Source organism: Thalassophryne amazonica, chromosome 8 (assembly GCF_902500255.1).
Source record: "Thalassophryne amazonica chromosome 8, fThaAma1.1, whole genome shotgun sequence".
Lineage (NCBI taxonomy): Eukaryota > Metazoa > Chordata > Actinopteri > Batrachoidiformes > Batrachoididae > Thalassophryne > Thalassophryne amazonica.
In genome coordinates this window covers 88,600,821-88,744,999 of record NC_047110.1, presented here as the reverse complement: position 1 = coordinate 88,744,999, position 144,179 = coordinate 88,600,821, and the positions used below count along the sequence as shown (strand labels likewise).

General features: G+C 43.0%; 3 protein-coding genes and 1 long non-coding RNA gene across 6 annotated transcripts; all 4 read left to right on the top strand.

Annotated features, from left to right (window-relative positions):
- The first annotated feature begins 6,554 nt into the window (after nucleotides 1-6,554).
- LOC117516058 (matrix metalloproteinase-15-like) lies at nucleotides 6,555-37,570 on the top strand. The gene is made up of 10 exons (XM_034176935.1): nucleotides 6,555-7,012; nucleotides 14,388-14,536; nucleotides 19,178-19,300; nucleotides 19,385-19,698; nucleotides 20,039-20,200; nucleotides 26,503-26,900; nucleotides 27,100-27,238; nucleotides 31,781-31,931; nucleotides 32,895-33,010; nucleotides 36,490-37,570. Exons 1-10 carry the CDS (start codon nucleotides 6,899-6,901, stop codon nucleotides 36,951-36,953), a joined length of 2,130 nt encoding a protein of 709 aa, XP_034032826.1. The 5' UTR covers nucleotides 6,555-6,898; the 3' UTR covers nucleotides 36,954-37,570.
- A 17,006-nt stretch (nucleotides 37,571-54,576) lies between these two features.
- LOC117516055 lies at nucleotides 54,577-120,528 on the top strand. 3 transcript variants are annotated; one of them, XM_034176932.1, is made up of 20 exons: nucleotides 54,577-54,648; nucleotides 58,600-58,691; nucleotides 67,158-67,179; nucleotides 67,324-67,375; nucleotides 69,339-69,441; nucleotides 70,388-70,407; nucleotides 70,493-70,598; nucleotides 73,290-73,314; nucleotides 73,415-73,513; nucleotides 96,230-96,320; nucleotides 96,429-96,535; nucleotides 96,632-96,695; nucleotides 97,449-97,524; nucleotides 98,740-98,770; nucleotides 105,119-105,428; nucleotides 108,221-108,370; nucleotides 117,398-117,462; nucleotides 119,195-119,394; nucleotides 119,632-119,662; nucleotides 119,965-120,528. In XM_034176932.1, exons 2-20 carry the CDS (start codon nucleotides 58,605-58,607, stop codon nucleotides 120,381-120,383), a joined length of 2,058 nt encoding a protein of 685 aa, XP_034032823.1. In that variant the 5' UTR covers nucleotides 54,577-54,648; nucleotides 58,600-58,604; the 3' UTR covers nucleotides 120,384-120,528. The 3 variants fall into 3 exon arrangements, with proteins under 3 accessions (XP_034032823.1, XP_034032824.1, XP_034032825.1); XM_034176933.1 differs by lacking the exon at nucleotides 73,415-73,513; XM_034176934.1 differs by lacking the exons at nucleotides 67,158-67,179; nucleotides 67,324-67,375.
- A 1,706-nt stretch (nucleotides 120,529-122,234) lies between these two features.
- On the top strand, nucleotides 122,235-123,057 carry LOC117516057. The gene is made up of 2 exons (XR_004562293.1): nucleotides 122,235-122,339; nucleotides 122,522-123,057. It is a non-coding gene; the product is annotated as an uncharacterized LOC117516057 (long non-coding RNA).
- Nucleotides 123,058-123,407: 350 nt separating this feature from the next.
- Nucleotides 123,408-138,767, top strand: LOC117514949 (cyclic nucleotide-gated cation channel beta-1-like). Its single transcript, XM_034175518.1, has 17 exons — nucleotides 123,408-123,421; nucleotides 125,506-125,601; nucleotides 126,907-127,061; nucleotides 129,098-129,301; nucleotides 131,196-131,404; nucleotides 131,531-131,581; nucleotides 131,698-131,784; nucleotides 132,073-132,137; nucleotides 132,264-132,386; nucleotides 133,590-133,731; nucleotides 136,574-136,733; nucleotides 136,818-136,915; nucleotides 137,016-137,099; nucleotides 137,182-137,300; nucleotides 137,420-137,566; nucleotides 137,712-137,910; nucleotides 138,530-138,767. Exons 1-17 carry the CDS (start codon nucleotides 123,408-123,410, stop codon nucleotides 138,692-138,694), a joined length of 2,118 nt encoding a protein of 705 aa, XP_034031409.1. The 3' UTR covers nucleotides 138,695-138,767.
- Nucleotides 138,768-144,179: the final 5,412 nt, after the last annotated feature.

Here is a 144,179-nt window from a genome sequence, read left to right as displayed (position 1 = left end):
AGGCACCTGAAGGACTCTCACACCATGAGAAACAAAATTCTCTGGTCTGAGACAAAGATTGAACACTTTGGTGTGAATGTCAGGCATCATGTTTGGAGGAAACCAGGCAACCATCACTACAGTGAAGCATGGTGGTAGCAGCATCAGGCTGTGGGGATGGTTTTCAGCAGCAGGAACTGGGAGACTAGTGTTATCTTTCTAAGGTGCAGCGCCATCCAGAGATGGGAGTTGTATTTGTGTTGGCAATCCTCCTGTCCTGTGCGCCAATAGCATTTCTTGTATATTCGTCCGTGAATTGTTCTGTAATTTATGTTTGTAGCATGGCCCAAGCAGAGGGTCACCCCTTTAAGTCTGGTCTGCTTGAGGTTTCTTCCTCAGAGGGAGTTTTTCCTTACCACTGTTGCTCTGGGGGTTGGTAAGGTTAGACCTTACCTGTGTGAAGCGCTTTGAGGCAACTCTGTTGTGATTTGGCGCTATATAAATGAAAATAAATTGAAATTATTTGAGTACTTTCATATAATTTACTGCCCCTTACCAAGAAACAAACTATTGTATTTCTCATTTTTAGTTTATTAAAGATCACAACAAAAATCCAGGCCTGTATCCATCTTGTGAAGGCACATGAAGTAACTTGTACAAACTTTTATATAATGTGGGTGTTAACAATGGGTGTGGTTTAGTTCTGTTACTGGCTCTCACCAACAGGGGGTGGTCTCCCTGTGTCTGAAACTTGGACATATGATGGAAGTGAAACTTAACTTCCATTTCTCAGAACTTCCAAACAAATAACACAGACAAATACTTGATAGCTAACATAAAAAAGAATTGGCACAGATATTATCTAACACTAGTCAGGATTGATGAAAACATGCAGCAATGTACAGAGATATTCTGGACGAAAACCTGCTCCAGAGCTCTCTTGACCTCAGACTGGGGTGACGGTTCATCTTTCAGCAGATAGATAAATACTTTATTAATCCCGAGGGACATTGTGTGGCGTCTGTCGCTCTCATTCATACATATAAAAGTTACACAAGTTAAAAAAATAAGTTAATGATAAAACAGCACCGAGACAAGTTAATAAATAAATAGTACAAAAACAGTATATAAAGTGCAACAAGTGACAGGAGTCAAGGCCCCTGACACTGTTTAGGCATTTATAGCCCCCGTCTGCTGCCCCTGGCTGATGTGGCTACATTATACAGCCTGACGGCCCGAGGGACAAAAGAGTTCTTCAGTCTGTCAGTAGAGCATTTGAGGGAGAGGAATCTGGAACTGAAGGTGCTCCCCTGCTTGGATATCACAGAGTTCAGGGGGTGGCTCTGATTGGACAGGACTGCCCTGATCTTGGAGAGTGTTCTCCGCTCCAGCACCCTCTCCACAGGGTCCAGACACAGTCCCACCACAGAGCCTGCTTTTATAATGAGCCGATTCAGCCTCAGAATGTCCTTCTTCCTCACACCACCCCCAACACACAACGGCGTAGAAAAGAACACTAGACACGATGGACTGATAGAACATGTACAATAACTTGGAGCAGACCCTGAATGAAGCCAGCCTCCTAAGAAAGTACATTCTACTCTGTCCCTTCTTATAGACAGCATCCATATTAGCTGCCCAACTCAGCCTGTTATCCAGCTGCAGGCCAAGGTACCTATAGGTGGAAACCATCTCCACCTCGGATCCATCAATTACGATGGGCTGCAGAGAGGCTGGTGCCTGCCTGAAGTCGAGCACCACTTCCTTTGTTTTGGTGGTGTTGAGCAGGAGCTTGTTTTGCTGGCACCATCTCACAAAGTCCCTCACCACATTCCTATACTCCCCCTCTTCACCCCCCAATACATGCCACAATTGCGGTGTCATCTGAGAACTTCTGCATGTGACATGTATTGGAGTTGTAGTGAAAGTCCGTAGTGTAGAGGGTCAAGAGGAGGGGTGAAAGCACCATGCCCTGAGGTACTCCAGTGCTGCAGGTCAATTTAGAGGACCTACAAGCCCCCACACGTACAAACTGTGGCCGGTTGGTCAAATAATCCCAAATCCAGAGCACGAGGTGGGGGTCCACAGCCATGATAAGTTTCTCCTGGAGAAGACTGTGATGTATTGTATTAAAAGCACTGGAGAAGTAAAAAGTAAAAAAAAAAGCATCCTTACAATGCATCCCCACACATCCAGGTATGTCAGGGCACGGTGCAGGAGGTAGAGGACAGCATCTTCAATACCCACCCTCTCCTGGTAGGCGAACTGGAGAGGGTCCCTCACTGCCTGCACTTGGGGTCGCACAAGCTGCAGAACCAGTCGCTCCAGTGTTTTCATCATGTGGAACGTGAGCACGACCGGCCTGTAGTCACTCAGCTCCCGAGGGCGAGACTTCTTCGGAACTGGAATAATGCACAATGAGGGGACACTCCCCAGCCGCAGAATCAGGTTGAAGACCTGCTGTAGAGGGTCACCCAGCTCTGCTGCACACGTCTTTAGGAGCCTTGGACAGACCTGGTCTGGACCCGCGGCCTTCCTTGAATGCAGACAGCACACCTCCCTGGTCACCTGTTCTGCCGTGATTGAGGGAGGAGTTGAGGGGGGAGTAGAGAGCAGTTGTCAGAGATAAAGAGGCGCACGAAGGTACTGCAGGAGAATGTTGGTTAGAGGAGCCTGGAGAGGACAGGACAGTGACTCTAAGCACACAGCCAAGATATCAAAGGAGTGGCTTCAGGACAACTCTGAATGTCCTTGAACGGCCCAGCCAGAGCACAGACCTGAATCTGATTGAACATCTCTGGAGAGATCTGAAAATTGCTGTGCACTGACACTCCCCATCCAACCTGATGGAACTTGAGAGATGCTGCAAAGAGGAATGGACAAAACTGTCCAAAGCTAGGTGTGCCATATTCAAGAAGACTTCAGGCTGTAATTGCTGCCAAAGGTGTATCGACAAAGTATAGAGCAGAGGGTGTGAATACTTGTGTACATATGATTTTGTTTTTTAGATTTTTTTTTAATTGCAAAAATTTCAAAAATGTTATGTTATTATAGATAGATAGATATATACTTTTAATGTCCCCATGGGGAAATTTGTCTTGGACTTCTCAAAAATCATGACCCATACAAAGATATAGAACAAGACATAAACAGTTCATAACAATAAATAAAAATAAATAAATAAAAAACATACAAATACTAAAACCTCCTAATGTGCCTGATTGTTAGCGGTGTTTATTACGAGGTCTGTCCATAAAGTATCGTACCTTTATATTTTTTTTAAACTATATGGATTTGATTCATGTTTTCACGTCAGACATGCTTGAACCCTCATGCACATGCGTGAGTTTTTCCACACCTGTCGGTGACGTCATTCGCCTGTGAGCATGCCTTGTGGAAGGAGTGGTCCCACCCCGTCATCAGATTTTCATTGTCTGGAAATGGCGGAATGATTTGGGGTTTTTTTTCCATCAGAATTTTTTTCAGAAGCTGTTAGAGACTGGCACCTGGAAACTATTTGAAAAATTTATCTGGCTTTCGGTGAAAATTTTACGGGCTTCACAGAGAATGTCTGTTAGTACAGCTTTATGGACCCCTTTAAGGACGCTCAGCGTGCCGCGCTCCGAGCTGCGATGACATGGCACAAGCCACCAGACCACTTCTGAGCTGATGGCTCTGTGGATACGAGACCGTCGTGTGCTCTTTCTCTGGTTATCACAAGAGCTGGACATCAGCCATTTTCCGGCAGATTTCACTTTTAACAAGAGATTTTGTCATGGAAAGCCGCGCGGAGGCTTCACGCGTCACGACCGATTTCCTTTGGAAGCAAGACAAAGGAACACCTCCGTTTCAGCGTGTCAGAGGACAAGTTTGGACATGTCCAGCTCTCCACAATTTCACTGATACTTACTGGACTGGTAAGCACTGAAAGCCGAGATAGACATGTCCAAACTTGTCCTCTGATAAAACAGTAACATAATTTTTTGGTCGACTCCTTGAAAACGCAAACGCTGTAGAAAATTGAGTCGTTGATTCAAGCGGGAACATAACCAGTCAACATGAGTATTCCATGTAAGGGAGCTATCTATACAGACACCAAGATATTTATACGATTGCACCTGTGTGATTGGTTGCTGGTGTATAATTACAGGGTTGTGATTGCCAACTAACTTTGGATCAAAAATGACTTCCTCTGTTTTTTTAACAATTAAAGTAAGGCAACTGGAATCACACCACTCAACAAACTGCCTTACTTCTGAATGACAGATATTCAAATGGGTGTTGTGAGATTTTTGAGGAGAAAAAATAATTTGCTCCATTGTGGAATAAGGGTGTAACATATAATTGAAGTGCTGTGAATACTTTCTGGATGTACTGTATAAGCTACAGGTTGGTTGTCATCATGTCCTACAGCAGCCTGTACTTGAGGTTCTTGAAATGGAATACCTGCTCCACCCAGTGGACACTTACCATTAATGCAGGTACAATAGAATTTATCCAAGAGCTTGAAGGATTAGTTTTCAAATCCTCGGCACTATTGTACCTTTTCCTTTCCCTGCCCTCTTTCTCACCCAGCCCATGAGGGTGTGTCTCTGAGCACACACACACACACACACACACACACACACACACACATATAAATAAATAAATCTACATAAGTCATAGAACTGTCATTTTGTGGCTGTTCAAATTGTAACTCCAAGCATTTATGACTGTAAATGGTAGATTAACTCTTATATGATATGACCCCTTTAAAGTAATATAATAGGAAATCAGTGTTGGTAAAAACACCTGTCTTGTTGAATTGTGTATATTATTTTATAGCAGAGGTGCTTTTGTTGACTGACTGAAAGCTCTGTTTTTTTTTTTGTTGTTTTTTTGGTCTTTTAAATTGTATGTGTTTCAGACATCCTGATGATGGTGGTGCCTGTAGCAGGTGTCTGGATTGTCAGTTTCTTCCTTCTCATCCTCGTTATTGTGGCAAAAGAAGGCAGCAGGCGGCTCACACAAATCAACAAGCACTGATGTGATGCTGTTGCAGTGTGAATTAAAAATAATAATTACTAAGCACCTGGGTCTGCTTTATTTCTGTTCTGAAACATAATTTCACAACAAATAAGTTCTGCTTCATAACAAATACTCTACAGTATTGGAAGCTCCAAATGTTGGCACATAGATTTGTCTTGGGTGTTTTGGGACTTGTTTAACACTAATTTGAACTGAAAACAGCAGAACTTCCTGTGATGGCTCTGTAACAATTCAAAGTAGTGTTATTCATGTGCACAGTAAATGATCTAATGCTCTGGGGTCGTGCTGAACTGCAGGTATCTGTTCAATCTAAAGTTGTAGTTTTTGTGCAGGTGTGAAATGATTAAAGTCAAGCAGGTGGATCTGTGTGCTCGAGGACCAGTGGAACAGTTTTCAGTAAGAGTAGGAGTCTGAGCTACACAGGTGACCCCAGAGCAGAGTGACAGTGATGCATTCAAACAAAGTTTTGATGTTTTATAATTGTCCCCAAACTACTTGAAGCCAAAAATTCTCAGTAAGATGGGGATTCCCAAAGTGTGGATTGTTATTTTGGTGGGCCATAAAGGTCTTGGATCATGAGGTCACTAAAAAGGGTCAAACAGCTTTGACAATCAGTTTTGTGAAAAAAAAAAAAAAAAGACTGAAGTAATAAATAATGGAATTTAAATTACATGCTATTTATCATAATTTTGCACATAAGCTGCGTGGAAATGCATCTTTGTATTAACCAAATTGTGACTAGATTTGTTTTTGTGGGGGGCTGTAGAAGAATTTCAGTTTAAAATGGGGTGCAGTGTGCCTCACTTCGGGAACAGCTCCAATGAGGCCTTTTATATTTTTAACCACAAAGGGTGTGTTCATGTTCCTCAACTTTTTTGTAAAGTCTGCTGCTCCTTAATACATCCTGTAGAGGTGTGATCAGAGGTGGTTTAATGTAGCTCAGAGGATATAATTGTGTACATCTGAAGCCCTTTTATAAGGATGGGGATTGGGTAAAGATGAGATTAAAACATTCTAAACAGTACTGTTTTCAGACATAATCTTTTTCAGACTTTTGAAGGACTCAAAGTACTGTAAGTTTTTGCTGTAATAAAAATGTTGCGCTTTTTTTTTGGAGATAATTGTCAATTAAAAACACATTTGAAGACACTTTGTACATATTAAACTCATACCAAAAATAAAATAACCCCCATAAACCTTTACAACCGTCACAGCCATCCTCCCCAAAACACAGATCTGTGCTGCACTTTACTGCAGTCTTTTAATGCACCTAAAGATTTGAAAGAATAGACAGTTTAAATCCTGCACATAGTTCGAGACCTCTGGACCAGTTAGAACTGTTTGGATTCTCCAACAAATGAATCCTGCAGCGTTTTTGTTCGTTTCTCAATCACATATTTCACTTTAGTGTAGTTTCTCCTAAAATCAGCAGGTGGCAACATGACCGTTGGTTCTGGTCACTGTGATGTGGTTCTGGGTTATTAAGAGGAAGGAGGTTGTTCCCATTTTAATCCCAGTCTCCTGCTGCTGGTTTGTGTCTGCGTCCATCCTGATCTGGATTAAACCCGCGCAGATGAGCTTTTAAACGCTCGGTTCGGTTCTGTATTCGGAGACTTGTTGCTTATTAAACCGTTGTGGATTTTGGACTGAGTGAACCATGGATCAGGTTGCACAACTCGGACTGGATTCGAATCTCTGACGTCACGTGTTTTTTGTGGGGTTTTTTTTTTTTCTTTTCTACGTGTAGAAAACGTTTGAAAGTTTCGGGATTAAAGTGTTTCTACTCCAGAATAAGAATGAGCAGATAGGAGGCTCGGAAAGAGAATACCTTTGTCCCAGATCCCACACGGAGGAAGTTCAGAGTAAAGTGGATTCTGATCCGGTTTCGGAGATGACTCCTCGGCACCAGATCTGGACTCGGATCTTCACTGTGGGATGTTTATTGTCTCTGATTGTGTGCAGTCCGATGGAAACGGTTCCAGAAGAGGACGGGTTCAATGCTGAGGTCAGTCTGCGGGTCCACAAAGGTTCCGTTTGGACTTTGAATCCACTTTCATCTCTTTGTCTAGAATGTTTCTGAATTATTAAGCAGTTTAGTCCTTCAAATCTTCATGTTTCATGCTGATGCATGAATTTCATTTGACCCTTTCACCTTTTTCCAATTTAAAGCTACAGTGTGCAGGATTTCCTGTTGGCCTCCATTATGGTGATCATCATTTGACCCTCATGTTTTCACTTTCATGTTGCCTTTTATTTTTCCAGTGATAAGTCATATGTGTAAGTTGCACTTTGTTTTTTTCACTAGTGTGGGAGGTCATGTGACTTATTGGTCCAACTATAAATAGCTTTGCCTGGAATTAACATGCTGAAAAGAAACTAGTATTAAAAGTACACTTCAGAAATATACAAAATCCCAAATTAAAGATCTGATAAAATAATTATAAAAAAATCAGACGTGTTATTGTCGTGTTTCCAATTCTATGGGTCAACAATCTGTATTTATCTGCATCAGATAACATCCAATGACAGCATCACACATTTATTGTCCCATCTTGTTTATATTATTTATTTATTTGGATTTTAAAAGTCCTTTTAGGACACACCACAAACTGAGGGCTTCCTGAAAACAATCCAGTTAATTTCTCCATCGGTGTCCATTTGGTGGTTTCTGTTGTCCAAACTGCATCAAATCAGAATCAGAATATCTTACTGTTCAATTTATTTATACAGTGCCAAATCACAACAAAGCTCCCTTAACTTTCTGGGGCCGACGGCGTCATATATGACAGCTGAGACCAAGCTTTACTAAATTATAAATAACTAATGATATGCGATAGAAACTTCCTTTTTTTGCTGAAAAGTTAACTGCGGACTTTCGATCCACCATCGGCCATCCTTGTACTCCTCATAGACGCTGTGTGATGGTCTGCGCAGTGTGAGTGTCCAATCGGAATTGGTTCACCGTCACATGGTTTTCCAAAATCCAATTGTAGGGCAGATTTACCTCACGTGATAAACCAAAGATCATTTTCAGGAGTGATATCTTACTCGTTGGCCCTTCGAATAGGCCCCTAACTCCTCCAATGTGCCTTGCGCCATTACGCACAGCGAAAGTGAAAGCAGACGGAGCCTCGCATGACAATCTCATGTGCTCAAACAAAGAGTGTGTAACTATCAGGATTGCTCCACTAGTTTGCATTTGAATGTTACTGGATAACTCTGTGGCTCTCTCCCTCTGGCACTGTTTACCATATCAATGGGGTGAGGGAGAGGTGCCGCTCCTCAAACTGTAGGACCCAAAGTGTGAAATGAAAGCAACTTGCAGAGTCAGACAGAAGACTCCAAAACACAGTAGAAATAGAAATTTGTGACGTGACCTTTGTGTAATAGCAGACAGAAATTGCTTTGAGATGAAGAAAAACAAAAATGCATAGACCATTTTGTATATATGGTTCAAGCTGTGCATTTGTTTATTGTTTGAACTTTTTTGTTGCACAGTCTTTCATGCTAGACCTAAAATTACCTTTATAAAGTGTCTAAACAGTTGTTTATTATAGTTTGCTGTGTGTTTTGAATAAATGTGTATGGAAAATAATTTTCTGCTTTACTTTTTCCTTTATTTCTGATTGTAAACCTTTATTACACTTATAAAACACAACAAAGCATATATATTATGAAAGAACAGGTTGTTCTGAAAAAAGAGACATAAAGCTTGATTGTGGGATGCAGGGAGAGCTGTTAACAGCAATAATAAAACATTTATGCCAGGCGAGTGAACTGTCCAGAAAATGCCCTCGGACCCCAGAGGGTTAAAGTGCTTCACACAAGTAAATCTGACTTTACCAACCCCTAAACCAAGCACACAGGTGACTGTTTTAATCTGCATTATTGCAGAAAAGTACAACAAAATTAAGCTAGAGCCTCTCATTTCAGTGTTGTTTAAGAGACACAACAACAATCCTTGTTCTGTGATGTGATATGTAGCCCAAAAAAAATTGGTTGGGTCTGTAATGGCTCAGAACCTTCCTAAAAGGCTCTCTGAAACAGCTATGTTACTATGCTGGGTTTAGAATGCCTCGTTTGCTTTTAATGGCGTCGTTTCGGAGCTTATTTGGCAACCTCATTATGAAATGCAGGTAGGTGTTGGCGCTGATCGGTTGCCGTTGTTTGATTGGCTGCTCTTGCTCTCACTGAAAATGCCACTAAGAGGATTAGGAAGGTCTCCGGTTCAACTCAGAACAGAATGAAAATGATCGCTGATTTGCTCATTTTGCTGTCAATCAAAAATGGATTCAGCCTCAGACAGATCATCCAATCATCATGCAGAAGCTGGGCGTCCGGGCCAGCCGAGGCCAGCCCACTGCCCCATAGACCCCCAGACAAAGCATGCTGGGACAAAGCCCAGCATTTAGCCAATGACTCGTCTCGTTTTGCACTTGTGTCGCTATTGAAGTTTGCGGACGACGGTTTAAAGCACTGTGAAGCTGCGGGTTTGAGTGAGAGGAAATCCGTGTCGTTACCAGTGATAAGAAGCTGATTCTGAACAAAAGTTGAGCGCGTTGTAGTGAAAACGAGACGACAGTAATCTTCACGAACTTATTTAACAGATCACGTTTCAACATTGCTGTTGAGTGATAAATCTTGTTCCTCGCCCACCAACATGAAGTCAGCCAGAGGCTGACTGACATAAAGTCCAGTCACAAAATAATAATGATAAAAAAAAAAAAAACGATCTGAAATAAATTTAAAAACAAATGTGATACTTACAGGCTGTACTGATTGCTGGGGTTGATTTTGTCGCAGAGTCGGAACTGACCCTCTACTGAGTATTAAATGCCGACTGAAGCCAGCTCGAAATTGAGCAAGGTTTGTGAAACAGTCCTCCGTGAAATGCGCAGAGCAAAGAAATAGTCGGCGGTTGTATGTCCTGGGGATGTGGTTAAAAATGAATAAAAGCCAGTGATCGCGTACACTGTTTTCCGTGGGAAAAATATGGAAAGATCGTAGTCCACTATGACAGCCTGGGAAGGCACACCTGTAGCTCGACATTGCTCCTCTTCCAGTGGTAGGAATGGGTGGGCACAACCTTATGAATAATTAATTTCGAAGGGGCGTGTGTGAAAGGGGGTGGGTGTGTGTGGGTGTGTGTATGGGGGCTATTGGTGAAAAAGTGACGTAACTTTTCTCTCAAAAACGGATTGGCCTGTTTTCTGGCGGCAATTCCAAAAAGGAGAAATACTTGAAACAGAGGTTCTGAAACTTGCTGGCACTTCGTGTGTTTTCCCCACAGCGGGGAGACTCTGAACTAACACCAAAAACATGAAAAAGATGATTTTGATTCTCTATCCCCTTTAAAGACTTTTGATTTCGGTGTACCCATGATTATGTGGACCTGGTCAGGATGGGCCCATCCTGACCAGGTCCACATAATCACGGGAACACCGAAATCAAATGTCTATAACTGCTTTATTATATGGTAAACAAGAAAATTGGGAGTTTGTCAAACATACTAAAACTGAAAAATCTATCTCACGTTTCACCTCTTTATTTTATTACTGTCATACTGCACCAACTGACATCCCATCGATCGACTGGAGATGCCTGTTAAGTCCGAGATGAAGAGTCATCAGGCTTCTTTTCTTACAAAGTTCACCATTCGCCTGTCTAGCTTCCACGTAAAATGGACCGAGTACTCTGTCAAGCATCCGTCTGTCATAAGTTTCAAAGTTAGGCGCGTGTCCCTTTTCAGTGATGTACTTGCAAAACAGGTTGGCTGCTGACTGTATTTCTGTGGGTCTTCTTCCCATCACTAACAGATGCAAACCTGTCTTCTGCCATCTTGTCAACAAACTGGCAGCCAAAGCAGCCGTTGTATCGCATTATCTGATTGGTCGTTATCGATAGAAGGCCTTGCTCAATTAGCTAGCACTACGCTGCACGCGCAGTCTACTCGGATCCACCAGCGGTCAACTCGGCATGTGGTACAGCTCAGAACGTGGCGAATGGGCCAATCAGAAGTTGGCAAAATCCCATACCATATAATAATAGAGATAAAAACAGATAACAGTAAGGCACAATATAAATAAAAAAGTATATACAGTGAGGAAAATAAGTATTTGAACACCCTGCAATTTTGCAAGTTCTCCCACTTAGAAATCATGGAGGGGTCTGAAATTTTCTTCTTAGGTGCATGTCCACTGTGAGAGACATAATCTAAAAATAAAAATAAAAATCCGGAAATCACAATGTATGATTTTTTTAATAATTTATTTGTATGTTACTGCTGCAAATAAGTATTTCAACACCTGTGAAAATCAATGTTAATATTTGGTACAGTAGCCTTTGTTTGCAATTACAGAGGTCAAACGTTTCCTGTAGTTTTTCACCAGGTTTGCACACACTGCAGCAGGGATTTTGGTCCACTCCTCCATACAGATCTCCAAATCTTTCAGGTTTGGAGTTTCAGCTCCCTCCAAAGATTTTCTATTGAGTTCAGGTCTGGAGACTGTCCAGGCCACTCCAGGACCTTGAAATGCTTCTTACAGAGTCCCTCCTTAGTTGCCCTGGCTGTGTGTTTGGGGTCATTGTCATGCTGGAAGACCCAGCCATGCCCCCTCTTCAATGCTTTTACTGAGGTGGTTTGCCAAAATCTCTTAATACATGACCCCATCCATCCTCCCTTCAATACAGTGCAGTCATCCCCTTTGCAGAAGAGCACCCCCAGAGTATGACGTTTCCACCCCCATGCTTCACAGTTGGGATGGTTTTCTTGGGGTTGTTCTCATCCTCTAAACATGGTAAGTGGAGTTGATTCCAAAAAGCTCTATTCTGGTCTCATCTGACCACATGACCTTCTCCCATGCCTCCTTTGGATCATCTAGATGGTCACTGCTGAACTTCAAACGGGCCTGGACATGTGCTGGCTTGAGCAGGGGGACCTTGCTGCCCTGCAGGATTTTAAACCATGACAGTATCATGAGTTACTAATGTAATCTTTGTGACTGTGGTCCCAGCTCTGTTCAGGTCATTGACCAGGTCCTCCTGTGTAGTTCTGAGCTTTCTCAGAATCATCCTTACCCCACAAAGTGAGATCTTGCATGGAATCCCAGACTGAGGGAGATTGACAGTCATCTTGTGTTTCTTCAACTTTCTAATAAATAATCATAACAGTTGTCTTCTACCAAGCTGCTTGCCTGATGTCCTGTAGTCCATCCCAGCCTTGTGCAGGTCTACAGTTTTGTCCCTGGTGTCCTTAGACAGCTCTTTGGTCTTGGCTATGGTGGACAGGTTGGAGTGATTGATTGTGTGAACAGGTGTCTTTTATACAGGTAACAAGTTCAAACAGGTGCAATTAATACAGGTAAAGAGTGCAGAATAAGAGGGCTTCTTAAAGAAAAATTAACAGGTCTGTGTGAGCCAGAATTCTTGCTGGTTGGTAGGTGTTCAAATACTTATTTGCAGCAGTAACATACAAATAAATTATTAAAAAAATTTGATTTTTTGTGATTTCCGGATTTTTTTTTATTTTTTTGTATTTATTATGTCTCTCACAGTGAACATGCACCTAAGATGAAAATTTTAGACCCCTCCATGATTTCTAAGTGGGAGAACTTGCAAAATCGCAGGGTGTTCATATACTTATTTTCCTCACTGTAATATAATTAACACTAAAGATAATTGAACATCTGTATTGTGTTCAAGTATTATTGGACGTGTTCATCATTCAGTGCAGTGACAACTCTGTGCGACCTATACTCTAATAACTGTTTCGCATTTATGCAGGTTCTCAAACTAGTTAGCCTCCACTCGTAATAGACAGTGTATAATGGAGCAACGACCGAGTCCTCCTCTTTTTCTTCAGTCTTTCAGCCACGATGGAAATGAGTAAGTATGCTACTGTATCAACTTGGCGGTGCAACATGGCGTCCTCTGTGAGCAGGCTCACTCCCATGTAGAAATGAAGGGCTCATTCTAAGCATATGGAAACATATTGAGTTATTGTTACAGGTAATTGTACACAAACGATCAGATAGTTAAGAATGCTATATTCCATTTCTGCTAATAGACGCACATAAAACATGCATACTGTAGCTTTAAATATGACCAGGTCTTGCACTATACAAACATTAACATGTCCAGACCAATGAAAGTTGCCGTTCACTGTCCATCTGTACCATTTCCCTTTTTCATGCAGAGTCCATCTGCAGGTAGCAGTTTACCTGCATGTCTCAGTTCTTTTAGGGGTGACCTGATGGTGTCAGCAGCTGATGCGAGTTCACTGTTAACTCCATCAGTCAATGTCGGAACAATAACCCATTACTTTGTCCAGCAACCATGGCAGTAGACTGGGTGTTCAGAACTCACAGTTGAATAAATTGCAGATCCGCTTGACTGCTGTGATTTCTGTTTCCTGAAGTATCATTTAAACCACAACAGGATCGACTGGTTATCTGTCTGGGTGGTTACCGTCCAGGAGTCAAGGCAGTTCCATGGTGTGGTAGATGGTACACCAGCACATATGCTTCCCGATCCAGCCTTACCTGACCTGACGCATGTCAGATGGATCTGGGTAGGGATCCACATGTGGTGTAGGAGGGACCAGTTAGCCTTGGCGGAGGCGTCGGCGCCACTTTACCATCTTGAAGTGAAATAAATTAGTTTGGTGATCTGTACAAAAATAAATCTTCCTGTCTTCTACAGGATCTGATTTAGGATCAGCTGACATTTTCAGTGTTATGCAGAAAGAATCTTTTTGTGTGTTTTTTTTTTTTTTTTTTTTTTTAAACCCTCAGACATCTTTCGCTCTGCAGATGCATGAAAAGTCTGAATTCCTCGTTCCAGCTGTGTGAGAATGTGGTGGTGCTGGCTTTTTTTTGGTTTTGTTTTGTTTTGTTTTGTTGTTCTTTTCTTGCTGAGCTTTCTTAAAAGGCAGATTTTAACACTTGAAAGCATTTTACCTCCAGAGACGTCATCTTGTTTGGCTACGTGGCTCAGCATGCTCATTTTCATTCTCAGCCAGTGTGAAACAAAGTGCAAATATTCCAGCTGTCATTTAAATCATCAGTTGGAATGCTCATTTATGGAATGTTCACAGTTAGTACTTCTCTTTATCTCCAATTACCTTCTTGACATTTTTCTCCCTCTTGAGATGCTGAGAGCCGGATTATCACCTTGTTGATGAAAAAGCCATCTGGTTCGGATCTCTGCTATTCACAAGTTATGAGCCGGAGGCTCATTCTTTCCTCAACTGAGTCTCTCAACCAACAGCTGTTGCTGATGTGCACGTACAAACACAGAGTGTCCACGTGGGCTTCTATAGATCTGTTTAGCGATTCCAGCCGTCATGCAAACACATATGACTGATGTGTGTCTTCTCACAGGCATGGCTTCGTAGGTTTGGCTACCTGTCTCAGGCCAGCAGACAGATGTCCACCATGCAGTCAGCTCAGATTTTGTCCAAAGCCATCAGTGACATGCAGCGCTTCTACGGCCTGGAGGTGACGGGTCAGATGGACGCTGCAACTGTCGCGTAAGCTTTAAATTCTTCTGGAGCTACAGTTTTATTGTGCTTGAAATTTTGGCAGTATTGTCAAATGTGCAGTGGCTGATCTAGAGGGGGGTCAAGCCACTGACCAAAGGTGTGATAGAACAGCAGAAAGGTTTTTCCTAAAAAAAAAAAAAAAAAATTCAATGCTGATTGGTGAACACTGCTGCATGCATTAGTTACTGCGGTGCACAACTTGGCTTATTTGACTGAAGTTACTGTCCTTAGTGCAGCGGATAAGAGAATATTTAGAGGGGAATCCTGCAAATGGTGATAAAAGCATCAAATTCAGCAGAAATACTCCTTAGACACTCCTCTTTTGAAAAAACGATTGGCCACTTGAATTTTCAATCGGTGGTCAGGTAGAGTTTAATTGAAGAAGGTCAAAATTAAAAGATGCTCCAATCATATTGAAAAATATTCCACATTATTTGCCTGATCATAAAGATTCCAAAAAGGTATAGTTTGGACTATCTGTGACTGAATTCTATGGAGTTACGGGATAAAAACAGCAACAATGGTGACAAAGGTGTTGGCGTAAATGAATGGACAATAGATGGGCCAAAATACAACACTTTACTGTTGTGAAATGTGCACAACGAAATACAGACAAATGCAGAATTTGGATTACAATCAAATGTTCAGAATGATGGTTCAGGGTCACCTGATCCAGCCCTAACTATAAGCTTTAGCAAAAAGGAAAGTTTTAAGCCTAATCTTAAAAGTAGAGAGGGTGTCTGTCTCCCTGATCTGAATTGGGAGCTGGTTCCACAGGAGAGGAGCCTGAAAGCTGAAGGCTCTGCCTCCCATTCTACTCTTACAAACCCTAGGAACTACAAGTAAGCCTGCAGTCTGAGAGCGAAGCGCTCTATTGGGGTGATATGGTACTATGAGGTCCCTAAGATAAGATGGGACCTGATTATTCAAAACCTTATAAGTAAGAAGAAGAATTTTAAATTCTATTCTAGAATTAACAGGAAGCCAATGAAGAGAGGCCAATATGGGTGAGATATGCTCTCTCCTTCTAGTCCCTGTCAGTACTCTAGCTGCAGCATTTTGAATTAACTGAAGGCTTTTCAGGGAACTTTTAGGACAACCTGATAATAATGAATTACAATAGTCCAGCCTAGAGGAAATAAATGCATGAATTAGTTTTTCAGCATCACTCTGAGACAAGACCTTTCTAATTTTAGAGATATTGCGCAAATGCAAAAAAGCAGTCCTACATATTTGTTTAATATGCGCATTGAATGACATATCCTGATCAAAAATGACTCCAAGATTTCTCACAGTATTATTAGAGGTCAGGGTAATACCATCCAGAGTAAGGATCTGGTTAGACACCATGTTTCTAAGATTTGTGGGGCCAAGTACAATAACTTCAGTTTTATCTGACTTTAAAAGCAGGAAATTAGAGGTCATCCATGTCTTTATGTCTGTAAGACAATCCTGCAGTTTAGCTAATTGGTGTGTGTCCTCTGGCTTCATGGATAGATAAAGCTGGGTATCATCTGCGTAACAATGAAAATTTAAGCAATGCCGTCTAATAATACTGCCTAAGGGAACCATGTATAAAGTGAATAAAATTGGTCCTAGCACAGAACCTTGTGGAACTCCATAATTAACCTTAGTCTGTGAAGAAGATTCCCCATTTACATGAACAAATTGTAATCTATTAGATAAATATGATTCAAACCACCGCAGTGCCTTTAATACCTATGGCATGCTCTAATCTCTGTAATAAAAGTTTATGGTCAACAGTATCAAAAGCAGCACTGAGGTCTAACAGAACAAGCACAGAGATGAGTCCACTGTCTGAGGCCATAAGAAGATCATTTGTAACCTTCACTAATGCTGTTTCTGTACTATGATGAATTCTAAAACCTGACTGAAACTCTTCAAATAGACCATTCCTCTGCAGATGATCAGTTAGCTGTTTTACAACTACCCTATCAAGAATCACAACCCAACCCTCCGCCTTAGCTAGATTCACCCCAATGTGTGTCAGGACTACAAACTCAGTACAACTAAAAACATGCAAGTATGAATTTTCCTTTATTTGTATGCTCCAGAGTCCATCGATTCATTTTCTATACTCACTTATTCCAGTTAAGGGTCACAGGGGGCTGGCAGTCATAGGGCATGAGGCAGGGTACACCTAGGACATGACGCCAGTCTGTCGCAGGGCCACATATAGACAAACATGTTCACACACACACACTTTAAAGTTCCAATTCACCTAACCATGCCTTTGGATGTGGGAGGAAGCCAGAGCACCCAGACTGGACCCACACAAACATGGCATGGGGAGCACATTCAAATTCCACCCAGAAAGGCCCCAGGTGGGACGTGATCCCATGACCTTCTTGCTGTGAGACCACAGTAAGACACTGTGCTGCCCTTGCTCCAAAGTTAAAAAACAAATAAATAAATAAATCAATGTTTGATCGTATATGTCAGGGGTAGAGCCTATCCCAGCAGTCAGTGGGCCAGATTCTGTTGATTTCAGAAAAATAAAGACATATTACACCTATTATTATTATTATTATTATTATTATTATTATTATTATTATTATTATTATTATTATTATTCTATTCATCCTGCACCAGAAAAATAATGATTCACAGAAATAATAGTGCAATATTCCCAGGACATTTATGACTATAATGACAGTAGGTGCATACACACACGCACACACCTTTCTGCAGGTAAAGTTTCTGTATTTAGCAACATTACAAAACTTAATTCAAGGAGCTGGCTTCTTGTGCTCCAGAAACAAGTATTTTGAAAAATGTATAACTTGATTTGTTCATGTAAATGGGGAATCTTCTTCACAGACTAAGGTTAATTATGGAGTTCCACAAGGTTCTGTGCTAGGACCAATTTTATTCACTTTATACATGCTTCCCTTAGGCAGTATTATTAGATGGCATTGCTTAAATTTTCATTGTTACGCAGATGATACCCAGCTTTATTTATCCATGAAGCCAGAGGACACACACCAATTAGCTAAACTGCAGGATTGTCTTACAGACATAAAGACATGGATGACCTCTAATTTCCTGCTTTTAAAGTCAGATAAAACTGACGTTATTGTACTTGGTCCCACAAATCTTAGAAACATAGTGTCTAACCAGATCCTTACTCTGGATGGTATTACCCTGGCCTCTAGTAATACTGTGAGAAATCTTGGAGTCATTTTTGATCAGGATATGTCATTCAAAGCGCATATTAAACAAATATGTAGGACTGCTTTTTTGCATTTATGCAATATCTCTAAAATTAGAAAGGTCTTGTCTCAGAGTGATGCTGAAAAACTAATTCATGCATTTATTTCCTCTAGGCTGGACTATTGTAATTCATTATTATCAGGTTGTCCTAAAAGTTCCCTGAAAAGCCTTCAGTTAATTCAAAATGCTGCAGCTAGAGTACTAACGGGGACTAGAAGGAGAGAGCATATCTCACCCATATTGGCCTCTCTTCATTGGCTTCCTGTTAATTCTAGAATAGAACTTAAAATTCTTCTTCTTACTTATAAGGTTTTGAATAATCAGGTCCCATCTTATCTTAGGGACCTCATAGTACCATATCACCCCAATAGAGCGCTTCGCTCTCAGACTGCAGGCTTACTTGTAGTTCCTAGGGTTTGTAAGAGTAGAATGGGAGGCAGAGCCTTCAGCTTTCAGGCTCCTCTCCTGTGGAACCAGCTCCCAATTCGGATCAGGGAGACAGACACCCTCTCTACTTTTAAGATTAGGCTTAAAACTTTCCTTTTTGATAAAGCTTATAGTTAGGGCTGGATCAGGTGACCCTGAACCATCCCTTAGTTATGCTGCTATAGACTTAGACTGCTGGGGGGTTCCCATGATGCACTGAGTATTTCTTTCTCTTTTTGCTCTGTATGCACCACTCTGCATTTAATCATTAATGATTGATCTCTGCTCCCCTCCACAGCATGTCTTTTTCCTGGTTCTCTCCCTCAGCCCCAACCAGTCCCAGCAGAAGACTGCCCCTCCCTGAGCCTGGTTCTGCTGGAGGTTTCTTCCTGTTAAAAGGGAGTTTTTCCTTCCCACTGTCGCCAAGTGCTTGCTCACAGGGGGTCGTTTTGACCGTTGGGGTTTTTACGTAATTATTGTATGGCCTTGCCTTACAATATAAAGCGCCTTGGGGCAACTGTTTGTTGTGATTTGGCGCTATATAAATAAAATTGATTGATGAAAATTTGTGTGAATATTTTGGTATTTGTATTGTCATTGTTGAACCTCAGAATGTATAAATTGAAGGCAACACAGTTTCATGATATAAAAAAATTATTTTAGTTGATACAAAGTGAATAATTCCTTTATCATAGCTTCAAGAATAATAATCCCTCACTTTTGGGTGTCATTTGGACAGGAATTGTACAGAAACATTATCATCCATCCATCAGTTTTCTGAATCCACTTGTTCCACTTATGATTCACTGGGAGCTAGGCCTATATGTCATAATGGATTAAAATATCCCATCATGCATCACTCAAAAGCAGATTAAAGAGTGATGCGCAACTCTGCCTTTATCCTCTGAAGAAAAGCTGTTAATATTTTCTTAGCTAAGCGTTTAATACACATTGTGTTTGACTGTGTAGGGCCATGCGTCGACCTCGCTGTGGTCTCCCAGACAAAATAGCTGAAGAGGGGGACAGCGGAGTGAGGAAGAAACGCTACACACTCACGGGTCAGCAGTGGGACAAGGACCACATCACCTACAGGTTCTCAGCGCTGAAGCAGCATTATTAGGAGACATTTTCTCTGGTCAGATATTAACTTTGATGTGCTTTGCCTCCCGGATTTAGCATAATAAACCAGCACATCCCCACCACCCTGGGAGAAGAGCGGACCTATGATGCGCTCCGCAAGGCCTTTGATGTCTGGAGACAGGCCACGCCCCTCACTTTTGAAGAGAAACCTGCTGAGAACACAAACAGTAGCCATACTGAGCCAGTTGACATTCTCTTGTTATTTGCCTCTGGTTTCCATGGTGATATGTCCTTATTTGATGGCGAAGGGGGTTCGTTGGCACACGCCTTTTATCCCGGACCAGGAATTGGTGGGGATACACACTTTGACTCAGATGAACCATGGACACTGGACAACCAAAATCCAGCAGGTTAGTTGGTTGTTTTTGCTTCTTGTGGAGATTTAAACCTGTGATTTTATAGTGACAGTGATGTGTCATAACTAGATGATCACTAGTATTTATTTAATATGTAATCTGTGTGCAGTGAAGGAATAAAACCAACTAAACAGTCAAAGGTTTGGACACATTTAAAGTGTGTCCAAACTTTCCTTCAAATTGTTATGGTTGATCCTATTGGTAGTTTGTAGTTCCATGATTTAAATATATATCTCATAGTATTCCTTTGTTCAAAACTTATTTTACACAAAGATATGATGCATTATTTTTTCCAAATATTAATCAAATCTGTCCCCTGGTCTCTGATGTGCAGGTATCGACCTCTTCCTGGTTGCAGTCCATGAGCTTGGTCATGCTTTGGGATTGGAGCACTCGGATAATCCAAATGCAATAATGGCTCCTTTCTATCAGTGGATTCACACTCACAACTTCACCCTGCATAAGGATGACGTAAGAGGAATACAGTATATATATGGTGGGTAGCACATCCATCCATTCTGAACCCTCTTATTCCAGTTCAGTGTAATGGTCTCTACCCCAGTGGACAGGCAGCCTGGACAGGCAGCCAGTCTCTCGCTGGGCTGCATATATAGAAAGACAGATTTGCACTCCTGCAGTAACTTTAGAGTGACCGGGAAGTAGGAGGAAGCCGGGGAACCCAGAGGGAACCAACGCAAACATGGGGAGAACATGCAAACTCCACACAGAAAGGACCCGGTTGGAAGTGAAACTGTAACCTCGCTGTAAGGTGACCATGCTAACCACTAAGCCACTGTGCTGCCCTGAGTAGCACATCCTGAAGTGAATCTTTTTTTTTTCTCTTTCTTTCACGGGGTGTACTGCAAATGTCATAAACCAATTTTAGTGCAGTTTATTGAAAGTATGGGTAGTTATAAGAGCAAGAAACTATTTTGTTTTGGTGATGATCTGGATACAGAGGCAGGAGTTAATTATCTGTTTTGTTTCAAATTTAAATGTTAAGAATTTTTTGGGGCAAGAAGTCAAAACTAGAATACATATCCTGACAAAAGTCAGAAGACAAGTGTTTCACCACTTTGAAGTAAGTCCTATGTAGACCCTAAGACCCATTGGTGCCAGTGTTGCAGACCGAACGGACCCCCCTAAAAATCTCTCCGCCCTGCCTTCACTGCGCATGCATCATTAGCCACAGTTCACAGATTATCATCTCGTTTCTGCTTAAAACCACTCCAGTCATCATCTAGCTCAGCGACAGATATCTGAAGCTTTTATACAACAATCATTTCCACATAAATTCAGCATTATTTCATCATAAAGGGCGAAGGAAGAAGCGATCAGAGCGCCACGGTTACATGAGCTGCTTAGCTGATGCATTCACTGCGTGTCGGTCATTTCAAAGCATCACCAAGTTTCACCTTGTTTCTGCTCAAAATCAATCAATCAATCAATTTTTTTATATAGTGCCAAATCACAACAAACAGTTGCCCCAAGGCGCTTTATATTGTAAGGCAAGGCCATACAATAATTATGTAAGACCCCAACGGTCAAAACGACCCCCTGTGAGCAAGCACTTGGCTACAGTGGGAAGGAAAAACTCCCTTTTAACAGGAAGAAACCTCCAGCAGAACCAGGCTCAGGGAGGGGCAGTCTTCTGCTGGGACTGGTTGGGGCTGAGGGAGAGAACCAGGAAAAAGACATGCTGTGGAGGGGAGCAGAGATCGATCACTAATGATTAAATGCAGAGTGGTGCATACAGAGCAAAAAGAGAAAGAAACAGTGCATCATGGGAACCCCCCAGCAGTCTACGTCTATAGCAGCATAACTAAGGGATGGTTCAGGGTCACCTGATCCAGCCCTAACTATAAGCTTTAGCAAAAAGGAAAGTTTTAAGCCTAATCTTAAAAGTAGAGAGGGTGTCTGTCTCCCTGATCTGAATTGGGAGCTGGTTCCACAGGAGAGGAGCCTGAAAGCTGAAGGCTCTGCCTCCCATTCTACTCTTACAAACCCTAGGAACTACAAGTAAGCCTGCAGTCTGAGAGCGAAGCGCTCTATTGGGGTGATATGGTACTACGAGGTCCCTAAGATAAGATGGAACCTGATTATTCAAAACCTTATAAGTAAGAAGAAGAATTTTAAATTCTATTCTAGAATTAACAGGAAGCCAATGAAGAGAGGCCAATATAGGTGAGATATGCTCTCTCCTTCTAGTCCCCGTCAGTACTCTAGCTGCAGCATTTTGAATTAACTGAAGGCTTTTTAGGGAACTTTTAGGACAACCTGATAATAATGAATTACAATAGTCCAGCCTAGAGGAAATAAATGCATGAATTAGTTTTTCAGCATCACTCTGAGACAAGACCTTTCTGATTTTAGAGATATTGCGTAAATGCAAAAAAGCAGTCCTAATGGCCTCATTTCTGCTTAACACTGACTTTAGAATGATTTACGAGGTTTTAGCTTGTCATTTAATGGTTAATAATCACATTATTCCATTTGATTGCTTTGGGTGAAGAGGCTCTGTCTCAGAGCTTTGAAAAGATGCATGCTCAGTTGAGGCAGGGCGGACCAATTTTTAGAGGTAGACCATTCGGTCTGCAACACCAGTGCTTATCCCTGACTCCCCCTGGACAGGACACAGGTTGCTTCCTCAGAAAGGCTGGTACCGATTTACAACTAGGTGAACTAACATGCAGATTAAGTGTGTTGTCTAAGGAAAAGACGGATAATGTGACCATCAAACCCAAGTCTGCATATTGGTAGTCCAACTCCTGTTCCACTGATTGTCAACTGTAATCTGGACTGGATCCAATATGTAGAGCCAGATCTGACTGCAGATCTGAATGTAGGTGTTTTTGTTGTTGTTGTTGTTTTTGGTCAGTAGTAACAAAAGTTTCTTGCCTTATTGTTTGCACCTTAAAGCTACAGTGTGTAAGATTTAGTGTCATCTAGTGGTGAGGCTGCAGATTGCATTATGCCGCTGTGTTCCCAATGTTGTTTCCCTTGAGGGGGGTCCATTCCCATATACATATGAAGTGCTCATTCTAAGCTCACAAACACATATTAATTGTTGCATGTAATTATACACTAATGAACAGATGGATATGAATCATTTATTCCATTTCTGCTGAGAAACATCTCTAAATCCTACACACTGTAGCTTTATCTTTCTGAGTAGTTTTATGGACAAAATGTAGAATATTTTAATCAATGTAATCATGTTTTTATCTCCCTCTGGCCGAAGGCCCGAAGGGGGATTATGTCATGGCGATTTCTGTCTGTCTGTCCGTCCGTCCGAAAAAGGGTATGAGTGTTCGGAAATCAACTCTTCTTACATTTTTAGTTGGAATTTCATGAAACCTGGTACAAGTCCTTGTTATAAGTTGGTAATATGCATATTTTCATATCGTTCCAGTCGGGGTCAATTTACCAGAGTTTTGGCCCTTGATTAACAAAGTTAGATTGCGTCACTTTTGTGTTTGAGTGCCTGCTTTCTGAAATCAACTCCTCTCACATTTTTACTTGGAATTCCATGTAACATGGTACAAATCCTTGTTACTGGTTGATAATACTCATATTGTAATATTGTACAATATTGACACATTTTGGCAGAGTTATGGCCTTTGATTAACAAACCTAGACACTGGCAGTTTCATGAGTTGGTGCCTGCATTCTGACATCAACTTCTCTCACAGGTTTAGGAGGAATTTCGAGAAAATTGGTACAGCTCCTTGAAATGTTATAAGAATGTAGCACTTGTACCAAAGCAGCATTTGACAGCGAGGGACATCGCGCTCTCAGAGCACTCTTGTTTCCTATAGTGAGAGCTCTTAAATATTTCAGAGTCATTTTGAGGCCTAGTCAGATTCTGAAACACACTCAAATGTCTGTTTTTCCTCTTTCATGTAAATGAATTCAGTGACCGTGTGCGCTGATTGCTGGCGCCACCACACTGCTGTGCTGCATAATTACTATGACTATGAATATAATCATGTAGTGTGTGTTATGATACACATCGTATGATGGAATGAGCGTATCATTACACCCCTAGTAAAGAAGCATGTACACACATGCACACGCATTTGTCACTCAAAGCAGCAAATGGTGCTGTTGTGTTGTTGTCGGCTCTGAATGAATGGACAGCTTTGTTATTGACAGATACATTTTAGTGTGTGCATGCATGTTGCTTAGCATCGGTGTTCATTATTTCTCTTGTAATTCCTGTTTAGTTGAATTTGGTTCTTTATTTTGTGGGAAGCCCTGCAAACAACTCCATTAAAGCCTCCCTCTGGTTTGTGCGCTAACTGGGCAGGTTTTCTTTTTTATGCATTCATTTTCTGCCCTTTCTTTTGTCCTGATCACATCTCTGGTGTCACATAAAATCAAAAAAACATCTGCTTCTAACAAACCCTAAATTGTATCACAGCACACACCACAATCTGCAACCCACTGATGTTTCTGCTCTGCAGTAAAGTGTTTTGGCGGAAGATCTACTTATTTTCCAAACTAGATGTGAGAAAGTTGTAGTTTTTCTGCTCTAAATACTGCAATATAAATGTTTTGGCAGAAATTGCATGGTTGAGCCTTTTATCCTTTTTGATGGAAGCTCGAGGAGCATAAACATTTTGATCGCTTTGTAGAATTTTTTAGATAGTGTTTATAGATTTGGAATTCTCTATTGTCTGATCGTCACTCGGTATTTTCCCAGTAAACACACCTCAGTCATAATCAGCCTGCAGAAATGGGATTCAAACCCACGCCTCCAGGAGAGACTGCAACCTGAACGCAGCACCTTTGATCGCTCATCCATCCTGACGTGTGTACTATACAGTGTTGTAGATTGTGTATGAGGCAATTCCACTGTAACTGGCGCATCATTCAGAGAATTTTAGCTATATGATTTATTGTATCCTTCAGAATTTATTTGATGGATTTTTAAAATTTCTGTATGATTATAGCGTACAGGTGATACCACAAGTACGACTTCAGAGAATTTGTGCAAATGTAAACTGAGAATCATATATCATATATATATTCAATCATATATATTCCAAATACGTCCCAGCTTTTACGTCTCTTGTTAAGTCTATCCAGTCATTCAAATTCCTTCTGCATAAATTATGAAGTATAAGTAGTGGAACAAATGCACTGTTAACAGACTAGCATTCACATTTATAGAACTAGAAGCACTCAGAGAGTGCAAACCTCCGCCAAGGCCATGGGGTCAATGACGCCATAACATCTACACGCCGTGGAATCATTGAACCTAAAAAAGTCTAACAATGATGTTTGCTCAGTAGTAAAAAAAGTTTCATCTGCTGTGACTGGATAGCATGTATCCTTAGCGCTTGGCATCACAGTTTATTGCACCTTTCCCAGAAGCTACTGTCATCTGAACACTGATATTGATATTGCATGTGCTTATAGACAAAAACAAATAAGAGACAAAATTCAATTTATTATTCAACTAAACTGCAAATATATGAATTTTTAACATTTATGAAACACTTCTCTAAACAAGGCCACAGGGTCACTGACCCTAAAGAGATTCCCTCCTTGGCACAGTGATCTATTTCTTTTAGTCTCTTTCTCTAAAATTGTATATAATAATCATTAGATTATTAATATATAAACAAAAATAAATTTAAGAAATATTACAATTTGAAAACAAATGCACCTGAATGTGATGACAGCTGCAACTGCTTAATGCTAACTTTTAACATTGAAAATGCCATAGACATGCTAACGCGTTAGCATCGTGATCCGGATCGTGATCCGGATCACCACTAAAATTTAATCACTTGTTCCTGTTGTCATTTCCAACCTCCTTGGCGGAGGTAAAAATAAATTTAAGAAATATTACAATTTGAAAACAAATGCACCAGAACGTGATGACAGCTGCAACTGCTTAATGCTAACTTTTAACATTGAAAATGCCATAGACATGCTAACATGTAAGCATCGGGATCCGGATCGTGATCCGGATCACCACTAAAATTTAATCACTTGTTCCTCTTGTCATTTCCAAACACTCCACAAAATTTCATCAAAATCTGCTCAAAACCTTTTGAGTTATCCTGCTGACAGACAGACAAACAAACAAACAAACAAACGCGACTGAAAAAATAACCTCCTTGGTGGAGGTAATTAATAGTAATCTTCCCAACCATCAGATAAACATCCTCTTGAACTATACATAATCATTGAAGCATGATCTCTAGACCTAGAGACAGTTCTTCTAGGTAAGCAATAATTGTTCATTCTTAAACAGGAAAATCACCCCTGAGGTAACATTTTCCATATAATATTCCCATATGGGAATATTTTTAGCTGTGCATTCATGTTCTTACAGCTGCTTTTACTCTGAAGACCCTGTAAGGGGAAAAAAGTGAAGGAAAAGGAAGGAAATCTTGCTGTCTCAAAGAGAATGCAACTTAAATTATGGGAGATATTAAAAACTCTCCACATGTTGGCTCCTAAATGTGTGGGACACGTGGGCTTTTCCTATTCTTAGCTCTAGCTTTGGGTCATCGTAACTTAATATGCCTTCAAGGCTGTGAGCTGTCGCTGGGTGTTGCACAACTGTCACTATCTGCACATATCTGTGTTTCTATCGCTAAGCAACCAACAGGGCTGATTTTTCCAAATGCAGCATGCTTGCAGTCCATGAAGTGAGCTTATAGCTGCTGCACAGAATGGAAAATTACATTTTTGTGTGTGTGTGTGTGTTTAGTTCAGGTTAAAACAAAGACAAAGAGGTTTGTTGTTCTAATACCCACACGTCTGTCTGTTCCTCTCCAGGTCCTCCTCTCCTTACTCATGCTCCTCCCACATCTGCTCCCTCACATGATGAAGAACCCACCAGTGAATCTCCCAGATCTTCTTCTCCTAAATATGAACCCACACCCTCTTCCTCTACGGACCCACCACCGACTTTCCCGCACCCAACCCCTGGCAAGACGGATCCTCCACCTCAGCCAGACCCGAGTCCAAGCCCCTCTGTTCCCTCCCCGACAGTCCTTCCGAGTACAACCCCCGTTGACATGGAGCCTGAGCCTGAACCTGTCACGCCATTTGTGAAAAAAGATGTTCCGCCTCCTCCACGGCCCCCCAAACAGCCAGACAACCACCCCCCGAACATCTGTGATGGGGACTTTGACAGTGTGACCGTGCTGAGAGGGGAGATGTTTGTTTTCAAGGTAAAAACACAAATGCATAAATCACACCTGACCTTTTAAATCTACAGTTCATTCCTAGTCTGCAAACTAACAGGATCCTCCTTCAGGTTAAAGCAGAACCTTGCAAAAGAAAGTGAGATAAATAATGCACAATGGGAACAGGGATTAAAGAAAACAAGACGAAGGACATCATCATTATCTTGGGTTCTTGCTTGTGCAGGGTCGCTGGTTTTGGCGTGTGCGGAGGAATCGGGTTCTGGATAACTATCCCATGCCGATATCTGTCTTCTGGATCGGTCTGCCCAGTGACATTGATGCAGCCTACGAACGCCATGATGGAAAATTTGTCTTCTTTAAAGGTACGTAACAGAGTATCACTAAGAAAGGGCTCTAACTTAATACAGGCACTTTGATGGCTGCAGAATCATTGGAGGTCCTTGTTGGAGTTTCTAATAAGCTGAATGTGGCGCTGGAAATTGGTGCATTAAATCCAAGCAGCTACCTCTGGTCCTGACTCCTCCCAAGCATGCACACCTTTGGGCAGAAGTTGGGAAAAGTAATTTTTTCCTGAAAGCACTTTGAACTCCCAGACACGGGAGCAGGCCTTAACTGTGCTTGGTTCTGGATGACCTGAGACAAACTCGGCACAATTCGGTGTAATTCCATACTCAAGTCTTTACATCTGGGGCTAATGCTTTCCATGCTCTTCATGAAAAGCGGATGCCGAGTTGCACCAAGACTGCACTGAGCTGACCGGAGCTTGAGTGCAAAGTGGCCGATGCAGCCAGGAGGCCCGAAGAGCTTCAGAAAAATGTAAACAACTAAAACCAGCATGAGTTTAATGGCTCTTTCTCACGTTTTGCTGATGCCAACTTCTCAGGAAAACATGGCGGTGAACTTGGGTAGGTGTAAGATCTGTTGTGAATTAACAACATGCTGAAATTTAATTTAAAAATTCACATTCACACTTTTCCTGCAAACCCTGTCGGCCCACTGCTAAATAATCATTTCCACCACCAAGGAAGAAAAAAACTGGAGCCGCCAATGCAGGTGTTCTTGATTTGAAAAAGAAAATAAGTCCTTTAAGCCAACATTTCTGCTTCTTAAACATTCGGAAAATGCAACTGCATGTGCAGAGAGTGTTTAGAGTGTGCGTCTTTGTGTGTTTCGATAAGTGCACCGCTGAGGTGATGTATATGTGATCGCTTTAGGCGTCTGGAACGAACGCTGTGGAGCGCAGCAGCTGCTGCTGGCCCAGTACACGTCCACGCCAGCTGAGTCCCGTGAGAGAGACAGACAGACACAGAGTGAGAGAGACAGACAGACAGAGATACAAAGAGCGACACAGACAGACACAGAGTGAGAGAGGCAGACACAGAAGTGAGACAGAAAACCAGCAGAGCGTGAGATAGACAGAAAGACGGACAGAGAGAAACACAGAAGACAGAGCACGACAGAGTCAGACAGACACAGATAGTGAGACAGACAGACAGGGAGAGTGAGACAGATGGATAAAAAGACAGAGACTAAGACAGAAACACAGAGAGTGAGAGAGACAGGACTCAGAGCGAGACAGACAAATAGATAAAGACAGAGCGAGTTAGACAGACAGTGAGACAAGCAAATAGAGAAATAAAAAGACAGAGAGACAGACAGACAGAGAGACAGACAGACAGATACAGAGGGGGAGACCGACACAGAGATAAAGAGACAGAAACACACGCACACACACAGATGGACAGAGAGAGACAGGAAATCAGAGAGACAGACACCAACAGACAGACAGACACAGAGAAGCTGTAGCTCATATCCAGGTTTGAACAGCTGCTGTACTTCACTTTTTTCACCTTTAATCATGTAAGGCCCCATTTAAAAAAACAAAACATTATTTTATCATCCTTGACATCAGAGACAAAGTGATGCAGGAGGGCAGATTTTATTTTATTGTTTCCTTTGAAACAGGTACCTACAACGTCAGTTCAAACCTCAAAAACGACACGTACAGCACCTGCATACCAAGTGAGGAACTGAAAATATCAGCTGTTTTTAAAATAAATCTTGTTTTCATGTTGAATTCAGTCAGTGTGCTGCACACTAGTAGCGTGATAAACACGTGTACTGTGTGTGAGTGACACAGAGCAACTGACTATGTGGTTGTCAATGACAGTCTTTGGCCAAAGTGTACTCGCCACCTAGTGGACGTGCCAGTTCTTGCAGCAGCTGTACCGCCGTCAATGAAATTCACCAAAATAAAAGATACAAGAAAAATGATGCGGGTCGATTTTGGCATGCGGGCGGGGAATGATAAACTAATGTTTTTTTTTTGTTTTGTTTTTTTATGGGGCCTAAATCTCATTAACATTCCAAATGATGATGATATTTGATTAAGCAAGTCATCTGGACTTTGAAGTATAAATGTCTGCATCTCAAACCAAACACCAGAGGGGAGTAACCCGGTGTGGCAGACCGAACGGTCCCCCCTAAAAGTTGGTCCGCCTGCCTTCATTGCATATGCGTCATTTGGGACTCTTTGAGTCTGACTCTCTTCACCCAAAGCAGTCAAAGGGAATAATGTGATTATCAACCATCAGATGATAAAGTAAAACCTCTTAAATCATTCTAAAGTCAGTTTTAAGCAGAAATGAGGCGATAATCGCGATAATCGCCTCATTTCGCTACTGATGCACTAAAATGACGTAGGCCCAACTGCACGTCAGATGTCTGCTGTGCAGCTGCTGCGCTCTGATTGGTCTGCCATCTTTTATTACGAAATAACGCTGAATTTATGTGGAAATTATTGTTGAACAAAAGCTTCAGATATCTGTCTCTGAGATAGATGATGACTGGAGTGCACTGGTGATAATCGGTGAATCACAGTTGATGCACAGAAATGGCGCATGCGTAGTGAAGGCAGGGTGGACTGATTTTTAGGGGGACCGTTTGGTCTGCGTCACTGGGCTTCACTGAGTTCAAGTCCTGCCTCATATTTGTTCCTTCCTGCCACTAAACCAGCCAATTCTAATTAGTTCTGCTCTTCAGGCAGCTAGACGAGTTAATGAGTGAAATCACCTGTTGGAGGCAGACAGGTAGAAACCACACACGGCCCAACTTTTACTCGCCGAAGCCGGGGTTTTCCACCGCTGCCAAAAACGTGCAAAAAATGCTCACTGTGAAACAAAACTGCAGATCAAAATGGCAAAAGTGCAATTGTGTTTACATCCATGAGCACAGATTAGTGATGACTCTCTGGCAGTGGAGCTGGAAAGTGGCTGGAAATGCGTTAAAGTTCCACATAAGGAATCCTGGAAAATTAACATCCTGCCAGCAGGTTGTACCTCAGCCGTTGAAGATGAATCCTCAGAATATCACTGACTCTCTGCCTTATTAATCCCTGCAGGCTGTAGAATTGCACTCCGTCAGTGTGTGTGTGTGTGTGTGTATCACACATTCTTCTGTCCTTTATAACTTGAAAAAAATAAGGGATTTTCACCAAATTTGAATTGGAAATGTCAAACGAGTGCATCCAGTTTGGATTTGGTCATAATCAGGTTTCACCAAACTGCTCTAAAGCCCCTTTCACACCGGGCCCACTTTAAGTTGCGTTGTGCGGCGTCATGATGACGCCACTTGGAAGCAACCCAATGCCGAGACGATGTAGTTCAATGCCACAACAGCACGAGGGACGCAAAGGACGAAGCAAATCGGACGCAATAATTAAACGTGTAATTTTTTTCTGCGTCCTGTGCTCGACGCAGAAATTAAATGGTTTCAGCGCAAGTCAGGGCAACGCGACAGCACTCAACGTGATTGGAAGCCACACCCTCACAATACAACGTTACCTGACACCAATTTATGATTCCTGCTGTGTTCTATTGTTCCTGAAGTATAAATCATGCAGGATTGTTTTTATACCGTGTACACAATGCAGTAAAACTACACGCTCAAAAAGAGCACAGAAAAACTGCTGATTGCAACCTGACAGCTGCTGCAGCGACGCGCTCTTAAATTCTCTCACAAATGTGTCTCTCTCCTTCTATGGTTTAAATAAAGTCCATAAAAGTCCTGCTCACAGACTGATTGCCAGAGACAGGACATGTCCACATCCAGTAAAACGTCCGGACATCTCCAGTCCACTCATGGATGATTCGTTTGCGCACGCACATGTGAACAATTAAAAGCTGCAGTTCCTCGCTCTTCGCTCCAACTCTCTCATAAATTGTGTTAAATAAAGGACAAAAAAGGACACAAGTCCTGCTCACAGACTAATTGCCAGAGACAGGACATGTCCACATCAAGTATAACTCCAGACATCGCCACATTTACACACGGATGGTTTGTTCACACGCGCGCAGCTCACAGTCAGAGGAAAAAAGATAAACTATAACAGAACTCAGAACGCAGACCTGCAGCTCTGCACAAGAACAAATATAAACTAGAAAAGAAGTCAGAGTGCAGAGTCTGTCTGCAGCCAAACTGTGCACTCTGACTTCTCTGTGCAGAGAACCTGCAGGCTGCGTCCTCACCTCCTCTCTGCCCCCTGCTGCGTGCACCTGACGCAGACATTCCTGCGTCGTCATGACGCCACAGGAAGCAACTCGAAGCAGACCTGGTGTAAAAGGGGCTTAAGGACCGGCAGGCTGTGATCCACGATTAGATCAGCAACACAGCTGGTTGTTTTCATTTCCATATACACAAAAGACATGCTTCAGTGAATATCACCTAAATTGATCAAACAACATGAAGCCAATGACTTGAATGTCATGGCGGGGAGATGCTCGGTGTGTTCTTGTTAACCCTCTCACACGGGGTTGGCAGGGAGGATCTCCTTGTTAGAATGGTGAAGAATAGTCTCCTCCTTTCTGTTTTCCTCCTCATGGTCTGCGGCCTTTCTCTGGGTCCAGATGACAGATTCTGGGTGTTCAGAGAGGCTGACGTGTTGCCGGGATACCCGCAGCCTTTACACGAGTACGGACAGGGGGTTCCGGCACACAGAATCGACACAGCGATCTGGTGGGAGCCCAATGGATACACATACTTCTTCACAGGAGACAGGTACAGATGCACAAATCCACAGCAACCACTGTGGGGTGACTCTTTTCAACACTGGTGGACATCTTAATGGAATGAAATATAATCCAATGAAATCTGACAAAATCATGAGCAAAATTTGAGATGTTTTTGATACATTGAATCACTATTACTCTGGTAGTTTTAAACTTTATAAAATGATTCAATATCATTATATCGTATTGTTATGTTATCACAAGATTGTTAAAACACAATTAATATACCTCTCAGTAATTTATTAAAAGAATAAAAGAAAAAAAAATTATTTAAAATGAATCTTGCAAAATCTAATTTAAAAATAGTTGTTTTATTGTTTTATTGTAAATTGCAATGATTGAGTGATTATAAAAGCAAACAAACAAAATGTAAACATGGTCATTGTTCAGACATAACAATAATAAACAAATAGTAACATTAGTCCAGGAAAGAACAGTTAACAGGAAGATATGTGGGATAACAAATTGTTTATTGGTTCTGAGAAGTATAGATAATATGTATGTTAAGGAGGGCTGTGTTAATGCATGTGTGTAATGAACTTTGTTTAGTCGTTATATGTAATGACCCATATACATTTAAAAATGTAATTTTGTTATTCTGAGACATAATGACCCTTATTTGGAATAAGCAGGTATAGAAAATGAATGAATACAAATTGAAATATGTGAAATATATATTATGAAACTCACTTCAAGAACAACAGTGGTATTAGAATAAAGTGGTATTCTGAATTGTTTTGATACCTAGATAGTATTTAAATTCTGTATGCCTTGAAAATACGTTGAATTTCCTTGAGATATCCAAAGCGTTAAAGGCCAAGGTTAAGACCTGGAGAACAAATAGGCCTGAAGGTGCCTTAAGACCAAGTCCGAATATCAAGGCACTACAACACTACAGTACTACACTGTGTGAGTATTCCTACTTGTTGGTGTTCTGCTTGCGTATGTGCAGATACTGGCGATACAACGAAGAGACCAGGACTACAGACCCAGACTTCCCCAAACAAATCAGCAGATGGGGCAACATCCCTCCCTCACCCAAAGGAGCCTTCCTCAGTGATGACAGCGGTAAATTGCCTAAAATCAGTCGTCACCTTTTAGAGTAAAGATTCATAAACCATCACAGAAACAACTTACAACAGAATAACAGCAGTAAGTGTTGGAGGCAAAAAATGTAGAAGATTAGAGGACTAGGACCATGTGACTAGTACAACTGCAGCAGGAGAGAGAGATAGATGGGTAAGGAGGTGATGGAGAAAGAGAAGAGTACGGAGGAATGAGCGTTCTGGTTTGAGGCTTGGCCTGCACTCGTTCCGTTGGAAATGAGATTTGTGGCAGTGCTGCTCTGAATGCACCAATCACATTTCAACTCCTCCCACAGTATTCTAATTTCAATGCAGAGTTGCTCACTCTGACAACAGCGCATGTGCTGCTTTTTGTACTTATTTTGCAACATTTGAATACGCACATCTTATTAATTATCTCATTATCAGTGTAGTTGAGGGTTTTTTTCTTTGCCAAAATCACTTTTTATGGAGGATGAAAAGGAAAGATCTCCTGGGCTGAGCCTGGGCCTCTCTGTTCAAGAAGTAAATCAGAAAGATAAATAAAAAAAACAAGACTTCATACCTGCCCTAATTTTAAAGGGAGAAAACTGCAGTTAAAACTGTAAATTATTTATAGTCAGGTTCGTTATGTAATTTCATTGGAATTTTGTGGAAATTAGTAAAACTAAATTGCCAATCAGAAAATGGGTGATTCCATTTTCCTGGAAGTCACCACGGCGTCCATCTTGAATTTGTAAAAATGGCACCTTCACATGGGAGTTTTTTTTTTTTTTAATATCTCCACTTCTAACCGAGGATCTTAATTCCATTGGCTAAATACACTTTTTTCTCAGGGTCAAGAAAACCAAAATGTATGGGAAAGAGTAGTGCAAACTAAGCTTAGAAAACAGGTGAGGCTCTGTAAGCAGCAGTATGGTTTCATGCAAAGAAAGAACTCTACAGATACTATGTTTGCTTTGAGAGTGTTGAAAACTGCATTGTGCATTTGTTGTCGATTTAGAGAAATCTTATGACAGGGCACCAAGTGAAGAGTTGTGATTTTGTATGAGGACGTTGTGAGTGGCAGAGAAGTATGTGAGGATGGTGCAGGATATGAATGAGGATGGAGAGAGATAGCGGTGAAGTGTATGTTAGGCATGAGGAATTGTTTCAAAGTGGAGGGGGATTGCATCAAGCATTAGCTCTGGGATCATTTCTTGTTTGCAGTGGTGATGGACAAGTCAATAGAGGATATCAAACAGCAGTCTTAATGGAATATTATGTTTGAAGTTGAGCCTAGGAAGGTGGAGGTATGCTCTGGAGAGAAAGACTATGAAAGTCATTCAGCACAACATGGAGTACATGTCATGAATGAGCAGGAGTATGGTGGAACAGTGACACGCAAGTAGAGGTGGTGGGTCACTGTTTAAAATAATAGAGAGGGTAGTAGAGAGGTGAAGGAGAGCACAGGCAGGATAGAGTGGGTGGAGAAAAGTGGCAGGATTGATTTGTGTTCAGAGGTGATCTGTAAGAGTGAAAGTTTAAAAGATGTTAGTGAATCCACAAATGACATTAAGAAATGCTTGGCTTTTGCCCTAGTGACCATTGACAAAATTTTGTCTAGGTTTTTGTTTTGTTTTGCCAATTTTAAAATAACAGCGTCTGCCATGTTCAGCAGACCTGTTGGTCATGGTGGTGGAGTTGTTGTGAAAGTGTAGGAACACGGACCCACAACAGGGGGCGCAAATGAACGGACAATGGAGGAAGTCAAATAACAACACTTTACTGTTGTGAATAAGCACAACAAACACGGCGAATTACAATTGTAGACAAGTAGTCAATTCACAAAATGTGTCACGTGGGCAGGCTCGAAGACAAGAGACGTCTGTCCAAAGCAGAACCGGAACCACACGATTTCCTCCGCCACCGAACCCCGGGAATACTGGAGCCGCCAAGTCCCGAACTCCCAGGTGGCCACTGCCTCCGCTTGTCGGATCTGGTACTGCTGGCGAGGAACAGAAACAGTTAGATGTGGGTGCGTTTGCACCCAGCAACACGTATGGTGGGAAAACCACCTCCACCTCTCGTCGGAAAAAAAGAAACAGAATATCTGCTGTCCAACACACACAAGCAACAGGTATTCCTGTCAGGAAGACAACACAGTCAGCTGAGAACTTTACCTCCTTGGTAGAGCGATATCTCGGCAAAGAGGTGGAGATGTCGTCTTGCTGATATACCACTGAAGATCAGATGAGTGGTGACAGCTGTCCTAGGTGATAAGTGACAGCTGTCACCCCGGCTGCTCCTGTGAGGCGGCAGCGCCCTCTGGTGCCTGGAGCCCGCACTCCAGGCAGGGTACCCTCTGGTGGTGGTGGGCCAGCAGTACCTCCTCTTCAGCGGCCCACACAACAGGAGTGCTCTCTTATAAGTGGACAGTGTCATATTTGTATTTGATGCCTCCAGCTTCCTTCGTCAATAACTTAGATGTGATCCCTTTCGGGCAGCAGTTTGGTTACTCCACAGGGGTGATGGAGCCTATCCCAGCCGTCACAAGGCGAAAGGCGGGGTGCAGTCCAGACAGGACACCAGTCTATCGCAGGACCACACATACTCATTCACACCTACAGTCAATTTAAAGTTTACAATCCATCTAACCTGCATGTTTTTGGAAGGGGAGGAAGCCAGAACACCCAGAGGGAACCCACACAAACACAGGCAGAACATGCAAACTCCACACAGAAAAGCCCAGGGGGGAAGCAATCCCACGACCTTCTTGCTGTGAGCCAACAGTGCTAACCACTAAGCCACCCTGCGGCCCAGTTTGGTTTTTCCTGGGTGGTAATTTTGGCATCCCTTCCTCAAAGATGTCAGCTTCCTACATATTAGTACATACGATTGTACAGCTATAAATCCTTTTGGTATAGCTCATAGGAAGGAAACTGACTTATTGAAGATCTAAAATTGTCCTTTGGAATTGTCTTTTTTTCCTTGCTCATTAAAGCAAAGAAGCCCTGGTTTTTCATTTAGTCCCTTAAATACAGCCGAAGGTTCTGCAATTAAACCCTAATTATGGCAATTAGTCATTCAGAAGCTTTTACAAGTAATTCCATCACTTTTTGGAATCTTCTGGAAACATCCGTGCTGTTTAAAGAGGAATTTATCTTGGTCTGTCGAAACTGCTGACCTAAAGAAAATCTGACACGGTGGAAAGAAAACTGAAATAAATCTTCTAGCAATGATTATAAAAACTTTATTTAGTAATAAAGTACATTTTCTAACTGACTTAACATGGATATTGTTTGACAAATTGGAATATGTGCTGAGGAGTTTGAAATTTTTTAGACTAAATGTATATAAAGTTGCGTCCACAACTGTAGCAAAGATGCACTAAAACAAAAGAATTACAAAAAAAAAAAAAACTCTTTACTGTCTTTTTTGTGATAGTGTATGACATTTAAAAAGGTAACACAAGTTTAAAAAAAATGTTGTCTTGTCATGCAGATTATACATATTTCTACAAAGGCACCAATTATTGGAGGTTTGACAACCGCCGGATAGCGGCGGACAAAGGCTACCCTCGCTCCATCCTCAAGGACTTCATGGGCTGTGTGGGGGTCCCTGAGCCGGATCAGGACAGAGAGGAACCAACAGACAAACCCGTGCACCCTGAAGACAGAGACGGAGACACGCAAGGAGAGCCAGACATGGACGGAGACGCTGAGGACAAGCAAACCTCGAAGCCAGACAGCACAGGAGACGAGGAGGACAAAGACAAAGAGGTGAACGTAGTTGTGACGGTGGCTGAAAATGAATCAAAAGTCATGACCCTGATCGTGGTGACAGTCCCGCTGGTGCTGATCCTGTGCATCCTCGTTCTGATTTACGCCATCCTTCGGACACTGCAGAATAAAGAGACGCCGAGGGTCTTGGTGCACTGCAAGCGCTCGTTGCAGGACTGGGTCTGAGATCAGATACAAAAGCAGTATTCATTTTGTAGTTGCAGATGGCAAAGTTTCAGTTGCGGCCTGGTGGGAAACACATATAGAAAATTGACGAGTTTGTTGCTCATTTGGACCTTGTTGATTGTGACGTAATGCTGTGTACCCGTGCAGGTACGTTTGGGATGCCTCGCTCTCTGTGTGCCTTCAAGATGTCTGAAAAAGTCACTCACTTTCATTTCGGCCTTATAACAGTGATCGTAGTAGGACGACTGTTTCCATTTGTTCTAACTGTATGTTGTCCTCACAGTGGAGGTTAATCTTTAGTATAAACACACAGTCAGTACTGCACATACACAAGCACATGTCTGCATGATTACCAGCACGTCTTCTATATGTCTGAGATGCCTTTTCCATTCCTGAAATATTTGTGTGTAGCAGATAATTTGCACTTTTGATGTAAAATTTCTAACTTTGTTGTTGATTGTTGTTTTGTTGGGCTTATCCCCCCCCTTCACGCAGCCCTTTTGTGTGAACGTAGTGCAGCAGGTAACTGAAATAATCTTTCAGATGGTGGCACCAAACATCAAATTTGGCATTGAATAAATAAATAAATACTCCTAATAGATACATCCATTTCAAAATGAGCAAATATTTGCACAAAAACAATACAGTTTATCAGTTTGAACATTAAATATTTTGTCTTTGTGGTGTATTCATTTGAATATGGGTTGAAGACAATTTGCAAATCATTGGATTCTGTTTTTATTTACATATCACAAAACGTCCCAACTTCATTGGAATTGGGGTTGTATTACTCTTTTGAAAAAGCCCTCAGGCCACTCATATTTTCAATGGCTGCCATTCTGGCATATTGAATTACACAGAATCCCACCACGTGGACCAATTTGGATGATGTTGGTGCCCAAAAGTAGAGTTTGTTTTTACCACGCAGAACTAAGTCCTATACAGGCCCCAAGGCTCATTGGACTGGTGCTTATATATCATGCAAATGTCATGGCAGGAAGCAGATGAGAGTCTACAAATCCCCCTGAACGGGACACCGGTCCATCACTTCACCATGGCTGGTACCCATTAAGAGCTGGTTACACTGGAATGATGCAGATCAGGTGTCTTGTCCAAAGACAAAGTGAGGTAGCATGAGCATGAATCATACCAAGGTCTACACAGAGGTGGAAAAAGCCCAACTTCAGTCAGCAAATGTCCTACCACATATTTCTTCCATCCATTCCACCCATTAAACCTGCTGATTGTATTTAATTCAGTTCTTTAGGCATGTACATGAGCGAATCAGTGAAATCACCTGTTTTAGGTTCACAGTTAGAAGCCATACATGACAGGACTTTTACTCACTGAAGCTGAGGTTTTCCAACTCTTATCCAAGAGAACAATCTGCTCTACTGTCAGCTGGGTCCATGTGCAGCCTGTTTGGCACGCTAAAATAATGACGTTTGAGTTCAGGAATGGCTTGAGGAGTTCCAAAGTTGGATTTTACATGGTAAAAAAAAGAAAAGAAAAAGATTTGATTTGATGCTAGGATTTTCAAAGTTGGGCAAGTCTGTGCAAGGTGGCCATCTTGGAAACTGGCTGCCAGTATGTTTTTGAGTTTTATTTTCTTCAAAAGAGCAATGTTACATTTGCTAAATTTGGTGCTGGTACCACAATTTGAAAGATTCCCCTGAAATATTCTGTCATCTGCTACACTAATACAATCACATATAATTGCACAGTTGTCATGTGATCTTAAATAGCCTTACTGCACTCATCCTTCTATGTGTTGCAGCACCTTAAAGTTCTTTCTTTCTTTTTTTTTATTGTAGCAGCAGAAATAACTGGATGAGTGTTTGCTGTTCCACAGCCGGATGTGTTTTTATTATTTTTTGTCCTGTTTTTCGTTAAGAAGTCAGCAGATTGATGGCTTATAATTGATTTCAAGTGTTCCACGTTCGTTGCAGATACAGTGCAGAAAATTTACCTAGAGCAGAATGTAGGAGTGAGTGAAGCCACCAAGATATTGTCTACAACAACTCTGAAGGATTTAGAAGCTTCAGTGCAGTTGAAGAGACTGTATGTAGAAAGACATTTGCCTCTTGCTTCACCAGTCACAGCAGGAAGAGATTGAAAAAAAGACCTCTAACTTTAGGTGTCTGGACAGTCAGTTTTTGGTGACTGTCTGCTAACGGTAGAATACCATCCTGTGACATGCTTTTCCTATTTCTCACAGATTGATTTAATGAATCTCTTAGTGTTACATAACACTTGAGGTCAACCAGAGATGCAGATTTTCTGAGAATTGCACAATTTCCTGCTTTGAGAGGACCACCATTTATATCAGACTTTGCTTTGTCGACATGGCATGTTTGACTATTGATGGTGTTGTATGAAACGGGAATTACAGTTGACGTTCTACATCCTGGGTTCTATTTTTAAATGTCTTTTAGTTCACCTTTTCACTCAGGACAAAAATGATTTTAGTCAGTGTGCTATTAATTTACAACACAAACACAGTCACAGGCTAACTGGCTGCGTAATATCGTGATGCAGGCCTAGCTAAAAACACAGTAACCCTCTTCTTGTTGCCACTGAACAGGTGACAATGTCATAAGAAGTGTCTAGTAACTTGGAGAGGATCCCAACAGAGGTGAACATGCATGGGTTTACCTCAGTAAGTGTAAAGAAACTTTTTAAAAACGAGTTACACAGTTAGCTGCTTACCTTAGCTTCCCAGTCCATTTAGCGGTGTCGCTGATGAAGGGTAATTCTTGTTGTAAATTGAACAATATGCCCCCGTCACTGCTAAAAACACTGTGTTTTTAGGTGCCCTGTAATTACATTATGCATTTGGTTAGACCATGACGACGGTTGTGTTCTAAATGAGTAATTTTTTGTCCCAAGTTGATAGATGCACACAACATTTTAGGGCCACAATGTTTTTTTGTTTGTTTTTTGTTTTTAGAATTTGAGAATAAAGTCATAATATTACGAGAATAAAGTCATAATATTATGATTTAAAAACTTGTAATATTACAAGAATAAAGTCAAAATATTACGGGAATAAAGTCGTAATTTTATGAGAAAATACTTGTTATATTACGAGAATAAAGTCAAAATATTATGAGAATAAAGTCCTAATATTATGATTTAAAACTTGTAATATTACAAGAATAAAGTCAAAATATTACGGGAATAAAGTCGTAATTTTATGAGAAAATACTTGTTATATTATGAGAATAAAGTCCTAATATTATGAGAATAAAGTCCTAATATTAGGAGAATAAAGTTGTATTTATACGAGAAGCGATAACCCTGCAGACTGCCAGTTTCAGCAATGTCCTTCTCCACAAAAGAGGCGATTTCAGGAACTACCGTTCGCTGGAACTACAGGCGAAGCCCGTGTGGTTCCTCCTCTGAAATAGACACATTTTCTTGTATATTCTTTTCAAAGTAATGTGGTGCAGATGGGCCAAAAGATGAAGTATTTCCTTATTTGTAAAACCTATACTGAAGTACAACAAGTTTATTCTCGTAATATTACAAGTTTATTCTCGTAATATTATGACTTTATTCTTATAATATTACAAGTTGTTTCTCATAAAATTACAACTTTATTCTTGTAATATTATGACTTTATTCTCGTAAATTACAAGTTTTTTTTCTCATAAAATTACAAGTTCATTCTCATAATGTTAAGACTTTATTCTAGAAGTCTAAAAAAATTGAATGTGGCTCTATAACGCTGTCATAAAAAAAACATCTGAAATAGAGCCCAAGTTGAAAAATACGGATGTTTCGATTGAAGGAATATAGTAACTGTGTTGTGTGTTGGGGGGTTTGGCTGGATGTTTTTGTGTTGTTTTCTTTTCTTTGCTCTCCAGGTGGTATGCAAACTGGTTTTTGTCTGTGGAGAAGGTGCTGGCAGAAGAATCCTTCACCCTCATCAACATTATTGGCTGCACTTGTGGAGGATGTCCACGTGCAGGCCTAATGACTCGCAGCACCTGTGGATGATGCTCACGTGCAGACTTAAGGACTTTCAGCTGAAGCAGATAATTAGATGGCGTTCTGCATTTAAGATTGCCGGGAACTCGACCTTGTGACGTTCGTTTGTGAGACGCTGAGGACCGTGCCTGGGTTTGACACATCGTGCCTGTGAAGGAGGACGGGTGAGGGACACATGCTGTCAGCACACATCAGAGAGTCAGTTTGTTGTGTCCACCTGGGTGGTCTTTGGCGGTGAATTTGAGTCCAGAAGCGCCGGGCTTCGATCCCTTTGGGCGCTGGAGAGCGCGCCGTCCTTCACTCCGCCAGACAAGCTATATTTTATGTTGTACACCGAGTATTGCACAAGAGGGGAAAATAAAATTGTTTTGTTTTTGGAACCGCTTTCTGGTTATTTAGCGCTGGGTTCAGTCAGACGCAGGTCCGCTCCTCAACCCGCGTCGGCACTTAACAAACTGTGGATGATGCAGTTAAGGTCACGTTTTGGAGCATCACTGTTCGCATTCTTTAACATGACCTGTCAATCCAGTGGACTGACAGGTCATCCAATAAAGAGTGGACATCTGGCAATTCCCAGAAGACTTTCATCTCTCAATTTAACAGCTTTAATACACTGATTTGTTAATGAATTAATGGGGAATTAACACACCAGGCAGCAAAACAGCTCCCCAGCCAATTGTCCAACTTCTTTTGCTCCATCGGTAATTGAGAACCATGCACACAAAAACTGCTATAATTCCAAAGATCAGATGATCATGATGTATAACCGGCCTCAAAGACGAGCTCATGCTGATGGTTTAGTTTCAGCTCTGATGCTGTGAAATCTGCAGTATCAAATACTCCAAATATATATGAACCTGTCTGCATGTGAAGAGCCCTAAAAGACACAGACACACAGGCTCCAGCCTCAGTTTGTGTTCAGACCACTAAAAGTTCCAGCGGAGACAGATGGACACGTGGCCGATCCAGACAGGATAAACTACTAAACCAGGACATTTAATGACACAAATTAATAAATGTGCCAGTAAAGTTTGTTCATGAAATCATTTATGCTGATTTCAGGGTTGAGCTTCTCTCAGGTCAGCAGAGACCCAGTAGACAGATTTAAAAAATGCAGATCTGTGTTCTCAGAGAAGAATCAGACCGCGTCAGCAGCATTTGTTTTTCTGCGTTTTATTTTTTTTTTGTCCCCCTGAAACTCAACAGGAATCAAAGATAATTAAGTGTGCAGAGGAGAAAGCTGCAGGCTGGAGACGAGCACGTCTGGTTTCCATTAAGCCCACATGTGGGAGAAATGCAAAGAGGAGAAGGAATGGAAAGGGGGGGGGGTCAACGGGAGGAGAAGGAGGAAGAGAAAGAAAACTGGGGAAGGGGAGGGGGGGCTCAGCAGGCATTTTCTGTTGCAAGAGTTCCAGCTTCTTTTTTTTTTTTGAGAGGAGGGAGGAGGCATTTTGAGGAGGGCCGGCGCTGGCGTTGTGCCTCCTGACCTAGATTGGCAAAGACCTCTCCTCCTCCCTCTCCTCTTCTGCTCCTAGTCCTGTTTGGAGTCTGCTGACAGCGACCCTCCTCCTCCTCCTCTGCCTCCCTCCTGTTTTTCACCACTTTTGTGCAAATATTTTTGATTTTGTTGTTTCACCTTTTGCATGCTCCTTTTATGCTCTTCCTTGAACTTCAGCTCAGAAGGAGAGACGTGATGGTGTCCTCTGCACCCGTCTCAGCCATCGCCTGAACAGTGCTTCCCAACCCTTTTTTTTTTTTTTTGCTTAAAGTCCCCCAAACTATATAAGAAAAAATGCCCCAAAAGAATAAAATGATTCATAATAAAATTTAATTAGGATCCCCCCCACACACACACCCTTCCCCTTTAACTCATCCGAAGAAATAGTTACCTTTGTAATTAGGTTTGATTGTCAAAATTAGTACACATTTCCTTTGATCTTTGGCGCCCCCTGCGGGGAGTTCAGACCTCAGAGACCTAAAGCCTGTTTTCCATCATCTGCACTGTTCTACAGTCAGCCTAACATCCAGGGTTGTCTTTTACCATCCTTAATATTCCACTTCACCTTTTCTCTTTTTCTTCCAAGCATAACATGAGAATTTTTTGTTCTTCCCTTTTAATTTCACGCTTGTTTTATTCACTTTCTGCACTTTGCTTTTGGGCTACAGAAAACTGGGGATGGTGATGCATGCAGGGCATGTTTTGTAAAGCTTGATTAATCCTGTGTAAAGAATGTTCAACAATAAATCTCAGATTAATGCAAAAACAAGTCTTCTTTGCTGCATTTCTTCACACTACGATTTTAGCTTCATATTCAAGTAAATACATCTTTTAACCTGTTTTCAGTGTCAAGTTCAAGGTGTTGCTTCAGCTTTTTGTCCAGAAGGGGGAAGCATTGCATGAAAAATGTTGAAATCGACTTTATGTTTAAATACTTAAAATAGACAGAGGTGGAAAATAAAGTAAGTGCATTGAAAACACATAACAACAACAAAAATGGAAACACTAAACAAAATCTGTTTTTAATCTAAATGTTATAGTTGAATATGGTTGTAATTCCAAGTTAAGCATCTTCAGTGTCCCAGAATTTCATGTAGAGGCATTAAAAAGTTTGGCCATCCTTGGGTTTTGAAACATTATAATTATTCCTAGGCTCTGGAAAAGCCTAGGAATGCACTTTGTAAAATAATGAGTGAATAAATAGGTAAACAAATCAAAAAGTCAGTCTCCGTAATAAATCAATAAATGCTATCATCTTGTAACTCACCAAGTTAAAAGAACATAACGAGAACTGTTGAACTTTGATGTTACAGATCAAATCCAAAAAAATTTTACTCATGTAATATCCAAAATGCACATCTGCCACCTGCTGGATGGTTTGTGGATGCTGGATTGATGATGGATGAGTTGTAGGTGTGAGCTCAGTGAGGGAGACAGGCCAAAACACTTAAAATAATAGGTTATCAGGAAATGTCCTCCAGGTACAAATGTCTTTTTTGTTATTTAAGCACTTCAGTTGTAATGCAGCAGATAACTCAATATTTACAGAGGAATCCTTCAAATGTTGATAGAAGTACCAAATTTAGCACAAATACTTCTTTCTTTTGAAAAAAACAATTGGCCACTAGGTTGGCGCAAATTCAACAATTACATAGGGTTCAAAATTAAAAGATGCTCCAATCATATTGAATCCAACCATATTTTGCAAAAAATAGATGGAGGGAAGTCACCAAGACACTCATGACAGCTCTAGAGGAGTTGTAGCCTTCTATGGCTGTTATACTGCAACTTTTGCCTGATTCATGGTGGTAAAAATTCAACAATAAGAATAATATTCACAGATTATTATTATTATTATATTCCACCTCAGGTATGAGTTGTTTGGTGTGACAGAGTACAGTGCATCTGAAAGTATTCACAGCAATTTACTCAGCATTTTCCCCCTCAAAATTCTAGTCACAACACCTCATAATGGCAACATGAAAAAAGTTTTTTTTTTTTTTTTTTCACATTTCAAAAAATCGGATGCAAATCGGATTCAGGTCTGGGCTCTGGCTGGGCCAGGCAAGGACATTCACAGAGTTGTCCTGAAACCACTCCTTTGATATCTTGGCTGTGTGCATAGGGTCCTGCTGAAAGATGAAGCACTGCCCCAGTCTGAAGTCAAGAGCGCTCTGGAGCAGGTTTTCATCCAGGATGTCTCTGTACATTGCTGCAGTCATCTTTCCCTAAATCCTGACTAATCTCCCAGTTCCTGCCGCTGGAAAACATGTTTAGAGGTTTCCTCCAAAACATGACGCCTGGCATTCACGCCAAAGAATTCAATCTTTGTCTCATCAGACCAGAGAATTTTGTTTCTCATGGTCTGAGAATTCTTCAGGTGCCTTTTGACAAACTCCAGGTGGGCTGCCATGTGCCTTTTACTAAGGAGTGGCTTCCATGTGGCCATGCTATCATACAGTCCTAATTGGTGGATTGCTGCAGAGATGGTTGTCCTTCTGGAAGGTTCTCCTCTCTCCACAGAGGAATGCTGGAACTCTGACAGAGTGACCATCGGGTTCTTGGACACTTCCCTGACTAAGGCTTTTCTCCCCCGATTGCTCAGTTTAGACAGGCGGCCAGCTCTAGGAAGAATCCTGGTGGAACTGAACTACTTCCATTTATGGATGATGGAGGCCACTGTGCTCATTGGGACCTTCAAAGCAGCAGAAATATTTTTGTACCCTGCTCCAGATTTGTGCCTCCAGGCAATCCTGTCTTGGAGGTCTACAGACAGTTCCTTTGACTACATGCTTACTTTGTGCTCTGCTATGTACTGTCAACTGTGGAACCTCCTATTGGAACTGTGGGACCTGTGTATCCTTTGACATTAAAAACCCAAAATTTTGGGCAGCCCCCAGACCTCCTGCGACAAACATGACATGTACTGTCAACTGTGGGAGCTTATATGTAGACAGGTGTGTGTCTTTCCAAATCATGTCCAATAAACTGAATCTAATCCAGGTGAACTCTAATTAAACTGTAGAAACATCTCAAGGATGATCAGTGGAAAGAGGATGCACCTGAGCTCAAGATTGAGTTTCATGGTAAAGGCTGTGAATACTTACACTCAACAAAAATATAAACGCAACTCTTTTGGTTTTGCTCCCATTTTGTATGAGATGAACTCAAAGATCTAAAACTTTTTCCACATACACAATATCACCATTTCCCTCAAATATTGTTCACAAACCAGTCTAAATCTGTGATAGTGAGCACTTCTCCTTTGCTGAGATAATCCATCCCACCTCACAGGTGTGCCATATCAAGATGCTATTGCTCGTGTATTGAATGTTCATTTCTCTACCATAAGCCGTCTCCAAAGGCGTTTCAGAGAATTTGGCAGTACATCCAACCAGCCTCACAACCGCAGACCACGTGTAACCACACCAGCCCAGGACCTCCACATCCAGCATGTTCACCTCCAAGATCGTCTGAGACCAGCCACTCGGACAACTGCTGAAACAATCGGTTTGCATAACCAAAGAATTTCTGCACAAACTGTCAGAAACCGTCTCAGGGAAGCTCATCTGCATGCTCGTCATCCTCATCGGGGTCTCGACCTGACTCCAGTTCGTCGTCATAACCGACTTGAGTGGGCAAATGCTCACATTCGCTGGCGTTTGGCACGTTGGAGAGGTGTTCTCTTCACGGATGAATCCCGGTTCACACTGTCCAGGGCAGATGGCAGACAGCGTGTGTGGCGTCGTGTGGGTGAGCGGTTTTCTGATGTCAGTGTTGTGGATCGAGTGGCCCATGGTGGCGGTGGGGTTATGGTATGGGCAGGTGTCTGTTATGGACAAAGAACACAGGTGTGTTTTATTGATGGCATTTTGAATGCACAGAGATACCGTGACGAGATCCTGAGGCCCATTGTTGTGCCATACATCCAAGAACATCACCTCATGTTGCAGCAGGATAATGCACGACCCCATGTTGCAAGGATCTGTACACAATTCTTGGAAGCTGAAAATGTCCCAGTTCTTGCATGGCCGGCATACTCACCGGACATGTCACCCATTGAGCATGTTTGGGATGCTCTGGACCGGCGTATACGACAGCGTGTACCAGTTCCTGCCAATATCCAGCAACTTCGCACAGCCATTGAAGAGGAGTGGACCAACATTCCACAGGCCACAATTGACAACCTGATCAACTCTATGCGAAGGAGATGTGTTGCACTGCATGAGGCAAATAGTGGTCACACCAGATACTGACTGGTATCCCCCCCAATAAAACAAAACTGCACCTTTCAGAGTGGCCTTTTATTGTGGGCAGTCTAAGGCACACCTGTGCACTAATCATGGTGTCTAATCAGCATCTTGGTATGGCACACCTGTGAGGTGGGATGGATTATCTCAGCAAAGGAGAAGTGCTCACTATCACAGATTTAGACTGGTTTGTGAACAATATTTGAGGGAAATGGTGATATTGTGTATGTGGAAAAAGTTTTAGATCTTTGAGTTCATCTCATACAAAATGGGAGCAAAACCAAAAGTGTTGCGTTTATATTTTTGTTGAGTGTATGTACGTCTGATTTATTTAGCTGTTTTGCAAAAATCTTAAAAAAAAAACAAAAAAAAACTTTTTTTACATTGTCATTATTAGTCCAGGAATCAAACCCCTAAATTTTGATGAACCTTGTTTTGTCGGATAAAGTTTTTTTCTCTGTTGATTCATGTAGCCTAGGGATAGGTAAACAAGAATTAGGGGGGTGCTCAGTGATATCTCTTAGGCAACTTTGGATATTAACCCCTTTCTGTTGGATACGCTCTATTTCTGTAAAAAGTCAATTTTCTCCATTTCGCAAAAGAAGTGAGTTAATAAAAGGCTTAAATATGTGTTGTGAAAGTGTAGTGACACGGACCCACAACAGGGGGCGCAAATGAACGGCCAATAGATGAGCCAAAAAGTAACAATTTAATGTTGTGAAACGTGCACAACGAATATACAGACAATCTCAGAATATAATTACAGTCAAATCACAAAGGTGACGTGTGGGCAGGCTCGAGGATAGAAGACGTCTGTCCTCCCTTACCAAAAAATAGTACTGATAAGTATATAAAAAGTAAACTAGAAGTACACTTGAAACATACTTGCATATACTACTTTTTGGTAAGGGCTGAGATGAACCGGAACCACACGATTTCCTCCGCCACCGAACCCAGAGAATACTGGAGCCGCCAAGTCCCGAATTCCCAGGTGATCACCGTCCCCGACTGTCGGATCTGGTACTGCTGGCGAGAACAAAGACAGTCAAGTGTGGGTGTGTGTACACCCAGTAACAACAACAGTGGGAATGCCACCTCCACCTCTCACTCAATATGCTGATGTGTTTGCAGTGATCCCTCAGAGAAAAAGAGTGCCGTCCTGCACTCACTCAGCTTCCACAAAACAAGGGACCGGTACGCCTGCAAACACTCACAATGTACAGATTACAGATAAACACAAAAAGGCTGAGGATATTACCTACAATGAAGTACGATATCTCGGCAACGAGGTGGAGACACTATAAGAAATCAGGAAAAAAAATTGTGGCAGTCAGTAACGGTTACTTTTTTAGACCAAGCAGAGGGAAAAAAATATGGAATCACTCAATTCTGAGGAATAAATTATGGAATCACCCTGTAAATTTTCATCCCCAAAACTAACACCTGCATCAAATCAGATCTGCTCGTTAGTCTGCATCTAAAAAGGAGTGATCACACCTTGGAGAGCTGTTGCACCAAGTGGACTGACATGAATCATGGCTCCAACACGAGAGATGTCAACTGAAACAAAGGAGAGGATTATCAAACTCTTAAAAGAGGGTAAATCATCATGCAATGTTGCAAAAGATGTTGGTTGTTCACAGTCAGCTGTGTCTAAACTCTGGACCAAATACAAACAACATGGGAAGGTTGTTAAAGGCAAACATACTGGTAGACCAAGGAAGACATCAAAGCATCAAGACAGAAAACTTAAAGCAATATGTCTCAAAAATCGAAAATGCACAACAAAACAAATGATGAATCTCAAATCTGCATTGGGCAAGGTGATGATGCTGGAACTTTTGTTTGGTGCCGTTCCAATGAGATTTATAAAGATGACTGCCTGAAGAGAACATGTAAATTTCCACAGTCATTGATGATATGGGGCTGCATGTCAGGTAAAGGCACTGGGGAGATGGCTGTCATTACATCATCAATAAATGCACAAGTTTACGTTGATATTTTGGACACTTTTCTTATCCCATCAATTGAAAGGATGTTTGGGGATGATGAAATAATTTTTCAAGATGATAATGCATCTTGCCATAGAGCAAAAACTGTGAAAACATTCCTTGCAAAAAGACAATAGGGTCAATGTCATGGCCTGCAAATATATTATTATATAAAGGCCAGAGGTGGTGCAACAAAATACCAGTGATGTGTTGGAGCGTTCTTTTGTTTTTCATGATTCCATAATTTTTTCCTCAGAATTGAGTGATTCCATTTTTTTTTTTTCCCTCTGCTTGGTCTAAAAAAAGTAACCGTTACTGACTGCCACAATTTTTTTTCCTGATTTCTTATAGTGTTTCTTAAAGCCAGAAAGTTGCCATTTGAAATGACTTTAGTTTTGTGTCATGTCTGTGATCTGCTTTTTTTCTACAAAATTAAACAACTGAATGAACATCCTCCGAGGTCGGTGATTCCATAATTTTTGCCAGGTGTTGTAGACACCACTTAACTGCAGTTTTTCCTGTTGAAGCACATGTTTGCCATTCCATTGTTTTAAGTTTTCAATTCAGTAAGAGAAGTCATATCTTACATTTCGTCGGTTTCAAAGGCAACAAATGTAAGTACATACACTATAGCAGAACTAGAATCATGCCTTTATTTCTCTGATACCCTCATTGTGGTTTTTAAAGCCATAATAATAATCAGCTTAAGCGAACATCTTTAATTAGTGTGTGCTGCCATCTTTTAGAAGATCACCAAACTTACTGCATCATCTCTGTTGTGTGCTAGTTCCTCTGAGGTTTGTTCATGAATACATATAAACAAGAGTTCAATTACCTCAATTTTCAGAAATAAAATTTTGCTTTGAAACCCTGAACAGATTATGCATGTAAGAAAAATATTTCTACAGCTGACTCTAGTGTGAATATAACACTGAAGATCAGGTGAACCTTGGTAGCTTCATGATAAGAGCAACATCTGGATAATCTAGGGACCCTGGTTAATTCCAACTTTTTTTTTTTTTCGGTGTTTCTATGCGTTATCATTATCAGGTATATGTGATGCCTTGAGTGGTTAAAAGACCATATAGGTAAACAATAAAGGGTTTTTCCTTTTTACAGATTTCAAAGTTGGTACTGTTACAGACTTTGTCATGACCAGCAGTGATGTCTATCTCATTCTTGACAGATATTATGAGTACAGCATAAAGTCCACTATGAAAGATGGCAGGGAGACGGGTGTTACTAGGAAGCATCATTTGCTTCGGACAACAAAGTTGCCTGCACAGAAGGTTGTCTTGTCTTCTGTTGTAAACAAGAAACAGTTGATCCATATCCTCTGTGAAGAGCTGACACAAGACAGGATTTTTGATCTTCAGAGTACTAGACCACAAGTTGGTAGTGACTGGGGAGGATCCTTGCCCTGTTGAAATCAGAAAGAAAGAAGGACTCGATTTGATCTTGAAACTCACCAGGAAGAAACTGATGTCATAATTGTCCAACAAGTGCTGAAGTGTGTCAGGGAGGCCCAGCAAATATCTGTGATTTCAGATGATACTGATGTATTTGTTTTTCTACTTCATCACTACCAAATGGCAGGACTGGAACTGCCACTTACCTTGGAATCCCCTAGCAAGGAAAGGGAAATACTGGCTATCAAGTTGACACTGACTAAGCATAAGGAAATAGTTAAGAACCTTCTTCCTGCGCATGCTCTATCATGATGTGACACAGTGGCATGTTACTTTGGAAATGAACAAGGGAAAGTCATCAAAACCCTGAAAGATGGATATGATCTGTCAGCAGTAGGGAATATGGATGCACCCCTTCAGCAAGTAATTGATCAAGCAACAAGTTTCATCTCAGCGTGTTATGGCACAAGGGACAGCACAGACATGTCTCACACATGACTTCTGATGTGGGGAATAAAGAATGGCAAAGGCCATTCATCTTCGCCAAACTTGGCCACTCTTCCACCAACAAGAGAGGCCTTTATAGAAAACGTGAAGCGGGCACATTTTCAGGCAATGTTGTGGCAAAATGTCAATGTTGACCCTGCGAAATTGGATCCAGAAGCATTTGGTTGGAAGAAGGACACAGACAACAAATCATTGACCCCAATCACTTTACCGGACAACACAAAACCTGCCCCAGACTACTTTTTGGAAATGATCTGATGTGGCTAACACCAAGAGATGTAGCTGTAAACCCTTACCTTTTACAATGTTTTGTGCATGCTTCAAGGTAGGATGCTCAAGACAGCAGTAGCCTGAACTAGCCATCATGCATAGTATTGTATTTAACACCATTGTGTTAAATACAATACAATGGTGAACAGGCCAGTAAGGCTAAAAACATACATTATATCCTATTCCAGAAGAGATGGCAGTTTTCGACTGTTGGTTACATGTTGTCTGAAAATCTTGCAGATATTTTGACAAATTCACTATTGGAAATGGCTGGAAAAGGGTTAATTCATTCAGTTTTGATCAACATTTTATTCAGCACTACTGCAATTTCTGTAAAATTATGTGAATAAATATCAGAGAAAGAAAACTTGATGCATTTGATATGAGTTTTTACCAAGGAAATGTGTGAACTAGGCGTTATGTCATGATTTGACCGTGTTGGGTATAAAGGGGTTAATATCCAGAGTTGCCCAAGGGATAACACCGAGCACCCCCCTGATTCTTATCAAGCTACAAAAATCAGCAGAGAAAAAAAACTTTATCCAACAAAACCAGGTTTGACCCCTTGACTCCTGGACTATATGGGATATTGTCTGTAGAATTTTGAGGAACAAAAAACAACAGTTTCATCCATTTTGGAATAAGGCTGTAACATAAACAAATGTGGAAAAAGTGAAGCGCTGTGAATACTTTCTGGATTCACCGTAATTGCACCTTCCTTCAGGTCTTTATGTCACAGGTCATCCACTGCAGCTCTTCCTTTGCACCCTTTTTTCTCTTCCATCTCTTTTTTCCCTCTACACCCTTTGTGGTTGATGTGACCAGATGCTCATATGCAGAAAGCTGTTTTCTCTTTCTTTCCATGCTGTTTGGTCACAGTCACTGATCTCACAGTCTTTTTATCAAGCCACTTCATCTCCAGATATCGGGTTTGGGATTGGAGCCTGTGTGGCACTGCCATATTTCTACCAACGGTGCCATTGACCTGCTCTGCGAGCTTATCCGTCGCTGAGCTGATAATGAGATCTGCCCTGCACCTCCTGCCTCATTAGCGCCATCATTTCGACTTGTTCTGAAACATCCTCAACAGGTGTCTCTGAATGTGGTGTGATTCATCTGTCTGTCAAAAAATAGAAAAGGCTGAATAGAATCTGACTTTAGTTTCATCTTGCTGAGGTGGGGCCAGTGTCAGATGAGACAGTGGGGGGGCCTGCACTGAAGGGTAAATTAGACAGCTACACAAAAGGAGAGCAGTTTGGTTTGAAGAGAGCGTTAAATCGACTTAAAGCTACAGTGTGTAGGTTTTACTTCCCTCTGGTGGTGAGAGTGAAAATTGCTTCATGCAATTGCCAGTCAAGATGATGTTTGCTTCATGTTTTCACTTCTTTGATGACAGGGATTCATGCTCCCTTGCCTTCTCTTGTGATAAGCAATATGTGTGATCTTCCATTTCACCAAACTCAGGGTTCTCAAACCTGTTAAGCTGCACTAGCGACCACCGACCGCTATACAGTGTGCAGAGGAGCAACCACTGGCCGCACTACAAAATGCTGAAGGCGGAGTAAGAATGGGTCTCATTCACAAACAGTGTGTTTGCATGTTTTATGCACAAATCTGGGATCTATCATTGTGTTCGTACCTAAATTTGTTCACAGAGTACAAATTTAGAACTTAGAATTTAGAAATTTCTCAAACCACCTTATTAACTGATTACTTTTATATTATTCAATTATATAATGTAATTCACTCTTGCATTGACCAAGTATTACATAACTATGAACGTTCCTCAGAATTTATCATTAAAATATTCAGCCCTACCAGTTGAGTTAGTTTATATAACACTTTTCCATCTGAATAAAAAGCTCAAAGTACTTTACAATGACGCCACACACACACACACACAGACACACACACACACACACACACACACACACACACACACACACACACACACACACACACACACACACACACACACACACACACACACACACACACACACACACACACACACACACACACCAATGTCATGGTGCTGCCATGTAAGGTGCTCACCTGCACACCCTTTACTAATTTTTATCCGAGGTCAAAACATGGCCATCGGGTATTGTGTGAGATTTTGCATCCATCCATCCGTCTGCCTGTCTGTCCGTCTGTGCTCAGCATAAGTCCAGTCCTATTGCTGCCAGGGTCTTCAAATTCATAGGGGACATTCTTGGGACACAAACCTTGCGCAAGTTCAACGATGGCTAACCTTGACCTATTTTAAGGGGTCAAAAGGTCACATTCTGTTTCCTATTTTTATGCTCATATAGCCAAGGGTATTTTAGCATTGCGTTATATTTCAGTCTGGCTAGGGCTTGAGCTGAGGAACGTCTGATCTTAACCCCACCACTTAACCACCAGACCATCACCTCCCCCCACTATATGGGAATGTACAAATTGCAATGTGACAGTTTTACATTAAACTGTTTACTGGTCTGCATTTGATCAGTGACTCCCAATATTGCCGTTAAATTGTGCATCTGTAGTTTATTTTAATGTCGTAATTGGTAGCACATTAAAGGACATGCAGGGTAAAATAATATTGTTTAGCCTAATTAATTTACTTCTGCAAGCAGCAATGCTATTATAATTTATATAATATGTTCTGACTGAATTGCACTTGCAAAAGCTACAAAATATTGCATTTATCATCTTAATTATAAATAAATTATGTCTGGGTGACTGTTCTTGGTAGATCATCATTTTCTCAGTCACTCACTTGATGATTTTATCTTCTTCTTCTCCTGTTTATTTTAATTCTGGTCTGTGATTCCTTTTTTTTTGTTTGTTTAATTGTCAAAACCACCCAAACCTTGGGGGACAGAGCGTTCACCATGCCAGTTATTGGAGCTGCATGCTTTTTAATTCTATTTTTTATTGACATGTCTCTGCGGACGACATGCTATGAAAAGAGAGATTTGCCTCCATCTCTGACACAATTATTTCACTCTCCGCTGAAATTCTTCTGTTCATATTATCGCATTATAACCACCATCTGTCACCTTTGTTCCGCACAGCGCTGTCGTCATGAAACGGTAAACGGATGTGTTTGTATAGAGAAGTAGAGGCGTGGCCCTACGCACCTCTCACTTTAGAATGATTACAGTTCACAAACAAACACTCAGTTGTGAGAACAAAATTAGCCGGGATGCACGTGTCATGATTCCAGCAATGATTTTCCACATACACTTACTTTACAGAGAGAGTAAGAACATTTCTGCGCACATACTGTTGAATGAGGCCCAATGTCCCATTTGGGCGACTGTATGGACATGGTGGCCTCCGTGCAGGGGCCCACCTCCACGCCGATATGAAGGACTCATTCTAAGTTTATGAAAACACATCAAGTTGTTCTTGCAGGTATTTAATTATGAATTATTCCATTTCTGCTAACAAACACCCTGAAAACATCCTACAGACTGTAGCTTTAATATAAAAAGAGCAAAAGTGGATTTTCTGTTTCCACCACAAACCCCTGCAATCTGTATCTACATGAGCATCACCATTTGGCTGTTGTTGAAAATCCAGAAACCCAGCTGGAGAGATGATGTCTGATATGTTTGTGGAGAATAATCTGCCTCACACACTCTGGGATTGTGCCATGACCTTCAGGTGCTGCAGGGTAATCCTGTTAGTTGCAGGCAGCTGCTGCCTAAATCCCAGCAGAGCTGTGCTGGCGGTGCAGCACTCTGGACCTTCACACCACAGGGATGCACAACCACCTGTAGACACACAGCAGGTAAGTGAACCTGTGCACGGCTGAATGCATCATAGGTGGGATGTTAAAATGAGTTTGTCTGTGCTAATCAGAGCTGTAGTCCACAAAGCGTGGCTGAAGATCCAGCTGAAGGAGACATTAATGATGTTATTAGAACATCTGGTTGTCTAACTCTGTGTTTTCTTGTCCTGATTGGAAAAACAGAGAATCCTACACAGATCTTTCTAGATACGACTGAACACAAATACTGGTGTATTTCTCTCATTGACTTGTTTAGATGTGATGAGGAGGACCTGCGTCAGCAGTTGATCCAGTTTTAAATTAGTGCTGTGGGCTGTAGATTAGGTAGGGAGAGCAGCACCATTTAATCCAGTGATACAAATTAGAGATTAGACCCGGAACAGGCCCCTCTGATCTCTGCTGGCCAAAAAAACTGTCAGAAATCAAAGTGAGATCAGAACAAAAAGAACTTTTAAAAGTGCGCTTACATGTAGAAAGTCTGCAGGCTGCATAAATCAGAACTCCCAGAGATTAAAAATCTAAACTGTTCAAGCTGCAAATTTTTTTCATTCTACGAGGTCTGTCAATAAAGTATAGGTCCTTTTTATTTTTTTCAAAAACTATATGGATTTCATTCATATGTTTTTACGTCAGACATGCTTGAACCCTCGTGCGCATGCGTGAGTTTTTCCACGCTTGTCGGTGACGTCATTCGCCTGTGAGCACTCCTTGTGGGAGGAGTCGTCCAGCCCCTCGTCGGAATTCCTTTGTCTGAGAAGTTGCTGAGAGACTGGCGCTTTATTTGATCAAAATTTTTTCTAAACCTGTGAGGCACATCGAAGTGGACACGGTTCGAAAAATTAAGCTGGTTTTCGTTGAAAATTTTAACGGCTGATGAGAGATTTTGAGGTGATACTGTCGCTTTAAGGACTTCCCACGGTGCGAGACGTCGCACAGCGCTCTCAGGCGCCGTCGTCAGCCTGTTTCAAGCTGAAAACCTTCACATTTCAGGCTCTATTGATCCAGGACGTCGTGAAAGAACAGAGACGTTTCAGAAGAAGTCGGTTTCAGCATTTTATCCGGATTGCAGCGTCGGCTCGCAGCCGCCGCGACGCTCCGCCACAGGAAACACACTTCCGTTGGAATCCTTAAGGACAAGTTGGAACATGTCCAGCTGTTATACAATTTCTCATATACTCACTCCACTGAAAGCCATCAAAAGCCGCCTGGATTTTACAAATGGTTATCAACACGGAGGTGTTTTTCCTGTGCCGCCGCACCGCGTCGGCTGCGTCCCGACGCGCGGACCCGTCCGCACGTCTTTCATTAAAAAAATCTCCTTTAACAGTGGAATATCCGGATAAAATGCTGAAACCGACTTCTTCTGAAACTTCTCTGTTCTCTCACGACGTCCTGGATCAATAGAGCCTGAAATGTGGAGGTTTTAAGCTTGAAACAGGCTGACGACGGCATCTGGGAGTGCTGCGCGACGTCCTGCTCTGTGGGAAGTCCTTAAAGCGACAGTATCACCTCAAAATCTCTCATCAGCCGTTAAAATTTTCACCGAAAACCAGCTTAATTTTTCAAACCGTGTCCACTTCGATGTGCCTCACAGGTTTAGAAAAAAATTTTGATCAAACAAAGCGCCAGTCTCTCAGCAACTTTTCACACAAAGGAATTCCGACGAGGGGCTGGACGACTCCTCCTACAAGGAGTGCTCACAGGCGAATGACGTCACCGACAGGTGTGGAAAAACTCACGCATGCGCACGAAGGTTCAAGCATGTCTGATGTAAAAACATATGAATGAAATCCATATAGTTTTTGAAAAAAATAAAAAGGACCTATACTTTATTGACAGACCTCGTATGTGCTGAATTCTGACAGCGTTATCAACACGTTAATGCTTTATCTTTCTCTCCCAATAAAAGTTATTTTGCATTTGTTTTATAAATGTATATTTTGTTTCAGTTTTCTGAGGACTCCACTACATACTTAGTGCAGCAGATAACTGAAACAATCATGCAAATGGTGCTAAAAGCATCAAATTCGGCAAAAATACTCCTTAGACACTCCTCTTTTGAAAAAAACCAATTGGCCATTTGACTTTTCAATCGGTGGTCAGGTAGGGGTCAATTGAAGAATTACACAGAGGTCAAAATTAAAAGATGCTCCAATCATATTGAAAAATATTCCACATTATTTGCCTGATCATAAAGATTCCAAAAAGGTATAGTTTGGACTATCTGTGACTGAATTCTATGGAGTTACGGGATAAAAACAGCAACAATGGTGACAGAGGTCAGTTTCATTTTGTACAGGGGTCAAAAGTTGAAGTTGCTCCAATTTTGGTAAAAAGTGATGCAAATTATTGGTTGAGCTAATCGGATGAATAAATGAAATAGTGTTGACAGTGTTGAATGCTTGGTCTCCAAAGTAAAGGTCAAACAAGGTCTATGTCTATTGGATTCTATGACATGTGACATATGTTACCCCGTAACATAATAAGTAAGGATGATACATGGTCCAAACTATTCTTTTTTAAAACCGTGTAAACTCAACTAGTAATTTGCATCACTTTTTACCAAAATTGGAGCATCTTTAACTTTTAACCCCTGTACAAACCGACACTGACCTTTGTCACCATTCTTGCTGTTTTTATCCCATAACTCGATAGAATTCAGTTACATACCATCCAAACTATACCTTTTTGGAATCTTTATGATCAGGCAAGTAATGTGGCCTATAGGAGCATCTGATTGGAGCATCTTTTAATTTTGACTCCTGTGTAATTCTTCAACTGACCTCAACCTGAACGCCAACTGAAAATTCAAGTGGCCAACAGGTTTTTCAAAAGAGGATTGTCTGAGGAGTATTTCTGCTGAATTGGATGCTTTTATCACCATTTGCAGGATTCCGCTCTAAATATTTTCTTATCTGCTGCACTAACTGACAAATGTTTTTATTGACAAAGCATTTTTTTGTGCTCACTTATTTTCTAGCCACCTGGACAGATACATTAACTTTATTTCCCATTAAAAAAAAACACTGTCTCAACAAGAAAAACTGATGTCACAATTTGCATAGTTTTTTAAGTTATTTGAACTTAAGCAGAGAAGTCTTGTAGCATTAACTCAGTTGAAAGCTGAAATATCTAAGTTTAAACTAACTAACTTAAAAAAAATCTACAGAAATTGTTACATCCTTTTTTAGAGTGTACTCAGTCTACCCACTAACAGAGGTGGGACGACGTCACTGTCAAGTCACTCTCAAGTCATGAATCAGCAAGTCCCAAGTCAAGTCAGCTTGCAAACAATTGGTTTTAATTGTGACGTGAGACTTGACTTGATGGTGACTTCGTCCCACCTCTGCCCACTAATTAACTCAGGTTTTTCACATTTGTGACTGAGGTCTTCCAGATTTAAATGTTTATTGGTGGAACCTGTAAAGTCATTCATGCTGCACCACCTAAAATCTCCACTCATAGGCCTCATGAGGTTTTTTTACTCATGCAGGTTTGTGTGACAGACATGATGCTGATCTCCATCTGTTCTTTGTGTTTGCTTGTGAAATGCAAAGTTCTGACTGCAGTGTGTAATCTAAAAAAAAGGGCTTCAACTCTACATGACTAATAATTTATTGAAGATAGACGGGGGGGTTCTACATCCTGCACCTCACACCAAATGAGAAAGTGGAGCCATTATATAATAGAAATAATAATGACAAATGGGGAGACATACATACTGATAATGTACCCCCCCCCCCCCCCCCCAAAAAAGCTGCTTATTTTCAAAGGAAAACAAATGAATGACCTTCAACAGAACCCAGCAGACACAGCTGGACCTCTTTGGTTGATGAAATGGCTGATTGGGGAGGAAAAAAAACATGCACACTGATTATCACTATTAATCAAGTATGATTGAAAATCTTATGAGATGCTGTGTGTGTGTGTGTGTGTGTTGTTCAACAGGATGTTTAACTGGGTGGTGAAAGTGGTTCCTCAGCCTCCTGAAGTTCCCAGGAACCTGACAGATGAAGCTCCTAAGACCTCTGCTGCTGTATGATCACATTCATTATTTTATATAATAATCACGTTTCCAGTGCACTTTTCTGTCCATAACAGAAGGTTTTTGGTTCAAGACCATTCGTGCCCCTTATCTGTGTAATGTGGAGTTGTGTCAGGCAGAGTGTCCAGTGTTGAACCTGTGCCAAATCAACATGCAGGTCCATGATAAAAATTGCGCACCATATTCTTGGGGGGGGGGCGGTTCTTCTCTTTTTAAATTGTTCTATTACAGATGTATGTTGCACACAAACATTCTGCCCCAGGAGCCTTAAAACTTGGATCTGTGGGCGTGTTTTTTTTTTTTTTTTTACCTTTTTGGATGTCACTGTTGAGTTAAGTAAAAGTTTCTACAAGAACAAAGAACAAGTTAAACAAATCACTGAAAGCTCAGTAGTGCCATGATATTCATGTCCAAGATGAGTCCAAGACGATAAATATGTTGACGGGCTCAGTGCTGTGTGTGTATATATATATATATATATATATATATATATACGAGGTCTCTTAGATAATAAACCGACCCTTTTTTTTTTTTTTTAACTATATGGATTTGAATGACATGCGATTACACCAATCATGCTTGAACCCTCGTGCGCATGCGTGAGGTTTTTCACGCGTGTCGGTGACGTCATTTCCCTGTGGGCAGGCCTTGAGTGAGATGTGGTCCCGCCCTCTCGGCTGAATTCCTTTGTTTCACACGCTGCTCGAGACGGCGCGCGTTGCTTTATCAAAAATTTTTCTGGACCTGTGAGGAATATCCGAGTGGACACTATTCGAGAAATTAAGCTGGTTTTCTGTGAAAAGTTTAACGGCTGATGAGAGATTATGGGGTGTTTCTGTCGGTGTAAGGACTTCCCACGGAGCGGGACGTCCTGCAGCGCTTCCAGGCGCCGTCATCGGCCTGTTTCAAGCTGAAAACATCCTAATTTAAGGCTTAATTCACCCAGGACATCGTGAGAGAACAGAGAAGATTCAGAAGAGGCCGGCATGAGGAATTTATGCGGACATTCCACTGTTTAAGGACATTTTTTTAATGAAAGACGTACGCGCAAATTCGCCGAGTCGTTTCCGTGACGACTCGGCAAATCTGTGTGCGCCGCGACAGGAAAAACACCTCCGTGTTGAAAACCATTTGTAGAATTCAGGCGGCTTTTAATGGCTTTCAACAAGTGAGTAACTGAGAAATTGTTTAACAGCTTGGGCATGTTCCAACTTGCCCGTTAAGGTTTCCAACGGAGGTGTTTTTCCTGCCGCGACCCCCCGCGGTCGGGTCCAGCCCGACATGCGACTCTGCCCGCACGTTCTTTCATTACAAAATGACCGTTAACAATGGAATGTCAGAATAAACTCATGCCGACTTCTTCTGAAAGTTCTCTGTTCTCTGAGGACTTACTGCGTCAACAGAGCCTGAAATGTGGAAGTTTTCAACTTGAAACGGCGAGACGCTGCCGCCTCGAAGCGCAGATCGCCGTCAGGCGCCGTGGACCGTCCTTAAAGCGACACTACCAGACCAAAATCTCTCATCAGCCGTTAAAATTTTTACCGAAAACCAGCTGAATTTATTGAATGGTGTCCACTCAGTTGTGCCTTACAGTTTTGAAAAAAATTTTATCAAACAAAGCAACAGTCTCTGAGCCATTCCTAAACAATGAAAAAAATCGACGAGCGGGTGGACGACTCCTCACTCAAAGACTGCCCACAGGCGAATGACGTAACCGACAGGCGTGAAAAAACTCTCGCATGCCCACGAGGGTTCAAGCATGTCTGATGTAATCACACGTGATTCAAATCCATATGGTTTTTAAAAAAAATAAGGTTGGATACTTTTCTAATAGACCTCGTATATATATATATATACAGCTAAAAAATGAAGGGAACACTTTTTAATCAGAGTATAGCATTAAGTTAATTCAAATTCTGGGATATTGATCTGGTCAGTTAAGTAGGAGAGGTGGTTGTTAATTATTTTCAGTTGCTTTGGTGTTAATGAAATTCACATCAGGTGCACTAGAGGGGCAACAGTGAGACGACACACAAAACAGGAATAGTTTTACATGTGTAAGCCACTGACATTTTTTCCACCTCATCTTTTCTCACTGATTTTTCACAAGTTTTGCACTTGGCGAGGATCGGTGTCACTACTGGTAGCATGGTGCGCCACAGGTAGTCCAACCCCTCCAGGATGGCACATCAATACATGCCATTGTCAGAAGGTTTGTTGTGTCTCCCAGCATAGTTTCAAGAGCACAGAGGAGATTCCAGGAGACGGGCAGTTACTCTAGAAGAAATGGACAAGAACATAGAAGGACCTTAACCCATCAGCAGGACCGGTATCTGCACGTTTGTGCAAGGAGGAAGAGGATGAGCACTGCTAGAGCCCAACAAAATGACCTCCAGCAGGTCACTGGCGTGATGGTCTCCGACCTAACAATCAGAAACAGACTTCATGAGGGTGGCCTGAGGTCCTGTAGAGGGCCCTGTGCTCAATGGCTGGCAACATGGAACTTGATTGGCATTTGCCAAAGAACACCAGAATTGGCAGGTCCACCACTGGTGTTCTCTGCTTTTCACAGATGAGAGTAGGTTCATCCTGACGTGAAAGGGTCTGGAGATGCCGTGGAGAACATTATCAATCAATCAATCAATCAATTTTTTTATATAGCGCCAAATCACAACAAACAGTTGCCCCAAGGCGCTTTATATTGTAAGGCAAGGCCATACAATAATTATGTAAAACCCCAACGGTCAAAACGACCCCCTGTGAGCAAGCACTTGGCTACAGTGGGAAGGAAAAACTCCCTTTTAACAGGAAGAAACCTCCAGCAGAACCAGGCTCAGGGAGGGGCAGTCTTCTGCTGGGACTGGTTGGGGCTGAGGGAGAGAACCAGGAAAAAGACATGCTGTGGAGGGGAGCAGAGATCGATCACTAATGATTAAATGCAGAGTGGTGCATACAGAGCAAAAAGAGAAAGAAACAGTGCATCATGGGAACCCCCCAGCAGTCTACGTCTATAGCAGCATAACTAAGGGATGGTTCAGGGTCACCTGATCCAGCCCTAACTATAAGCTTTAGCAAAAAGGAAAGTTTTAAGCCTAATCTTAAAAGTAGAGAGGGTGTCTGTCTCCCTGATCTGAATTGGGAGCTGGTTCCACAGGAGAGGAGCCTGAAAGCTGAAGACTCTGCCTCCCATTCTACTCTTACAAACCCTAGGAACTACAAGTAAGCCTGCAGTCTGAGAGCGAAGCGCTCTATTGGGGTGATATGGTACTACGAGGTCCCTAAGATAAGATGGGACCTGATTATTCAAAACCTTATAAGTAAGAAGAAGAATTTTAAATTCTATTCTAGAATTAACAGGAAGCCAATGAAGAGAGGCCAATATAGGTGAGATATGCTCTCTCCTTCTAGTCCCCGTCAGTACTCTAGCTGCAGCATTTTGAATTAACTGAAGGCTTTTTAGGGAACTTTTAGGACAACCTGATAATAATGAATTACAATAGTCCAGCCTAGAGGAAATAAATGCATGAATTAGTTTTTCAGCATCACTCTGAGACAAGACCTTTCTGATTTTAGAGATATTGCGTAAATGCAAAAAAGCAGTCCTACGTATTTGTTTAATATGCGCTTTGAATGACATATCCTGATCAAAAATGACTCCAAGATTTCTCACAGTATTACTAGAGGTCAGGGTAATGCCATCCAGAGTAAGGATCTGGTTAGACACCATGTTTCTAAGATTTGTGGGGCCAAGTACAATAACTTCAGTTTTATCTGAGTTTAAAAGCAGGAAATTAGAGGTCATCCATGTCTTTATGTCTGTAAGACAATCCTGCAGTTTAGCTAATTGGTGTGTGTCCTCTGGCTTCATGGATAGATAAAGCTGGGTATCATCTGCGTAACAATGAAAATTTAAGCAATACCGTCTAATAATACTGCCTAAGGGAAGCATGTATAAAGTGAATAAAATTGGTCCTAGCACAGAACCTTGTGGAACTCCATAATTAACCTTAGTCTGTGAAGAAGATTCCCCATTTACATGAACAAATTGTAATCTATTAGACAAATATGATTCAAACCACCGCAGCGCAGTGCCTTTAATACCTATGGCATGCTCTAATCTCTGTAATAAAATTTTATGGTCAACAGTATCAAAAGCAGCACTGAGGTCTAACAGAACAAGCACAGAGATGAGTCCACTGTCCGAGGCCATAAGAAGATCATTTGTAACCTTCACTAATGCTGTTTCTGTACTATGATGAATTCTAAAACCTGACTGAAACTCTTCAAATAGACCATTCCTCTGCAGATGATCAGTTAGCTGTTTTACAACTACCCTTTCAAGAATTTTTGAGAGAAAAGGAAGGTTGGAGATTGGCCTATAATTAGCTAAGATAGCTGGGTCAAGTGATGGCTTTTTAAGTAATGGTTTAATTACTGCCACCTTAAAAGCCTGTGGTACATAGCCAACTAACAAAGATAGATTGATCATATTTAAGATCGAAGCATTAAATAATGGTAGGGCTTCCTTGAGCAGCCTGGTAGGAATGGGGTCTAATAAACATGTTGATGGTTTGGATGAAGTAACTAATGAAAATAACAGACAGAACAATCTGAGAGAAAGAGTCTAACCAAATACCGGCATCACTGAAAGCAGCCAAAGATAACGATACGTCTTTGGGATGGTTATGAGTAATTTTTTCTCTAATAGTTAAAATTTTGTTAGCAAAGAAAGTCATGAAGTCATTACTAGTTAAAGTTAATGGAATACTCAGCTCAATAGAGCTCTGACTCTTTGTCAGCCTGGCTACAGTGCTGAAAAGAAACCTGGGGTTGTTCTTATTTTCTTCAATTAGTGATGAGTAGAAAGATGTCCTAGCTTTACGGAGGGCTTTTTTATAGAGCAACAGACTCTTTTTCCAGGCTAAGTGAAGATCTTCTAAATTAGTGAGATGCCATTTCCTCTCCAACTTACGGGTTATCTGCTGTAAGCTACGAGTTTGTGAGTTATACCACGGAGTCAGGCACTTCTGATTTAAAGCTCTCTTTCTTAGAGGAGCTACAGCATCCAAAGTTGTCTTCAATGAGGATGTAAAACTATTGACGAGATACTCTATCTCACTTACAGAGTTTAGGTAGCTACTCTGCACTGTGTTGGTATATGGCATTAGAGAACATAAAGAAGGAATCATATCCTTAAACCTAGTTACAGCGCTTTCTGAAAGACTTCTAGTGTAATGAAACTTATTCCCCACTGCTGGGTAGTCCATCAGAGTAAATGTAAATGTTATTAAGAAATGATCAGACAGAAGGGAGTTTTCAGGGAATACTGTTAAGTCTTCTATTTCCATACCATAAGTCAGAACAAGATCTAAGATATGATTAAAGTGGTGGGTGGACTCATTTACTTTTTGAGCAAAGCCAATAGAGTCTAATAATAGATTAAATGCAGTGTTGAGGCTGTCATTCTCAGCATCTGTGTGGATGTTAAAATCGCCCACTATAATTATCTTATCTGAGCTAAGCACTAAGTCAGACAAAAGGTCTGAAAATTCACAGAGAAACTCACAGTAACGACCAGGTGGACGATAGATAATAACAAATAAAACTGGTTTTTGGGACTTCCAATTTGGATGGACAAGACTAAGAGTCAAGCTTTCAAATGAATTAAAGCTCTGTCTGGGTTTTTGATTAATTAATAAGCTGGAATGGAAGATTGCTGCTAATCCTCGGCCCGTGCTACGAGCATTCTGACAATTAGTGTGACTCGGGGGTGTTGACTCATTTAAACTAACATATTCATCCTGCTGTAACCAGGTTTCTGTTAGGCAGAATAAATCAATATGTTGATCAATTATTATATCATTTACCAACAGGGACTTAGAAGAGAGAGACCTAATGTTTAATAGACCACATTTAACTGTTTTAGTCTGTGGTGCAGTTGAAGGTGCTATATTATTTTTTCTTTTTGAATTTTTATGCTTAAATAGATTTTTGCTGGTTATTGGTAGTCTGGGAGCAGGCACCGTCTCTACGGGGATGGGGTAATGAGGGGATGGCAGGGGGAGAGAAGCTGCAGAGAGGTGTGTAAGACTACAACTCTGCTTCCTGGTCCCAACCCTGGATAGTCACGGTTTGGAGGATTTAAGAAAATTGGCCAGATTTCTAGAAATGAGAGCTGCTCCATCCAAAGTGGGATGGATGCCGTCTCTCCTAACAAGACCAGGTTTTCCCCAGAAGCTTTGCCAATTATCAATGAAGCCCACCTCATTTTTTGGACACCACTCAGACAGCCAGCAATTCAAGGAGAACATGCGGCTAAACATGTCACTCCCGGTCTGATTGGGGAGGGGCCCAGAGAAAACTACAGAGTCCGACATTGTTTTTGCAAAGTTACACACCGATTTAATGTTAATTTTAGTGACCTCCGATTGGCGTAACCGGGTGTCATTACTGCCGACGTGAATTACAATCTTACCAAATTTACGCTTAGCCTTAGCCAGCAGTTTCAAATTTCCTTCAATGTCGCCTGCTCTGGCCCCCGGAAGACAATTGACTATAGTTGCTGGTGTCGCTAACTTCACATTTCGCAAAACAGAGTCGCCAATAACCAGAGTTTGATCCTCGGCGGGTGTGTCGTCGAGTGGGGAAAAACGGTTAGAGATGTGAACGGGTTGGCGGTGTACACGGGGCTTCTGTTTAGGGCTACGCTTCCTCCTCACAGTCACCCAGTCGGCCTGCTTTCCTGGCTGCTCGGGATCTGCCAGGGGGTAACTAACGGCGGCTAAGCTACCTTGGTCCGCACCGACTACAGGGGCCTGGCTAGCTGTAGAATTTTCCACGGTGCGGAGCCGAGTCTCCAATTCGCCCAGCCTGGCCTCCAAAGCTACTAATAAGCTACACTTATTACAAGTACCGTTACTGCTAAAGGAGTCCGAGGAATAACTAAACATTTCACACCCAGAGCAGAAAAGTGCGGAAGAGACAGGAGAAGCCGCCATGCTAAATCGGCTAAGAGCTAGTAGCTACGCTAAGCTAGCGGATTCCTAAAAACACGCAAAGTGAATAATGTGTAAATAATTTAGAGGTGATTCAGCAGAAGGAGTGCTTTAGTTAAGGCACGTAAAGATTACACTGGGAAACAAATCGTAATCTAGATAACTAGATCAATCTAACTGCGCAGATTAAACAGCTAACAGATACAGAAAAACACCGCTGTGCTCCGGAACAGGAAGTGATACAATACCGCAGTGAGGTATATGCTGCCTACAACATCATTCACCATGACCAGTTTGGTGGTGGATCAGTAATGGTCTGAGGAGACATATCCCTGGATGACCCACAGACCTGTGCAGGCTAGATAACACCACCCTGACTGATATTAGGTATCGGGATGAAATCCTCGGACCCACTGTCAGACCCTGTACTGGTGCAGTGGGTCCTGGGTTCCTTCTGGTGCACAACAATGCCTGGCCCCATGTGGCGAGAGTATGCAGGCAGTTCCTGGAGGATGAAGGAATTGATACCACTGACTGGGCCCCCACACTCACCTGACCTAAATTCAATAGAAGACCTCTAGGACATGATGTTTCAGCCCATCCGATGCTGCCAGGTTGCACCTCAGACTGTCCAGAAGCTAAGTGATACCTTGATCCAGATCTGTACCAGGACATCATCAGTGCCGTGACATTGTCAGGTATACATACAAGCACGTGGGAGCCATACAAAGTACCAAGTACCATTCTGAGTTGCTCCAATGAAATTTTGTCAAAATGAACAAGTCTGCCGCATCATTTTTTGACTTTGATTTATGGGGTGTCTTTGAATTCAGCCCCCTGTAGGTTGACAGTTTTAATTTCCATCAACCGATGTGGCATCCTTTTGTTCCTTAACGCATTACCCAGTCCATGAAATATCCACCATGATTTTTTTCCCCATTGAGATCTGATGTGTTTTCAAAGTGTTCCTTTAATGTTTTTTGGGCAGTGTGTGTGTGTGTGTGTGTGTGTGTGTGTGTGCGTGTGTTAAAAAATAGATATCATGCCATGCTCATTTTTTCCCCCTGAAGATAATAAATAGTAAATCCCATAGCCACCATGGCATTCTGGAATATCTTCAGATTACTCCGTCTTCATTACTGTATATCATACAGACACAAAAGAAATGTTGCTTTCTATGTGTTCTTCTATGCTAAATTTATTAGAAACACAATTACATTGATTTTTAGAAAAATGGAACAAAACTGAGCATGGCTGATATCAGATATTTTTTTTTATTGTATGTCAAACTGTATGCAAAATTTGGTGCTTGTACTATAAAGCACACAATCGCTTCACGTCTGCTTCTGTAAGAGCTGATGTGTGTAACGGTGGTGCTTTATTTAAAGAGATCCTGTATGGAAAAGAAAAAAAATGCACCTTGAATGATTTAAAATAATTTCTCTTCCATCCACCTTTACAGGAACCCTCCAAAAATAAAGACGGTAAGGACTATTTCCTTTGTGTCCCTCTATGGGATTTTCAGTTTTAAATATTTAGTCAGACCTACATCGACGTGTTTCTAACTGTACTAGTGCTTCTGTGTAAGAATACATTCAAATATATGTATTTTTAATTTTAAATGTTAGGAGCCAGTGTGAAGAGGCCTCTGAAGAACACAGACGAGGCTTCTGAGGTCAGGTAAATCCATGTGTCCACGGTGAGGTGTGTGTTTGTGTGCGCACGTCTTGATATTTTACACTGCTGCAACAAACAAAAGAAGAACCTGGATCAGTACCGGTACTGCTTTGGTTTTCCTGAACCACATCTTCACACAAACGCTTGCTCAAGCCCACCCATCACTTTATATACCAGGGGTGGCCAAGTTCGGTCCTCAAGAGCCACCTTCCTGACACTCTTAGTTGTCTCCCTGCTCCAACACACCTGAATCCAATGAAAGACTCGTTAGTAGACTTTTAATGAGCCTTTCATTTATTCAGGTGTGTTGGAGCAGGGAGACAACTAAGAGTGTCAGGAAGGTGGCTCTTGAGGATTGAACTTGGTCACCCCTGGTATATACAGTGTGTGTATGTATATATATGTATATATATATACACACACTGTATATATCAGGGTGGTTACTGCAGTGGTACTTCCGCAATCCTGCACACTCACCTTACAGGGGCAGTACAGTCAACAAACATCAGCCACCACATTCTCTTCAACATAAAAATATACAGAGTATTTTCAGTTCTGTACGAATAGCAGTGACATTGGTGGTCAACAAAACTACAAAAACCGCACATATGTTTAGAGGTGCATGAATTCTCTTCTTTCAAGGTCTGCATGGAGCGCCATCACGGATTGCAGTTACATTATAATTAAATGTATTTTATATAATGGCTGAGTGGATCCTTGTCATTTGATTGGTACTTTGTATGTCACATGACATTGATTATTCATTTCATTGTGCAAATTTGGTCCCATACGTTTTGTACCATTGCACGCTGTGGCCCCGCCCACACACACATTAGTGGGGGCAATGTTTAGCTAAACATGGCGGAGTTTGTTTTACTGACAGACACGATTTGAGTGAGCTAATTGATGGTGTTAATTCTTCTAACACACACACACAAAAACAAATCCACAACGCCATACGCCACCTGGAGGCATGAAGAGCTGTTAGGATGAAAACCTGGACAAATTTCTGACACAATTTTTCACTGAACTGAGGAAGTAAACAAAGTTTTTGTTTTTTTTCTGAAGTATCACAGACTACATCACCAGAATTATTTTTGAACTAACTGTTTTTCCAAGTTGACTGAGACCAATTTTGGACTGCTGATGTCAAAGCATCAGTGATGGAACACCAAAATGTAAGTCCCTATTCTGTTGTTTAGAAATTAATATAACATTAAATGAGAAATTATCTATTTTAGTGGTTAGAATAATGAATGTTTTTACATTCTTTCAATGGAACAAATATTTAATTCAATGAAAGATGCTATGTTCCATCTTTCACCTCATGAAATGTTCGTGCCATTGAACTCATAAACATTCATTAATGTGTCTAATATTTTATAGAACATTCATTATTTGTATAATTTATAGAATATTATAAATCTAAATCTAAAATAGTATTTCATAAAAATAAATATGCGATTCTGTAATGTTCTTAGAAGTAAGTAAATTGCTTCAGCTTCTCTGTTGTTTTCAGTTTGAGTTGCCTGTTTGTTTGAGTGGATGTTGATTTGGCACAAGTTTTACACCAGATGCCCTTCCTGACGCAATTCCATATTATACAGAGAACGGGTGAGGTGGATTTTGAACCGAGAACCTTCCACACTGAAAACAAGCACACGTAACGGCTTGGTTGCCACTTTAATCTACTTAAGAGTACTTTATTAATTTGCAGAGAATTTGTCAGTTGTCATGCTGCTTTAAAACAGTGCAGCCCAAATGTGCTTTGAAGACCCCACCCCCCTCCAAACAACAAAAACTTTGTCATATCCCCCAAGCATTTTACATCATAGGCAACTGCCTACATGGCCTATGCCACGGGCCTCCCCTGTATAGTAGAAACAACATATGCATAATGAAAAATCAGGTTGAGATGATGAGTTTATTTTTTATGGTGTACTGTCTTTACTGTCTTTCTTTACAGTCAGAACCAGACAGCAGTCCTAGGCTGGCTGTCGAATGGGTTTGTCAGTGCCCTGCCGCAGCCTAACTCACCTGGACTCAACAGGGCCAATGTCAAGCCCCGGGTGAGTGCATGAGAGTTTGTTGAGACAATCAATCATGTCCATTACGAAGGTGCTTCTTTCTCAAGTATGTCCCATGACCCTGTCCTCGATAACTTCATATCTCCTCGAGGGTGACAGGCACCATGATGGATACTGTTCTTTGCTTATCACCCCACACAGACAGAACATAGATTTGATATGACACATACTGTTTCAGATAAACAATGCAAGCAGGTCACCTGCAAATAAATGTCAAATGCAACACTTTTCAACTCATGTGGAATGCCTTGGGGAGCAAAGCATTAATGCAGGCATTCAGACTCCACTCCGGATGTCCGTAACGTGGACAAAGTCCCTTAAACTTGTCCCAGATGTGACAATCAGAACCATAAGACAATTTTTAGTAGAGAACACTGGTTATCCTGCATGCACTGTGCACACATTTTTGTTTCACGGCTTTATTCATGAAAATCATTCAAAATCATAACAATGCATCACAGCAATGACCCTAAGTGGGATTTGCATTTGAGCCTGTTGATGTTTAGTGACTTTATAATGGATACTTTGGTGGTTGTGTCTGAGAGGTGGGGATGGACCAAGTATCTGCTTGGGTGGTTGCCATCTAGGACCCAAGGTGGTTCCATGGTTTGGGTGATGCAGTGATGTGCATGTTCCCTGACTTGACCAGAACCTTGAGCATGGAACTAGCATCTGCTTCTTGCACACTCACTAAGGTTTTGATAAGTGCCAACTCTAGACAGATTTAATATACAGTAAACACCGGAGGAGCTGGGGGAGGTGTGTGTGGATCGGGAGGTCTGGGCGGCTTTGCTTGAGCTGCTGCCCCTGCAACCCGACCTCGGATGAAGCTGAAGAAAATGGATGGATGGATTGATATATAAGCACCTCCTGAAGCAGGTCCAGACTGTTTAACCTCAAAGTATTTTCTCTTCTGTTTTCCATTCAGTCAGGAGAGGATGCAGAGAGGTAATGTGACTGACATAAACTGTAAATATTTCATATGTGATGTGCTCTACCAAAGGCTAATTTAAAGCTGTTTCATCCTTTCCAGGTCTGGAGTGATTGGATGGGTCACTCAGGGTCTGACCAAAGTGCTGCCTCAGCCTGATGAGAAGTACAAAGAGACTGAAAGCAAACCCAAGGAGGAGACCACCGAGGTGAGAAACCAGTCAGCAATTGACATTCTACAAGATATAAAATGACATTTGGCCCACATGATCACAGACACGTGGACATCATTAGGCCAGACCCCTGAAAGAGGGCATGTCATTCTCACCTGGGTCCAATGTACTTTTTTCCCCAAGTCCCTATAAATAGGTGACCAAAACACCATGCCAAACATTTTGCTACCCTGAGTGATAGTGAGTGACCTGTCCGGCCCAGGACTACATATAGACTGACTCACTGATCTGTTCATTCTGAGAGCAACAGGCCAGTCTGTGACGTAGGAGCCCAACTGCTAACATGCAGGTTGGGTTTCAGTTCCAGTCTGTTTCAAGCCTCTTGTCTGTGTCCTGAGACAAGACACTTCATGGTCCCAGTCCACCTAGCTGTAAATGGGTACCAGCATCAGCTGAAGAGGAACCTGTGATGGACTGGTATCCCGTCTGTGGGACGCTGTGCACTCTCATCTGCTTCATGTTACAGAAGCCAGACTTAAACCCAGGGCTTAATTTGAGGCGGAGCAAGCCGGAGCGCGCTCCAGAACCTCGGACGCGCGCTCCGGAACCTCTGACATTGGCTCCGCCAGCTATTTATAATGGATCCGTGATCCGCCACCTCTCTTGACTAACAAAATATTTTTAAAAAATCACCGCGATTGCTCTCACTGCCACTCATACCACCGCCCTCCTGTCTGCTGTGCGGAATTGCGCCAAATGTGGCAACAGGTCCAGAGGCTACGCTCGCTGTTTTGATCCGGATGATGACCGTAGCCGCAGAGCTCCGTGGCCACCGAGAGAGGACTTGGATTCTTTGCGGGTCCCGCATCCGTACCACCGGAGGCAGTGAGTGAAGGGAGAGCCGCGCATTGTGTTCTGCATGTGTCTGTTTATAATCTTCTCGCACAGAAGAAAAAAGAGAGTGTTTACACAAGAGAGAAAAGTGAGAAAATGTTAATGCCTGTTTGAGAAAAGTGTGTAGTGAGGGGTTTTACAGCCTTAAAACATCTATAATAAGTGTAAAAAATAGCGCTACTTCGCAGATTTAATGCCGCATTCACACCGGGCGCGATCAGACGCTACAAATTTGCGGGGGTCGCGTGGCAACGGACGCGCCTCCTTCGCCCGGTGTGTCGCTCTGCTTGGGTGGACTTTCGCTGCGAAAATTCGCCCCGGTGCGTCATCAAATGAGGAGCTTCCATTCCGCTCGGCGTCAAGTCATCATGACGGACCTTGATCACACGGAGCGCGTTGTTGTGAAAAGCTCCCAATACAGAGAGTATCATTATTTGCTGCAGGAACTGCGTCTGGATGACGGCTGCTTTAAGCGGTCCTTCCGCCTCTGCAGGACCCAGTTTGAGGACCAACTGTCCCGTTCACACGCGCACATGTAAACAATAAAAAAAAAAGAAACTCCGCTCTTCCCCCCAAAAAACTCTGTCATAATTGTGTTTAGAAACCAGTCATCATTTGTTTTATTATACATCTGTGTAATTAATTAATAAAATATTCTCTACAGACGATTCGCTCGCGCGCACGTAAAAAAAAAAAGAACGAAACTCCGCGGCTTGCTGTGAGGCTGCTCCTCGCTCTTTCCCAAAAAAAAACTCTGTCATAATTGTCTTTAGAAACCAGTCACCATTTGCTTTATTATACATCTGTGTAGTTAATAAGTAAAATAATCTCCATGGATGATTCCCTCACACGCAAACGTAAAATAAAAAGAAAAACTCCTCTCCCCTTGCTGTGGTGCTGCTGCTCGCTCCAAAAACTCTCTCATAATTGTGAAATAAAGGACAAAAGAGACATAAGTCCTGCTCACAGGCTGCTACCAGAGACAGGACATGTTCACATCTTCAGTCAAACTCCAGACATCTCCACGTCACTACATATTCAGTCCCTGATTGGTCATCGCGGCGCGACGAGACAAAAAAGTTCAGATTTTTCAACTTGGGGAGGAGGGCAACACGACGTGACGCGACGCAATATCGCGCTACGAACGCGCAAAACGCTCAAAATCGCTTCACTCGCGTCGCTTCACTCACTTCGCGCTGCGCGGTTTGGTGCCAGAACACGTCCTTACATAGGGATTACATGGCAACCTGTGGCTGCAGTCGCTCGCGTCGCGCCCGGTGTGAACACGGAGAACGTAACTCCCGTGATAAACGAGGGACCACTGTACATCATTAAACAGGAATTTGTACTCTATCCGGATTTGGTGTGACTAGTGTTATTAAATACATGGCCAGTTTATTTTCAGTGTGGCGCACAGCGTTGTTCGCAAGCCCCCCCCCCCCCTCCCTTTTTTTTCCTTCTGCACCGGAGCCACTCATCCTCTGCACCCTGGGACCTCCCACTTTACAAATTAAGCACTGGTTAAACCCCAACCCAGTGGGCCTCAACAGCCTAGAAAGGATTTACTCTCTCTCTCTCTCTCTCTCTTTCTATTGATTCACAAACTGAATTTTACAGGATACATACTGAGGCTTTTCCAAAGTCTAGGAATAAAAAGGACAATGGAAACATTTGTGTGTGTGTGTGTGTGTGTGTGTGTGTGTGTGTGTGTGTGTGTGTGTGTGTGTGTGTGTGTGTGTGTGTGTGTGTGTGTGTGTGTGTGTGTGTGTGTGTGTGTGTGTGTGTGTGTGTGTAATATGGCTCCCCTAATGCATTTATTATATGATGTTCTAGGTCTATGAAGTAACAGCAATGCCAGGTATGTTAACTTAAAATCTTATTTATTTTTATTTTATGCAGTGAGATGATTGAGTTCTGATTAAATATTTAATTATGTGAAAAAAAACTTTGTGTCGTAGCTGATGTGAGAACAAACATGAATGATACCAGGAGTCTAAAAGATACAAGCTGCTCATTGTCAATCTGTACCCAACAATGTGCTGCTGAAAGGGTCAAAGGTAAAACAACAGCTTGTTTAACTGAATCTATGGGACCCTAATGCAGTGATTACAAAAGTGTGGGCCCCGTCCATCTGGTGTACTGAGAAGATACTGCAGGCAGAACATGTGACAATGTTAAAAATAAATAAAATCATCTTTGATTTTCTATTTTGTGTTAAAGTTTTTAAAATTACCCCCAAATATTGCTGATGATTAAAAAAAAAAAAAAACTTAGAATACGAAGTCTGTTACAAAAGTATCCGACCTTTTTATTTTATTTTTTTAAAAACCACACTTTAACCCAGATTTTGTTTTAACTTAAATTTCTGTGTTATCATTAATTATTCTTTCGTGTTTTGTAAAAAGCATTCTCATTACTAAACTAAATTAGTTGATTGCACTATTCAACTGAAATTTTCGGTGCAATGATCATGTTAAGCAGAGTTAACTTTTTGTCTCAAGTTTCTGTAAGGGAGGGGAGGGGCCCATTTTAAATTCTACCTAGCAACACGGTGTGGGCGTGTCCCGTGCGAAGACTCCAGTCATCCTGCTGCTTCTGCTCATGGCTTGCTGTGCTCAAATTCAAAACCTGTGGATTTTGAGAGCAACACATAACTTTCTGGTCAAAAGACGGTTCGCTGAAAATAGCTTAGTGTTTAACTGCTGCTGCTTCTTTTTTTTTCTCTCCGCTGTACGCAGTGTACACTTGGCTGTGGGTTATTGAAAGAAACACTGACTTAAAGAAAGTGGAATGTAGGCTTCAAGTTAGTTATTTGTTGATAACTTTCTGGAAATTAGTTTCGCCCAAAGAGTGGTCCAGTGAGAACACGTCAGCTAAACTGAAGTTATTTTTTGGCAATATAACTAAGACCATGAACTGTTATGCCGCAGTGCATCATGGGAGTTCAGGGTTTTGAGAGTTTTAAGTGTTGTTAATGTGTTTCATGTTAGTTTAATAGTGTGGTTAGTGTTACTGATTTATTGTGTTCAATAGTTCAGTTGGGTTAGTCAAGTGTCTGTTGCCACCATAAGTGAAAAGTGTATTGCATTTGATGCTTTCCACCATTTTCTGTGTTGTTGGGGTTGCAAATAAAATGGCACCTCCTTGCGGCAGAGTGCAGAAAAGCTCAGTGTCTCGTTCTTCCACACCACTCGCCACAGTATTCTTTAATTCCTTCCATACACTTTTGTTGAAACAATGCATTATAATCTCAAAATAAAGATGGAGTAGTTAATTAAATTACAAGAAAAGACATTACTTATATTAAGATATTGTTTTAACTATTGAATGTTTATTTGTTATATGTTTACATATGTTTAACTTAAAATAGTTATTTTATACACCAATGAGAATGTTGTGAAAGTGTAGGTACACGGACCCACAACAGGGGGCGCAATGAACGGACAATGGAAAAAGGTAAGAACAAGTTTTACTGTTGTGAAATTAGCACAACTGATACAATAATTCACAATTTGGAGGTGTAAGCCGAAATCTGCTGGTGTCTTGTGGGCAGGCCCGAAGGTAGGAGACGTCCGTCCTAGTCGAACCGGAACCACCCAGATTTCCTCTGCCACCGAAACCCAGAAGTACTGGAACCGCCAAGTCCCGAATTCCCAGGTGGCCACTGCCTTCGCTCGTCGGATCCGGTACTGCTGGCGGGAAAGAACACAAACACACAGGTTGGGATGCGACCGCACCCAGTAGATGAGAGGGGCAAGCCGCCTCCACCTCTTGTCACAATAAGCAGGAAGGTGAGTACTTATCCGATCACTCGGCTTTCGGTAGTCAGCTGTCCTGAAAGGTTTAACAAGTATTATAGGATTATACTTAAATAAGCTGCAGAGAAGATTACCTTAGGCTCAAGGCGATATTTCGGCACTGAGGTGGAGACGCTGTCCTGCTGATATACCTCCGTCCTGAGTGCAGTCAGCTGTGTCCAGTAATGGGTGACAGCTGTCACCCTGGCAGCCTTCGTCGGCGGCAGCGCCCTCTGGTGCCTGGAGCCCGCACTCCAGGCAGGGCGCCCTCTGGTGGTGGTGGGCCAGCAGTACCTCCTCTTCAGCGGCCCACACAACAGGACCCCCCCCTCAACGGGCGCCTCCTGGCGCACGACCGGGCTTGTCCGGATGGCGACGGTAGAAGTCGGCCAGGAGGGCCGGGTCCAGGATGAAGCCCTTCTTCACCCAGGAGCGCTCCTCGGGGCCGTACCCCTCCCAGTCCACCAGATACTGAAAACCCCGACCCATCCGACGGACGTCAAGGAGCCGGCGGACAGTCCAAGCCGGTGCTCCGTCGATGATCCGGGCAGGAGGCGGTGCCGGACCCGGGGTGCAGAGGGGTGAGGTGCGAAGAGGCTTGATCCGGGAAACATGGAAAACTGGATGGATCCGCAGTGAGGCCGGAAGCTGGAGCCTCACTGCGGCGGGGTTGATGACTTTGAGGATTTTATATGGTCCGATGTATCGTTCTTGCAGTTTAGGAGAGGTAACCTGTAGGGGAATGTCCTTGGTGGATAACCAGACCTCCTGCCCAGGACGATACTTGGGAGCCGGGGCCCGTCGCCGGTCTGCATGTTTCTTCGCCCTCGTCTGGGCCTGCAACAAAGCAGAGCGGGCGGCCCGCCACACCCGACGGCACTTCCGTAGGTGGGCCTGGACCGAGGGCACACCGACCTCTCCCTCAACCACCGGAAACAAGGGGGGCTGATACCCCAAGCACGCCTCAAACGGGGAGAGGCCGGTGGCTGATGACACTTGGCTGTTGTGGGCGTACTCGATCCAGGCCAGATGGGTACTCCAGGCCGTCGGGTGCGCGGCTGTCACACAGCGAAGTGTCTGCTCCAGTTCTTGATTCGCCCGCTCTGCCTGCCCGTTGGTCTGGGGGTGGTACCCAGACGAGAGGCTGACCGTGGCCCCCAGTTCCCGGCAGAAACTCCGCCAGACATGTGAGGTGAACTGGGGACCGCGATCGGAGACGATGTCTGATGGTATGCCATGCAGACGGACGACGTGGTGGACCAGGAGGTCCGCTGTCTCCTGGGCCGTAGGGAGCTTCGGGAGGGCCACGAAGTGGGCCGCCTTGGAGAAACGGTCCACTATCGTGAAGATGACAGTGTTTCCCTGGGACGGCGGGAGACCCGTGACGAAGTCCAGGCCGATGTGGGACCAGGGGCGATGAGGCACGGGCAATGGCTGTAGTTGCCCTGAGGTTTTTCTATGATCTGCCTTGCCCCTGGCACAGGTGGTACAGGCCTGGATGTAGTCCCGGACGTCGGTCTCCAGGGATGCCCACCAGAAGCGTTGCCGGACGACTGCCACGGTCCTTCGCACCCCTGGGTGACAGGAGAGCTTAGAACCGTGACAGAAGTCCAGGACTGCAGCCCTAGCTTCTGGTGGGACGTATAGTCTGTTTTTTGGTCCGTTTCCGGGGTCCGGGACACGGGTTAGGGCCTCCCGGACGGTCTTCTCCACGTCCCAGGTGAGGGCGGCCACGATAGCGGACTCCGGGATGATGGGATCCGGGGGATCCGACGGTTCCGTTTTGACCTCATCTTCGTGCACCCGGGACAATGCATCCGATCTCTGATTCTTGGTCCCGGGGCGGTAGGTAATCCGGAAGTCAAAACGGCCAAAGAACAGTGACCAGCGGGCTTGCCTGGGGTTCAGACGCTTGGCGGTTCTGATGTACTCCAGGTTCCGATGGTCAGTGAAAACCGTGAATGGCACGGCTGTTCCCTCCAACAGATGTCTCCACTCTTCGAGGGCCTCTTTCACAGCAAGGAGTTCCCGATTGCCGACGTCATAATTCCGCTCAGCGGGGGTCAACCTGCGAGAAAAATAGGCACACGGGTGAAGGACCTTATCGGTCTTCCCGCTCTGGGAGAGCACCGCTCCTATCCCTGAGTCCGAGGCATCCACTTCAACCACCAACTGGCGGCTAGGATCGGGCTGCACCAGAACTGGTGCAGACGAGAAGCGCCGTTTCAACTCCTTGAACGCGGCCTCGCACCGGTCCGACCAGGTGAAGGGAACTTTTGGAGAGGTCAGGGCTGTCAGGGGGCTAACTACCTGACTGTAGCCCTTAATGAACCTCCTGTAGAAATTTGCAAAGCCGAGGAACTGTTGCAGCTTCCTACGGCTTGTAGGTTGGGGCCAATCTCTCACCGCCGCAACCTTGGCCGGGTCCGGGGCGACGGAGTTAGAGGAGATGATAAACCCCAGGAAGGACAAAGAAGTGCGGTGGAACTCACACTTCTCGCCCTTCACAAACAGCCGGTTCTCCAACAACCGCTGCAGAACCTGACGGACATGCCGGACATGAGTCTCAGGATCCGGGGAAAAGATGAGTATATCGTCCAGATATACGAAGACGAACCGGTGCAGGAAGTCCCGCAAGACATCGTTTACCAACGCTTGGAAAGTCGCGGGAGCGTTAGTGAGACCGAACGGCATGACCAGGTACTCAAAATGACCTAAGGGGGTGTTAAATGCCGTCTTCCATTCGTCTCCCTTCCGAATCCGAACCAAATGATACGCATTCCTAAGATCCAGCTTGGTGAACATTTTGGCTCCATGCAAGGGAGTGAACACTGAATCCAACAAGGGCAACGGGTATCGGTTGCGAACCGTGATCTCGTTCAACCCCCTGTAATCAATGCATGGACGAAGCCCGCCATCTTTTTTACCCACAAAAAAGAAACCTGCGCCCATCGGTGAGGTGGAATTCCGGATCAATCCGGCAGCTAATGAGTCCCGGATGTAGGTCTCCATTGATTCGCGTTCCGGCCGTGAGAGGTTGTACAGCCTACTGGACGGGAACTCACTGCCTGGAACCAAATCGATGGCACAATCATACGGGCGGTGGGGAGGAAGCGTGAGAGCCAGATCCTTGCTGAACACGTCAGCGAGGTCATGGTACTCCGCTGGCACCGCCTTCAGATTGGGCGGGACTCGGACCTCCTCTTTAGCTTGGGAGCCGGGAGGAACCGAGGAACCGAGACACTCCCGATGGCAGGTTTCGCTCCACTGAACCACTACCCCGGACGGCCAATCAATCCGGGGATTGTGTTTAAGCATCCATGGAAACCCTAAAACCACACGGGAGGTGGCCTGAGTCACGAAGAACTCGATCACCTCCCGGTGGTTACCTGACACCACCAGGGTTACTGGAGGTGTCTTGTGTGTGATTGGTGGGAGTAGGGAGCCATCTAGTGCTCGAACCTGCACAGGCGAGGTAAGAGCCACCAGAGGGAGCCCTATCTCCCTGGCCCATCTGCTGTCAAGCAGATTCCCCTCAGAGCTTGTGTCCACCAGTGCTGGGGCCTTCAGGGTTGAATCCTCATACAGGATTGTGACTGGGAGTCGTGTAGCAATGTGGGTGTGTCCCACGTGAATGTTTTGGCCCACCCCTGGCCCAGTCTCTAAGGGCGGGCGTTTGGCGTTTGACCGCTCGGGGCAGTCTCTCACATGGTGCTCTATTGAACCACAAACAAGACACGCTCCGTGGGTCCATCTCCTCTGTGCATCTGGTGCCCTAAATGTTGCCCTACTCGTGTCCCTAGCTTCGTCAGTAGGGGGAGCTGTGACCCCACGGAGCGCAGGAACAGAGGAGCGTGGGGAGGGCGGAGCTCGATCGGACCCGGAAGGGAGAGGGACGACGCGTGCCTGGCCACGCCCTTCGCCTCGTTCCCGGCGGCGTTCTTCTAACCGGTTGTCGAGTCGTATGACTAGATCAATGAGCCCATCCAAATCCCGTGGTTCGTCCTTAGCCACCAGGTGTTCTTTTAGGACCAGAGACAGTCCGTTTACAAAGGCAGCGCGGAGGGCAGTGCTATTCCAGCCGGATCTCGCTGCCGCGATGCGGAAGGCGACTGCATAGGCAGCTGCGCTCCGACGCCCCTGTCGTATGGACAGTAGTGCGGTTGAAGCGGACTCTCCTCTGTTGGGATGATCGAACACCGTTCTGAGCTCCCGTACAAACCCATCGTATGTATGAAGGAGCCGTGAGCTCTGCCCCCAGAGCGCTGTAGCCCAAGCGCGTGCCTCCCCGCGAAGCAGATTTATCACATAAGCTACTTTGCTAGCATCAGTCGCGTACATTACGGGACGCTGTGCGAAGACGAGCGAACACTGCATCAGAAAATCCGCGCACGTCTCCACACAGCCTCCGTACGATTCTGGAGGGCTTATGTATGCTTCTGGGGACGGAGGGAGGGACCGTTGAACGACCAGTGGAACGTTACTTTCACGCGCAGGGTCCTCGGGAGGGAGAGCCGCAGCGGCGCCCGGAGGGCGTGCCTCCACTTGTGCGGCGAGAGCCTCCACCCTGCGGTTTAGGAGAACGTGTTGCTCGGTCATTAAATCGATCCGAGAGGTGAAAGCGGTGAGGATCCGCTGCAACTCACCGATTACCCCTCCCGAGGCCTCCACCGCGCCTTGGTCTTCCATTGGCCGTTCAACAGCCGGTTGACGCCCCTCGGGATCCATGACGCTGGCCGAGATATCCTGTTGTGAAAGTGTAGGTACACGGACCCACAACAGGGGGCGCAATGAACGGACAATGGAAAAAGGTAAGAACAAGTTTTACTGTTGTGAAATTAGCACAACTGATACAATAATTCACAATTTGGAGGTGTAAGCCGAAATCTGCTGGTGTCTTGTGGGCAGGCCCGAAGGTAGGAGACGTCCGTCCTAGTCGAACCGGAACCACCCAGATTTCCTCTGCCACCGAAACCCAGAAGTACTGGAACCGCCAAGTCCCGAATTCCCAGGTGGCCACTGCCTTCGCTCGTCGGATCCGGTACTGCTGGCGGGAAAGAACACAAACACACAGGTTGGGATGCGACCGCACCCAGTAGATGAGAGGGGCAAGCCGCCTCCACCTCTTGTCACAATAAGCAGGAAGGTGAGTACTTATCCGATCACTCGGCTTTCGGTAGTCAGCTGTCCTGAAAGGTTTAACAAGTATTATAGGATTATACTTAAATAAGCTGCAGAGAAGATTACCTTAGGCTCAAGGCGATATCTCGGCACTGAGGTGGAGACGCTGTCCTGCTGATATACCTCCGTCCTGAGTGCAGTCAGCTGTGTCCAGTAATGGGTGACAGCTGTCACCCTGGCAGCCTTCGTCGGCGGCAGCGCCCTCTGGTGCCTGGAGCCCGCACTCCAGGCAGGGCGCCCTCTGGTGGTGGTGGGCCAGCAGTACCTCCTCTTCAGCGGCCCACACAACAGAGAAATCATTTATGTGAACTAATGATTTTGAGTAACAACTACTACTGTGATTTGTTAATACAGCTTAACCTGATTAGTTTTAGCTTGTGTAAAAACTAAAGCGGTTTAAGGCAACGGGTTTCCACGCAATTTTCTAGTAAACTCAACTAATTCGGGTTAAGAGTGCATATGGATTTGAATCACATGTGATTGCATCAGCCAAGCTTGAACCTTCGTGTGAGTTTTTTCACACCTGTCGGTTGCGTCATTCGCCTGTGAGCAGGCTTTGTGTGAGATCTGGTCCACCCCTCTCATCGGATTTTTATTGCGAATAAATGTCTGAACGATTTGGAGCTTGCTGCATCAATTTTTTTCCAGAAACTGTGAGAGACCTCCAGGTGGACACCGTTCGGAAAATTAATATGGCTTTCAGGGACAATTTTATGGGGATTACACAGATTAAGGAGTGATCCAGATTGTTTAAAGACCGTCCACAACTGCTGAGAGCGCGCCACGCTCCGAGCGCCGATCGACAGGCTCCAACCCCGCTGGAACAACCAGATCATTTCCAACGTGAAAGCTTTGTTGATCCAGGACGTCGTCTGACTTTCACAAAAAGGCAGAAGTCGTGGACATCAGCACTTTTTCGGCACATTCCACTGTTACAGGAGGTTTTTTTCATGGAAAGAAAAGCGGAAGGATGCGCCACGGAGCCGTTCATTACGCGGCACAAAACCACCTCCGTGTTGGTCTCACACGACGGCTTTCAGGTGGATTTCAGACGGCTGTCGGTTGCTTTTCAGTCGTGTGATTATCCGAGAAATTGAGCATGAGCTGGACATGCCCCAACATGTCCTGTGAGGCGTCATCACGGTGTTGCTTTGTGCCATGCGGCTCCAACGTGACGCGCGGAATTCCGCTCCTCTTTCCATGACAAAATCTCCTGTAACAGTGGAATGTGCCGTTCATTTCTAAACTGGAAGCTCCCAACGGCCCAGGAGACAGCAGACCTCCTGATCCACCATGTTGTACGTCTGCATGGGATTCCATCTGACATTGTCTCTGACCGTGGTCCCCAGTTCTCCTCGCAAGTCTGGAGGAGTTTCTGTAGGGAACTGGGGGCCACCGTAAGCCTCTCGTCCGGGTACCATCCCCAGACGAACGGACAGGCAGAGCGGGTGAACCAGGATTTGGAGCAGGCCCTCCACTGTGTGACCTCCGTGCACCCGACGGCCTGGAGCAGCCATCTGGCATGGATCGAGTACGCTCACAACAGCCAGGTCTCATCTGCCACCGGCCTCTCCCCGTTTGAGGTATGTTTGGGGTACCAGCCCCCATTGTTCCCGCTTGTTGAGGGAGAGGTCGGAGTGCCCTCGGTCCAGGCCCACCTAAGGAGGTGCCTTCGGGTGTGGCGTACTGCCCGCTCTGCCCTGCTTAAAGCCCGGATGAGGGCCAAGGCCCATGCAGACCACCGGCATTCCCCAGCCCCTGCATACCAGCCTGGGCAGGAGGTTTGGCTTTCCACCAAGGACATTCCTCTCAATGTGGAATCCCAGAAACTGAAAGACTGCTACATTGGACCTTATACCATCCTCAAAGTCCTCAGTCTGGCCGCAGTGAAGCTGAAGCTACCAGCTTCACTGCGGATTCATCCAGTATTTCATGTCTCACGCATCAAACCCTACCACACTTCAATCAATCAATCAATCAATTTTTTTATATAGCGCCAAATCACAACAAACAGTTGCCGCAAGGCACTTTATATTGTAAGGCAAGGCCATACAATAATTATGTAAAACCCCAACGGTCAAAACGACCCCCTGTGAGCAAGCACTTGGCTACAGTGGGAAGGAAAAACTCCCTTTTAACAGGAAGAAACCTCCAGCAGAACCAGGCTCAGGGAGGGGCAGTCTTCTGCTGGGACTGGTTGGGGCTGAGGGAGAGAACCAGGAAAAAGACATGCTGTGGAGGGGAGCAGAGATCGATCACTAATGATTAAATGCAGAGTGGTGCATACAGAGCAAAAAGAGAAAGAAACAGTGCATCCTGGGAACCCCCCAGCAGTCTACGTCTATAGCAGCATAACTAAGGGATGGTTCAGGGTCACCTGATCCAGCCCTAACTATAAGCTTTAGCAAAAAGGAAAGTTTTAAGCCTAATCTTAAAAGTAGAGAGGGTGTCTGTCTCCCTGATCTGAATTGGGAGCTGGTTCCACAGGAGAGGAGCCTGAAAGCTGAAGGCTCTGCCTCCCATTCTACTCTTACAAACCCTAGGAACTACAAGTAAGCCTGCAGTCTGAGAGCGAAGCGCTCTATTGGGGTGATATGGTACTACGAGGTCCCTAAGATAAGATGGGACCTGATTATTCAAAACCTTATAAGTAAGAAGAAGAATTTTAAATTCTATTCTAGAATTAACAGGAAGCCAATGAAGAGAGGCCAATATGGGTGAGATATGCTCTCTCCTTCTAGTCCCCGTCAGTACTCTAGCTGCAGCATTTTGAATTAACTGAAGGCTTTTTAGGGAACTTTTAGGACAACCTGATAATAATGAATTACAATAGTCCAGCCTAGAGGAAATAAATGCATGAATTAGTTTTTCAGCATCACTCTGAGACAAGACCTTTCTGATTTTAGAGATATTGCATAAATGCAAAAAAGCAGTCCTACATATTTGTTTAATATGCGCTTTGAATGACATATCCTGATCAAAAATGACTCCAAGATTTCTCACAGTATTACTAGACGTCAGGGTAATGCCATCCACAGTAAGGATCTGGTTAGACACCATGTTTCTAAGATTTGTGGGGCCAAGTACAATAACTTCAGTTTTATCTGAGTTTAAAAGCAGGAAATTAGAGGTCATCCATGTCTTTATGTCTGTAAGACAATCCTGCAGTTTAGCTAATTGGTGTGTGTCCTCTGGCTTCATGGATAGATAAAGCTGGGTATCATCTGCGTAACAATGAAAATTTAAGCAATACCGTCTAATAATACTGCCTAAGGGAAGCATGTATAAAGTGAATAAAATTGGTCCTAGCACAGAACCTTGTGGAACTCCATAATTAACTTTAGTCTGTGAAGAAGATTCCCCATTTACATGAACAAATTGTAATCTATTAGACAAATATGATTCAAACCGCAGCGCAGTGCCTTTAATACCTATGGCATGCTCTAATCTCTGTAATAAAATTCTATGGTCAACAGTATCAAAAGCAGCACTGAGGTCTAACAGAACAAGCACAGAGATGAGTCCACTGTCCGAGGCCATAAGAAGATCATTTGTAACCTTCACTAATGCTGTTTCTGTACTATGATGAATTCTAAAACCTGACTGAAACTCTTCAAATAGACCATTCCTCTGCAGATGATCAGTTAGCTGTTTTACAACTACCCTTTCAAGAATTTTGAGAGAAAAGGAAGGTTGGAGATTGGCCTATAATTAGCTAAGATAGCTGGGTCAAGTGATGGCTTTTTAAGTAATGGTTTAATTACTGCCACCTTAAAAGCCTGTGGTACATAGCCAACTAACAAAGATAGATTGATCATATTTAAGATCGAAGCATTAAATAATGGTAGGGCTTCCTTGAGCAGCCTGGTAGGAATGGGGTCTAATAAACATGTTGATGGTTTGGATGAAGTAACTAATGAAAATAACTCAGACAGAACAATCGGAGAGAAAGAGTCTAACCAAATACAGGCATCACTGAAAGCAGCCAAAGATAACGATACGTCTTTGGGATGGTTATGAGTAATTTTTTCTCTAATAGTTAAAATTTTGTTAGCAAAGAAAGTCATGAAGTCATTACTAGTTAAAGTTAATGGAATACTCAGCTCAATAGAGCTCTGACTCTTTGTCAGCCTGGCTACAGTGCTGAAAAGAAACCTGGGGTTTTTCTTATTTTCTTCAATTAGTGATGAGTAGAAAGATGTCCTAGCTTTACGGAGGGCTTTTTTTATAGAGCAACAGACTCTTTTTCCAGGCTAAGTGAAGATCTTCTAAATTAGTGAGACGCCATTTCCTCTCCAACTTATGGGTTATCTGCTTTAAGCTACGAGTTTGTGAGTTATACCACGGAGTCAGGCACTTCTGATTTAAAGCTCTCTTTTTTAGAGGAGCTACAGCATCCAAAGTTGTCTTCAATGAGGATGTAAAACTATTGACGAGATACTCTATCTCACTTACAGAGTTTAGGTAGCTACTCTGCACTGTGTTGGTATATGGCATTAGAGAACATAAAGAAGGAATCATATCCTTAAACCTAGTTACAGCGCTTTCTGAAAGACTTCTAGTGTAATGAAACTTATTCCCCACTGCTGGGTAGTCCATCAGAGTAAATGTAAATGTTATTAAGAAATGATCAGACAGAAGGGAGTTTTCAGGGAATACTGTTAAGTCTTCTATTTCCATACCATAAGTCAGAACAAGATCTAAGATATGATTAAAGTGGTGGGTGGACTCATTTACTTTTTGAGCAAAGCCAATAGAGTCTAATAATAGATTAAATGCAGTGTTGAGGCTGTCATTCTCAGCATCTGTGTGGATGTTAAAATCGCCCACTATAATTATCTTATCTGAGCTAAGCACTAAGTCAGACAAAAGGTCTGAAAATTCACAGAGAAACTCACAGTAACGACCAGGTGGACGATAGATAATAACAAATAAAACTGGTTTTTGGGACTTCCAATTTGGATGGACAAGACTAAGAGTCAAGCTTTCAAATGAATTAAAGCTCTGTCTGGGTTTTTGATTAATTAATAAGCTGGAATGGAAGATTGCTGCTAATCCTCCGCCCCGGCCCGTGCTACGAGCATTCTGACAGTTAGTGTGACTCGGGGGTGTTGACTCATTTAAACTAACATATTCATCCTGCTGTAACCAGGTTTCTGTAAGGCAGAATAAATCAATATGTTGATCAATTATTATATCATTTACTAACAGGGACTTAGAAGAGAGAGACCTAATGTTTAATAGACCACATTTAACTGTTTTAGTCTGTGGTGCAGTTGAAGGTGCTATATTATTTTTTCTTTTTGAATTTTTATGCTTAAATAGATTTTTGCTGGTTATTGGTAGTCTGGGAGCAGGCACCATCTCTACGGGGATGGGGTAATGAGGGGATGGCAGGGGGAGAGAAGCTGCAGAGAGGTGTGTAAGACTACAACTCTGCTTCCTGGTCCCAACCCTGGATAGTCACGGTTTGGAGGATTTAAGAAAATTGGCCAGATTTCTAGAAATGAGAGCTGCTCCATCCAAAGTGGGATGGATGCCGTCTCTCCTCACAAGACCAGGTTTTCCCCAGAAGCTTTGCCAATTATCTATGAAGCCCACCTCATTTTTTGGACACCACTCAGACAGCCAGCAATTCAAGGAGAACATGCGGCTAAACATGTCACTCCCGGTCTGATTGGGGAGGGGCCCAGAGAAAGCTACCTTGGTCCGCACCGACTACAGGGGCCTGGCTAGCTGTAGAATTTTCCACGGTGCGGAGCCGAGTCTCCAATTCGCCCAGCCTGGCCTCCAAAGCTACGAATAAGCTACACTTATTAACCGTTACTGCTAAAGGAGGCCGAGGAATAACTAAACATTTCACACCCAGAGCAGAAAAGTGCAGGAGAGACAGGAGAAGCCGCCATGCTAAATTGGCTAAGAGCTAGTAGCTACGCTAAGCTAGCGGATTCCTAAAAACACGCAAAGTGAATAATGTGTAAATAATTTAGAGGTGATTCAGCAGAAGGAGTGCTTTAGTTAAGGCACGTAAAGATTACACTGGGAAACAAATCGTAATCTAGATAACTAGATCAATCTAACTGCGCAGATTAAACAGCTAACAGATACAGAAAAACACCGCTGTGCTCCGGAACAGGAAGTGATACAATACCGCAGTGAGAGCCAACCACCAGTAGAGGCAAGCAAGGAGTGACGGATCTTCACCACTCTGCACCCCGGACCAGCGCTGCCTCCTGCCAGGATCATCAACGGAGAGCCTGCCTGGATCGTGTGCAGGCTCCTGGACGTCCGTTGACAGGGCCGGGGATTCCAGTATCTGGTGGACTGGGAGGGTTATGGACCTGAAGAGCGCTCCTGGGTGAGGAGGGGCTTCATCCTGGACCCGGCCCTCCTGGCTGATTTTTACCACCATCATCCCGACAAGCCTGGTCGAGGGGGGGTCCTGTTGTGTGGGCCGCCAGAACAGGAGGTACTGCTGGCCCACCACCAGAGGGCGCCCTGCCTGAATGGTGGGCTTCAGGCACGAGAGGGGGCGCAGCCGCCTCCCAGGAGCAGCCTAGAGTGACAGCTGTCACCCATCAACCATTCATCACCACCTTCCATAAATGCCGGGCAGCAACTCCACCTCTCTGCCGAGATATCAGTCTACTATCAAGTAAACGTCTCAGCCTTTTTGTGCCATACATTCAGCTAAGCGTAAACAGTTGGAACGTCTTTACTTCTGTGCTTGACTAAATTAATTCTGAGTTTGCAAACGTACCTTTTGTACACTTCGAGTACGTAGCTGTGTTTGGGGAGTTGGCGTTCTCCGCTCCTCATTCCAGTCTCTGTTTAGTGTGACATCAGGATCTGCACGAGCTCCGAGAGAATTGAAATTAGGAGGTGGAGGTTTTTTCCACCAAGAGGGAACTTTGCTGACTGTTTACTGGGTGTGCACACACCCACCATAACCTGTTTGTGCTTCCTGCCAGCAGTACCAGATCTGACACCTGGAGACGGTGGCCACCTGGGGACTCAGGACTTGGCGGCTCCGGGTTGTTCCAGATCCGTTGGCAGTGGAAATCGTGTGGGACCCAGCTCTTCTCTGGACGGACGTCTTCTATCCTCGAGCCTGCCCACACGTCACCCTTTTTGTATAATTGACTATTGTACTAAATCTGCATTTGTCTGTATTCCGTTGTGCACATTTCACAACATTAAATTGTTATATTTTGGCTTATCCATTGTCCGTTCATTTACGCCCCCTGTTGTGGGTCCGTGTCACTACACTTTCCCAACACATGCTGGGGCATGTCCAGCTCATGCTCAATTTCTCGTATAATCACACGACTGAAAAGCAACCGACAGCCGTCTGAAAGCCACCTGAAAGCCGTCCTGTGAGACCAACACGGAGGTGGTTTTGTGCCGTGTCATGAACAGCTCCGTGGCGCATCCGTCTGCTTTTCTTTCCATGAAAAAAAACTCCTGTAACAGTGGAATGTGCCAAAAAAGTACTGATGTCCACGCCTTCTGCCTTTTTGTGGAAGTCAGACGACATCCCGGATCAACAAAGCCTTCACGTTGGAAATGATCTGGTTGTTTCAGCGGGGTTTCAGCCTGTCGATCAGCGCTCGGAGCGCGCGCGCTCTCAGCAGTTGTGGGCGGTCTTTAAACAATCTGGATCACTCCTTAATCTGTGTAATCCCCATAAAATCGTCCCTGAAAGCCATATTAATTTTCCGAACGGTGTCCACCTGGAGGTCTCTCACAGTTTCTGGAAAAAAATTGATGCAGCAAAGCTCCAAATCGTTCAGACATTTATTCGCAATAAAAATCCGACGAGGGGTCGACCAGTGCTCACACAAAGCCTGCTCACAAGCGAATGACGCAACCGACAGGTGTGAAAAAACTCACGCATGCGCACGAAGGTTCAAGCTTGGCTGATGCAATCACACGTGATTCAAATCCATATGGTTTTTTAAAAAAATAAAAAGGTCGGATACTTTTCTAACAGACCTCGTAAATGCATAAATAAAAGCCAAATGACCTAAGTTTTTAGGAATACTGCCCCAATGTAAGGATATGATCCTCTCTGCAAGAAATACACAAAAAAGCACAAAGAACTGTTGACATAAACACGTGCACTGTTCATAGTTCATGTTCATTTCAGTTCACTGTTCATGTGACATCGTTGTTCATCTGCATCCCCACTGCTGAGGCCGTCTCAGGCAGAGACTGCTGGAGGATGTGTCTCTACTTGAAAGGACCAAACTCACACCAGACCACATCTGCCAACTCTTGGAGATCTGTCTCAACACCACGTATTTCCTGTTTAGGGGGAATTACTACAGACAGATTAATGGTTGTGCGATGGGGTCTCCGGTATCCCCCATTGTGGCCAGTCTGTACATGGAGCGAGTGGAGAAGACAGCCTTGACGTCTTTCACGGGCATCTCTCCCAGTCACTGGTTCAGATATGTTGATGACACATGGGTTAAAATCAAGCAACAGCAAGTTGAGGACTTTACAGAACACATCAACCCGGTGGACACCAATATCAAGTTCACACGTGAGGATGCCAGAAACAACCATTTAGCCTTCTTGGACTGTGATGTTACGATTGGAGAGAACAGGTAGCTCCAGACAGGGGTTTACAGAAAAGCCAACTCACACTGACCAATATCTGCTCTTTGGCTCAAACCACCCCCTTGAACACAAGCTCGGCGTGATCAGGACCCTTCAACACAGAGCCCTACAGGTGCCCACAACTACAGAGGGAAGGGCTAAAGAACAACAACGTGTCCGGAAAGCCCTCACAGTATGTACCACCATGGTCCCTGGACAAAGTGCAGAAGTCCCAGAGAACAAAGAGACCAGATAGACAGGAGACGGAGACAAGAAGAAGAAGAGTGTCTCTCCCTTATTTAGCAGGAGTAGGGGGAAAACTACAGAGGATCTTCAGACAGCACAAAATCCCAGTTTACTTTAAACCGGTTAACACCTTGAGACAGAAATTAGTTCACCCTAAGGACATGATCCCTAGTTACAAACAGAGCAATGTAGTGTATTCTATCAGATGTCAGGAAAACTGTAAGGAACACTACATAGGTGAAACGAAGCAACCTTTGCACAAAAGGCTATACCATCACCGCAGAGAGGGCACCAGTGGACCTCAGTCTGCGGTTCATCTCCACCTTAAAGACACTAACCACACGTTTAAGGACAAGGAAGTTAAAATATTAGCCAGAGTGTTGTGTGGGCCCCTGAAGAGGAGGTACTGCTGGCCCACCACCACCAGATGGCGCCCTGCTTGAAGTGCAGGCTTCAAGCACGAGAGGGCGTCATAGCAACCGGGAGTGACAGCTGTCACTCGTCATCAGCACCAGCTGTCACTCATCCACATCACATCACCACCACCATAAAGGCCGGACTGCAACTCCACCTCCCCGCCGAGAAATCAGCTACCAGAAGAGGTCATTCCTCTGCTAAACTTAACTCTGACTCATAGTCTGATACCTTTTTGCAGCCATTTTCCTGTAGTGGTGCCTTATCTGTGGGATTGGCGTTTGGTGTGATCAGCGACGGCTTCGCTTCACACCCCAACCAGATAAGTGGTTAGACAGGAGCTGCACGAGTGTGTGATTGGAGGTGGTGGTGCTCCCTCCCAAAAGAACACAGACTGTGGGATTACTGAGTGTGCGAACTCACACACATCTATACTGTTTCTGTTCTCTGCCAGCAGTACCAGGTCTGACAGCTGGAGACGGTGGCCACCTGGTGATCCAGGACTTGGCGGCTCCGGTGTTCTTCAGATCCGTTGGCGGTGAGGGCCGTGTGGGATCCGGCTCGGTTCTGGACGGACGTCTCCTATCCTCAAGCCTGCCCACACGTCACTCAACATATAATTGTTTGTAGTACCAAAACTGTATTTGTCTGTATTCCGTTGTGCACTTCACAACATTAAATTGTTACTGTTTGGCTTATCCATTGCCCGTTCATTTAATGCCCCCTGTTGTGGGTCCGTGTTCCTACATCTTCACAACAGGATTTCTCGGCCAGCGTCATGGATCCCAAGGGGCGTCAACCATCGCTTGAACAGTCAATGGAAGAGCGAGGTGCACAGGCGTCAGCAGTAGGTGTGTTAGGTGAGCTGCAGCAAATCTTAACCGCTTTCACCGCTCAGTTGGACTTAGTCACCGAGCAGAGCGTTATTCTCAATCGGAGGATGGAGTCTCTCACCGCCCAGGTGGAAGCGCATGCTCAGGGCGCTGCTGCAGCACCTCCTCCTGCTGACCAAATGCCAGAAACAGATGTTCCACTGGTCGTTCAACGAACCCCCACACCTTCCCCTGAAGCATACATAAGCCCTCCGGAGCCGTACGGAGGCTGTGTTGAGACGTATGCAGGCGGAGGCTGTGTTGAGACGACTTCTTAATGCAGTGCTCACTCGTCTTTTCACAGCGTCCCGTCATGTACGCGTCAGACGCTAGCCGGGTGGCTTACATTATATATTTGCTTCGAGGAGAGGCACGCGCCTGGGCTACGGTGCTCTGGGAGCAGAATTCCCGGCTCCTAACGATGTATACTGGGTTTGTGAGGGAGTTCTGACAGGTGTTCGACCACCCTCATAGAGGCGAGACCGCTTCAAGCGTGCTGCTGTCGATAAGACAGGGGTGTCGGAGCGCAGCGAAGTATGCAGTCGACTTCCGCATTGCGGCAGCGCGAGCCGGCTGGAATGCTGTTGCGCTCTGCGCCGCCTTTGTAAACGGACTGTCTCTGGTCCTTAAGGAGCACCTGGTGGCGAAGGACGAGCCACGGGATTTAGACGGGCTTATGGACCTGGTTATACGGTTAGACAACCGATTAACAGAACACCAATGGGAGCGAGACGAAGGGCGTGGTCAGGCACAAGCCGTTCCTCTTCCTCCCGGGTCCAAAAGGGAGCCGTCTTCCCCACGCTCCACAGCCAGGGTACTCCACGTGACGACAGCTCCCCCTGCTGACATTGCTATGGAAATGAGCAGGGCCAAAAGGTGATCAGATCAGAGACAAAGGAGGCTGGTCCGTGGGGAATGTTTTCTCTGCAGCTCAACCGAGCACACACAGAAAAAATGCCCAAAACGGTCAATACAGCAGCACTCGTCCTTAGAGACTGGGCTAAGGGTGGGTCACAATACCCACGCGGGGAGACCCAGAAAATCTGCACGCATCCCAGTCATGATCCTGAGTGGGGATCTAACCCTTCACGCCCCAGCACTGGTGGACACGGGGTCGGAGGGGAATCTGCTGGACAGCAGATGGGCAAGGGAAGTCGGGCTCCCTCTAGTGGCTCTACCTTCACCTTTGAAGGTACGGGCACTAGATGGCACCCTTCTTCCATTAATCACACACCAGACACAGCCAGTGACATTGGTGGTGTCTGGTAATCACAGGGAGGAGATTGTGTTTTATGTAACACCTTCTACCTCCCGTGTGATATTGGGTTATCCTTGGATGATAAAACACAATCCCCGGATTGATTGGCCATCTGAGGTTGTGGCTCAGTGGAGCGAAACCTGCCACCGGGAATGTCTCGGATCCTCGGTTCCGCCTGGTGTGACAGCTAGTGAGGAGGTTAAAGTCCCCCCCAATCTGACGGTGGTGCCAAGTGAGTACCACGATCTTGCTGACGTTTTCAGCAAAGATCTGGCACTCACCCTTCCCCCGCACCGTCCGTACGATTGTGCCATTGATCTGATCCCGGCGTTGAGTACCCGTCCAGCAGGCTGTACAACCTCTCACGTCCTGAGCGAGAATCAATGGAGACCTACATCCGGGACTCATTAGCTGCCGGGCTGATCCGGAACTCCACCTCCCCGATGGGTGCAGGTTTCTTTTTCGTGGGCAAAAAGGACAGCGGACTCTGTCCATGCATTGATTACAGGGGGCTGAACGAGATCACGGTTCGCAACCAATACCCTCTGCCCCTGTTAGATTCAGTGTTCACGCCCCTGCATGGAGCCCAAATTTTCACAAAACTGGATCTTAGGAATGCGTACCACCTGGTTCGGATCCGGAAGGGAGACAAATGGACGACGGCATTTAACACCCCGTTAGGTCACTTTGAGTACCTGGTCATGCCGTTCGGCCTCACTAATGCCCCCGCAACGTTCCAAGCTTTGGTTAATGACGTCTTGCGGGACTTCCTGCATCGGTTTGTCTTCGTATATCTAGACGATATACTCATCTTTTCCCCGTATCCTGAGACTCATGTTACGCATGTACGCCAGGTCCTACAGCGGTTGTTGGAGAACCGGCTGTTTGTGAAGGGAGAGAAGTGCGAGTTCCACCGTACTTCCGTACTTCTTTGTCCTTCCTGGGGTTCATCATCTCCTCGAACTCCGTCGCACCCGATCTGGCCAAGGTAGCGGCGGTGAGAGATTGGCCCCAACCAACAAACCGTAGGAAACTACAACAGTTCCTCGGTTTTGCTTATTTTTACCCGAGGTTCATCAAGGGCTATAGTCAGGTGGTTAGCCCCCTGACAGCCCTGACCTCCACTAAAGTCCCCTTCACCTGGTTGGATCGGTGCGAAGCCGCGTTTAGGGAGTTGAAACGCCGGTTCTCGACTGCACCAGTTCTGGTGCAGCCCAATCCAAATCGCCAGTTTATAGTTGAAGTGGACGCCTCTGACTCAGGGATAGGAGCCGTGCTATCCCAGAGCGGGGAGTCCAACAAGGTTCTCCACCCATGTGCCTGTTTTTCCCGCAGGTTGACCCCGGCTGAAAGGAATTATGACGTCGGCAATCGGGAACTTCTTGCGGTGAAGGAGGCTCTGGAGGAGTGGAGACACCTGTTGGAAGGAGCTTCGGTACCATTCACGGTTTTCACAGACCATCGGAACCTGGAGTACATCCGGACCGCCAAGCGTCTGAACCCCAGGTAAGCCAGCTGGTCACTGTTCTTCGGGCGTTTTGACTTTCGGATCACATACCGCCCCGGGACGAAGAACCAACGGTCTGACGCCCTGTCCCGGGTGCACGAGGAGGAATTCAGGACCGAGCTGTCAGACCCAACAGAAACCATCATCTTCGAGTCCACTGTCGTGGCCACCCTCACCTGGGACGTGGAGAAGACCGTCCGGGAGGCCCTGACACGAAACCCGGACCCGGGGACTGGACCGAAGAGCAAAATGTACGTCCCACCAGAGGCCAGGGCTGCAGTCCTGGACTTCTGTCACGGTTCCAAGCTCTCCTGCCACCCAGGGGTGTGAAGAACCGTGGCAGTTGTCTGGCAGTGCTTCTGGTGGGCGTCTCTGGAAGCCGACGTCCGGGCGTACGTCCAGGCCTGCACCACCTGCGCCAAGGGCAAAGCGGACCACCAAAAGACCCAAGGCCTCCTCCAGCCTCTGCCAGTGCCTCATTGCCCCTGGTCTCACATCGGCCTGGACTTCGTCATGGGCCTCTCGCCGTCCCAGGGCAAGACTGCCATCCTCACGATAGTGGACCGGTTCTCCAAGGCGGCCCACTTCGTGGCCCTCCCGAAGCTCCTGACAGCCCAGGAGACTGCAGACTTCCTGGTCCACCATGTCATGCGTCTGCATGGGATTCCATCAGACATTGTCTCAGATCGTGGTCCTCAGTTCTCCTTGCAGGTCTGGAGGAGTTTCTGCAGGGAACTGGGGGCCACAGTAAGTCACTCGTCCGGGTACCACCCCCAGATGGACGGGCAGGAAGAGTGGACGAATCAGGAATTGGAGCAGGCCCTCCGCTGCGTGACCTCCGCGCACCCGATGGCCTGGGGTTACCATCTGGCCTGGATCGAGTATGCTCATAATAGCCAAGTGTCCTCTGCCACAGGCCTCTCCCCATTCGAGGTATGTTTGGGGTACCAGCCCCCATTATTTCCGCTAGTGGAGGGAGAGGTCGGGGTGCCCTCGGTCCAGGCCCATCTGAGGAGGTGCCGTCGGGTGTGGCGTACTGCCTGCTCTGCCCTGCTCAAAGCCCGAACGAGGGCTAAGGCCCATGCAGACCGCCGGCGTGCCCCGGCCCCTACGTATCAGCCCGGGCAGGCGGTCTGGCTATCTACAAAGGACATCCCCCTGCAGGTGGAATCCCAAAAACTTAAGGATCGATTCATAGGACCCTTCACCATCCTAAAAGTCCTCACCCGGTTATTCACGTGTCACGACTCAAACCCTGCCACACCTCTCCCCTCTGTGCCCCTGGACCGGCGCCGCCGCCTGCCCGGATCATTGACGGGGAGCTGGCTTGGACTGTGCGCCGGCTCCTGGACGTTTGTCGGAAGGGCCGGGGGTTCCAGTATTAGGTGGACTGGGAGGGGTATGGACCTGAAGAACGCTCCTGGGTGAAGAGGAGCTTCATCCTGGACCCGGCCCTCCTGGCCGACTTCTACCGGCGGCACCCGGACATGCCTGGTCGGGCGCCGGGGGGGGGTCCTGTTGTGTGGGCTGCTGAAGAGGAGGTACTGCTGGCCCACCACCACCAGATGGCGCCCTGCTTGAAGTGCGGGCTTCAAGCACGAGAGGGCGTCATAGCAACCGGGAGTGACAGCTGTCACTTGTCATCAGCACCAGCTGTCACTCATCCACATCACATCACCACCACCATAAAGGCCGGACTGCAACTCCACCTCCCCGCTGAGAAATCAGCTACCAGAAGAGGTAATTTCTCTGCTAAACGTAACTCTGACTTATAGTCTGATACCTTTTTGCAGCCGTTTTCCTGTAGTGGTGCCTTATCTGTGGGATTGGCGTTTGGTGTGATCAGCGACGGCTTCGCTTCACACCCCAACCAGATAAGTGGTTAGACAGGAGCTGCACGAGTGTGTAATTGGAGATGGAGGTGCTCCCTCCCAAAAGAACACAGACTGTGAGATTACTGAGTATGCGAACTCACACACATCTATACTGTTTCTGTTCTCTGCCAGCAGTACCAGGTCTGACAGCTGGAGACGGTGGCCACCTGGGGATCCAGGACTTGGCGGCTCCGGTGTTCTTCAGATCCGTTGGCGGTGAGGGCCGTGTGGGATCCGGCTCGGTTCTGGACGGACGTCTCCTATCCTCAAGCCTGCCCACACGTCACTCAACATATAATTGTTTGTAGTACCAAAACTGTATTTGTCTGTATTCCATTGTGCACTTCACAACATTAAATTGTTACTGTTTGGCTTATCCATTGCCCGTTCATTTAATGCCCCCTGTTGTGGGTCCGTGTTCCTACATCTTCACAACACAGAGAGAAGAAATGGTTTGAGAGAGGGGTCAAGGAGGCATTCTTTGTGAAACATTTGAAACCCAGCCTTAACCGGGGAGGGGGTCTGAGACACAATTTATCCCCTGTTTACAATGGGGTACTCAGGTCAAAGGAGTTTCAGTCTTTTGTTCATGGTAATGAGTCATTCACATCATCAAGGGAGCCATTAGAAAGGCATCCATCCCATCATTAGAGGGACAGCTGTCCTGTCATTAGGAGAGTGCTAACTAGAGCACAATAGTTGCTAATTAGAGCTATTGTTTAGTCACTAGCCTATAGCAGTCTGCCTCTCAGTAGGAGGGGTCTGGTTAGGTTTAAAACTCCAGCTTTTGTTGGCTTCTGTTTTATTCTTCTCTACAAGAGTCAGACAGAAGTCAGACTTCCAGAGCAAGAATTTTAGCTGAGGAAGCTTCTGTGATTTGAAGCGAAACGTCCTCGCGTCAAGCAACCCAGTCCAGTCGAAGATTCAAGCTTCTCTACTGTTCATAGGGTTATCAGTGATTCACCACTCAACCGGAGCTGACCTTTGCCCTCTGATTAGTCTCCTCTCCTGTCTGTCTAGATTGTGACGCTCTCTCTAACATCCCTGTGGTAGAAATGCAATCTGAGGATGAGGTGTCACAGATTGAGAATCCAGGACAGTTTTCTCCCAAGTGAGTACAAATGCACTTGCTTCAAGTGAAACCACGCAGCTGTACCTTCCCGTCCGGAATCAATGATGTGCATGGAGTTAATATCTGATGTTTCTCTCTCTGCTGCAGCGTGGTCAGCTGGTTAAAGCAGATTATTCCTCAGTCCATTTTACTGCCCCCTGGTGCCGTACCTGTGGAAACATCACCCAAGTTGTCCTGTAAATCTGTGGACAAAAGTACAGCAGCACACCCGAGAGAATCAACTTGCATGAAAGCTCAAAATCGACACAGTGAAAGAGATTTTTAACAACGTGTCTGTATCTACTTTTTAGCTCTGTCATCACCGCCCGAATCCCTCAGCGGAATCTCACTGGACACTGATGGCAGGTCCACAGGGTAAAAACGGGTGTCTTCTATCATTTTTAATAAACAGACTTACCTCTTTAACTACAACATAAAACTTTAAAGGGGTCATATTTTACATTATCCATGTAGACGTCTATTTTCCAGTTACATATGGTTGGAGTTTCATATTAAACTTCATAAAAGAAAATCCCACAGTTCTGTCACTGTGCTTTTAGATATTTTGCTACAAGTCAAATTTAGCCCTGAAATGGTTTGTTTTAAGGTTAGATTACGTTTGTCACAGCAAGTCCATATTTGGACCCTTGCTTGCTGTGGGAGCCCCGCCCACTGAGCAAGCCTATGCTGTGTCAGGCACTCATGGCAGAGCTGCTAGTCTTTTCCATTTAAAGCACCATGCACAGAGAGACAACATTTCTTAAAGATCTGAATATATCTCTATTTTAAAGATACATCACCTCAGTGTGTGTGCATATTTTTAGGGGAAGTAAATATGAGGTAAATGTGAGGCTTCATTGTAAAGTGCTTTGAACATCTCCTAGATGGAAAACCAGTACAGAAGTGCAGACCTTTTTTCTGTAACCTCACTGTGTGGAAAAAAAAAGCACACCACCTGTTGTGACATGTTCAGAATGAGTTTTAAGGATCTCCAAGAGGAAAACATACATTTAGACAACTGTGTTTGATTATATTCACTGAAGGGATGAAATCAATCACCTGTATAATTTTAACATTTTAAAACAGTTTTATCTAATCTGTGCATTTCATTTGTTTGTCTTCGCACAGTGTTGTCGGCTGGTTTGTCTCAGGTCTGGGTCTGAAGATGCCTCAACCCATCACATCTCCCAAAGATAATGCCGAGGTACTTTTTTGGATTAAATGACTGCTGGAATTGTTCCTGATTATGCTGCAAAGCGGAGAAGCACGGTATTGTTTTCACGTGTGTGTGTGTGTGTGTGTGTGTGTGTGTGTGTGTGTGTGTGTGTGTGTGTGTGTGTGTGTGTGTGTGTGTGTGTGTGTGTGTGTGTGTGTGTGTGTGTGTGTGGACAAGACAACTTAAAAAGAGCTGGATGGATTTCCTTCAAACTTGGTGGGAATGTTACTTGGACAGAAGTACAGAGATGACTAGATTTTGGAGTAGTTTGGTGAAAGGTCAAGGAAAACATGGTCTTAAAAAATCTGGTTGTTGAGATATCCAAAAAAAATGTGCTGCTGAAAATCTGGATGAATGATGTAAAAAGTACATTGATCACCAACATATTTGTGATTGATTGGGATGAATGACTTCACAACAAAGTCACACAGAAGTCATATGATGAAGTCATACATATTTAAAAACACCTTTACAGGTGTGTATATTTACTTGTACATTTATATTGTGATGTGTAGAGTGTGCGTGTTATGCATCAGCAATCTGTTTTTTTTTATTATTAAACCCAAAAGCATGTAGAATGTAGGTTTAATGACCTGAAAACAAATGCAAATTGTGACCTTTAAACAGTGACTTTGTGAACACAGCTTTGGTCCTGATTGAGCCCAAGACAAACATGTGCAAACCAGCAAAGTGCTCATAGCATAAACATTAAGCACAGACCCACAGAACACAGACACGGAACTCTTGGTTTCTGGATGGAAAAATACACATGGAATGTCACCTTTAACATTGATCTGTAAAAATGACATTTCTGTGCTAAAAAGGTCTGTCTCTCTCACTGACCACATCTGCTCCTAATCCATCATCAATCTAGCAGGTGGCAGACACACATATACCGGATATTATGAAGACAAAGAAAATATGTTTTTGTTGTGTTGGTTTTTTTGTTTGTTTTTTAGAGCTGCTGATGCTGATTTAGAGTTTGTCAGATACTTTTGTCTTGATTTAAGTGCATTATTTAATTAGACAAGTTGCAAAATTAGCAGGCTTATTGTTTTTGAGTTATTGCGTTAACAGTCTGGAGTTTCACTGCATTTTAGACGGTACACACAAAGGCTTTTTTCCAATAAATGCAAGAATGCTTTAACATTTACTGATAGCAATTCCAAATCTAAAAATGCTGTTTCTTTATTTCTTTCTCAGTCTCAAGGTCCCTCTGACGCTCTTCAGAAAGGTGAGTTTAACGTTTTCTTCCCTGTTTTACAGCAGTAATATTGTAAACTCATTACACCAATTCACTGTTCAGATCAAGTGGATCTATTAAATATTTGTTTTCACTGTACAAACATCCTGAAAACTTTTTTGCGCTCCCAGATTGTGTTGGTTTTTATTGTATCAAGACTTGTGTTTTTAAAATATTGGGCGCAGCGTGCACTTTTTGTAAAGCACTGCATGTATGTTTTCTGTGTTTTGGAAGGTTTGAGGCAGACGGTCGGAGCCTAACTCAGTCCCTCTTCTCCTTCTGTTTCAGGGGGGACGGTGCTGCGAGCCCCTTAAACAGCAGGAAGAGACGGCTGAAGGTCGCTCCGATTCACTCCAACACAAACCACCAGGCACACTGTGCAAGGAAACCATTTGATTGTGCAGAAACTAGGCAGCTGTCAAAATAACAAGAATCTATTAAAAGTCTATTTAACTCACCTTACTGTACACACAGTGCAGCTCATATGAATGTATTACAACTTAAATGTGTGCAAAATATATGATATATAGCTAAAAATGCATATATTAACCATAAATGGCAGCTATGTTTATTACTGTGTTAGGTGCGTACTAAGTATAAACATATCTGTATTTATATTTAGTTACTACTTTATTGTGTTAAGTAAAATTTGATTTCAGCTTAGGTTGTGATCATATTACTGTACATACGCAGAAAATTTGCAATCAGGTTTCAGAGCATAAACTGAAAATTTAAGATTGCTGCATTTTATGTGAGACCAGTTTTGATCCACTTGATGTGCAGAATGTGATGTGGTGTTGTGGTCTTTCTCTCTAACTGATTTAGGAAAACAATGTGACTGTGTAGCAGAGATGTTTGAAGAATACATCCCTCTTTAATGTCTTGTAATGTGAGGATACTGTGAAGCTAATAAAGAATCAGAATGTTGTGAGCTTTGTGGTTTTATCGATAGAGTCCTTCGTACATAGGTATCAATCCAGCAGCCCGGGGGCTGGATAAGGCCAAGAACCAGTAGCTTGAGGCCCACAACATGCCTTACTGCATACTTACTTACTATATGGCCAGCTGAGTGGCTAAGATGCTGATTAAACAGCATGATTATTGCACAGGTGTGACTTGGACTATCCATCCATCCATCCATCCATTTTCTTCCGCTTTATCCGGAGTCGGGTCGCGGGGGCAGCAGTTCAAGCAAAGCCGCCCAGACCTCCCGATCCACACACACCTCTTCCAGCTCCTCCGGGGGAACCCCAAGGTGTTCCCAAGCCAGCCGAGAGACATAGTCCCTCCAGCGTGTTCTGGGTCTTCCCCGGGGCCTCCTCCCAATGGGACGTGCCTGGAACACCTCTCCAGTGAGGTGTCCAGGGGGCATCCGAAAAAGATGCCCGAGCCACCTCAGCTGGCTCCTTTCGACTTGGAAGAGCAGTGGCTCGACTCTGAGCTCCTCCCAAGTGACCAAGCTCCTCACCCTATCTCTAAGGGAGCATCACTGCAGACGCTGCACCGATCCGTCTGTCGATCTCACGCTCCATCTGTCCCTCGCTCGTGAACAAGACCCCGAGATACTTAAACTCCTCCACTTGAGGCGAGGACACTCCACAGACCTGAAGAGGGCAAGGCACCTTTTCCGGTCGAGAACCATGGCCTCGGATTTGGAGGTGCTGATTTTCATCTCGGACGCTTCACACTCAGCTGCAAGCCTCCCCAGTGCATGCTGAAGGTCCTGATTTGATGAAGCCAACAGAACCACATCCTCCGCAAACAGGAGAGATGAGATTCTGTGGTTCCCAAACCGGACCCCCTCTAAACCCTGGCTGTGTCTAGAAATTCTGTCCATAAAGGTGTTGAACAGAACCTGTGACAAAGTGCAGCCCTGGCGGAGGCCAACGTGCACTGGAAACAGGTGTGACTTACTACCGGCAATGCGAACCAAGCTCCTGCTGCGGTCGTACAGGGACCGGATAGCCCTTAACAAAGGGCCCCGGACCCCGTACTCCTGGAGCACCCCCCACAGGGTGCCCAGAGGGACACGTTTGAACACCTTCTCTAGATCCACAAAACACATGTGGACTGGTTGGGTGAACTCCCATGAACCCTCAAGCACCTGATGGAGGGTGTAGAACTGGTCCAGTGTACCGCAACCAGGATGAAAAGCATACTGCTCCTCCTGAATCCGAGGTTCGACTATCGGTCAAATTCTTCTCTTCAGTACTCTGGAATAGACCTTACCAGGGAGGCTGAGGAGTGTGATCCCCTATAGTTGGAACACACCCTCCGGTCCCCCTTCTTAAACAGAGGGACCACCACCCCGGTCTGCCAATCCAGAGGCACTGTCTCCGACTGCCACGTGATGCTGCAGAGGCATGTCAACCAAGACAGTCCCACAACATCCAAAGACTTAAGGTACTCAGGATGGATTTCATCCACCCCAGGAGCCTTGCCACCGAGGAGCTTTCTGACCACCTCTGTGACTTGGGCCTGGGTGATGGATGAGTCCACCTCTGAGTCCCCAGTCTCTGCTTCCTCTTCGGAAGACGTGACGATGGGATTGAGGAGATCCTTGAAGTATTCCTTCTGACTTCTACTTGGACTATTACGCTCTTAAATGTGCAGTTCTAATCACACAACACAATGTCACTGATGTCACACATTTTGCTGGCTGCATTTATGTCCAACCCATTTCACTACCATAAGCAGCCTCTAACATTGTTTCTAACTAGCCTCACAACTGCACACCACATTAACCACCGCAACCCAGGAACTACAAGGCTGTATTTGCATTGCGTCCCATGGGACCTGGTGGGACCCAATGCAAATCTTGCAGGAGCGAGTGGTCAGAACTTCACTGCGGGTGGGAGTGGAAGGCTAAAAATAAACACTGCGGTAAAATAAGTGACAAGATGACTCAGTCAACAAAGGAGAATAGTGTAAATTAAGTATGCATGTCCACATGCTACTTTCATCTTAAATAACTTAACAGGAGCAACGAACAGAGAGACACAGACTCGCTGCACTGTTGTTTGTGTCTCTCTGTGTGTCACAACAAAGCAAGTAACTGAACTGTCACATGAAACTTTAACATTAAACTGAAAACAATCAAATATTAACGCTATTTCTGATCAGTGCGCCAAAAGACATACAGGCCAGGGATTCAGTGAAACAAACGATCCCATGAATTTCTTTATTAATAGCCTAAATGATTTGTTTTCTCCCGCCAGATGGGAGACAACACAAAATCATTGCATCTCTATTATTGTGCACTCAGTGTTTCGCAGGTGTGAGCGGGACTAGACACACCCATTGCAGGTGCAGGTGGGAATGGTCAGAATTTCAGCAGGAGTGGGACAAAGATATAGTCCTGTGCATGGCTCTACCAGGAAACACATCCAGGGTCTCGTTTTACATTGACCTGGGCAGGATAAATGAAGCCCGAACATCGACAAGCTCCGCTAACAGGCTAACCTTGATTCAGGCCTTTATTAAATCATACTTTTTGGGGGCTGAGCAGTGGCTCTTATAATGGTTTTGCTTTGGTCTATCCATTAAAATTTATGACCTGCTTATTTAATAAGAATTAACCATGCAACAAACCATATTATTGCTGATATTTGTAATAAAATGCTTAAAACAAGATGGACCTTCACAGCAGCTGCAGCCTGACAGCACACGAGGGTAAAGAAAAGTCAACAATAAGTTATGACTCCAAGCAGCCACACCTCTAACGTCTTAGGGCAGGGGTATTCAGCTCCTTCCAGAAAGGGCCTAGAGGGTGCAGGTTTTCTTTGCATCCACCCACTCCACCAGTTTAAGTTGAGTGATTTTAATCACTTTGTGCACATAGAATCAGAGTTCATTAATTTTCTATACCTGCTTACTCCAATTAAGGGTCATCAGAATCAGAATCATAATTTCTTTATTGTCCCGTAAAGGGAAATTAGTGTTGCAGCAGGAGCACACAAAAGACAAGGTACACAAAGTCAATAATATAACAATATTAACAGTGAAAATAAGACCCAACTAAAAGTCTAAAATCAAACATAATAAAAACAATACCCATACAATGTCAAGTATTCAATCCAGAATCCATGCCAAAACAAAGTATTGTAAAAGTGCAATATGTGGATGTGCAAATAAGCAATAGTAGTGCAAAATAAACAAGAACATCAAAGGCTAATTGCCATTAAGTAATGAAATTGCACTGGGGATAAACGAGACCTGAAATCTTTTAGTCCTCCTCATAGGAGCCCTAAAACGACGGCCTGAGGGCAGAAGTTCAAACTCTTTTTTTCAGTGGGTGATTAGGACAATGTAGAATAACATTAGCCTTTCTCAGGACCAGTCTGTTATAAATAGACATTACCCCGGCCTGCTGACTTCCTGAGATTTTTCCAGCAGTTTTGACAAGACTGCCGAGACGACTCATTGGAACAATTAAAATTTCCAAACCATGTAGCAATACAAAAAGTCAAAACCAAATCGATTCAATAAAACTTCTATAAAAGAGAGTCATCATCTCAGAAGAAACCTGGAAGGTTCTCATCTTCCTCAAAAAGAACAATCTTTGCTGAACGTTTTTGAAGATACCATCAACATGAGGTTCGAAGCAAAGTTTATTATCAAAGACCACACCCAAATATTTGTAGCTCTCCACCATCTCAACATCAGCATCTTTAATAACAGTTGGTGATGGAAAAGAGGTAGACTTCCTAAAATTAATAATCATATCTTTAGATTTTGACACATTCAACTCCAGAAAAGACTCCTCACACCAAGAGACAAAGTCATCAACAGCAGGTCCATGGTCCTGCTCATCTCCCTGAAGAAGACTAACAATAACTGTATCATCAGCAGACTTTAAGATGTGTCTGTTACTGACACTGCTACGGCACTCATTAGTGTACAAAATAAAGAGCAGGGGTGACAAGCAACAACCCTGAGGAGAGCCAGTAGAAGAGGACAGCACATGAGAAAAAACACCGTTAACTCTCACACACTGTGACCTGTGAGTTAAAAAGTCAGTTATCCAACTAATCAGGTGAGGATCAAGTTTAAAATGATGGAGGAGCCTATCAGCAAGCAGAAAGGGTTGGATGGTATTGAATGCTGAGGAAAAGTCTATAAATAAGAGTCTGGCTGGCATGTGTCTTCTGCCCCTCCAAATGCCTAAACAAAAAGTGCAAAAATGTTACCACTGCATCCTTGACACCTCTGTCAGTTCTGTATGCAAACTGCAGTGGGTCAAGCTGTTGTTCAACATACAACAAAATTTCCGACCTGATGATCTCAAAAGTCTTCATCACTAAAGACGTCAAAGCTACAGGCCTGAAATCATTAACTACTTTGGGGGAGCCACTCTTTGCTATTGGAACAATAACTGAATGTTTCCAAAGCTTATGTACATTGTGCAGCTCAAGAGACAGTGAAAAAATATAATGGAAAATGCTGCTCAGCTGATCCGCATAGGGTGGCTGGAGCTTATCCTAGGAGTCAAAGGGCAAGAGGCAGGGTGCACCCTGGACAGGATGCCAGTCTATCACAGGGTCATGCATTTATTTATTTATTTTAGATTTTGCATTCTAACCAAGGGGTATTTCTATTAGTTTATTTCATTAGTGATCATTACACCCATGTGTGGTAACACAAGCAGTGACGTTTTATTCTGCCCTGTGTCTCCCAGAACAACTTAGCTCACAAGGCTTTGATCTGATTTGGACCAAAGTTGGTGGAATAATTGAAGGTCAGCCAAAGATGAAGTGATTTTTCATTTTGAGAAAAATTATTTAAAATTCAAGGTCACGGGTAAAGGCGCTGCTATACTGTACAGGGAATAATTACAAAGGCTAGTTTAAGGAATTAGTTAAAATTGTTTAAAACACCTATGCTTACCATAAACATTTACACTAAATTGTATATCACATTTGACCTTGGTTGGCCTTGAAGGGCCAAGATCACAAGTGTTTACCTCAAACAGTTTGGAGCCACTCTAGATTAAACATGTTGGAAAGGTTGTATGTTCATCAAGGGTGAAGTACTTTAATTAGAGATGATCAAAGCCACATAGGACTGTATATTATATTAGAATTATTTTTGCATGAACTGGTGTCAAACATAAGGCACTTTCTTGATGTCCCTTATTGTTTGGGATTGATGAGGCAGGGTGGGTGGCAAGAGGCCCCTGTGGTCCCACGACAGGCTGGGCATTTCAGCATCGTCTCACAGTGTGTACAGTATGAGCAAATCAGCCCTCGTTAAAACCCAACAATGATGATGTCCAACGACAGACACGGTAGCGGCATTATTTCCCGTAACAGATCAAACCTATTTGTCACCTTTTCGTAGCTACATCCAAGCTCCAACCTGAAATGACCCTGGACGACATGGATACAGGCCGTGAGGGGCAGCAGAAACAAGAGAACCAGTCCAAAGCATCGGCGATCACATTACTGGCTGAAGTACACGAGCAGCAAGTGTCACAGCAGACGGCGTCCATACTGTCCCAACAGTGCAGCGGCGGTAACTACAAAGGTGCAGAGAACACGACAAAAGTCTGTCAGGAAGATGCTGAGACGCAGACAGGACGCTGGACGCCTTTTATTGAAAGTATCAAGAAGGAGGCTGAAGGTGTGGCTTTGGCTACCATGGAAGAACGGTAAGGCCAACGGAGGACGAGCTGTAGGCTAGTTTAATGTTCAACACGGCACCTCTGCAACCTCTTTCTGACAAACACACTCAGTCTGTATATGCTATCCAGTCTACGATAAAGTCTTCCTCCTGCTGTCTAGGCTGCCGTCCTCACACAGCAAAATCCTCTGTGTTAATTCAGCTTGCATAGTGTTGAAGTTACACATTCAATAGTACTAAAATATAATAGCATAGTTATAATAATAACTATAATATAACTATAATATAATAGCATATAGCAAGTTTTTGACAATTGCAATGTACAACTTGCACTTTCACTATAAAACTTATGAGAGGATATATATATATATATATATATATATATATATATATATATATATATATATATATATATATATATATATATATATATATATATATGGATGGATGGATGGATAGTTTTATTATCATTGTCATTGCAACAACGAGATTTCCACACTCACATTCCACAGAAAAACAGCAATTAATCCACAATTATTACTTGTTTACAGTAATAATGGCACACATCAGAATTAAGACAACACATATACATTTGACACTGTTTATGTGCACTAAACTTGAAACAGTCCGTTTTCCAAATTGAGGCGATGTGAGTGTGCGGTAGCCGCTGCAACTGGAGTCGCGCCTCCGCCAGCTTGGGGGGAACGGGGACCTGCCGCAGCTAAAAACCGTGCAGCCCCCGCAGGGGAAGGGGTGGCGTGAGTGGTGGCCGGGATGGGGTGTGTGATGGGGGAGCTGGAAGGGAGGTGAAGGGAAAAATGGAGTATGCTTCAGTCTTGTCCATGTGTAAGTCTGTCAGTTTATTGTCTTTGTGGGTTGAGATAAGAATGGAGCCGAATAATCTCACCAAGGCCTGAGTAAATTCCTCTGGAGGTAAACAGTGGGCAATTTGTCCTTCAGCCTTGATAAGCCTGGAGTGTTGTGATTGAGCAGTGAAAAACACTTTTTAACAGTTCCATTTGAACAACCAAATCCCAATTATGAATTAAGAATATTCCCAATTATGAATTAAGAATATTCACCGGCGTCCGAAACCTACAACTTCAACTGCAAGGCACGTATCTGCTCCAAGATGTCATCCAATTTGCATCTGCGTTCAAGAGTCATCGCAGTCTGAGAATGCACCACCTTGCCAACCTCGTTAATCATGACGGACAAGCGAGGGGCCGTGGTCCTTGATGCTGCTGTCAATTGCCAATTTTCCGGTAGATCAGGGCAGCACATAAGCCAAAAGGTACCAGCCCTGCTACCATAAGAGCAAAAATGAATAAATCCTCGACGTCCTCAACGGAGAAAGGCACCAAGCATGCCACACGCCAAGAGCCCCAGGAGTTGAGAACATAGCCCGCAGGATACGTTCCATCTGGGCAGGTAGGATCCCCCGGTCCTGACCTTCTTGTAGAAAAAATGGTGTCAATAGCATTCAGAGACCAGCTGATCAATTCCATGGTTAATCGATATTAACCATGTCCAATATGGTTAGTAGTCCAATAGTCCAATAGTAGTCCTATATATATATATATATATATATATATATATATATATATATACACATGGTTCTGCAGACTGGGTTTCACAAATTAACTTACACGTGTAGCAAGAAATGTCTTTTTTCACTCAACAAGGTTAAATTGCACTTAACTCAAAACTGATATGTCTGACTCTGAGAAACACATGTAACACCGTGCAAGGATTAACACAGAGATTATTGCCACAACACTTGGAGCATTATAATCAACTCTGAAATATTTGAGTGTCATTTTTAAAGCTACAATATGGAGAATTTAGGGGTGTTTATGGTATAAATAGAATATAGCATTCATAACCATCTGTTCATTAGTGTATAATTACCTCCAATAACAAGTCTATGCATTTTCATAAGCTTAGAATGAGCCCTTCATATTCACATGGAAGCGGGTCCCTCCATAGAGGCAGCCATGTTGGGGCGCTTTGCCGATAGAGCAACCCAAAAGGGACATACATACTTCACCTTTGGAATTTTGCAGCGTGAGCAGAAGAGTGAAGGGGAAAAAAAGAAGATGAATCAGTGGTTGCTCCTCTATACATTGTGTGTTGGTAGGTCGTGAAGGCTAACAAGTTTGAGTAAATGGACTGCATTAATATAGCATTTTTCCATCTGCATCAGAAGCTCAAAGTGCTTTACAATTATGCATCACATTCACACAGACACACTCACATCAGGCAGCTGCCATGCAAGGTTCTCACTACACACTGGGAGCCACTAGGGGATTAAGGACCTTGCCCAAGGGCCCTTAGTGATTTTACAGTCAGGCTGGATTTTGAGCAGAGGATCCTCTGGTCTGAAACCCAACGCTTAACCACTACACCATCACCTCCTTGTGATGTCTGAGTACCCTTTGTTGTGAAATGAAAGCTCATACATATTGCTTACCACAAGATGAGGCAATGGAACACGAATCTCAAAGAAGCAAAAATGTAAAGAGAAACAAAATCACGACCAGTGACGGCATAATGCAATCTGCAACCTCACCACTAGATGACAGTAAATCCTACACGTTATTGCGTAATTGGAGCAAGCAAGTACAGAAAATGAAAGAATGACACTTCCTCTAATCTGTAGCATAACATTAAAAATTTCCCATTTTTTATTCCATGAATTGCTCTGATTTTTAAGATGATACGATGATGTCACAGTAAATGTCTAAAAAGGTTGTCTGGAATTGAATTTGACATGTTTAGCAGCGTATATTTGCATGTGAGTGCTTTGTCTCTCTGTAGTTTGCTGCAAGAGCGCGTGGAGATGGCACGTGTGGCCGAGGAAGTAGCCAGACAGACAGCCGAGATGGCCATCAGACAGATGACAAGGGATGCACAGTCAATCAAACTCTCACTGGGGAGTCAAGACCTGCAGCTGGAACATGAAACTGAGTAAGAATTTGTACTTTAGTACTCACAAGTTGCTAAGAGTTAGAGTCATTGAGCACGTGCACATATTTTGATATGATAAGCCTTGGATTATAGTCACATACCTTGTAAAGGAGTCTGAAAAGTGATTTGATTTTTCATTTATTTTTAAGGTGTTGGCATTTTAAGAGTTAATATAGCAGCCAACTATTTTCTATGCAAAGGTTTAGTGGCTTAATGGTGTAATGACACAACACTCCATCTGTGCTTTGAGCTTTTCTGCCCCATTTACAGTCTGTTCTGACCATGCGTGCAAGTTTAGTGCATGAAATTTTTGTGTGCGCACATTGCATGTGCCCCGTGAAACCATCGCCCCTCTTCCCATTTATAAAGAAACAGCAGTGTTCACTACTTTTTCATTTCTATTTATTTGTTTAGTTTTTTATTTCAAAATTGTGGACACCAGTAGCTTTCAAGAAATGGTCTAGCAATCACATGTAGATGCTAAAAAGGTTTCTTACCAACAATGTGGGCTTACTTGAATTCATGTAAACACATACAGAGCTGTTAGACCAATTAAGACTCCAACTACCAATAGTTCTGCTCAGTGCCGAGGAGGCAGTGAGGTAGGTTGGGGAGGAGTGGCTGAGGAGGGAAACTCTGTTTACAGGCTGAACCATATACTGTATATATACTGGACAAAGCCTGCGTGATGTCACCCATTGGTTTTCTAGAGAGAAAAAGCCAGAACACACCCCTCTCTTTGAGACTGAAACTGCCAGCTAACAGGCTAGCGTTGGTTCAGATGTGTATTAAATCATGTTTTTGTAGACTGTACAATGGTTCTCCTCATGATTTACTTTGGTGTGGACATTAAAGGTTATGCGCCGCTTATGTAATCAGTACTTCAATGGATGAAGCTACCAACAGCTGCTTTAACACCGTTAGCATTCAACATTAAATCTAACTAGAATTTCACTCAGCGTGAATATTGCAACAGAGACTTCTTAGACGATCTCATAGAATGTTTTATTGCACAAGTTGCATTATTCCAGGTGTTTGTAATATACGAGGTCTGTGAGAAAAGTATCGTACCTTTTTATTTTTTTCAAAAACTATATGGATTTGATTCATATATTTTTATGTCAGCCAAGCTTGAACCTTTGTGCGCATGCGTGAGTTTTTCCACGCCTGTCGGTTGCGTCATTCGCCTGTGGGCAGGCTTTGAGTGAGCACTGCTCCACCCCTCTCGTCGTTGTTTCATTGCGAGGAAATGGCGGAATGATTTGGGCTTTTTTTCCATCAGAATCTTTTCAGAAACTGTTAGAGACAGGCAGCTGGAAACCATTTGAAAAATTTATCTGGCTTTCTGTGAAAATTTTACGGGCTTCACAGAGAATAAGGAGTGTTACTACAGCTTTAAGGACGGCCCACAATGGCGCACGGCGCGCTGTGCTCCGAGCCGCCATCGAGAGGCAGAAAACACCACATCATTTCTAAACGTGCCTATCTCGGCTTTCAGTGCTTACCAGTCGAGTGACTATAAGAGAAATTGTGTAGAGCTGGGCATGTCTCAACTTGTCCCCTGGCACTCCAAAACGGAGGTGTTCCTTTGTCTCACTTCATCAGCGAATTGGTCGTGACGCGCGAAGCCTCCGCGCGGTTTTCCATGACAAAATCTCTTGTTAAAAGTGAAATCTGCCGGAAAATGGCTGATGTCCAGCTCTTGTGATAACCAGAGAAATTGCACACGATGGTCCCGGCTCCACACAGCCATCCATTTAGAAAGTAGAGGCTTGCTTGCCTCTACTGGTGGTTGGCTCTCACTGCGGTATTGTATCACTTCCTGTTCCGGAGCACAGCGGTGTTTTGCTGCATCTGTTAGCTGTTTAATCTGCGCAGTTAGATTGCTCTAGTTACCTAGATAACGATTTGCTTCACAGTGTAATCTTCACGTGCCTTAACTAAAGCACTCCCTCTGCTGAATCACCTCTAAATTATTTACACATTATTCACTTTGTGTGTTTTTAGGAATCCGCTAGCTTAGCGCAGCTACTAGCTCTTAGCCAGTTTAGCATGGCGGCTTCTCCTGTCTCTCCCGCACTTTTCTGCTCTGGGTGTGAAATGTTTAGTTATTCCTCGGCCTCCTTTAGCAGTAATGGTACTTGTAATAAGTGTAGCTTATTCGTAGCTTTGGAGGCCAGGCTGGGCGAATTGGAGACTCGGCTCCGCACCAGTGGAAAATTCTACAGCTAGCCAGGCCCCTGTAGTCGGTGCGGACCAAGGTAGCTTAGCCGCCATTAGTTTCCCTCTGGCAGATCCCGAGCAGCCGGGAAAGCAGGCCGACTTGGTGACTGTGAGGAGGAAGCGTAGCCCTAAACAGAAGCCCCGTGTACACCGCCAACCCGTTCACATTTCTGTTTTTCCCCACTCGGCGACACACCTGCCGAGGATCAAACTCTGGTTATTGGCGACTCTGTTTTGAGAAATGTGAAGTTAGCGACACCAGCAACCATAGTCAATTGTCTTCCAGGGGCCAGAGCAGGCGACATTGAAGGAAATTTGAAACTGCTGGCTAAGGCTAAGCGTAAATTTGGTAAGATTGTAATTCACGTCGGCAGTAATGACACCCAGTTACGCCAATCGGAGGTCACTAAAATTAACATTGAATTGGTGTGTAACTTTGCAAAAACAATGTCGGACTCTGTAGTTTTCTCTGGGCCCCTCCCCAATCGGACCGGGAGTGACATGTTTAGCCGCATGTTCTCCTTGAATTGCTGGCTGTCTGAGTGGTGTCCAAAAAATGAGGTGGGCTTCATAGATAATTGGCAAAACTTCTGGGGAAAACCTGGTCTTGTTAGGGCAGACGGCATCCATCCCACTTTGGATGGAGCAGCTCATTTCTAGAAATCTGGCCAATTTTCTTAAATCCTCCAAACCGTGACTATCCAGGGTTGGGACCAGGAAGCAGAGTTGTAGTCTTACACACCTCTCTGCAGCTTCTCTCCCCCTGCCATCCCCTCATTACCCCATCCCCGTAGAGACAGTGCCTGCTCCCAGACTACCAATAACCAGCAAAAATCTATTTAAGCATAAAAATTCAAAAAGAAAAAATGATATAGCACCTTCAACTGCACCACAGACTAAAACAGTTAAATGTGGTCTATTAAACATTAGGTCTCTCTCTTCTAAGTCCCTGTTAGTAAATGATATAATAATTGATCAACATATTGATTTATTCTGCCTTACAGAAACCTGGTTACAGCAGGATGAATATGTTAGTTTAAATGAGTCAACACCCCCGAGTCACACTAACTGCCAGAATGCTCGTAGCACGGGCCGAGGCGGAGGATTAGCAGCAATCTTCCATTCCAGCTTATTAATTAATCAAAAACCCAGACAGAGCTTTAATTCATTTGAAAGCTTGACTCTTAGTCTTGTCCATCCAAATTGGAAGTCCCAAAAACCAGTTTTATTTGTTGTTATCTATCGTCCTCCTGGTCGTTACTGTGAGTTTCTCTGTGAATTTTCAGACCTTTTGTCTGACTTAGTGCTTAGCTCAGATAAGATAATTATAGTGGGCGATTTTAACATCCACACAGATGCTGAGAATGACAGCCTCAACACTGCATTTAATCTATTATTAGACTCAATTGGCTTTGCTCAAAATGTAAATGAGTCCACCCACCACTTTAATCATATCTTAGATCTTGTTCTGACTTATGGTATGGAAATTGAAGACTTAACAGTATTCCCTGAAAACTCCCTTCTGTCTGATCATTTCTTAATAACATTTACATTTACTCTGATGGACTACCCAGCAGTGGGGAATAAGTTTCATTACACTAGAAGTCTTTCAGAAAGCGCTGTAACTAGGTTTAAGGATATGATTCCTTCTTTATGTTTTCTAATGCCATATACCAACACAGTGCAGAGTAGCTACCTAAACTCTGTGAGATAGAGTATCTCATCAATAGTTTTACATCCTCATTGAAGACAACTTTGGATGCTGAAAAAGAGAGCTTTAAATCAGAAGTGCCTGACTCCGTGGTATAACTCACAAACTCGCAGCTTAAAGCAGATAACCCGTAAGTTGGAGAGGAAATGGCGTCTCACTAATTTAGAAGATCTTCACTTAGCCTGGAAAAAGAGTCTGTTGCTCTATAAAAAAGCCCTCCGTAAAGCTAGGACATCTTACTACTCAGGTCCCATCTTATCTTAGGGACCTCATAGTACCATATCACCCCAATAGAGCGCTTCGCTCTCAGACTGCAGGCTTACTTGTAGTTCCTAGGGTTTGTAAGAGTAGAATGGGAGGCAGAGTCTTCAGCTTTCAGGCTCCTCTCCTGTGGAACCAGCTCCCAATTCGGATCAGGGAGACAGACACCCTCTCTACTTTTAAGATTAGGCTTAAAACTTTCCTTTTTGCTAAAGCTTATAGTTAGGGCTGGATCAGGTGACCCTGAACCATCCCTTAGTTATGCTGCTATAGACTTAGACTGCTGGGGGGTTCCCATGATGCACTGAGTGTTTCTTTCTCTTTTTGCTCTGTATGCACCACTCTGCATTTAATCATTAGTGATTGATCTCTGCTCCCCTCCACAGCATGTCTTTTTCTTGGTTCTCTCCCTCAGCCCCAACCAGTCCCAGCAGAAGACTGCCCCTCCCTGAGCCTGGTTCTGCTGGAGGTTTCTTCCTGTTAAAAGGGAGTTTTTCCTTCCCACTGTCGCCAAGTGCTTGCTCACAGGGGGTCGTTTTGACCGTTGGGGTTTTTACGTAATTATTGTATGGCCTTGCCTTACAATATAAAGCGCCTTGGGGCAACTGTTTGTTGTGATTTGGCGCTATATAAATAAAATTGATGAATTGATGAATTGATGAAATTAGCTTAGATGAAACACCTCACGTTTTACCTTGGAACCTACTGTCTAATTTAAAAAAAATGTTAATTCCAGCTTCAACAGTATCTGTATTAATCAAAATACAGTCCAGTGAAATACCTAAAATTTTGTGTTTTGAGTGTAAAATCTGCACACTTCTTCACACAGCCATGCAAATTCAAATGCAAGGTCCGTGAAGAGATTCAAGAGATTCAAAGCTTTTATTGTCATATGCACAGTATGCGATATGGATCACATGACTCTTCTGTTATCTCTCTTATTGGTGAAAGTGATGTTGTTGCAAATATCCTTTTGGTACAACCTTCCCCGGTCTCCCCTACTAGCTAACAAATCATATCACCTTCCAGTAAAAGTGTAACTCTTTACCATCACACATCACCAAAATTTACATTTTATATTACAGTTATATTTTATATTTTGTATGTTCTCAGACAAAGCAACTGCTCTTAAGTAGCGTTTATCTTGAATTTTTAACCACAAATCTTAAATAAATAAATAAATACATACATAAACCATGATTAACTTAGTGATTGAGTTTACCACCTTAAGTCTGAAGTATTTACAATTCATTTATGTAAAAGAATTTGTCAAATGTGCCCTGCTGGATCATGTACATACAAAAATACATTATGCAGCCGCTGTAGAAATGTTAAATATTTATATTTACATTTTTTTAACCATTTAGATCCTATAAGGAAAGGTCATCAAATTTCACACTGAAATTAAAACCACCTGGGGCTTTTTCAACATCCAAAAAAAAAAAAAAAAAAAAGTGCATCAGTTTATTTTTTATTATAGATGTAATAAAATATATATTTGTGTATCAGTTTATTTTTTATTATGGGTGTAAGTTGTATAATCATTCAGCCCAGTTCAAATAAATAAATAAGACCCAATATTGCTGTGCTATTCATATCTGAGTGTACGTAAACCTGTGACCACTTTTGTGTTATTATTATTGTTATTATTATTATTCGTAGTAATAGTTGTAATGGTATTCACAGTAGTTCAACCCTCAGTGGTAATGTTACATTCTGATCTTGTGGGTTTCTCTTTGTACGCTGCCTCAGCATCATCCTTGTATCATAGCAACCATAGCTTCCCTTGGCAACAACCCCCCTCACAACAGTTCCCCTGGTAACTGAGAGCACTCACTGCTTTTCACATCTGTAAGTACGGAGCTAAACAGTGGAAACGTAATGGACTCTTTTCCGCTGCTCTTTGTTTAAATTTACAAAAACGTGCCCTGATCGGATTTGCATTGATCCCACTACAAGTTGATCAGACTCGACCTGTCGGGACCTTGTTTGTCAGGATTATCGACCTTATCACCTGGGGTGAATATGTGAAGGTTAAGTAATCATTTACTTTCTTTATGTTTTTTCACGTTCTAAACATGGTTGGGTTTGATGGCTCTTTTAGCCAACTCTAATTTTATTACTCCTGTAATTTAGAACACAGAAACCATTCCCGTTACTCCAAAGTCTCTTTATGTCTTTAGCAGCAGAAAGAGCTGAGAAGATGCTGGTTTACTCGAGTAAAGTTCTCACTTCTAGGTTTCCTGGCATCAACGTGTGATAATCTTTACCCTTTTGGGCCCTAACAAAATCTTTGATTTAAAGGGATAAGTCTGGGTGACTGATTACATGTGCACACGCTGACCAGAAAAATAGACACGGTTGAACAAAACCTACTTAAAATATCCCATTTTTGTTAAGTTACTTGGGTGTTGACAGTTTTATGACATTGCAGGTTTAAGAAACTGTACAGTGCTGTGAATGTATTGAAGATGGCTCCTTCTATAAAGCCAGATATTCCTCAATTAACCCAAAATTCTGAAAATGACTCATTGATAAAAGTTGTAAAAGTAATTCCATCAATTTCTGGAATCCAGTGAAATCTGACATAGTGAATTAAAACTGAATCTGAAAAAGAACTTTATATAGAAGTAAAGTAGAAGTCCTGACTGTACCACTCATATTGATTGGCAAACTGAAATGTGAACAGTTCAGCAAAATTAACATTGAAGAGTTCAGATGCAAAACCTTGTAAATCCAAAAAACAAGACAAAAAAAAAAAAAAAAACAACAGAATTTTACTTGTGGCCTATATGCATGTGACTGCTTAGGTAACTCACTGTGTAAAATATGACAGAATTTGGACATACCATTTTCATTTTTTTGCTGGAAATCTGTGTCTCATGCATTTTCCTGTAAAACCTAATTTTCATTGCATTTTTCTTTGTTAAAAATGGAATTACAAAGTTCTGTATCTGAAATCTTCATTTTTATCCAGGGTGTATGTAAATGTATTGTTAAGGTTAGGGGTCCTGAACGGGACCAAACAGTACTTGGCGATGGACTTAAACGCAAGGGAGGAAGAAACGGAACAGAATATGAATGCAAAGAGATTTATTTACAAGAAACCAGAGAATAAAGTTGAGCGGTTTAGGTGGCCTGCTGAGGTGAGGGTCAGCCCGCTCATAGCAGTGGAAATCTGGGTGCTGCAGGATTCAGCATGTCTACAGTCTTGAAGTATAACGTCAACGAAGGTTCAAGGACCAGGGTCAGGTGGAACGCTCGCCTCTGAAACCAGGAACTAGGGGAGAAGACCACACAGAATGAGTGAAATGCACTCGTAACGCTGAAGCCTCAGAACAGTCACAGAACATAAAACAGTCTTAACACAGAATGCTTTGGAGGTCAGGAAATAAAGTTTACTGTTCAGGAATTGTTCATAGTTCATAAGTTGTATCCAGTGGTCAAGGGTCAATTACTGCACGTTGTGACACAGTTCCAATTAAACAGGACTTGATACAGCTGGGTTCTCAGTTGTTTGATATCAGAATTCATGCAGTTCTTAGGCAGGAGAGTTCTTGAAATAGTTCTTTATCATAGCACAGTCACAAATAGGACCGAGTGAGAATGGGATCCCACTAAGACGAGGAGGAATTTAACTGGCATGTAGTTGAGATGTGCTTTGTGCTGAGAGCCGAGGAGTTCCAAAGTGATGTTGCTGTGCAGGTAGTCAGGAGCCAGGGTGGCACGGGAGCCACTCAGGATGGCATCTGGAAGACCAGGAAAGACAATTCACTCTAATATGGGAATTAGAGAGTGGGCCAGATACCTTGAGTGTAGGTGCGGGAAGCTCCGATGTCTTAGGGGCATGGAAGCAGCAGGAAGATGCGGTCAAGGTCACAGGGAGGCAGTCAGGCTTGGTCCTCATGGAATGGTCTGCATACACATCTGACCTCATGGCACAGACAGGAGATGAACACCATCTGGCTTCATGGCATGGAGAAACAATCAAGAATCCGGCCAAAATAAAATACCAGCCTGGGATTACATAGCCCGCTCCTCATCAACCGCATATGCACAGCAGGTGAGTGACTGTCATCAGCAGAGATGTGCAGCAGGTGAGAAACAGCTCAGATTGCGCCATCTGGAGGAAAAACTCAGAACTACACCCAGGGTAAAAAAAATTTAATTAAAGAGAGACAGGGCAGAGGCTAACCATGACACATATGTCTGCATCTGTAACTATCAACTGTGTAACACACAATATCTACAAGGTAAGTGCATTATAGTAGTTTCTGAGTTATTGACAAAAATAGATCGGGTGGCTATGTGGTATAGGAGTGGTAGATCTACTCCCAATATGTAGACCTGGGTTCGATTCCTGGTGAGGGCTTTATGCTAGCAATCCGTCCAACTGTAAATGGGTACCAGGCCTGGCTGGTGAAGTAACTTGCAACAGACTGGTGTTCCATTCAGGGGAAGTTGTTGACTCTCATCCTGGTTATGTCAACCTTTCATCCATTATAGAATCCTAGAATAAGCACTGGGTCCTGTATAGGATTTACATTTTAATGAGAAGAACACATATGAATGAGTATGACTTAGATGGTAGTGGATGTCACCTGCAGATTGATGCTTAGATCCATTTGTGTGTCAAAATGTTCCTGACTGCTCTGATGAAAGCTGTGGAAGAAGCTATGGTGTAAATTCTGTAGTAAATTCTAAATATCACTGACATTGTGGATCCTGCTGTGTTCTAATAGGCCTCTGCAACAACTGAGGCAGTCATCATGGTATCAGTTACCCTGACAGGTTAATCTACCAGCTACTTTCTCCTCTTTTCTGTCCTATAGGCAGGAAGAGACAGTTGCTGAAGAGGAGAGAGAGGAGACTGAGGAATCCACTGTCAAAGGACCAGGTGAAGATGATTCAGACAGAAAATAAATGCTCCTTTTCTCAGGGATCACATCCTTGTAGACATTAATACAACTGCAAACTAACTGCAGCACGCCTTACCTTAAAGGGACGTCAGTTTATAATCTGCCATATCAGGTCTCAGATTCTACTTTCAGTCCAGTGAAGACATTAAAACACTTTTGTACAGCAGTTCTCAGTAATACTTATTGGGTGAAATCGCTTGACAAGTAATCCCCCCAGGGGCTTTATTATTTTTCTGTTTGGATTCACATCATCAGGAAGAAACTTGAGAAACATGCACTTATGTCACTAATGGTTTCTATTGTGGTGTCACTACTCTGAGGTAGGACTAGAATGGCATTCAAACACACAATAAAGAGGATACTTCCTCCAACAGTTCTACGATCTATGAAAACAGCCTGCCCTTGTGAAAATGCCTATTGGAGCATGTCCAATGCAGTTTTGCTGTTTACACTTAATCAGAGTGTAAAGTAAAGGTTGCAAAGAGATTGTATTTACTCACAGCATTATCCATGGCTACTATGGGTGAAACATGAATTAAACCAATCAGAATTTCATCTGTCATTTCCTTTAACAACTGGGTGTGCTGTAACCTTCTGCATTACTATTTATATAGTGAAAGTTTTTTTTTTTTTTTCTGGCTGGCAAGGAAACAGTTCTGTGCACAATGTGTAAAAAATGTGCAAGCAGCAGCAGCCACCAAAGCTCCCTGAAGTGAAGCAATGAAGCAAATGAAGCACTAAGGTGAAATGTTGTATTTTTCCATTAGTGTTTACTTTTATCCCATTTTTATATATGTTTTCAGTTCAATTATTGTTGAATATGCTAATGTGCATCCCTGTGGGTACAACTGGAGTGTACATGCATCCATCATAAACCCACCGGTAGTATTTAAGGAGTGTGGGAATATGTTGCTATTTAAATGGCAGAACAACTGTGCTCGAATTTAGACCAGGTTTTTTTTTTTTGTCGATTGTGCAATCACGTTCTGCTACATAATGCACCAACATTGCACCTGGTCTCATTTTAAGTCGAACACGCACATCTGGGACAATGTTGCACAGGATGTTAAAATGACAATAGTATTGGTAGTATTTTCTTCAGACAAGTCAGGGGGTGGATACATGAACATTTCCAAGTCAGTGAATATGTCCTGAACTTTATTTACATCAGTTATGAAGAAATAGAAATAGTATGGCACTCTATGGTAAATCTGCATGGAGTAGACGGTTCTCAAAAACTGAGTGACTGTGCAAGAAGGAGAAGAGTGAGGAAAGCCACCAAGACACCCAGGCAACCCAGAAGAAGTTATAGGCTTCTGTGCATGTGCAGTGCATGTTTTGCATTTTGTATCACCAGTTACAGCATCATGATGAAGTGGTGTAGAGGAGGATTGTCTTTCATCAAAACATCAAATCTAAGCTTGCATCTCAGATGTACCTTCTGGCAAATTGTAGCTGAACTTTTTAAGAAATTTTAAAAACTGAACCTGTAAAGTGTTCACAAGCCAGCTTGCAAAAGTTTGGAAAACCTACATAATTTAGCACTGGTTATGTGGAATCTTAGCAAATCAGTCCCATTATATTTCTGTATCATTCTGTCAATACCTTTATGTTTCTGGTTCTAGCATTAAAAAGCAGCATATTTTATAAATGTATATCTCATCATAATAGTTAAATCACTTTAAATAAAATTTTCTTTTTTTAATTTAGAGCCAGAGGAGGAAGCAGAGCCACGGACTTGCACGACTCCACCGACATGTTCTGAATCTGTAAAGAGTTCCAAGGTGCAACCTCAACCACAACAAGAGACAGACAACCAGGAATCAGGACCAAACACTGAGCCTGTAACCCAGCAGCCACAGAAATCAGAGGACAGTCAATGTACCAACGCTGACAAAGCTGGAGAAAAAGTAAAGTCCCCTCACCACAGGAACAATATTTCATCTCACTACTTACTTTATGACCTTATAAGTATATGACTATATATTCATCTGAAAGTAACTAATCTCATTTAGAATACTACTAGTTTCTTTGCAGTCAGTTGTTTCACATTTGAAGAGGGTTCTTGATCCCAAGTCACCGACTTGAATGCGTAGGAGACATGATAGACCCAAAGAAGAAATGATAACACTTTGTGTTCTTTGCAGGAGGAGGAGCCTGCTGGGGAGGGCTGTGATGGTGCGTTCTCTCTCATTTTTTTCTTCACCAACAAAATCTTTCTCAAAGTGATAACTCTAAATGTGTCATTGTGTTTGAGGAGTCTGTCTGATATGTTCTACTTCATGATTTTGTTGGTTCAAGTGTCTCCGATTAGTACTGCAGACATGGTCTGGTTTATACCAAGACAATTGTCAGTCTTCCCATCTAGAAGAATTCTGACACTGTCATTATGACTGATGTCTTTGGTTGAACATTCACTGTGCTCCATGTTTATCTTGACTATGCTTTATCTCTTGACTATCCACCTGTCTCCTCTATAGCTCGAGTCAGCTGTGACGCATTTAAGACCTGCCTGATGCGCATTCCTCACACCTCTGAGTGCCTCAGCAACATCAGCGCATTCTTCAAAGAGAACGGCATCTCTGCTCCCAAAATACCGTCCATGCCTAAGCTACCTACCCAGCTCTCTGATATTACCAAGTACCTCCCTTCCCTCCCTCCAGAATTGCGCCAAGAGCTGTCCCAAATCCGACTCACACAAGTACCCAGAAATATTGTTCAGACTGTGACTGAATTTCTGCCCAAGAGTTCTGAAGGTTCAAGTGACCTCAGTCTGCCCAGTCTCTCACAGAATTTTTCAAGCATCCAACAGAAATTTTCCAAAATTCCTAGCCAAACTCAACAATACCTCAACAACATCAGGAACCGCCTTAACAGCCTTATGCCTCAAGATGTCTAAAAAACAGCAACAGAAAAAACAGAACAAAAAGAAGACTCAACAAACCTTAGAACTCAACCACATTGCTCGACACTCCCCTCTTCCTCCCCCACTTTATCCTCAGGTTATGTCCCGCTCCCCATCTCCATCTTCACCCAATGGCAGCACCCTGGACTTGCCCAATGTGCCATCCTACCCCCGCCTACCGCCCATTGTCAGCCTCCCAGCTAAAGAGCTCAGCTCACCGCCTTGTCAGCTGTCAGGTCTCTCTAACCCAGCGTTCTACATTGAAGAAGACTCAGAAATTTCAGCAATAGCACCCACAGGTGAACCTGACACAGTGGACAAAAGAAGTTGCCAGTTGCATACTGTGTTCATACCTGAACTCAGACATTACAAACCCATACAAGTTCAGTCAGACTAATCTAATTCTCACATTCAACAAAAAGCTACAAGTGTAAGTTAAACATCATTTAAGAATGAAAAGGAAACATCTAACAGCTGAGTTCAGATGTCATGGCGAATTCACTGACAGTGTTCAGGAGTCTGAACATGCTGTCAGAATGAAAGCCAGCTGTTTTATGATGTAGATTTGTGTTCGTTTTGTGTTGTGTCTCAGATCACTTTGTTAATTTGAAAGTTAGAGCTTAGAGTCAGGAAACTGCAGAGAAACAGATGGCTACCAAAATGCAGCGACATGCTGCTGTAATATCCTGTGCCAGTGTATCATGAGCCAGATTATCCACACACTGAATGACCTCCCAGATGTGTACGCTAGTCCTCTCATCTTGGAGGACACCTGTGGCCCAGCAGTTAGACTCTTTTGCATTAGACCAATGTAGGTGCTGTTAAATCCGCTTCTTGCCAGTGCTTGTTTACTCCCTGCTTTGCAGTACTGTGTTATAATATCCATGTTGTACATGCATGACTTATAATGTTGCATCTGTCCAGGATAATTTCTATATACCTCACATGTATTTCTGCCAGATCTAAAACAATTGCTAATTTTGTATATCAGTATTTTTCAACCCTGGTCCACTGAAACCTCCAGCACGGACCATTTTCCAGCTCTCCCTGGTCAACTCACACCTGATTAACAAAGTCTTGTGTTTTCTAATTCTTGATTAGCAGAGCCAGTTAGCTATGGCTGGATCAGGAAACGATTCACTTATCACAGCAATGACATCCAGTGTGCGGGTCCTCAGCTGTTGAGGATGAGAGAAGCCTGAGAAGAGCTTATGAGGTCACTGGACAGAGGTGTTTAGTGATGCCATTATCTTTGCAGGAGAACGAATGTCCAAGTCTTTATGGTCCTGGTGCGTCCTGTCTTACTGTATGGTTGTGAGAGTTTAATGCCAACCAGTGACTTTAGGCAATGAGGGGATGTCTTTGGTACTAGGGCTCTTTGGAGGATCTTTGGATCTACTGTTGGAATGGCTTTGTCTCAAATGAACAGCTATTTATGGTCACTTAGATGAGGTGTGCGGCTTGCATTGTGAGCAAATGTCAGCTATAGTATTTGGCCAGGTGGTGCATGATCGAGCAAGAAAGTGCCTCAGTGTTTTGAGGACTGCAGTAGGTGGATATAGCTGAAGGGACACCCATGTTTCACCTGGCTGGGGCAGATAGTTACTTTTGAGAAGTGGAGATGGACTGCTTGTTTTCCTTGGTGGTCCAAGGCAGCTCTGTAATATGGTGGATGGTGTAACACGCAACACCAATGGTGTTCCCAGACCTGACATCAGGAAGAAATGAAATCTTATAGTGCTGGAGGTCCCTGGGGACCAGGATGGAGGAACACCTCTGTCCAATAACAGGTAAACATACCGTGTCTGTTTTCTCTCCAGAGTCCGCCGGTGTCAATGTAGATGATGGAGGAGGAGGGAAAGAATCAAATAAGTCCCAAACCCTCACCCCTCAGGACCCCAAACTAACAACCCTAACTGTCCCTGTGGCCCCTGCTGGAGCTCGCCAGAAGTGAGAAAACCCGTCATAGTTAGTGTCAAATGTCAAGCTTTATAATAACAAAGAATCTGATGTGTCAACACAGTAGAAAAATATTTAACATTCAAATCACACTGGATGCTAAAATGTTGCAATTCCACTGTGTCCTAAAATGTTTAATTCATTTTCTCTCCCTCCATGCATCACATCTACAGTAAAGTGGGAGACAAAGAGTAAGAACATTTCAGGGATTATTGGAGCTGTATTCGTCTCCGGTGTGCTGTTGGGTGCTTTTTAATCTTCTTTCAACAATCATCATTTCCCTTCAGTGAAACCACAGCAGTGCATGTGCATAGATTACATGCAAATAATGTCATATATCACTGGGATAAAATGTTTAAGGTTACAGCATGTCTGTGTGAAGCATTTTGTTCCAAAGTATTATGAAACAGAAGCTCAAAGTGTAAACATTTGGTTATAAAATAATACAAATTTCAGTGAGAGAATGATGTTTCACCACAAATCATAAAGCAACATTTATGATGTTGGAATGAAATGCTTCAGATGTTTCTCCATCTGTGTAGTGTTTTTATAAAAATGCCTTCTGTTGTGCATCATCTTGCTGTAGTCTTAGCACAGTTGGTTGAAGTATTGTTATGTTGTGTATTTCGGTGTCCTGCAAAAACCATTTGCATGTAAAAAGTCTGTTGCTTAGAAAAATATTCTTTTAAACAAGGTTAATTTCCTCAAAAAATACAAAAAAAAAAAAAAAAAAACTAAATAAAAAACCTAGAGCACTGCGCTTGTAGAGTGCAAAACCTCCACCAACACTAGTTTCCAATTCCACAAATTTTTACCTTGGAAAAAAATTTAGGTCAAAGTCCTGATATATGTGGCTTTTATTAAGCTAAAAAATAAAAATAATTGCAAAATAAAAAATATTGATCAAAAGGGCTTTTCAATGATAAAAAAATAAAATCAAATATCTGCTAAATCCACAATACTGATCAGATACAAATCAAACTTAGTCTATTCATTGAAAGTGCCAGTTTGCACCTCATTGTCAAAAATGAGAGCGATTGAGGCACTTTTAATTGAGATATGAGTCTCCAAAGGTACATCAAATGGGCTTTTCAATATTAAATTCAAATATCCACAAAATCCACAATCCAGATCAGATCTGGATCAAACTTTGTCAGCCAATAGTGGGTGCCAGTCTGCACCTCACTTTCAAATATGAGAGTAATTGGGGCACGTTTGATTAAAACATAATGCACAATACACATTAAATGGGGTTTTCAATGTTAAATTTAAATGGCCACAAAATCTGTAATCTGGATCAGATTCAGATCAAACATTGTCTGTCGATAAAGGATACCATCCTACATATTTTCAAATATGAAAGAGATTATATCTTTTTTGACAGAGTTATGAATTTTTGAAAATGTATTCATTGTTAAAGATAGGGATGTTTCTAATTTTCCAGGATTTTTCCTGACTTTGACCTATGACCTTAAAAATTGGATCATTTCTTGCCTATCAGGATATGAATCTTCAGTAAAATTTCCATAATGATATATGAAAAATTGTGGGCCCCAGGCTGTTCACAGACAGACAAACAAACAGGTAAACAAACAAACAAACAAACAAACAAACAGGGGCAATAACATAAACTTTGTTGGTGGAGGTAATAAATAAAAGAAAGCGCATGGGTTTATGCAGCACATTGACACTTTATATGAATCATTTCAGAGTGAAAACTGTTTGAGAACAAAGTGTGTCTTTGTTTGTGTTCTGTTTTATGTTGTGATGTGTTGCGTAATGTTCATTTTTGCACAGCTTTAATTTTTTGTTGATGCTTTTCGCTGCTGCATGGCTTCCATCTTCATAAAGCAAAAACCAATAAACAGATGTATCATGACCCCTGTGTCACCTGTCCTTTGGTGATTTAGGATTTGTTTCTTCATATTTTTTCCTGACACACACTCACACCAAATACAAATCTTCTTTCTCTTCCTGTCACTTCCTAACATTCACAATCCTCAACGTGTTGTGAACTATGGCAGTAGTGGAAGAATTCGTAGGACGATCTGGACAAATGTGTAAGATATTCAACCCTGACTAAATGCTGATCTGTTTTCCATGTTTTTGTCTGGAGTGTGCTGCCAGTTCCATATTTCATACTGCACTTCATTAATCCATGTGTACTCCCATCATCATATGTCAGTCTTCAATCATGTATTAATCATTTTCACTCCTCTCTACCATTTAACCTGATCAACACAATCTCCATCATCGATGTGCATTTCACATTAATCCTGCAGCAGCTTCACCTCAGCAGGGCGGATATAGCTTTAGGTAAAGGAATGGTGGGGGGGTTCAGATAGACAAATGGGGAAGATTCAGTTTTTACAGGTGGTATGGACTTAAAATATGCTTTGAAACAAAAATGACTGTTGATAATACATCTTCGATACTCCTAACAACCCTCCTTTGATAGGAAAAGATTTCATACAATAATCATGTGCTCCAACCTCACACACTCCTTCCATGTCTCTAACAGTGCACCACAGTGTACAAGTGAACAGTTTTTACCTTACTGTTAGCACTGCCTCAAGAACTTTGGTGTGGAGTTGTCTTTCCATTAATGTACACTGATCAATGAACAGTGGCAGAGGTCAGTCAATACACATCCAGTATTTTGCCTGCTGCACTTTGTATGTGTAAAATCATAATTTCTCGGTGTAATTTCATAATGTGTCACAAGACTTGTTCAAAAACCTTTTTAGTCCATGAGCCTCCAGCCAATTTTGAGTTAATCAGTGACTAAACACTGACAGTATAATATGGTCTACATAAAAATATATGGTGGCCATCTCAGGGTGCCAGCTATAGCCAGGTAGGGGTCAGTGAAGGATTACACAGGGTCAACATTTAAAAATGCTCCAGTCATATGGAAAAGTATACCACATTATTTATCACATAAAGATTCCATAAAGGGATCATTTGGATTATCGCTAAGTGGTACCAAAAACCTGCTTGGCCCACGGACAAATTGCATAATCATGCTAATAGACAGATAAACAAACAAAGAAACAAATGCCACAGAAACATTCTACTAGCTAACAAATAGACACAATGTGCAGCATTGTTTTAAATTTCAACCAACAAGATTATTGTGTTCCTTTATTTTTGACAGTCAGAGACATCGCTTTCAGAGTGATGATGATGATGAAGGAAACATCCCTGTCAGGGCGTGGCCAAGCCAGTCCAGCCTCCGCAGCAATGACGAGCTGTGAGTCCTCACTGATGAAGTCTCGCGTCAGTAATCAATCAATCAATCAATCAACTTTTTTTCTTGTATAGCGCCAAATCACAACAAACAGTTGCCCCAAGGCGCTCCACATTGCAAGGCAAGGCCATACAATAATTATGAAACACAGTCTACGTCTAAAGCAACATAACCAAGGGATGGTCCAGGGTCACCCGATCCAGCCCTAACTATAAGCCTTAGCGAAAAGGAAAGTTTTAAGCCTAATCTTAAAAGTAGAGAGGGTATCTGTCTCCCTGATCTGAATTGGGAGCTGGTTCCACAGGAGAGGAGCCTGAAAGCTGAAGGCTCTGCCTCCCATTCTCTTACAAACCCTAGGAACTACAAGTAAGCCCGCAGTCTGAGAGCGAAGCGCTCTAATGGGGTAATATGGTACTACGAGGTCCCTAAGATAAGATGGGACCTGATTATTCAAAACCTTATAAGTAAGAAGAAGAATTTTAAATTCTATTCTAGCATTAACAGGAAGCCAATGAAGGGAGGCCAACACGGGTGAGATATGCTCTCTCCTGCTAGTCCCCGTCAGTACTCTAGCTGCAGCATTCTGAACCAACTGAAGGCTTTTTAGGGAACTTTTAGGACAACCTGATAATAATGAATTACAATAGTCCAGCCTAGAGGAAATAAATGCATGAATTAGTTTTTCAGCATCACTCTGAGACAAGACCTTTCTGATTTTAGAGATATTGCGTAAATGCAAAAAGGCAGTCCTACATATTTGTTTAATATGCGCTTTGAATGACATATCCTGATCAAAAATAACTCCAAGATTTCTCACAGTATTACTAGAGATCAGGGAAATGCCATCCAGAGTAACGATCTGGTTAGACACCATGCTTCTAAGATTTGTGGGGCCAAGTACAATAACTTCAGTTTTATCTGAGTTTAAAAGCAGGAAATTAGAGGTCATCCATGTCTTTATGTCTGTAAGACAATCCTGCAGTTTAGCTAATTGGTGCGTATCCTCTGGCTTCATGGATAGATAAAGCTGGGTATCATCTGCGTAACAATGAAAATTTAAGCAATACCGTCTAATAATACTGCCCAAGGGAAGCATGTATAAAGTGAATAAAATTGGTCCTAGCACAGAACCTTGTGGAACTCCATAATTAACTTTAGTCTGTGAAGAAGATTCCCCATTTACATGAACAAACTGTAATCTATTAGACAAATATGATTCAAACCACCGCAGCGCAATGTAATCCATGATGACGTCACGTAAATGGACAGATTTCAGCATCTAATGTTACTTCTGTCTTTACATCTCAGTCTTAAGGAGCGTCCAGCGTCCTCAGCCAGTCAGACCAGCACAGTGGTCAATGAGCGGCTTCAGGAGCTTGTCCGGATGTTTAAAGAGCGGACGGAAAAGGCCAAAGAGAAACTCATTGACCCAGACAGCTCGGATGAAGACAGCACCATTCCCTGTGAGTCTGTAATACTTGAACCTACACACACTGAGTGACCCCTGGATCCCTGATGGACAAGAGCAAAAGTGAGGAGGAAAAAAGAAAAAAAAAAGAAGAAGAAAAACTTGAGGTACACTGAGGTCTGCAGGTGTAGCCCTGAAGTCACAGACATGCATTTATGTGCCAAATTATCAATGAACAAAAGGTTTATGACCTTGATCTTGATTGCATCATCTCCTCCACCAAGGAGGTTATATTTCCCTTACTGTTGGTCTGTCTGTTGTCAGTTAGTTAGTCATATAGGCCCTTAGGCCCGTTGGTGCCAGTGCTTGTCTCCGGACTCCATAGTGTGAAGCGGATGAGATTCTACAACTCCCCTTGGATGGGACATCGGTCCAGCGCAGATTAGTAGCATTTTACAGCTGGGTCGGACTGGAACAATGCAGCTCAGGCTCTTGTCCTAGACAGGTAGCATAAGCAGAATCCAGATGCAGGTCATATTGGCAGGCACATCTGAAAAAGACATGATCTAGAAGTAAGTCTGACAAAAGGTAGCTGTTACCTTTGATCGCTGAACTTTGACCCTGATCCTGCTTGTGATCCTGACTACAAGATCAAAGGAAGCAAAGGTCAGGGTCAGTGATATGTAATCAAGATCAAAAGTCAGGATCAAAGATCAGAATAATGAGTCACACTTCAGGAAATAAGATCTGAGGTCAGGATCAAAGATCAGACTTCTGAGTCAAAGATTAGCAGTCAATGTAAGGCCAAGCTCAGTGATAAGTGATCAAGCTCATTAGGAATCTCTAATTGGTTCAAAATGCTGCAGCCACACTTTTGACACGAAGCAGAAAGTTCGACCACATTACAACCATTTTGGCATCCCTTCCCTGGCTTCCTGGGAAGGAAGATCCTGGCTTCTGAGATCAGATTTTAAGGTTCTGCTACTAACCTATAAAATTATTCATGGACTGGCACCTCCCTACCTAGCTGACCTAATTAAACCTTACGTACCGGCCCGGGCTTTACGTTCTCAGGGTGTAGGACTACTTTGTGTCCCTAAGGTGAATAAGAAGTCTGCGGGTCACAGAGCTTTCTCTTATCGTGCCCCTATTCTGTGGAATGATCTCCCTGCCTCAATAAAACAGTCAGATTCTGTGGAGATTTTCAAGTCCAGACTTAAGACGCACTTATTTTCCCTTTCATATGGCTAGCATACTGGTACAGTTTTGTTTTACGCTTTTTACTCTTTTAATTCATTTATTAGTAATTGGAGCAGGCCGCGGCCTCAACTTTACCTAAATTCTGTGTCTTTTAGTGAGGTTTAGGGCTAGCGGCCGGCGATCACCTTAGTATTTCTCTGTTTTTCTTGTTGTTTAATGTTGGCAAATTCAACAGTATTTCTTGTCTTTCTGATGCCTGATTCTGTTTTTTCTCTGTTTAAGGTGCTGCTCCATCCAGAGATGGGAGTTGTATTCGTGTTGGCGATCCTCCTGTCCTGTGCGCCAATAGCATTTCTTGTATATGTGTCCGTGAATTGTTCTGTAATTTATGTTTGTAGCATGGCCCAAGCAGTTGCTTCCTCAGAGGGAGTTTTTCCTTACCACTGTTGCTCTGGGGGTTGGTAAGGTTAGACCTTACCTGTGTGAAGCGCTTTGGAGCCACTCTGTTGTAATTTGGTGCTATATAAATGAAAATAAATTGAAATTGAAAGCTCTGAGGTCAGGATCAAAGATCAGACTTCTGAGTCAAACATCAGCAATCACTGTAAGGCCAAGCTCAGTGATACGTAATGAAGCTCTAAGGTCAAGATCAAAGATCAGACTAATGAGTCACACTTCAGCAAATAAGATTTGAGGTCAGGATCACAGATCAGACTTTTGAGTAAAAGTTCAGTAATAAAGATCTAAGGTCAAGATTAGTGAAAAGTGATCATTTTTACAGCCAGTTTTCCTTGGAGAAGCCAGGAATTACAGCATTCTTTAAAGAGGAGGGGCCTGGTTCTGCTTAAAAATCCCTCAGACTGACATTTTGTTGGACTTGTTTCTTTTCAGCTCCTCCTCAGGTTTCGGCTCCACCACCTGCTCCTGAAGCCCTGTCACAAGTAGAGGGTGAAAGGGAGGCACAAGCTGGTCCATCAGGAGGAGAGACTGAAGTTGAGGAGGGACAGGCTGGTGGCTGCTGCAAGGTGAAAACTCCTCGATGGATCCGAGCCTGTTTGCATTACCACTTCCCTGCCAGCATCGACCCTTTCACCAGTGAGAAGCCACTGCTCCACCTACTGCCAGCTACAGTATAGTACCATGCATTACAGTCGAGTTTGCTCAAACTACACATGTGGACAAAACTGTGGTACCCCTATATTTTCTGAACACATTTTAACAGATGGTCAGAAATAAATGCAAACAAAGCAGCTTTGTTTAATTCAAATATTTTTTATAAATGTTCAAACTTATTTGGCAAGAAGAACAAAACAAAATGTTTTCATAAAGTGAAACAAAAAATACTAACATTCTTCTTCAGATAACATGAAAAACTTTTTTTGTTGCAAATTTATTAAAAATAAAAACCTCAAAATCTTGGTGCACCTATCTTTGGGAAATTTTGTCCATTCCTCTTTGCAGCACCTCTCAAGCTCCATCAGGTTGGATAGGGAGCGTCGGTGCACAGACATTTTCAGATCTCTCTGGAGATGTTCAATCAGATTCAGGTCTGGGCTCTGGCTGGGCCACTCAAGGACATTCACAGAGTTGTCTTGAAGCCACTCCTTTGGTATCTTGGCTGTGTGCTTAGGGTCATTGTCCTGAAAGATGAACCGTCGCCCCAGTCTGAGGTCAAGAGTGCTCTGGAGCAGGTTTTCATCCAGGATGTCTCTGTACATTGCTGCATTCATCTTTCCCTCAATCCTGACTCTTCTCCCAGTTCCTGCCGCTGAAAAACATCCCCACAGCATGATGCTGCCACCACCACCATGCTACACTGTTGGGATGGTGCCTGGTTTCCTCCAAACATGACGCCTCGCATTCACGCCAAAGACTTCAATCTTTGTATCATCAGACCAGAGAATTTTGTTTCTCATGGTCTGAGAGTCCTTCAGGTGCCTTTTGGCAAACTCCAAGTTGGCTGCCATGTGCCTTTTACTAAAGAGTGGCTTCCGTCTGGGCACTCTACCATACAGGTGGATTGCTGCAGAGATGGTTGTCCTTCTGGAAGGTTTCTCCTCTCTCCACAGAGGAATGCTGGAGCTCTGACAGAGTGACCATTGGGTTCTTGGTCATCTCCCTGACTGAGGCCCTTCTCCCCTGATCGCCCAGTTTAGACGGCCGGCCGGCTCTAGGAGGAGCCCTGGTGGATCCAAACTTCTTCCATTTACAGATGATGGAGGCTACTGTGCTCATTGGGACCTTCAAAGCAGAAGAAATGTTTCCTTTGACTTCATGCTTGGTTTGTGCTCTGACATGCAGGTGTGTGCCTTTTCATGTCCACTCAACTGAATTCAACTGTCCAAAGATAGCTGCACCAAGCTTGTGGGATCATATTCAAGAAGACTTGAGGATCAACAAAGTATTGAGCAAAAGGTGTGAAAACAACTTTTTTCACAATGTCATTATGGGGTATTGTGTGTAGAATTTTGAGGAAAAAAGGAATTTCATCCATTTTGAAATAAGGCTGTAACATAAAAAATGTGGAAAAAGTGCAGCACTGGGAATACTTTCTGGATGCACCATATGAGGTTAATTAAAAACTAGTATGTGTAAGTATGTATACAGACCCTGCACCTGTTTTTGTTTTGACACAGTTGGTGATGTGATGTAAACAGACATATAATTTGACAGAGTGCAGAAGGCGTTTTGACCATTTTTAGCCAAGGTGTATGTAAACGTATGCAAGCAACTGCACAGTAGTAATTAACAGTCACTCTACACTGAACAAAGTTGAATCTATGTCACCTTACATTTGTATTTTTTTGGACAGCATGAGCACCCCCCTCCCCCCGCCACACTTTGGAGGACATACCGTCTTGATTTATTAATTTTTAATCTTTATTTTACAACCAGGGTTTGTCAGTTATTTTTAAAAAATGGCACTGCAGGATTATTTCACTCTGATATTATCAGTCTCCATTTTTTACTCTCTGTTGCCTCTCTGTAGATGTAATGTACGTGCTGTGGATGTTTTTGGTTTCTCTGGCCTGGAACTGGAACACTTGGTTGATCCCGGTGCGCTGGGCTTTTCCCTACCAGACCCCAGACAACATTTACTATTGGCTGCTGACTGACTACCTGTGTGACTTCATCTACATCCTGGACATCACTGTCTTCCAGCCACGTCTACAGTTTGTTCGTGGAGGTGACATCATGGTGAGTAGGATCATGGAAGCTCCAGTATTCTCCAAGCAAATAAAACTACTCGGCAGAGAATCCATCACATATGAACTAAATGCATAGCAAACATTTAATATCTGTAGTAATTTTTTTTTATTACAGTCTGACAAAAAAGAGATGAGAAAGAATTACATCAAAACCAAACGCTTCAAAGTAAGTAACAGGAACATCGATTAAACATCTATTCGAATGCAATCCTGCATTTCTTTGCTTTTAACAATCATCCAGATGCCAGAAAGAATTTGTTCTTCCCTCTTTTTTTATTCCAGTTTGATGTTGCCAGTCTTGTTCCACTGGAGCTCTTCTATTTTAAAACTGGCATCAACCCTCTTCTTCGCTTACCCAGGCTGTTAAAAGTGAGACATTATCAACACGAGTACAAACGTTTGACCAGTAACATGCATTAAATCCTGCATGCAGACCAAACGCTCACTGAGAACACTTTGTCAGCATTCATACGCATCAAATTTACAGCAACCACAAGACTCTGGCAACATGTGAGACATTATCAGGGAGGCACCTTCATGAGTATAAGTGTGATTTTGATGTTATCACATGCAACAGATATCAACTTTTTACAAAAGAAAAAAGTTGGATGGACTATTTGAAAGCAGCCTCTCTTTTTGCTAACCATACCTCCACAGATCAACTCCTTCTTTGAGTTCAACGAGCGTCTGGAGGCTATCTTGACCAAAGCCTACATCTACAGGTCAGTTTGGACCTGACAGTCTCCCACTGTTTGGGTCTTCCTCCTGCTTGCATACAGGGCTGAGAGGAAGCTTAGAGTTATTTGGTGCATTATATCAGATGGATTTCTCTTTTTATTGGGTCTCAGGGTGATCCGGACCACCACCTACCTCCTTTACTGTCTCCATTGTAATGCCTGTCTTTACTACTGGTGCTCTGCCTACATTGGTTTGGGAAACACCACTTGGGTGTACAACGGAGAGGGCAACAGGTTGGTCATCGAAACGTTACAAACACATGAATGTCTATTAGTATCAGTATTCCCTGCAGTTAGATTGGATTAATTGAGTCAGGAAGTGGAGCTGCAACAATTTCAAAAGCAACTCCGTAAAAACTAATGCATATTCAGCTCTAAGGTTTTGGGTTCTAATAGATACAGGTGAGTGCTAGTGACTGTCCTATTGAGGGTCATGCTTGCACATTTTTACATGCAAAATAAGCTATAAATAATAATAATTATAAATAAGCTTTTATGCCACTGATCCATCCTGGCATACACTTTGTTGATTTTTTTTTTTTAAGCATACCCTGGTGTACAGACATTTTCCTCTAATTTGTTTTTGGTCTTGGACCTCTGACATAATATGTCATAAAAACCTATACAGGACTTACTGTTGAGTGTTTTGGTTTTAATTTGAGCACTGTTGCTCAATTAGTGCCTGATTTTTAACTTTAAAAAATACAAATTTTGCAAAATGTTAAGTCAAGGTTGAAGGTCAAATATCTATGCACAATGTAATTCCATAATAATTATTTTCAACTAACATATGTTTGTGGTTCAAAGTTGATACTTTTGTCTGGTTTTGCAATATTTTGGTACTGTATTTCCATGATTAAAAGACCAGCCATTTATTTTATTCAAACCGTGCTCAGGCCCGGCACCTAAACTAGACAGGCCTTTAGCCGGCGATTATTAACAAAATGCTGCTTGTTGCCTGCACTGTAACATGGTGTTAAGTTTCACACATATCCCTGGGTGTGGTGAACCAAAGTCATTCACTTTGGATCAGAGCCCTCTCCGTGGCTGCAAACGCTCTCCATAGCCTGACGTGCACCTCCCAAATGACAGAAACCACAAGCGCTATGATTGGTCACTTTTCTGGTTTCACTCCTTCCTCTCTCATCAGATTGAAAAGTTTTTGCATTGTGCACACCGATTACAGTTTGATCATGGATCAAATAGAGGAATGTTTGGCAGAAAAGCCCACAAATATGACCAACTTTACAACACAGAGTCAAAAAACTCCAAAAATGCTCAAAAGACGTGCAATTCATGGCGGGAAATTTCACGTAATGTAATGTTGGCTTGGAGGTTGATAATTATATAAAGAAGTGGAGCTCTCACATCACGCCCCCTCCGGCGGCAAATTGCATTATGACTTGCTTCCTTCACCATTTCCTTCTTTCTGATCAGTTACATTCGCTGTTACTACTTTGCGGTGAAGACCCTCATCACCATTGGAGGTTTGCCAAATCCCACCAGCCTGTTTGAGATGGTCTTCCAGCTCATCAATTACTTTGTTGGAGTCTTTGCCTTTTCCATCATGATAGGGCAGGTAGGTACTTCAGCAATGTGGAGGAGACATTTTTTTTAGTGTCTTCTAGAGTGTTAATATGTGCTACACCAAATTCACCAAGTCCTCTTGGTCCATCACATGCAGCAAGTACTTGAGGGAGCTGAAATACTTTCTACTCCAGTAACAGATTGCTTCCTTTGCAATTACATACACAAAAAAGCACCTATGAGATAGACACTAGAGTCTTATTATACAGACTAGGGTGTGATTGCAGGTGTGCACTTCACACAGCCTGTCTTTGGACAGCCTAAAAAATGGTGCAAGCTATTCCTTTTTAGAACCGTATTAGCTCAACCAATAACTTTTGACCACTGTGTAATCCTGACCTCTACCTGGCTGTAGTTGTCACCCTGGAATGGCCATCATACATATTTATGTATAGGTCATGTAGACTGTGGCTAGTTTGTAAGTCCTGTTGAGTATCTTAAGTGGTTTCTGAAAACCTGTTTGGCCCATGGACCAGGCTAGGGAAGCAACCTGCAATGGACTGGATTTTACATCCAGGTAGAGTTTTCGACTCTCATTTTCTTCATGCTACAGTATCTGGGGATAAGTACTTGCCTGGTGAGTCTCGAGGTCTATATAGGACTTATTACTTCAGTATATTCAATTTCAGTTTCATACTGATGATTCTGTGATGCTCAACAAAATAATTTCAGTCTACATTATCAAAATAATTATTCTTCTTTGTCTTTCGGCTGTTCCCGTTAGGGGTCGCCACAGCAGATCAATCGTTTCCATCTCACCCTGTCCTCTGTATCTTCCTCTGTCACACCAACCACCTGCATGTCCTCTCAGCACATCCATGAACCTCCTCTTTGGTCTCCCTCTTCTCCTCCTGCCTGGTGGCTCCATCCTCAGCATCCTTCTCCCTATATACCCTGGGTCCCTCCTCTGCACATGTCCAAACCATCTTAATCTCGCCTCTCTGACTTTGTCTCCAAACCGTCCCACCTGAGCTGTCCCTCTGATATGTTCATTCCTAATCTTGTCCATTCTTGTCACTCCCAAAGAGAATCTCAACATCTTCAGCTCTGCCACCTCCAGCTCTGCCTCCTGTCTTTTTGTTAGTGCCACTGTCTCTAAACCATACAACATAGCTGGTCTCACTACTGTTTTGTAAACTTTCCCCTTCACTCTTGCTGATATTCTTCGGTCACAAATCACTCCTGCCACCTTTCTCCACCCACTCCACCCTGCCTGCACTCTCTTCTTCACCTCTCTACCACACTCTCCATTACTTTGAACAGTTGACCCCAAATATTTAAACTCATCTACTTTCAGCACTTCTACTCCTTGTAACTGCACTATTCCACTGGGCTCCCTCTCATTCACACACATGTACTCAGTCTTGCTTCTACTGACTTTCATTCCCCTTCTCTCCAAAGCATATCTCCACTTCTCCAGACTCTTGCACTTGCTCTCTACTCTCACTACAGATCACAATGTCATCTGCAAACATCATAGTCCATGGGGACTCCTGTCTGATCTCATCTGTCAACCTGTCCATCACCACTGCAAACAAGAAAGGACTCAGAGCTGATCCTTGGTGTAATCCCACCTCCACCTTGAATGAGTCTGTCATTCCGACTGCGCATCTCACCGCTGTCACACTATTCTTGTACATGTCCTGCACTACCCTAACATACTTCTATGCCACTCCAGACTTCCTCATACAATGCCACAACTCTTCTCTTGGCACCCTATCATAAGCTTTATCTAAGTCCACAAACACACAATGTAACTCTTTCTGTCCTTCTCTGTACTTTTCCAACAGTATTCTCAGAGCAAACATTGCATTTGTAGTGCTCTTTCTCGGCATGAAACCATATCAAGATCAAATTTTTTTTTAGAAACTGTGAGGCACATCCATGTGGACACCATTCGAGAAATTCAGGTGGTTTTTGGTGAAAATTTTATGGACCGACACAAAACCACCTCCGTTTTGGTCTCACAGGATGCCGTTCAGACAGCTGTCGTGGTTTTTCAGTCGAGTGATTATCCAAGAAATTGTGGATGTGCCTGGACATGCCAGAACATGTTCTGTGATGCTTCATCACGGCGTTGCTTTGCGCGTTGCGGCACCGCCGTGAATTCCTCGTGACGCGCGAAGCGTCCGCTCGGCTTTCCATGACAAAATCTCTTGTTAAAAGTGAAATCTGCAGGAAAATGGGTGATGCCCAGCTCTTGTGATAACCAGAGAAAGTGCACACGATGGTCACGGATCCACAGAGTGATCTGTTTAGAAATGAAATGGTCGTTCAGCCCGTCGATGGCAGCTGGAGCACAGCGCGCCCCACAGCTGCTGAGGGCGTCCTTAAAGCGACAGTAACATCCCTTAATGTCTTTGAAGCCCATAAAATTTTCACCAAAAACCACCTGAATTTCTCAAATGGTGTCCACATGGATGTGCCTCACAGTTTCTAAAAAAAATTTGATCAAGCAAAGCATCAGTCTCTCAGCCATTTCCCTGACAATGAAAATCAGCCGAGGGGGGTGGACCACTCCTCACTCAAAGCCTGCTCACAGGCGAATGACGCAACCGACAGGCGTGAAAAAAATCACGCATGCGCATGAAGGTTCAAGGTTGGCTCACGCAAGCACACATGATTCAAATTCATATGTTTTTTTTTTTTTTTTTTAAATAAGGTCGGATACTTTTCTAATAGACCTCGTATAAGTCTTTGTGCCATGGACCACTGTAGCTTTGAGATATGATTTTGTAGTCACACTTTCATAGCAAACATTGCTGTCTTGGATAATCTAATTCAGATCTCAGGAGTAATTTTTGCCTGGGTCATTTGTTCTGGTCATTTCTCAGATGCGTGACGTGGTTGGAGCAGCTACAGCAAGTCAGACGTACTACCGCACTTGCATGGACAACACTATCAAATACATGTCCTCCTATCGCATCCCCAAAGACATCCAGAACCGTGTCAAAACCTGGTACAATTACACCTGGCAATCGCAAGGCATGCTGGGTAAGAATGCATAGATATTTAAATTCACAGTGTTCATTGTGTAAGTGTTCCAACCACAGTGTACCATCTCTACCTGACACTCAGACGAGCAGGAGTTACTGATGCAGCTGCCAGATAAAATGCGTCTGGACATCGCCATAGATGTTAATTACTCTATTGTGAGCAAAGTCCCTCTTTTTCAGGTCAGAAATACTAAAAATCATCAAGATGATGCTAATACAAATTACAGAGATCGACCGTATTCACAGTTCGCCGTTATTCAGTTCTCTTGCCTTTTGCCAGGGTTGTGACAGACAAATGATCTTTGACATGCTGAAAAGCCTACGCTCTGTTGTTTACCTGCCGGGAGATTATGTCTGCAAAAAGGTACATATTTTGTGTTTCCGGGACTAAACGTTATGCTTTACTTTTTGTCTTACGTTTGTCTCCTTTGCATTTGGCCGTGCAGGGAGAGGTGGGTCGGGAGATGTACATCATAAAGGCAGGAGAGGTGCAGGTGGTTGGAGGTCCAGATGGCAAAACCGTGTTTGTCACTCTGAGAGCAGGATCTGTATTTGGAGAGATTAGGTGAAAAGGTTTTTAAAAGGCATGATTACATCAAAAATATATTACAGAATTTCAGGCTTCTAATTTCTTGGTGGATGATATTTTGCAAGTAAGCTGTAAATATTTTCTGTCACTGGCAGCCTGCTTGCTGTAGGTGGAGGTAACAGGCGCACAGCAAATGTGATAGCTCACGGCTTTGCTAATCTCTTCATCCTGGACAAGAAAGACCTGAACGAGATCTTAGTTCACTTCCCAGAGTCTAAGAAACTGCTGCGCAAGAAAGCCAGGTGAGAGAGAGACTTTTATTCTGTCTGCTGAGAGTCTCCAAACTCTCTGTTGTGGAACTTTACCACCAAGTCCATCCAACAAACTAAAATGGAGCAAAGGCTCTGAAATGACAGCAGCATCCTGTGCTGAATGTGTCCCACACAGGAAGATGCTCACAAAGGGAAAGAAATCTGAGCCCAAAGAAGAGGCAAAAGAACTACCTCAAATCCAGACGGACCTTGTGAGGCCTCAGACCCCCAAACTTCTGAGAGCAGCCTTAGAGATGACAGAGAAATCATCTGGACTGAAAGAAAATCTCGCAAAAGTCAAAGAGAAGAGCATTAGGTCGAGTGTCTCATTACAGGTAAAATAAAGAAAGAAAAAACAAATTCTGTATTCTATGATCCACCTCGTCACAAGGCGCTTCAGTTTTCAGACTAGTTGCTTAGTCATAGTTGTGACTCAGCAGTGCTTCCTTGTGGCCTATGTTGATTTTTGCAAAGTGTTTGATTCGGTTTGCCGGGTTCCTAAGTGTGACACCCTGAGAACCTCCCAGATCCCCAGTACGTTGCTGGACCTCATAGTGTGCCAACACACAGGTGTTATAAGTACTGTGCAGACTGTGCAGGGTCTCTGACCTCTTCCCAGTGAATTCTGGGTTCATCAGGGATGTCATCTGGTTCCTTTTCTGTTCAATGTAGAGTCAATGTTTTCTCAGTATAGACTGAGAAAACGTTGACTGACCTTGACTTTGCATATGATGCTGTGATCTTTGTGGACTCAATGGATTCCCTGATTGCAGCACTTGAACAGCTGAGTTTGAAGTTCGAGATCATTTAAAATAAGAAAGCTGTCAAAATTTAAAGCTACAATTAAGCATATATAACATGGCATGATGTGTGCAGCTGGATAGTTGCAATATTTTGCACAATGTATACCTTTTTAAATCTGAAAATGCCTTTGGGTTTGTTTGTTTTTTTTAGCCCTCCATCGCGCCCTCCCTGCTACATCCATCTTCCACCTCCAGCTGTGCACCTGACAGAGATGCAGACACACTATCGCCCATTTCTGCCAGCTCCACATCACTTTGCTCTGCTTCCCGTTGCCACAACAACAGTTCAGTGATGCCTCACTCTTCTTCACAGTGACACATGAAATATGCAACCAAAGAAGGTAAATTGAGAGCTGCAACAATGCCCCTTGACCATAAAAACAGGGTAGGACATGAGAAAATGCAAAAACAAAAAAACAACAAAAAAAAACAAACAAAACAAAAAAACAACAACAACAAACAGCTGCACCTGAAAGCTTGATGAGAACAGGGAAGAAATTAGAACAATGAAATGAATAAATAAATACTGATGATAAATGGAAACTGACAAACACGGGAAAGAAACATGTTGCATTTCTATAAGAGGCGGGTTGAATGTGGAGGCATGTAAATGACCATATAGAATAAATGGCACGTCATCAATGAAACTGTTGGACATCACTAAATCCTGATACTTCACATTTGTTCACTGTGTTAGTTATCATCTTATACCTCTACCTGTGCTGTGTAGACTGTATAATGATTATAAAATTTAATGTTGTTGATGTTAATTGTGTTGTTGCAGGATGGCTTATGTTCACAGAAGGAAAATACTTTAAATATTTTTAAAATACTTTAGAAAATGAATCCAAGTTGTTACTAAAATGTGACTCCAATAACACTTACACCAAATGCCATTTCCTTTGCTTTTCCTATGGTGGAATTTTTGTTTATGCTTACGAAACAAACACCCGTTCTCAATTACATACAAGACTGTTACATCATTGTGACATAAAATAAAAACAACATGAGCAGATGGTTGGATTATTTTGAAAGTGTATGTATGGAAGTGAGAATGGGTGTTGTTCCAATTTCTGGACCGATCCACATGTACGCTTCCCCTATCAAGCTCTGGAATGATAAATCAAATGTTCAAAAGTGTGACGACCCCCAGCCTGTACCCCAAGATTTGGAACGTTAGTCCAGAAAGTAAGAAACAAGTATTTAAATGTAAAGAGTCCAACACATACAGCTGTACTTTTATTACTATTTTTAATGTGGTGAAATGTGGGTGAGTGGCTGTAGGTACAGCTCAAAATTCAAATGAAATGAAACAACTGACAATGAAAGAACAATACAATCTGAAGAGGAACAAAATAATTTGGTGGAAAACTACAACATTTTAATGCTGCTGATGTAATTTTTTTCAGGCTGTTTTTTTCAACACTTAAATCAAAGAAAAGTAAAAATATTTTTGACACAAATTTAATCTCATAATTGTTGTGGCCACATAATACACTGTATTGTATTTTTTTAATCTTCAGACAAAATAGAATTGCTACAAAATTGATTACATTATTTTATCTTGTTACAACCAACAAATTGATCAAATGTGTTTGCTGTTGTTGTATACTAAATGTTTACAATATCTTGAAAATCTATAATCCATAATTTGCCTTATTATTATTATTACATTTTTTTTTCATTTTTCTTAGTGCTATTTTTGTGTTTAGCTTGCTTTGCTGAAAATTTCTGATTTTTTTAAAGCCTTATAGAATTAGTGATACTGCACATTTATGTAGGAGTTATGAAGTAAATGTGTATATTGAGCTCACCTCAAATAATCTGATATAGATTTTCAGTAAAGCCAAACAACATGTTTAATCATCATCATATTATATTTCCTCAACACGTCAATTCAAAGTGATCAATCAGATCATTAAATGTCTTATTTACACAAATGCAGTAAATGTTTCATCCTCAGAGTTTTTATGTTTGATGTGTTCAGGCATAAGTGTATTTGTTGTCAAAGTTTGATAAAACTCACATAATGTAGTAAAATTCATCACAATGGTTTATATGTTATTCTAAAAATGGTCTTTGTTTGTATCTTGTGAATGTGTTGTAATGATGTGAAATTTATGCTGATAACAGGTGGAACTTACTAACCAAACTTAATCAACCAGCTAACATACTGCCAGATATTTTATCTGTGTGTGTGTGTGCGCGCGCGTGTGTGTTATTAGCACTCTGAATTATCACTCTAAACCTGTGTAGAGACAATAATGTCCTTATATTTGTTGTATATTGAATTTGATCATGTTTATACATTAATAATGACTGTAATAAAACTTCAGTTGTGTGTCTGCTCAGTGGTCATTACAGAAGCTCTCCAGGTTAGTCTCTACTCTCAATGCAAATGACACAGTCATCTGCGAACATCCTAGTCCATGGAGACTCCTGTTTGATCTCATTCATCAACCTGTCCATCACCGGTGAAAACAAGAAAGTGCTCAGAGCTGATCCTTGATGTAATCCCACCTCCCCCTACTGTGCATCTGTCCGCTGTCGCACTGTCCTTGTACATATTAGACCACGGGCCGTGTAATCAATATCCCTTTGGATTTTTGAGGCCATGACCTACTTCTGTGGTGGGTGTGAAAACGAAGGCAAATGAAAACCTATGGCTACCCCAAACAACATACTTCTTTTCACAAATGTGAATTTTGAGCATTAGTGAGAACCACTGGCCCAAAATGTCAACATGCATCAAGTTTGTTATTTAAAAAAAAAAAGAATATATAAATGTGTGTGTGTTTGTATATATGTAAATACAAGGGCGCAATTTAAAACTAGAAATTGGGGGGGGCAAAGTGCGAGGCCCGCAGGGCCAAAGTCCATAGGCCAGGGGTCTGGGTTTCTAGATAAGCTCAGATGCATTCTGAGCAACCAGAACAGTAATTTTAATGTTTTGAGAAGACCATAAAGTGGACACCATTTGACTTATACAATTTGAAAATTTGGATATAAGTACTTTATTCTGAGAATAGCCAGCATTGACTTTATTAACATCCTGGTGTAAATAAGGTATCACCACATGTGTAGAACTCAAAAAGAATGATAGGTTGAGTTTTCATTAAAAAAAAAAAAAAAAACAACTGCAATGTGGTGAAATGTATTCATAAATATGAAAGAACAGGCTCTTAATAATTATTAACTATTGCATACTGTATTTTTTCTCAATATTTATTTTTGCATAAGTTTGAAAAAACAACAGATCATACGTTCACGATAAATGGCATCATGAATTTTGATAAATTTAATTAACACTCATACTGAACATAATTTCACTTGCATCGACTGATTTTGGAGATCAAGCAATAATTGCAGATGGGCTTTCTGAGGTGCCAGATAGCTTTTCTGATTTCCTTTCTAACTTTCAGAATTTCGTAAATTAGCATATGGTCCATTGATACTTATGTGTAGACACTAGTCGCTAGAGGCAACTATTTTTGGTTTCAAATCTGGGAAAATGCAGTCCCAGAAAATTCCAAATGTGACAAACAAGAAACAGGTGTTGTAAACAAGTCAATGCTGCTAAAAATACAAACTTGCAGAAACAAAGATACTATTCTGACATGGTATTGAACATAAGACTGGCATAGCATGTATCAAGTACACACATATATGTCAGAAGGTGGGGGGGACATACCATATTCTGTCCCCCCTGGTTGAAAAGGTGGGGGGACATGTCCCCCCTATCCCCCACCATATTGTGCCCGTGAATAAATACAACACAGAAAGCATGTAATTAACTTGTAAAAAATACTTTTATCAGTGTTTATGGATCTTATTAAATATGCAAAAAAAAAAAAAAAATGTGATCAGTTACTCTATACTTTTTTCCCCCCTGTCTGCATATACAGTAATGGTAAATGCCACACTGGCAGAACCATTTATGAACATTAATACCCATATATGCAATTTATTCTTGCAAGACAGAAGGTTTGTCCTGCATGAGTGAATGTGGTGTGTGTGTGACCCCCATCCGCCCTTCCCGATCAGCCTACAACATCCTACTCAAAGCCAACCGACAACTTCTATCAGGAAGGGCCGACCACCAAAACAACACGAGGACAGACAAGAACTGGAGACAAGTGGTAAAGACAATAACTGTGACATGAGACACAGAAGAGACGGGGCCCCAACCATACAACATACCATCACAAACAACCACACATGAACAAACAGTGACAGCAGCAGTCTGTTGTCTAATTAGTGAGCATCCATACCCTAATCTAGAACACTGTAGTGTTAATCCTCTTGAGAGCACCCAAAAACCGAATTGTGGTGACGGCCACAAACACGCGACCAGCCACAGCTAAATATCCGATCACTACTGTGGCTGGTGGCTGGTGTGTTGGGCCAAGACAAGAGTACAGAACCTTACCATATGACATGGACCACTCCGGCACGTCAGAAACCACGTGGCCGGCCGCGAGCGCTGACGGACGTGGGTCCAGAACGCAGGGCCCCGGGGGAACCAGGAGAAAAGGGGCAGCGGAAGGGCACAGGGGCCAGGAAAGGCAGCCCCCAGAGCCACCGGGCAGCACAGCAAACCAACAGGGAAGCGGCCTGACGGCGCCGGAACACACCCCTGACTGTTACTCTATACTATTTCACCATCGCTGTCATCCTCATCAGAATGTTCTTCAATGTCATCATTATCTAAAGTATTGCATCCAGTGATGTTGTGATTGTCATGTCAGGCACATTTGCACAGATCTGTGCATAGGATATTGTTTTGCAGACATGTACAAATGTCTGCATTTACATTTTTTACAATTACTAACGCAAGTTCCAATACATAATCATGCAATTACATAAAATCACAATTACCATGAAATCAATTAGCCATGAGATCCGGTATTCCAATTATGCAATTGCTGAGCATTAAAAACAAAACAAAAAAAATTTTGGCCAGAAGTTCCCAGTGAGGCAAAACATCTTAAGTCACAATTACCATGAATTCAAAGGGCCCTGAGTTATGATATTCCAATCCAATGAGAATAAGTACATATAAATACAGTTGTAACTAAACAAATGAATGAATGAATAAATAAATAAATAAAGGGTGGAGGTTCTCCTACACGTCTAGCAGTACAGCATAAAAAAAATCACTATAGTATTACTATAAATTTAAATTTTCAGATCATTAAAATAAGGCTGAGTGAGCACGTATTTCATGATGATTGATGTACAAACATTGGTCTAATTTAATTTCTCTGAATATCAGTGGGTCATACATAACCATCAATAGAATTTATAAAGACAAACCAGTATAATCTTCATTGTTTTGTATCACCATGACCAACATGTCATATTAATACTTCACAATCTTCAAAAACAGCCACCCAAGTAAACAAAGGCAGTGATACACAGTGAATCACTGCATTTGATTCATCTTATGTAAAATTTTATCTTACATGAAATGAAATACTAAGCTTACCTAAATACAGAAGCTGCACCTTCTGCTTTCTTTTTGATACTCTTTGAAGTTCTTTAATCCGTTCTGAGTTGGTAAAGCGTGAGTAGCATGTCTTGTGTAATCTACCATCGTCAGATATTAGCTAACAACAGTGAACAATGGACATTGATAATTACATTCTGGACTCACATGACATTCTAGCAAGGGATGGTAAATCTGTATATTAAAAGCAAAGTAGCTCTGTGTACGTGTATGTGTGCGTGTGTGTACCTTCGAACATGGACAAACTGGGGAGAGCTGACATTTGCTATTTGGTATGCTTATGTATTCTGGG

Excerpts from the sequence above, each read along its gene's own strand:
- LOC117516058 (XM_034176935.1), top strand. The coding sequence starts at position 6,899 with ATGACTCCTCGGCACCAGATCTGGACTCGGATCTTCACTGTGGGATGT. Across the intron at positions 14,537-19,177 it reads ATGGACGCTGCAACTGTCGC|GGCCATGCGTCGACCTCGCT; the intron begins GTAAGCTTTAAA and ends TTGACTGTGTAG. Across the intron at positions 19,699-20,038 it reads GGACAACCAAAATCCAGCAG|GTATCGACCTCTTCCTGGTT; the intron begins GTTAGTTGGTTG and ends TCTGATGTGCAG.
- LOC117516055 (XM_034176932.1), top strand. The coding sequence starts at position 58,605 with ATGTTTAACTGGGTGGTGAAAGTGGTTCCTCAGCCTCCTGAAGTTCCC. Across the intron at positions 97,525-98,739 it reads CTCCCAAAGATAATGCCGAG|TCTCAAGGTCCCTCTGACGC; the intron begins GTACTTTTTTGG and ends TTTCTTTCTCAG. Across the intron at positions 119,395-119,631 it reads CTGACAAAGCTGGAGAAAAA|GAGGAGGAGCCTGCTGGGGA; the intron begins GTAAAGTCCCCT and ends TGTTCTTTGCAG.
- LOC117514949 (XM_034175518.1), top strand. Across the intron at positions 131,785-132,072 it reads GCTTACCCAGGCTGTTAAAA|ATCAACTCCTTCTTTGAGTT; the intron begins GTGAGACATTAT and ends ATACCTCCACAG. Across the intron at positions 137,567-137,711 it reads CTGCTGCGCAAGAAAGCCAG|GAAGATGCTCACAAAGGGAA; the intron begins GTGAGAGAGAGA and ends TGTCCCACACAG.